The sequence below is a fragment of the Euphorbia lathyris genome, chromosome 7 (genome assembly GCF_963576675.1).
Source record: "Euphorbia lathyris chromosome 7, ddEupLath1.1, whole genome shotgun sequence".
Classification (NCBI taxonomy): domain Eukaryota; kingdom Viridiplantae; phylum Streptophyta; class Magnoliopsida; order Malpighiales; family Euphorbiaceae; genus Euphorbia; species Euphorbia lathyris.
The window spans coordinates 72759361-72903539 of NC_088916.1; the positions used below are offsets into that span (position 1 = coordinate 72759361).

The following is a 144179-nucleotide window of genomic DNA, read 5'->3' on the forward strand; positions in this document are numbered from 1 at the left end:
AAACCTCTAAGTCTGACTTTACCTTGAGAACCACATCGAGCCAAATCAGAGTCTGGAAAATTAAGGTGATCAAATTAGAGATTGTTTATAGTTGCAGCAGCTTAATTATACTCCCAAACTGGCTTGATATCTCTAAAAATTATTTGTGGGCCATTTCTTAGTTATTGATTTAAAATATATTAGCCTTTTCCATTTTCTTTGGGAGAACATATGCTTAAATGTTTTAGTTTCAAACTGGACTGCACAAACATTTTCAGATTTTTTTTTTATGATTGTGGCTATTTGAAATATGTGGCCATCTTACAGAGCTTTTAGTTTGGAAGACATGGACTACAATTTTATTCAGTAGTTGCTCCTCTTAAAATTAGAAAAAACTGATCAGTTCTCAAGTTTCAATTTAAATGTTAAATCCAAACTCAGATCAAATATCAAATTGCTCCATGAAGTGAGAGCATAGAGCCAAATTGGTCCAACAACAACAACAACAAAGCCTTATTCCCGAAATGATTCGGGGTCGGCTAACATGAACCATCATATAAGCCAAATTGGTCCATGAAGTAAAAAAAAAAAAAAGACCCATCACTCAGTCATTTATTAGCCACATGGGAAAAAAGGGTCTCACTCAAGTTTCACCGAGTTGGGCACTCTTTGTTTTTGTGGACTAAATTTGCCTGTGCTCCCACTTCATGGGGCAGTTTGCTATTTAATCCGTTAAAACTGAGTCTAAATTGTAATTTCTTTTGCAGGCAGCTGTTCTTAAGGAAGAATTTAACATTGATTTGCGTGTCATGGGAATTACTGGCTCGAAGAGAATGCTTTTGAGTGAAGTGTAAGTTTTGAACTTCTTGCTTCCATAAAGTTCCTGCATGTATATTTCCGTGTACGAGATTATCACGACAATGACTGCCTTGCTTCCTGTTGAGATTGAATGTACTGATAAAACTTATTCCTTAATCAGTAGATAACAAGCATCCAGGATCATAAGTTTCCTACATAACTTTTTTTTAGGCCTAATACATAATAGTAGATTGACTCCCTGAACTTGTCCATAATAGTAGATTGACTCCCTAAACTTTGCGTCTCACTAGCTCCTCAAACTTGATTATTTCATATCACCAACTCCCTGAACTTGTCCATAAAAGCAGACTAGCTCCTTGAACTTTATAAGTGTCTCACCAACTCCCTATACTTGCTTATTCTGTAACTAAATACAAAAATCTATTAAACCTAAATTCTAGAAATGCATCTTCATCTATTCGAGAGGTAATTTTTTTCTCTTCTCATACCTTTTGACCTATTATAAGAGTTAGTTTTGCAGGTTTGAGAGATTGAATGGATGAGGATAGGTAGTTAGTGTTATGGTTTTTATATTTAGTTGTTACTGAATAAGCAAGTTTAAGGAGTTGGTGAGACACCTATAAAGTTCAGGGAGCTAATCTACTTTTATGGACAAGTTCAGGGAGTTGGTGATACGGAATAATCAAGTACAAGGAGCTGGTGAGACACGTGCAAAGTTCAGGGAGTCAATCTACTATTATGAACAAGTTCAGGGAGCCGGTGATGTATTAGGCCCTTTTTTTAAATGCACAACTTTATCAAATTGTAGTTAAATTAAATTCCAAAAACCGTAAAAGGAAAATCCAAAAATACCTCGAGATATTCCGAATAGCTTGGTGCTCATAGTCCTTTGACAATTAAGGGATCTTTCTACGGTTCACTGGGAAATCAACTGCCAAGATTATCTACCCTTATAGATGGTATTTTCCTAATAGAGAGAGCTTCCCAACAGGTCATATTGATTGATAGGAATTATCCTGACGTTTTAAATAATTGACTGAACTATAGAAGTTTGATGAGTACTGCTGTTAGAACAGTATTTGATATTTCTATATCTAGAAGAATTTTGGTGTTGGAATTCCATAATTAAATTTGCTCTTACCATAGCTTAAAGCCTTGAATCTTGCAGCCATATTTAAATTGTAACGTATTTTCAATTGCTAAGATCGTCTTGATTGGGACTCTTTGTTTACGTTGCTCTTCTTTGAGCTTCTGGCAATGGGAGTTTTTATGACATTGAAAGCCATAGATAAGAAAATAGTTGTGTGGTTTAAAGATTCTTAGACTCCTTTGTTTGTGGGTGTAGTGGACTTGACTTGTCTAAATGGAGAGAAATGACAATGGAGAGTGGTAAAGCGGCTGACTTAGAGACATTCATGCACCATGTGCATGGAAATCACTTTATTCCAAATACTGTTTTGGTTGATTGCACGGCAGACTCCAATATTGCAAGCTGTTACTATGACTGGTTAAGAAAAGGAATTCATGTGATCACTCCAAACAAAAAGGCAAATTCAGGACCACTTGATCAGGTAAGTGGCTAGACGATATTGCTGTTTTGGTTTTCCTTTATCATCGTCGTCAATACTGTCTCTGCTAATGATCTTAATTTCTTGTAATCCAGTATTTAAAGTTGAGAGCTCTTCAACGTCAATCATACACACATTATTTTTATGAAGCTACTGTTGGGGCTGGTCTTCCAATCATTAGTACTTTGCGAGGTCTTCTTGAAACTGGAGATAAAATATTGCGAATTGAAGGAATTTTCAGGTAGTTTTGTTTGCTTTGTTTAATAAATATATTCACATGTTCTAAATAATATGTTCTTTTGACGCTAGCCTCCTGTCCTGTTCATGATTTCTTGTCACAGTGGGACTTTGAGTTATATTTTTAACAACTTCATAGGCGCCCGTTCATTTAGCGAGGCAGTGACTGAGGCAAAGGAAGCAGGGTATACCGAACCAGATCCAAGGGATGATCTCTCTGGAACAGATGTTGCTAGAAAGGTATCACTTAACCTGGAATCTTTTATCAAAGTATATATACCCCTTTTAAGTTTCATCTATCATTACAAGCTATGTTGCACGGGCTCGGGAAACGTTATTCTAAAATATAACCTTCATAAATTAGCCTTCAAGCAAAATCGGAAACGTAGAAACATTACTAAAGAGGAATGTCCGTGCAACATAGATTACAAGGGCACAAGGTTGTACAATACGCTAGTCGGGCGGACAGGGCCCTTGGGATTAATCAGGGATTAGTCGGATTTGTATTTTTTGTACTTTTTTATTAAATAAATTATCATATAAATACAATTAAAATATGAATTATATTATGTAAAAATAATAATATAAAATATTTAGGATAGAAGAACATATATATTTTAATAATATTTACATTAATGTTCTTAAAAAAATAAAAAATGGGTCAACAAAATAACATTAATAACAAAATGTGTCAAAAAAATAAAATTAATATTCTTAAAAATACATTTGATAGTTTAAAGTTTTTTTTTAGTTTTTTGTTATTTAATATTTTATTTAAAATTAAAAAATTGACATGAAATTTAAGGGCCAATTTTTTTGAAAGGACCGCATGGGAGCCGCCTAGACCCGCCCGGGCGGCCAAAAATCGGTCAACTGATTTCTGCCGCCCGACTTGAGGAAATCGGGACGGTGTTCTAAAACTCCCTGTCTAGGCGGCTGCCTCGGCTGATTTTATGAACACTACAAGGGCATGTCAAGCAGTCAGCAAGGCATTAACTTTGCTCTCATCACACTATTGTTTCTGCACTGTGTTAATTTTATTCTGTCATTAAGTATCATTTGCATATGCAGGTGATAATTCTTGCAAGAGAATCTGGTTTGAAGTTGGAACTTTCTGATATTCCCGTTCAAAGTCTCGTGCCAGAACCATTGAGAGTAAGATTTTGTTCTCCCATTATCTCAATCTTATGTTGGAATTCAGATACATAGTTTTGCTCAATATGATAATTTAATTATTATATTCAGGCCACTGCTTCTGCTGAAGAATTTATGAAGCAGTTACCACAATTTGACCCGGATATGGATAAGAAAAGACGAGAGGCCGAGGATGATGGAGAAGTAAGTACTTTCTTCTGCTAGACTCTTTGATTACAATAAGCAGTTGTACACAATAAGAAATTAATACGTTGATTGGAGTCCAAATTAAATCTATTTTTCCTTTTTCTGCTTTGAAGGTCTTAAGATACGTCGGAGTGGTGGATGTGGTGAAGGAAGAAGGGCGTGTTGAACTACGAAGCTACAAGAAAGATCACCCATTTGCACAGCTATCTGGTTCTGATAACATCATTGCTTTCACAACAACACGGTACAAGGAACAGCCTTTGATAGTCCGGGGGCCAGGTGCGGGAGCTCAAGTGACAGCCGGGGGAATATTCAGTGACATATTGCGATTAGCCTCATACCTTGGTGCTCCATCATAATAACCTCAGTTCTCGCAAAATGCTCATTTTGGTTAGAATAGGCCTGAGTTTGTGCTTTTTTTTTTTTTAGATCAGCGCTAGTCGTGGTGCGTGCGGTTTAGTAATGTATTCTTGTGTATGCCTTGCAAATTGTTGGGTGTTTTTTCTTTTTTTTTTTGGCTTAGGTTCAGCAGTTATCGAAATTTAGTTTTCTTTGTTTACAAGATGTCATTGCAAAGTTTAAACGTTGAGCTACCTGTGGAATGTATTCCGACTACAATTCAGTAATATGAATTAGAGTCGATCAGTTCAATATCTTTGTATGACTTGTTCCGGAAAGGTTTCTTTACCTGCGACTGTACTTGATGTGAGACTCAACTCTTCTGAGGGTAGAGTTGTAATGGAGTCGAGATGAGTTTTGGCTTGCTTATGCTCGGCTTGTCAGAAAATTAACGACCTCAGTTCGAACTCAAAATCTTGTTTGTGTTTATTTTGTTCACTAGCTTTGGTTATGAGCAGTTAATTAATTCTTTTCATGAACATTGCTAGTGAGCAGTTTGTTAATTCTGTTCATAAGATTTACTCTTGAATAACTTATTAATTATGTTCATGAGTAAACTCACATTGGACTTTACTATTGAATAACTCATTAATTATGTTCATAAGCAAACTCACTAGTAAAGCTCGTAAACAAATTGCCCGCAAATGTTTATTGCGTTCCCAAACGAATGAGCTCACCTAATAGAATAATAGAAATACTATGTAGTTTTGAAACCTACAAAACTACGTAGTTTTATATATCTTGCTTAAAGAGAAATACTTATACTATTATTAAAAAAAACCCGAATCAAACTTGCTTACAAGAACATTATAATCGAGCTTTTTCATGAACTTATAACCAAACCTGCTCGCGAACTTTCAAGCCAAGTTTTACCATGCTCATGTGCTCAACTCGTTTATAAATCGAACCGAACACAACTAAGCTTTTATCAAACCGAACGCCGATCCGCTCATGAACGGCTATTCTCATCTACAGTCCTATCCGAGGGACAAGTGCATAAGAGTTCTTTTATATCTTTCATCAAATTCAAACTACATTTCTTTGACTATGAAGTTGCTTATTTGATGAATATGCTTCACTCGTCCTTCGAATTTGATTTTAGTTGTCGTGCTGCTTGCATCAAACAGTATCCTACATCTTTGGATCGGCCTAAATTATCGATTTTCATAGTGACATGCTATTCTACACAATTATTGAAGACATGAAGAAACTTTTAGAAAAGAAGAAAAACTTCTGCCAAACCCATGAAGTTGACATACTAATTCTATACACAGCTTTTATCATTTATGCAAGACTAGGGGTGGAGCAGTCCAGGGAACAGGCTCTAATTTTTAAAAAATATAACATTTTTACAGTTTTAACACGTTAGAGGCTAAACAAATTTTACCCAACTCTAACGGACTGGATTTTGAAAATTTACCCTCAATCGCACGTTAAAATTAGCCCCCCACTGTGCAAGACAGAGTAAAATTCTAGGAAACAAATTTAACAATCCAACCAATTCATTGAGTAATTGACTATATTTTGCATTAATTGATTTTGGGACTAAGGTAAAACTTAGGATCTCGGAAAAATCTAGTAATGGTTTCTACCTTTTCAGACGAAAGATCTGTATTCTCTAAAATGTACTCTTTGGATGCTTTAGCAATTGCTTCAATCGAACCAACGGCTTGAATCAGCTGAAACAAACAAGTATTCAAGCAAATTATAATTAATTCAATCAAAGTTCTCTAAGGAGGGCTTCTGAAAACCAAAATTTCCCTAAGATGCTACATCAATATTACTTTCATACCTTAATAAGTAGTTGTAGAATTATGTCATATTAACATTCTATTCATGAACTATCATAACTTGTTAATGCACAAACAACCAGACATAAGAATGTGAAGTTCACTTATGTTTAGTTTATCTCATTTACTGTGTATCAATGCTATTAAGAGGAAAGGAAGAGTTTCTGGTTGCATTAAAATGGATTTAATTACCGAATTTGCATCATGATTATCAATGCCTGTACATCAATATTACTTTCATACCTTAATAAGTAGTTGTAGAATTATATGTCATATTAACATTCTATTCATGAACTATCATAACTTGTTAATGCACAAACAACCAGACATAAGAATGTGAAGTTCACTTATGTTTAGTTTATCTCATTTACTGTGTATCAATGCTATTAAGAGGAAAGGAAGAGTTTCTGGTTGCATTAAAATGGATTTAATTACCGAATTTGCATCATGATTATCAATGCCTGTACATCAATATTACTTTCATACCTTAATAAGTAGTTGTAGAATTATATGTCATATTAACATTCTATTCATGAACTATCATAACTTGTTAATGCACAAACAACCAGACATAAGAATGTGAAGTTCACTTATGTTTAGTTTATCTCATTTACTGTGTATCAATGCTATTAAGAGGAAAGGAAGAGTTTCTGGTTGCATTAAAATGGATTTAATTACCGAATTTGCATCATGATTATCAATGCCTGGTATAGATGTAATCACTCGAAGGAAATTTTCCATCGCCTGCACAGCCTGTTTCTTCTTCACAATAAAAGTTCATCAAGAATTGAAACAAATAATTATGGAAGATCATATCACAAACACATAATATTAAGGAGAAAAGAGAATAAAATTCTACAAACTAACCTCTGTCTTCAACTTGGTCATAACATCCTGCCGCTTGCATTCTGCAGTAAATAAATTAGTTCATTCAAAACAGCATTTGCTTTTGGACATCAGCCCCTTGCACTTGGTTAAATAATCGGATTGACCCCTAAATTTTGGCCATGTCTCATTAACTTCCTAAATTTGCTTAAAATGATTTATTGACTCTCATAACTTACTCAACGTAACTTATTGGTTTCTGGACTAATACGCACTTTATCTTATCCAAATCCCTTTTGTTGTACCGAGTAGAACTTAGAAGGTTAATTATGTCATTTAAAGCAAGTTTAAGAGCTAATGAAATATCTTCAAATTTCACAGTCAATCAGTTTATTTGACCAAGCAAGTATTAAGCCATTATTTTTGAAGGAAAGATTGAAATTCAGTCATCTTTAACTTTACCTCCGCGAGAGAGAGCTATTTTGACAATTTTTTCAAATCCCATCTCTCTGTCTTGAACTGGCACAAAGGTTGGCCTGCCAAACTCCATTCCATACCTTCAACATACGCAATAACAAGCCAAATTCTTCAGAATCAGATCCACAATTTTCTGGTAAAAAAAAAAGTGTAGCTCACTTGAAGTAAGAGCGAACAAACGAATCGTTGTGCTCCTTGGTTGGAAGGCATACAACGACATAAAGGTTAGCAAACTGTGTCTTCAGCTTCTGAACTCTATATATCAGATAATTAATGTCAATTGAACAATTATTGAGCAGAGCCAAATTAAAAATACAGGAATACCTGCTGAAGATCGGCATGGCATTTTCACAATCCCAATTGGTGAACAAGATGAACGCTACAGACAATCCCCCACAGTTAAAAATGAAATCCTGCAAGTTGAAAATGGAAGTTTCATCTGACGGAGAAGATAAAATTCATATACGATAATTAAGAGACAAAGAAAGCTAATTACTGGAGAAATCGGAACAATGTTGAGACGGAAGGAATTAGCCGCTAGGAAGGAGGAGATGAAATTGATGAACGATAAATGTTGTTCATCTTTCCATTTGTTATTCATCATACAAACTCCAACATTACCTGCAAATAAATAATCGATCAAACAACATTGCTTCAACCACGCTATTTCTAGTAAAACATTCAAATCTCATACGAAATAAGAAATTGTTTGTTCAAATATATGAAGATCAGTGTCTCAACCATGTATCCTTCACTGAATACCTCAGGATCTGATCTGAGGAAGACACAGCTCTAAAACTGGATTAAACTAATGGAATCAGGATTTTTCTTTCCTTTCTCAATTCACTCAGCTATCAGAAACAAAAAGTTCAAAATCCAAGGAGCCTTAAGTATGAAGATCATTATCTCAACCATGTATCCTTCATTGAATACCTCATGATCTGATCTGAGGAAGATACAGCTCTAAAACTCGATTAAACTAATGGAATCAGGAGTTTTCTTTCATTTCTCAATTTACTCACAATCAAATAAAAAGTTCAAGATCAAGGAGCCTTAATTCATTTCTTTCAGATGCATATAGAAGTATTTCAATTCCGTCTACTTTCCAATGATTTCTGAGGAACCAAACAGATTATAAGTGTGATAAAAGCTAAGCAAGTTGTAGAGAAGCACTCATGAGAATCAGATGATTCGAGAGAAAGAAGGAACCTGAAGATGTGTGATTTGATGGATTCTGAACCGCCGGATCTCTGTAGATTGAGTTGAAAGTCGCCATAGTTGAGCTTCCGGAAGGGGAAATTGAGGCGGGAATGGTGAGATTTTTAAACTGGCGCCGTGGTGTCCTTTTTCTGTTGATAAGAAGTACGTATTCAAGTTAGAATGAGCTGGGCTACCCAATACTTATACTCCGGCCCAGCCCATTCTCCAAAATAGCATAATGTCCATTTTGAGAAAGAAACTTTGTTTGGAAAACACTTCTAAAATTAGGGTTAAATACACTTCTAAAATAGCATACTGATCTGACCAAAACGACACGGAAAAGCCACATATCGGTTATTTTTATGAAAAAGAAAATTTAAAAATTTAAATTTTGTTTTTTTTTCATAAAATTAACCAACATGTGCTTGCCAGGTGGCACATATGTGGATTCACTCAATTTATGCTGATGTGTCATCCATGTCACCATTTTGATCTCTTTTTTTTTTGAATAAATCATTTTGATCTCTTTTAATCACTAAAAACAATGAAGTGATATATTGAGATAAAATTCAAGTTCAATGATTTTATTAAGATAAATTAAAGTTGAGTGACCATTTTGAGACAACCATATAAATTAAGTGACTAATGGTGCATTTAATCCCTAAAATTACCATATTAAGTTTTTTACATTATTATTGATGAAAATACTCAATTTCATGGAGCTCAGATTAGTGATATATATTATTTTTATTCATTTAATATATATCTAAGTTTCTATTCACTGGTAGAATTCAAGCGGCCTGAAAAGAACCACCATTGCTCCTCTCTTTTCGAGAATCCAACCTATACATTCCTTACCAATGTAAGGGATAACTATCTCTCAAGCACGAGTTTAGATCCACTTCAATAAGAAAATAAAACAGAGCACCTAACTGATAGAGGACGGTTTAGTCATTGCAGTTATTAGGATATTTGTTAAATATTTAAGTAGATAATATTTGTTAAACTAATCTGTATTTGAATAGGTTAATATTCTCTGCATCTTTTAGTTGTAACCTTTCTCTCTTGTACTTTCCATATAAACCATGATGATATCACATAATACTCAGTGAGGTTTTAGTCTATTCATGGTATTAGAGCCAAAAGTGGTTTCATAAGCTTGAATCATCCTGTCTTTTTCTCAATTCCATTTTTTTCCTTCATTCACCATGTCAAACAACGACACAAATTCATCTTCCTCTAACACGAAATCACCAATCATAACACCCACCACAACCCCACTGCCGTTTTTAACCTAACCAGTTTCTTGACACAGATTTCTCACAAACTAACCTCCACAAACTACTTATTATGGAAAACGCAGCCTATGCCGCTGCTGAAGGGCCAATGGTTGGCACATCATATTGATGCAACCGAAACTCCACCGACAAAGGAGTTGCCTACTAGAGATGTTAATTCGGTGTTCAAGACTTGGGAGCAATTGGATCAACAAGTTCTCAGTCTCTTAATTTTGTCTCTGTCAGTGAGCGTTTTGCCTCAAATAGTTGGAGTCGAAATGACCCTAGTTGCGTGGAATGAACTGGTAAAAGCATATCCCACAGGATATCGATCTCAAATCAAGGACTTAAAGCATTGATTGCACAATCTCCGTCGTGTGAATGATACAATTTTGAATCACTTTTAGACTGCCAAGCACATTAGCGATCAATTGACTGCACTTCAGAGCCCTATTTCTGAAGATGATTTGGTTGAAGCTACCTTAAACGGACTCGAACCTCCTTATCGCCCGTTTGTTCGTGCATTATAGGCTTGCCTTGAGCCTATTTCATTTGATAATCTCACCGGATTACTATACAATGAAGCATGCCAATTGGCTAGAGAGGCTCCTGAACCAATTTTCACCCCTTCGACTCACTATGTTGGTCACGTCAATGGGAGGGGAAGAGGTCGATCTCATGGTAATTACTCTAGCACCTACTCCAGCCACCCATTTAACACTGCCTCTACTCATTTGGATGTTAGTTTGATGACTTGTCATAACTGTAAATGAATTAGGCACATATCCAGACAATGCCCATCACCAAAGCAAAATCGAAATACCAGACATAATTTTAGGCCACAATCTAATCTCGCAACTGTTGGTCCCGTGTGATTAGTTCCAAGGAGGGGGGGGGGGGGGTTAGGAACTAATGTAACTTTTTCGATTTAATTAATGCTGACTTAATTAATTCTTTGAATTGTTTAAGTTACTCAAGGTCAGCACGGCCGTGAATTGTAAGACAGCTTTAGTCAGATGCTGACTAGAACTGTTTTACTTGTGAGTTTGGAGTTAAGACTTAAGCTCAGCCTCCAACTCAGCACCAAGATTATTCAGTGTCAGCTTTTGTAATTTATATCCTGAGCAATTTAATCATACAACACATATATAGATATATTGAGGGAGAGTTAGAAATTACTCAGTACGACTTATCCTGGTTCGGCCTCTCCGCCTACGTCCAGTCCCCAGAATCCCTCCGGGCTTTTTAAATCCAATACTGAGCTCTTTAAAGGTAGAGCACAAACCGTTTATAAGGCAGTTGAATATGCAAGAGTACTGTCCTCTATTCGTCTACTCAACTCCTACTAAGTGCTATAACCAAACACCTAGATTTCTCTACCACTAAGCACTCAACACCGAGTACTCAGTACAACACTCTCAATATACAATTGATACAGACTTGTTCTTTTTCCGACAAAGAACACTTTAGATGATTACAAAAATCACTCTAGCTTTTACACAAGAATAGAAAGTTGGTGTAAGATTTCTTTTTGTTTTGATGTGCTTTGAACTTGTATTTTTCTCTCTTGTATTTTTCTTGTTCGATCGACAATGATTCAAGAGGTATGCTTGTCCTTTTATAGTTGTAATATGAGGATCAAATCATTTGAATTTGATTTATCCGTTGAGTCCAAAACGGCTCTTTTGGGGGACAAGATTCTGGTCAGCTTCAGGTGTGCAGGCCAATCCTGACGTCTGAATTCTACATTCGCAGGTTTGTCTTCTTCTTAGCAGGTTTCGTCATTTTGTGCCAGTTTGTCTTTTAGCAACAGAACAGTTGGCCCATTTATCTCGAAATTGGCTTTTGCGTAATTCTAATGTTTCTATTATTGGTGCAGACAGTTGTCGGACTTGTCTTTTAGCAAACGGATTTTTCATGCTGTCCTGAAGACTACTCAGCTTGACTTTGCTATTCGTTGTCTTTAATTGTTGTCAATTCATAAGCTGAGTTCTCAGCTTCTATGGTCAGCTCTGTTCTGTAAGACGATTCTTAAGAAGACTTTTGATACTGAGTTTTGTTCCACTCTGTTTTGTTGATTGACTTGAACTGTAGGCTTCTGTTCTGAAGATAGCTTTTCTTCTTTCATGCTGAGTTCCACTCTACTCAGCTTTTGCTGTAATCTTATGCTGACTTCGTCCTGTCTTACTTTTTATTTTTATTTGTATTTATATTTATACTCAACATTGAACAAACACATTAGTACAATTAAATCAAAGCACTTAAATTTAATTGTCTCTTAATCATGGATTATTTTGTCAAATCAAAATCTCGTTGGAAAGGTGTTTCAACAGCAACCACATCCACCTCAACTTCGACTGGTTGGCTTGTTCATTCGGAATATGACCGACCCGAAGCTGTTATAATATGTGATGGTAATACTCTTCCTATAACTCATATTGGACATTCTAAAATTCCACTTTCTAATTCCTCCGTTCAATTTCGTGATATACCGCATGTTCCAAAAATAGTTAATAATTTATGATTTGTTTCTTCTCTAACCAAAGCTAATCCTATCTCGGTTGAATTCTTTGCAACCATTTTATTTTGAAGGATTTGGAGTCACAGAGGGAGATTTATCGAGGAAAGAATAAAGATGGTATCTATACCATGTCCATTCCGCCATCACTACCCATCATATTCAAGCACATCATGTTTCTCTTCCGTTATAGCATGCTAGATTAGGCCATGCAAATTTCCCATTGTTAAGAAAGCCCTTTGTTTGAATAATATTCTGTTTGATGATAATAAACATCGTGGTTTATGTGATTCGTGCTGTGATAGTAAATCTCATCGTCTTCCTTTTCCTAAATCTGATTATGTCGCAAAAGGTCCTCTAGATTTGATATGTTCTGATGTCTGAGGTCCCACACCTATAACTTCTCATGATCAATATCGTTTTTATGTGTTATTTTTTTTATCACTTCAGCAAATACACATAGATATTTTTGTTGCGTTTAAATCAAAAGTTATAAGTGTGTTCATCAAATTTTGCACCCTTGTTGAGAAACATTTTCAAAGGCCTATTAAAACCTTTCAATCTAACTGGGGTGGGAAATTTCAAGCCCTTACTCAATATTTATCATCAAATGGCATTAATCATCGGGTTTCATGTCCTTATACACCAGAATAAAATGGGTGTGCTGAAAGAAAACATAGACATGTGGTTGAAACTGGCATTTCCTTATTAAATCATGCCAAAATTCCAAATTTATTCTCGACTTACGCGTTTGATTGTGTTGTTCATATCATTAATCATTTGCCTGCTTCGTCTCTTGATTATTGTTCTCCTTATCAAAAGTTGTTTGATACTGCTCATGACTATCATATGTTTCGTCCTTTTGGATGTTTATGTTATCCATGGCTTAGACCATACAATTCTAACAAACTAGTTGTTCGTTCCCGAAAATGCGTTTTTCTTGGTTATAGCAAAATTCATAAAGGATATAAGTGTTATGATTTGCTCACTGATAAAATCTTTGTCTCACATGTTGTGTTTAATGAACAAGAGTTTCCTTATTCAGAGTTATATCGTGACCATGTGTCACAAGCTAATTAGTCTACCCAACCCGTTACAGTCAAATTTCCTTCTCTCAAGGAACCTTTTACAACTATTCCTCCTAGCAATATCACTATGCCAGTTTTACAACATATTCAATCAGCAGCTCTATATGCGCTCAACCTCCAACAGTGCCACTGTCTTCTAGTCCGGTCAATCATCATCAAATAATTCCATATGCACCGCATGCTTCAAATTTGAGTGAAATTCAACATCAAATTGCGACCCTTACACCTGTTGTTCCACTCACCATCGAAATCAATAAATTTACAACAGCTTAAACACATCCCTCGCCTACTGCTATTCCAACTTCTTCACATACACCAACCTCCCCCCCCCACAATCTATAATTACACAACAGCCCTCCCTACCCACTGCCAACATAGAAACAACCACATATAACCCTACTACATCTACCAAAATTCACAAAATGGTGACACGCATACAGACCGGAAAATTAAAACCAAAGGCACATCAAACTACTATTGAGTCTAAAACCCAACCTGTTATATGCAGGCCTTATGCAAAATCTGAATGGCGCACTACTATGAGCTCTAAGTATAATGCTCTAATTGATAATGGTACTTGTGAATTGGTACCATGTTCCGAGGCTACGAATATCATTGGGTGTATTTGGGTGTTTCGAATTCAACTCAACCCTGAAAAAGACACTTGGAGAATAAGAGTCGGGCTAATTAGGTTATGAGATGCACTTAACACAAAAGATAATAATTCCATAATGAGTTTGGATATGATATTACTAGATCAAGAGGTATTTATTTCACATTTTTATATATTCATTAAAACTGTAAATATATTGATATAATTTTTAGAAAGAAGACAAATCGTATGTTCATTAGGAATAGGCATGTAGCTTTGTAAAGTTGGCATAATTTTGAAGTTCTTAATAACATGAATTTTCCCTTCATGTAATTTGCTTCAAAATTTATCAATTTGGCTTTACGGATGCTACATGAATGGTGCTACCATAATCAAAATTAAAAAAAATTATTTCAATAAATAAAATAATAGAAATAATAACAAAATAGAAAAACGTGATAATGTGTATTAATGATCCTTATATGGGTATTAATTAACATTATATTATCATTATATGAAAGGGGTGTTAATTAATTTATAAAACGTGATAGTTATAGTGTGGTATATATGAAATGAAATAGTTAAAATGAGTATTAATTAACATTATAAAACATGATAGTTATAATGTGCTATTAATTAACATTATAAAACGTGATAGTTATAGTGTAATATTATAAAACGTGCTATTAACAAAATCCAACATAACCGTACCTCAAGTTTTGAGTTTGTGAGGATGTAAATTTGTGAAGAAAACAAATCACACACTCCTTACATTATATAATACAATAAATTGTACCTGATGTTGTAAATAATACTAATACCTATTAAATATAAATTATTAATGTGTTATTAAAAATTATAATGTTAATTAATACCAAATTAATACTACACTATAACTACCACATTTTATAATGTTAATTAATACCGTACTATAACTATCACGTTTTATAATGTTAATTAATACCTCACTATAACTATCACATTTTATAATGTTAATTAATACTCATTTTAACTATTTCATTTCATATATACCTCACTATAACTATCATATGTTAATTAATATCCACATAATGATAGTTAATACACACTATCACATTTTTCTATTTTGTTATTCATTCTATTATTATTTTTGAATAAATTCATTCTATTATTTTATTTATTTAAATAATATTTTTCATTTTGATTAGGGTAGCATCATTCATGGAAACATCCGTAAAGTCAAAATTGATAAATTTCAAAGCAAATTACATGAAGGAAAAATTCATGTTATTGAGAACTTCAAAATTATGTCAGTTTTACAAAGCTAAAGGCTTATTCCTAATGAACATAAGATTGTATTCCTTCTAAAAGTTATATCAATATATTTATAATTTTAATGAATATATAAAAATGTGAAATAAATACCTTTTCATCTATCAATATCATATCCAGACTCATTATGGAATTATTATCTTTTATGTTAAATGCTTCACATAACCTAATTAGCCGGACTCTTATTCTCCGGGTGTCTTTTTCGGCAAAGAGGTGATTAATTTGGTTGAATCGAGGTTTCAATTGCAACATTGTCATACTGCATGAAAACAAATTCATTAAAAAAAAATACAACAAAATACAACAAATAAAGTTAATTTATACATTATTTAAGAGTTCAGTTTTGTAACAAATGTATAACAACTTAATCATAACTTAAACCAATAAACAATTTTTTTTTTTCAAATAACAATGCACAACATAAAACAATTAAAAAAAGAATCATATAACTCTAACAAAATCCAACATAGCCGTACCTCAAGTTTTGAGTTTGTGAGGATGTAAATTTATGAAGAAAAAAAGAATAGACTCCTTACATTATATAATACAATAAATTGTAACCGATGTTGTAAATAATAATATCTATTAAATATAAATTATTAATGTGTTATTAAAAATTATAATGTTAATTAATACCAAATTAATACTACACTATAACTATCACGTTTTATAATGTTAATTAAAAACATACTATAACTATCTCGTTTTATAATGTTAATTAATACTCATTTTAACTATTTCATTTCATATATACCTCACTATAACTATCATGTTTTATAATGTTAATTAATACCACACTATAACTATCACGTTTTATAATGTTAAAGAATGCCCCAGATTGCCCGTACTAGCTCCATTTTTTGTATAATAAATGCACATTTTTCTGTATACTCTAGACCTGTCCATGGACCGGGCCTGGCGGGCTGTTATGTAAAAATGCTCGTCCCAAGCCCAGTCCAGCCCAGCCCAGTATTAATTTAGACGGGCTCAGGTCGGATTGGACTCGGGCTTAAAAATCAAATCCAAAGCTCAATCCATATAAGCCCACCTAAAAAAATGTACATAATTTTTAATTATAAAAAATCAAATTTATACTTAAAATAAATATTTAATTATAAATATATAAATTTTCTAATTAATACTAATAAGGCGGGCCGGCCAGTGATATTTTCATATGTCCCAAGCCCGCCCAAAAAATAGGCGGGCTTTAACGGGCCTGGACCGGGATGGACCTAAGAGTAAATTTCACTGTCCAGCCCGGCCCAAGGAACACGGGCCTGGACGGGCCGGACGGGTACCCGAGCTCATGGACATGTCTACTCTAGGGATGTAAATAGGGCGGGACGGGGCAGGAAATGTATTTCCCATCCCCGTTCCTCGACTAGTCGGAGATTTCCCGTCCCCGTGAGTTAGACGGAGATCCTCATTCTCCGTTTATAGATGTTTCAAAATTTTTATCTCCACCATTTGTGTTTAAAACAAAAAAAACTAGTAAAGCCTAAAATTTTTAAGAAACAGTAGCTAATAATATCAAACATCAACAATTATTATCAAATTATCCACACCATAAAAAAATTAAAATTGAAAACTACAAATCACCTTATTAAAATGTACTTAAATCATAAAAAAAATCATTTATCATGGGAAATGATTGGGGACCCCATCAGGGATTAACGAGGCGAGGACGGGGATACCTTTCCCCATCATTGCCACAGGAAACAAAAGTATCTTCATCCCTGTCTAATGGAGATTCTTACAAGTGATTCTCCGTTCCCGTCGAAGCGGATTACCGATGGGAATGGGGAATCCCCGCCGCATTTACATCCTAGTATGCTACAGTTTTTCCTCTTAACTATTCAGGTAAACTACAACGATGCTCACCCTTATTAATATTATAATCAACAAAATTTTAGAATTGACATAAAAACCATTCAATTTTAATATTTTTAACATAAAAATAACTCAACCTTGGCTAATCTAATAACAATTAACTCTTCATTATCTAATAACAGTTAACTCTTCATTGTAGAACCGATGAAAATAACCTTCTAAGCAACTTTTTTTTTAAAGCCATTTAGATATAGTTTAATTATATGAAATAAATTGACTCTTTGAAGAGAAAAAACTCCAAAAGCAGTAATTAAAAAATTAAAACATATAGCTCAATGATAAATGTGGTTTTTTCGAAAACTTTAATTTTAAAAATTTTCTATTTTGAATTTGTGAATGCTTATTTGTCTACTTTTACAAGAGATCGTAATATTAGTAAAACATAAATTTAAGTATAGGGATAAGGTACTAAAATAGGTCTAAGGTTTTTGGGGAAGTACCAATTTAGGCTCAACGTTCAAAATACAATATAGGCTTAACGTTTACAACATAATATCAATTTAGGCTTAACGTTTACAATATAGCCTCAATTTAGGCCTCACGTACAAAATAGCACCAATATAGGCTTAACGTTTACAAAATAATACGAATTTAGGCTTAACGTTTTACAAAATATATCCAATTTAAGCTAAATGTCACAATTAAATTAACCATATTACAGTAAAACCTCTATATAGGAATACTTTATATAGGAATAATCTCTATTTTGTTATAAAAAAAACTCGGTCCCAACTTGGGCCAGTTATAAATAGGAATAACCTCCCAAACGTTAATTGTTATACACTAGTCCCACCTTTAGAAACTATGCCTCTATATAGTAATAATTATATATATATATATATATATATATATATATATATATATATTAAGAATTCAAACTAAATTATAAAATATTAAAAAAAACTATTGAAATGATCTATGAGGTGGAAACACAAACTACAACTTGAAATTATAAATATTTAGTATTCTCATTGATATTTACATTTTTCCCATAAAACTCTTCCAATTATCTATATATTGAAAACCTAAACTCTAAATTAAAATTCTAAATATTTAATTTGTTCCATTGATTCCAATTGTTATACATTATATATAAATCATGCATTCCTATGATAAAAATTTAAAATTTAATGTGTTGAGAAATTTTATTATACCAAACTCTATTTAGTAATAACCTCCCAATTGTTATACAAATAGCCCGGTCCCAAGTGTATTCCTATATAAAGGTTTTACTATATATTCTTTTCCTATTAACTTTATATGTTATCTTTTTATTTAGTTCTCTTTTCTTATTTATTATAATACAGTTAATTAGTTTTCTTGCCCATTAAAACCTTATATTTTTTTTTTCATCAACCATTCCATGACTCTTAAATTTCATGGCTCACGTAATATATGCAAACTAAAAGTAATTGAATATCCACAATATTTTGAACACTAGTTAAAATAATATTGATACATGTCAGTGTTCAAAATATTGTGGATATTCAATTACTTTTAGTAGTCATGGAATCATTTATGAAAAACAAATATAAGATTTTAATGGGCAAGAATACTAATTAATTGTATTATAATAAATAAGAATATAGAACTAAATAAAAAGATAACATATAAAATTAATAGGGAAATAATATAATATGATTAATTTAATTATGACGTTTAGCTTAAATTGTATATATTTTGTAAAACGTTAAGATTAAATTCGTATTATTTTGTAAACGTTAAGCCTATATTGATGTTATTTTGTACGTGAGGCTTAAATTGATGCTATCTTGTAAACGTTAAGCCTAAATTGATATTATGTTGTAAACGTTAAGCGTATATTAGTGCTATTTTGAACGTTGAGCCTAAATTGGTACTTCCCCAAAAACCTTAGACCTATTTTGGTACCTATATCCTATTTTACAGTTGAATTGCTATAATATTAATAAAACCAAAGTTTAATGACCACAGTTGTAATTTACCCTAACAAGTTATCATCCTCTTTGGTTCTTCTCCTCCCTCTAGCTCCAGGAAGTGAAGCACATAGTTCAATTCTGGGCTGCAAATAATCTGCAAGTGGATATGGATACCACAAACTCCAGAGTCTCCATTCCCACCTCCTCTAACCGACCTTCCACTCGCCTCTTGTTTGATCGCCGTTACGGTTGGGTGTAAATCTCTATTTCTCTCTGCTTCTGTATTTACTTCTCGATGTTTAGGGTAATTTTCAGTTAACATATTTTCTGTATTTTAGGTTTGATGAATGGAAAGACCCCTCAGAGGAAGCTCTAGCTGGTGGCCGTGGAATGTAAGATTTTTTCCTTCAGTTTCTTGGAAACAATCAGAGCCCCAAATATCATCAATTTTGTCAATTCATACTTATTTAACTCTTTCGGAGTTATTTGTGAAGGTTCTGCATATTGCCTCTAGCAAAAAGTTTCCTGAACACCGCCTCGCAGTCGGTATGTTTGGCTACCAAATTTACTGTGATAATTGGGTGATTTGAATTTGAATTCGTATTATCTTTGTGCAAATTCAATTATGAAATAAAATACAGAGATCTTGTTCTCAATTGGTATGAATTTAATTGATGTATCGCTTAATTAAGCTTATGAATACACACTCTCTTCCGTAGTTGCAGTAGAATTGTTATGAACTAATAGTATTTAAGTCCTTAGTAAGTACTTGTGGGAATTTAGGACTATACATTGAGTACTGCTTTTTATGAAGGTTTTAATGATTCTACCATAGTCAATGTAGTTATTTTTTGGGGGCTTGGCTTTACAGCTACATATGCATTGATTTCTTGTTTAGAGAAATGCTTTAGCTTGATGTTTGGCTTTTGTTTCTTAATTTTATTGTGGTTTGGCTCCGGTTTGTTAAGTCTTTGGTGTTTGAGTAATTTTATTTAGATTGTTTTTTGGTTGGCCTTTCTGTAGTCTCTTTTTCAACTAGTTTGCATGTTGGATCTGCAATTAGAAGCTATAGCACTTTTTCCCCTGATTTTTAGATGACTATAATCGAGCAAAGTATTCCTGCAATCAGGGTAAACTCAACTCTCATGCTTGCTTCTATCAATCTACTTTCACTTGAAGTGTTAACATTGTCGTCCGTCCATCCCTAATTAGTTATTCTATTCCAGAGTGGCTTCTGCTTTAGCCAAGTTTTCGTTGAATATAGTCATTTACCATCTTTAACGGTACTGCGAATGCTTACAACATTCTGTTTTTCTTTCTCCATTTTCTTTTTATGCTGTGTGCAGAGTAAAAAACATCTGACAGCATTGTGTTTTGATACATTTCCAGTTTTTTGTTGTCTGTTATAGCTTATTCTCCATGAAGGTTTCGCTTAGAGAACAACCTTAATTGACCTTCATTTGTGTCACACGATTTTACTGACCGATAGAAGTGAAGCTGATGTCGTAAAGTGATTGCTGATTTTTACTATTTACAATTTTTTTTCATTATATAGTGTTGCAATTAGACCACCATCATTATATGGTACGGAGTGTTGGGCAGTGAAACACTGTCACATTCATAGGATGTCGGTGGCGGAGATGCGTTTGTTGAGATGGATGTGTGGTCATACGAGAAAGGATCGGGTGAGTAATGAAATAATTAGGACAAAAATAGGGGTTACATCTATTGAGAATAAAATGAGGGAAAACCGATTAAGGTGGTTTGGCCATGTAAGGCGAAGAACGCTTGATGCGCCGGTTAGGAGGACTGAAGAGTTGCAAAGGGATGTAATGGTGAGAGGTAGGGGAAGACCTAAGCAAACTTGGAAAAGGGTGATCGAGACTGATACGAGTCTATTGGGGATTGAGGAAAATATGGTAGTGGATAGGAGGGAGTGGAGGGAGAGAATTTATGTCGCTGGCGCGACTTGATTTCACGGTTTTATATGATGGTTCATGTTAGCCGATCCCGAATCATTTCGGGACTAGGGCGTTGTTGTTGTTGTTGTATATAGTGTTGCAATTATTTAGATAATTATCAACTTTCTCAACTAGTCCATCACAAAAACCTTGACTTTTTAATAGAAGATATCTGAAAGAGAAAAACACTTAAGATACGAGCGGGGAAATTGTTTGTTTTTCTCTTATAGAATCCATGTCATGAAGCTGCATACTAATTAATATGGTAATGAATTTAACTCACCGGATTCAAAAGCAAAGTAAAATATTTCTACATATTTTCTAGTTTTTCTAAACATTACATTATAAGTAGTTAACATTCTGTTATTTACTTAAGTGCGACCGCCGATGGTTTTATTAAAATATTGCCCATATCACATAAGTTTCTGATAGCATTTGAAAGACCTCCATTTTTTCCATGAGATGACTGATTGAAAGCTTGAGAATAAAACGAGGGAAAACCGACTAAGGTGGTTTGGCCATGTAAGACGAAGAGCGCTTGATGCGCCGGTTAGGAGGACTGAAGAGTGGCAAAGGAATGTAGTGGTGAGGGGTAGGGGAAGACCTAAGCAAACTTGGAGGAGGGTGATCGAGAGTGATATGAGTTTATTGGGGATTGAGGTAAATATGGTAGTGGATAGGACAGAGTGGAGGGAGAGAATTTGTGTCGCTGATACGACTTGATTTCATGGTTTTATATGATGGTTCATGTTAGCCGACCCAGAATCATTTCGGGACTAAGGCTTTGTTGTTGTTGTTGATGACTGATTGAAAGCTTGAGCTTCTACTTGATCCACATCAGTTTCATAAACAATTGCTTTCCTTGTAAGTGCTCAATTTTCTTATGTTCGAGCTGTTCTGTTACATTTCTTGGTTAGGAATACTCAGAAAATACTCGGTTCCTGCTAGAGAGAGAAGAAAAATACCATTTCCCTTTTCGTTAACACCCATTTTCTTAATTTTCTCACAGGTTAACCTTGCTGCAAATTTTGCTGTCAAAGTTTACGAGAGCCCAGATCTTTTCTCGCCTCGGGCACTGCAGGAAAATCTTCATAACCAGCTTCAAAAATTCAATTCCTCTCTGAAGAAACCAGAAATCAGCAGCTGTTTGACTCTCAAAGATAATTTTCCATTACAAACTTCTACTTCAGACCTACAAATAAAAACTGGGAAGTCATAGATGGTTTGAAGTATGCAACGATTAGCGATCTGCTTTTGCATTTATCCATCTGCATTATTTACAGGTAAATGATAGATTCATACAATCATAAGGTAAATTACATTGGTGACGTACAACCTCTGTCCTATTTCACATTTTGGTGTACAACTTGTACAACCTTTTTTGTGACCTCCCACTAAAGTGTACAGTCGGTAATTGTGACCGGTCAACGTGCCATATCAACAATTTGACCTCCATAAAAGTCAAAAGTTGACCGGTCAATGCGTCACATCAGCAATTTTGATTTTTATGACATGACACGTTGACCGGTCACAATTACTGGATGTACACTTTAGTGTGCAAAATTGAAGGTTGTACACCAAAGTGTGAAATAAGACCAAAGTTGTACATCAGATATGTAATTCACCCTACAATCATATGGACTCTCATGTCATGTCTACAGCTAAACATTTTTGGCTGGATAGCCATATGTTTGGCTCGTGAACTTGTTCGTGAATATGCTGTTTATGATTTGCAGTATTCAGAGTCCAGAAAGCGTTGTATGGCTTGTCTACATTGAGAATTGAGGATAATAATCCCAAAAAAGCCTGAGCATTTTGTTAGATATATTCTTTAAGTTTTATAATAAAGATAAATTCTTTAAGTTTTATAAATTCTATTTTTGCTGTAGTCATACTTGATGGCAGTAGTTATATCTAGAGTAAGAATTATGCCCAGAAACAGATATATTTATACTGAGTTTGGATTCAATTTATGAATAAGCTGATATAGACGAGCAAGTAGTAGACTTAGAATTTTTCTTCTTGAGTTTACTCATTTCAATTGTGTTGAGCACTTGATTTTTTATTTAGACGCGGTAAGCTTTGATCTTTTATTTTATACTATATCTTTTAGACACGTTAAGCTTTGATCTTTTCTGTTTTAGTGTATTTTTTTAGACACGTTAAGCTTTGATCTTTTATTTTTTTGGTGTATTTTTTAGACACGTTAAGATTTTTATTTTTTTGGTGTTGATACAGATTTATGACGATAGAGTTGATTTTGATCTAAAATCAACAAAGGGGTTCGTTATTATAGCTTGAACTAGGAGTAAATCCCAATAAAAAGGTATAAAACCTTGTTTTTTAAGAGAAGTTTTGTATTTTGATTGAAAAAGATATCATTCTTACAAATGTTGGGGTTTAAATATCTCCTCTAGTTTAAATACAAAACACTATAAAGCTCTTTCTAGGATTACATCTCTTAACTAAAGGAACAAGGGGTAAGGTAGGGTGGAAAGGAAGTGTTAGAATAGTAAATAAGCATTAGTGGCAAAACGGTAATAACAGAGTGATAAAACAATAATAAGGCTGAAAAGAAAAATCTAGCTGTGTCAAAACTTAACGCATCGTACTAAAATATAATATTTTATTAATTTAATCATCCAAATTACTCTCGATAACTTTTGTTAAAAAATGATCCAATAGTAAACAACTTTAAAAGTTGCCACAACGATCCCATAAATCATTACTTTATATATAATTTATTTTAGGGTAAATAATTATAAGGTTCTTGTGTTTTTACATAATACACTAGTTAGTCTATGTGTTTTTAGAAATAATCTTATAGTCCACCAGTTTTTATTTTTATCAACTCTTTAGTCATTATAAACTTGACAATGCCCTCAATTGTAAGAAAACAATATATTCTATTAGTTCACTTGTGCGAATTAACCTAATAGAGTATTCAAGATTACTGATCTACTTACATTTGACAGGTTGAGGACACAGGCAAGTTAAACTGTGATACAATAAAATACTAATCTAAATATACATAGTATGTTATTATCATGGAAACGATAGTAAACTAAAGACTAGTATGTGTTTTGAATGTTGATGGTGTTTCACCGGTCGTGGATATTACATGTCAGTCAAAGGCATACCGATCACCTTCAACTACGCAGAGGTTAATTGGGAGAGGAAACAATTAATCCACAAATTAAGTGTGATATAATAGTGAAACACAAAGAGAGAAAGGGCGACACAGGTGAGAGAGATGGTGAGAGAGAGTTTTTCACCGTCCTCAGATTATTTCTATGTATCAGGTTAGACAATTAACAGTCTATTTTATAGGGAAATGCTAACATCCTTTTCTCTCTATTGGATTAGGCCGTTCCATCTACGGACGATCCTTTTATTTTGTATAAATCCTAATAAGTCTTATCATATATTAAATACAAATTTAAAACTTTAAAAACTAACTATAAATATTTATCACTTTCCTATTATACCCTTGTTGATTGTGGTTTAAAATTATTAAGTTTAAAATAAATTTAATACCATATTAATAAAAAAATATTTTATTAATTGAGGATATATTAGAAAAATATTATTAATATTTAAGGATTTTCTTATCATTAAGTGTGAAATCAAATTTATATTTATACCTACATTTTGGGATGAAAATATTGGTCAAAATCAAACATTGGAGACAATTTAATTATGTGCACTTTTCAATATGAATGGTAGAGAAAATTTGAAATGAGATCTCAATTCAATTCAATGTTTGCAACTCTGAAACTTTCTAAAAGTCAACTAAACTAATAAGTGCTGTTAAATAACTATAGGAAAAATTAATTAAGGTTAAATATACTAAAAGTTGCCTCAAAATGAAGCAAATTTCTTGTATAAAAACTAAATTTCAAAATCTGGGTAAGTCCTTACATGAGGGGAAAAGTAAAAGTAAAGAAAAAAAAAAAAACAATTTGTGGTTTTTGGTACATTTACAAATAAGAAATGTATGATATTTTTTTCATCAAAGAAATCACGTGTTTTATCCATTTGGAAAATAAAAAATTTGATTTATGATGTGGCATGTTTGATTTATGACGTGACATGTTTGACTTCGATGATATTTTACACAAATTCGGTGACTTTACTAATTGGTTAAATGCACGATTCGTCACTAACATGTATATCTCAAAATGATCACTCAACTTGTGTCTCAATAAAATCATTCAATTTTGAGTTTTGTCTCAATTAAGTCACTATGTGTAACCCTGTTCCAATACCATGTAGGCCCAAATCCAACACCTTGGACCGCACGGTTTTAAAACGCGTCTGCACGTATTGAATTCACATCTCACTAATAAGTCTCAATCACTCCCTCTCCATTTCTGATGTGGTATTCAATTCATTCCCGCCCCATTACCATCCCTTAGGACCGCTCCTTGCTTAGGCCTTCTTACCCCGGTGCCACCTACTCCAGATCGTTACAGGCCCACCAGCTTCCATTTGGTTCGTCCTCGAACCACATATCGTACGTGGAGAGTCGGGTCTGATACCAATTGTAACATCCCGGCCCAATACCATCTAGATATTGTCCGCTCTGGTCCAAATCCAACACTTTAGGCCTCACAGCTTTAAAACGCGTCTGCATGTAACGACCCGGTCCGGAGTGGGTGGCGCCAGGGTAGAAGGCCTGAGCAAGGAGCGGTGCTAAGGGATGGCGATGAGGGCAGGAATGAACTGAATCCCACATCGAAAATGGAGAGGGAGTGATTGAGACTTATTAGTAAGATGATAATCCAATACATGCAGACGCATTTTAAAGCCGTGAGGCTCAATATGTTGGATTTGGACCAAAGCAGATAATATCTACATGGTATTGGAACAAGGTGTTACAATTGGTATCAGAGCTGACTCTCCATGTACGATGTGTGGTTCGGGGATGGACCAAGAGAAAGCTGGTGGCCTGTAATGATCCGGTCCGGAGTGGGTGGCGCCGGGGTAGAAGGCCTGAGCAAGGAGCGGCCCTAAGGGATGTCGATGGGGGCAGGAATGAACTGAATCCCATATCGGAAATGGAGAGGGAGTGATTGAGACTTATTAGTAAGATGATAATCCAATACATGCAGACGCGTTTTAAATCCGTGAGGCCCAATATGTTGGATTTGGGCCAAAACGGATAATATCTATATGGTATTGGAACATGGTGTTACACTATGACAATTTCAGCAATTAAAAAACATCGGAATGATGACATAAATGATACGTCAATATGAGACAACTCATATTTCGGGTAAATTACATACGTGGTGTACAACCTTTACTTGTTATCACACTTTGGTGTACAACATTTAATTTTGCACACTAAAGTGTACAAACTTTAAGTGACCTCCCATTAAAGTGTATAGCCGGTTTTTGTGACCGGTCAACACAGGTCAACGCTGCCACATCAGCAATTTGACTATTCTAAAAGTCAAAAATTGACACCCTATTATAAAATTACTAAAATAGCCTTGTCACCCTCCTTTGCAACTCCTCTCTCACTTTTTTTTTCTCTCTCCTTAACTCATCTCTCTCATATTTATCTATCTAACAACTCTCTCTCTAAGTTTCTCTCTCTTAAATCCTTGCTAACATTGGTTGCTTCCCCAAATACGGAACCCGATTTGGCGTGATTTTCTTCTCAAAGTAAAAGTAAATCCTTCATCTCTGCGTATCTTTTTGAGGTTTTTACAACAGAAAGTTCAGCCATGGCAGGTGGAGGTTTTGCAGACGAGGGAGCATTGAAGAGAGCCCATCTTGAGGAATATAAAATTACTGGTTATTTTGCATTTGCTTGTATAGTTGCATTGGTGTTCTTAGTGGATACTTTTTTGGTTAAAAGGTTATGAATCTTATGATCTTGGTCTCCCTAAAATCCTTCTTCTTCTTTCCACTAAAATCCATTAACAATTATCTCCCTAATTAAACTCTTCCCCATCTAATCAAAGATACCCCATTAATCTCTCTGCAATTTCCCCAAAACACCACTCTGTAATTTCCCCCAACCATGGAATTAGAATTCCGATCACCATCTTCTCCATCACCATCTTCTCCATCAGAATGGGTAATAACCTCCACAATAACTCTCCTCTTCCTAATTCTCCTCTGGAAAATATTCACAGTAGAAGAAGAATTACCAGGAAAAGTTTGTAACTTTGCACAGAAAAATCCATATAAAGGTCACCAATATTACGTAGTCCCGAAGCAGTTGATTCCGTCACACCGATCCGGATCGCAAATACCAGATCAGTGAGGAAATGGGTTTTCACATTATTTAGAAGTTGATGTCAGTGAACTCCATTAATGGTTCTTCACTATAAATTGAATGAAGAGATGAAACTAGCATAATCTCTTGCTTTTCTGAAAAATTGCCATGAAATTGCAAAGTCCAAACCTCCCACCAGGTCCAAAAAAACTCCCATTAATCGGCAACATCCATCAACTAATCGGCAACATCCCTCACCAAAAAATGTGAGACTTATCCCAAATCCACGGCCCAGTCATGCACCTCAGACTCGGCGAGCTCGAGAACGTCATAATCTCATCAAAACAAGCTGCAGAAAAAATCCTAAAAACAAACGACGTCCTCTTTGCCCAACGACCTTAATGGATATAGAGAGAAACCCGTTAAAATTTGAATTAGAGAGAGGGAGTTAGAGAGGGAAAGAATTAAATATGAACCTTTAAAGAGAGTGAAAGCTTTAGAGAGAGAAAGGGTAAAGAGAGTGGAAGTTTTAGAGAGGGAAATGGCAAAAATAATGGAGGAAGAAGATAAGGTTTTTTAGTAATTATATAAAGGATAAAAGGTACAAAAATAATTTCATATTAGGTGGGTCAATTTTTGACTTTTAGAGAAGTCAAAATGGTGATGTGGCATGTTGACTTAGGGTTGACCGGTCATAATTACCGGCTGTACACTTTAGTGGGAGCTCATCAAAAGGTTATACACTTTTATGTGCAAAATTGAAGGTTGTACACCAAAGTGTGAAATAAGGCAAAGGTTATACACCACATATGTAATTTATCCCTCATATTTCTAACCGAAATGACACATGACATCCACATATATGCCACCTGGCTATCACATGTCGATTATTTTTATGAAAAAACTAAAATTTAGTTTTTTCATAAAAATACCCGACATGTGGTTGTCACATTTCATTTTGGTCAGAGATTTATGTTAACTCATGTTGACGTGTCACTCATGTCATTATTTCGATGTGTTTTAACCACTAAAATTGATAGAGTGATCTAATTGAGACAAACTCAAAATTTAGTGATTTTATTGAGACAAATTGGGGTTGAATGAGCATTTTAAGATAACTATGTAAGTCAGTGGCCAATAAATAATGCATCTAACCCCTTTACTGATATAATAAAATGAATCATGATATATACATTTAATGATTTGAAAACCACACCAAGTAATGGTACTTTGTAAAAAACAAAGTAACCATAGCGGGCACCATTTTAACATTATAACCATTAAACTTTAATTCTTAACGTTATAGCTACTAAACTTTAGACTTTTTAATACCGGTGGTTAGTATGACTATTGACCAACAATTTTTACACTTGACTCATCTTCTATATCCATTCTCTCTCTCTTTATCCACCATCTAAAACATAAAATACTCATTTTTATCCCATTATTTATACTTTGTGTTTGTTTCTCTTTAAATCTTCATTTTTCTCTCTAAAACAAGTGTCAGTCTCTCTAACTCTCATTCTTTCTGGAAACTGATGCGGACATCCTAACTGGGATCACTGATCACGCGCGCTTGGCGGATCCTCAAACATCAGACCCACGGAGGTTGTACTTAAGAGGGCGGATCCCCAGGACATACAAGCGGGTCGGATCTAGGAGTACGCCAGGAGGCGTATCAACATCTACCCTGGGCGGATCTCTAGGTTTACTTCCTCCCGAAGTAATTCACCAACAACCCTGACAATCCGTACTTGTACCATTGTACTGATTGTCGGGGCGTATCACCCATTTTACCCTTTTATGGATAGCCTTATCGGAACCCTAGTAGGGGTAGTCCTTGTCTTTTATTCTTATTAGTAAGAGGTATTTAAACCCTCATTTTGTAAGGATGTAACAACTTTTTATCAATCAAACATCATTTCTCTTTGAGAACTTAAGGTTTATACCTTGTTATTGGGATTCACTCTTTCTAGTTTAGCTAGAGAAGAACTTCTTTGTTAGTTTACGATTAAAACCTTCATTTATCGCTTTCAATCTGTATCAGTTGGTATCAGAGCCGATCGTTTCCTGACTCGAAACTTCTTTTGGCAATGGTTCAACCCCGACAACCGCAAGATTCCATGGAAACCAGTGACCGGAGATATGAGAACTGAAGGAGCACCTCGCGGAGCAGATCCAAGCCAGCCATGAGCGACAGAGGCAAACCGACCAACGGTTCCTGGAGCTAGCCACCTCCCTAGAAAACTTCAAACTAGAGGTTATGGCTATCATCCGACCAACCGTGGGGGGATCAACCCAGAGAAAGGAAGGAGTCCCTGAACCGCAGCTTCCACAAATGGGTCCTAGGGATCCTGAGGTAAGAAGACCCAACTATGTCTTTGTGCATAATGCGGATAGTGATAGTGATGACTTTGAGGGTATTGGGGATGATAATACCATTAAAACTATGAGGGATGTTGGGCCTGTTGATAACAAACGTGTGGATGTTGCTAGAGTATACCCAGGTCTAGGAAACTTTGATAGAGATGATGCCTTTAAGCTAAAAATAGACTTGCCGTCTTTTGGAGGCGAACTGGATATAGAAGGATTCTTAGACTGGTTATCGGAAGTGGAACGTTTCTTTGAATATGCTAGGATTCCTGATGAGAGGAAAGTGAGGCTGGTGGCGTATCACCTGAAGGGTGGCGCATCAGTTTGGTGGGATCAGATGAGGGAAGAAAGAAGAAGAGGGGGCAGAGATCCGATTAGATCTTGGCTACGGATGAAGGCGATGTTGAGGGACCGGTTCCTACCGTCGGATTATGAGCAGTATATTTACAGCTCCTACAGGGGATGCTCTCAAGGGACCCGAAGTGTTCATGAGTATACCTCCGAGTTCTTGAGGCTTTCGGCGAGGGCCAACTTGTCAGAAACTGAAAGCCAAAAGACCTCTAGGTATCTAGAAGGGTTGAGATACAACATCCAGGATCGTATTGGCACACAGATGGTGGTTCGGGTACAAGATGCCAGGAATTTAGCCCTCAAGGCTGAGTCTCAACTAACCGGGAGATCCAGGAGATCCGCCACTACTGAGTATACGCCTGGAGGAAGAGATATCGTGAAGTCTTATGACAAAGGCAAGCAGGTGGCGAGTGCCAGTGCGGCCAAGATCAACAATGTGGGAAGGGGATCTGTCGGAGATACTAGGCCATATAAGGAAGCACCTATACCACCTAAGAGCAACAATCCGTATGCGAGGCCAGCGCCTTTTAAATGTTTTCGGTGCAATGAGCCATGCCATAGATCCAACGAATGTCCTAGGAGGAGAAGCGCCAACATGGTGGAGAGGTATGAAGATGACTATGACGAAGGGGATGAAGTATTTTGTGAACCCTTGGGAGAGGATGATGATGAGGCGGATGAAAAGAGATACGCCATTCATGTGGTATGGCGTTTGTTAGTCTCCAGCCGGGTAGAGGGAGATCAGAGGCACCGCCTATTCAGGACCCGCTGTCTTGTGAAAGGTGGGCGATGCAATGTGATAATAGATAGTGGGAGCCAAGAGAACATTGTGAGCAGCAGCGCCGTTCAGAAATTCGGGTTGTTGGCGGAGGCGCATCCCGACCCCTATAGGGTGGGATGGATAAAAAACGTGGGTGAACTTAAGGTGACCCAGAGATGCAGGGTACCTATTGCGATTGGTGATTACAGTGATGAAGTCTGTTGTGATGTGGTCGATATGGATGCCTGCCACCTATTGTTGGGCCGACCCTGGCAGTTTGATAACGATGCCACCCACGCAGGAAGAGAGAACACTTACAGATTTGTGAAGAATGGGGTAAAGTTCGTACTTACGCCAATGATGAGAGAGCCAAAGGCCGACGAGAAGTCTACCTTGGTAGTCTGTCCTACACACAAATCGTTTGTCAGCGAATGTGAAGAGAGTCAGATGGTATATGTGGTAATGGTTAAGGCGAATCACGAATCCACCCGAACGGGCGAAAGGGAGATGCCGAATGAAGTGACCCGCCTACTTGGCGAATATCAAGATCTGTTCCCTGACGAACTGCCGAGTGGGTTACCACCTTTGAGGGACATCCCGCATCATATTGATCTTGTGCCCGGGGCTAGTTTGCCAAGCCTTCCCCATTATCGAATGAGTCCAAAGGAAAATGAAATCATGAGGCAGAAAGTGGAAGAGCTCATTGAAATGGGATACGTTAGAGAAAGTATGAGTCCATGCGCCGTTCCAGCCCTACTTACGCCCAAGAAGGATGGATCTTGGCGGATGTGTGTGGACAGCAGGGCTATCAACAAGATCACTATCAAGTATAAGTTCCCTATTCCAAGGCTGGATGATATGCTAGACCAGCTTGGCGGATCCCGAGTTTTCTCCAAGATTGATCTCAGGAGTGGCTATCATCAGATACGAATTCGATCTGGGGATGAGTGGAAGACGGCTTTCAAGACCAAAGATGGATTGTATGAGTGGTTAGTAATGCCATTCGGGATGACTAATGCCCCCAGTACATTTATGAGGCTGATGAATCAAGTGCTTCGCCCGATAATTGGAAAATTTGTAGTTGTGTATTTCGATGACATCCTGATTCATAGCGAGACCTTGGTGGAGCATGTGGAGCATTTACAGATAGTGTTTGACCTGTTAAGGAAACACCAGTTATACGCCAACACTAAGAAGTGTGACTTCGTCATGGAGAGCCTGGTTTTCCTTGGGTTCGTGATTAGTGGTGATGGGGTCCAAGTTGATGGGGAGAAGGTAAGAGCCATCCGAGAATGGCCCACTCCGAGGAATGTGGGGGATATCAGAAGTTTTCATGGGCTAGCAACATTTTATCGCCGATTCGTCAAGAACTTCAGTGCCATAGTGGCCCCGTTGACAGAATGTTTGAAGAAGGGAAGGGGGTTCGAGTGGGCGGATGCCCAAGAGAAGAGCTTCGCCCTGATCAAGGAAAAGCTGAGTACAGCACCCGTGCTGGCGTATCCCAATTTTGATAAACTGTTCGAAGTTGAGTGTGATGCTAGTGGAGTTGGGATGGGTGGAGTCTTGATGCAAGAAAAGAGGCCCATTGCATATTTCAGTGAGAAGCTCTGTGAGGCACGACAAAAGTGGGCCACGTATGATCAAGAGTTTTATGCTGTAGTAAGGGCGTTGAAAGTGTGGGAACATTACTTGGTGGGGAAAGAATTCATCCTCTACACTGACCACCAAGCTCTCAAGTACCTGGGAAGTCAGAAGCAACTTCGAAGCTCCATGCATGCCCGGTGGTCCGCCTTCATAGATAAGTTCCCTTATAAGCTTATCCATAAGGCTGGAAAACAGAACAAGGTGGCGGACGCCTTGAGTCGAAGGGTGTCACTAATCAAAACAGTCAGCCTGGAGACCGATTGTTTTGAACACATCAGAGGAGAATACTTGGCGGATCCTGACTTTGGTAGTATCTGGGAGAAGTGTCAACACCAGCATGGGGATGGGGCGTATCACCTGATGGATGAGTATCTCATGAGGGGCAACCAACTTTGCTTACCCTGCACTTCCATCCGCGAGAAGGTTATTCGTGATCTACATGGCGGATCCCTTGGGGGACATTTTGGGCGAGACAAGACATATGAAGCAGTGAGTTCCCGTTATTTCTGGCCTAAGATGAGGAGAGATGTTGCCTACTTAGTAGAACGATGCTATATTTGCCAGACCGCCAATGGACGCACTACAAATGCTGGATTGCAGTTGCCTTTGCCTGTGCCAGAGACCATATGGGAGGATCTGTCCATGGACTTCGTCCTAGGGTTACCCAGAACTCAGAGGGGCATGGATTCCATCTTTGTCGTGGTTGATCGGTTTTCAAAGATGGCTCACTTCATACCTTGTCGTAAAACTAATGATGCCTCAGCGACTGCTAAGCTATTCTTCAAAGAGATTGTCAGGTTACATGGCGTACCTAAAAGCATTGTTTCGGATCGTGATACGAAGTTCCTCAGTCACTTCTGGCAAACGCTGTGGGCTCTGTTTGATACGTCTCTGAAGTTTAGTACCACCGCCCATCCTCAAACAGACGGACAGACCGAGGTGGTTAATAGAACTTTGGGAAACCTACTGCGCAGCAAATGTAAGGATAAACCCAGGATGTGGGATGTGGTTTTAGCCCAAGCTGAGTTCGCCTACAACGGCTCTGTACATTCGGGGACCGGGAGATCCCCATTTAAGGTGGTATACACAAAGACCCCGAATCACGTCCTTGATATAGCCCATCTTCCTAAAGGAAACGTGACTGCCAACCAGCTGGCCAAGGATTACGTACAGATGCACCAAGAAGTAAGAGAGACTCTTGAGGAGAGAAACCAGAAATTAAAAGCTAAGGCGGATGAGCACCGCAGGGACCTACAGTTTGAAGTAGGGGATGAGGTTATGGTATATTTGGGCAAAGAGAGACTCGCCAACGCCCAAGTAGCAAGCTTCGGCCTAGGAAATACGGGCCATATAAGATCACTAAGAAGGTCAATGCCAATGCCTATCATATAACACTGCCGAATTGGCTTGGTAAAATCTCACCAGCATTCAACATCCGTGACCTTAGCCCATGGAAGCCGGATGGTACTTTGGAGTCCAACCAGGGCGGATCAGTGCCGAGGTCTTTTAAAGAAGGAGAGAATGATGCGGACATCCTAACTGGGATCACTGATCACGCGCGCTTTGGCGGATCCTCAAACATCAGACCCACGGAGGTTGTACCTAAGAGGGCGGATCCCTAGGACATACAAGCGGGGCGGATCTAGGAGTACGCCAGGAGGCGTATCAACATCTACCCTGGGCGGATCTCTAGGTTTACTTCCTCCCGAAGTAATTCACCAACAACCCTGACAATCCGTACCTGTACCATTGTACTGATTGTCGGGGCGTATCACCCATTTTACCCTTTTATGGATAGCCTTATCGGAACCCTAGTAGGGGTAGTCCTTGTCTTTTATTCTTATTAGTAAGAGGTATTTAAACCCTCATTTTGTAAGGATGTAACAACTTTTTATCAATCAAACATCATTTCTCTTTGAGAACTTAAGGTTTATACGTTGTTATTGGGATTCACTCCTTCTAGTTTAGCTAGAGAAGAACCTATTTGTTGGTTTACGATTAAAACCTTCATTTATCGCTTTCAATCTGTATCAGAAACTAGTTTTAACCTTAAATTTTTTCTAATTAGATCTATGTCAAGATTTCTCTAAATCAGAATTACAAAGAAAGATTGGGTAAATTTCACCAATGGTATACAACCTTTGTCCTATTTCACACTTTGGTGTACAACCTTTAATTTGTCTCACTAATATGTACGACCTTATAGGTGACCTCCCACTATGGTGTATAGCCGGTTAAAATGACCGGTCAACGCCTGGTCAACGCGCCACATCATCATTTTTTTATCCTACTTATTTAAAAAGTGGGACCCACTCTTTCTACAATTACAAAAATATCCTTATTCCTAATAAAATTACTACAATACCCTTATACAACTCCTCTCTCCCTTTTTTCCCCCTCCCTCTCAATATACGAGATCTGGAGACATTTCTCCATAGAATTCATGTCCATTTTTGGTTACATACAGATTTTAGGCATTTTTTTTCTATTCATCTCTTAAGTTTTTATTTTTGTTTTTACATAAAACAAATAAAAAAACAATTTTTTTTATTTCTGTTAATTCCTGAATCGACATCGGCATCCCAAAACCGTATGATTCCGATGAATGTGGTTCGTTACTTTGAGTGAAATCGTCAGCTTGGGAAGCAACATTGGAGGAAGGATCAACGACAAAATCATCAGACATCGGTGGTGGAGTATTGCCGGAGAAAACGTCATTCTGGGTGGTTGGGGGAGGGAATGATGGTCATAACCGGTGAAACTTTAGTAGTCGAAAGGGCCGGAATTAGGGGCATTTTGGTCGTTATTCACGGAATCTTCTCCACCGGGGATGAAGGAGTCGAAGGCGGAATCCATTGTTGATGGTAATTGAAGCTTTTGCTATGAATTGAGAAGATAGTGGTGAGTTTTCTGTGGGTGACAATGGCGGGTGTTTGTTGAGGTGATTTACTATTTCCTGTTGAATATCGTTTTGTTAGGATCCTAAGTTGCTTTCTTTGAAAATTGAAATGAAAGAGCAGATGATGAAATTGGGTTGGATAGTTGTGGAATTTGATCACTAAATCCAGGGCAATACAAATCTGGGTTTCAATATGATCTGGGTTTGCATATGGAATATACTGTAGAGAGAGGAGAGAGAGTGGAAGAGTGAGAAGGTGTGGGATGGAAGAAAGATGGGTTTCAATTAGGGAAAAAAATAAAAGGGTGTAAAAGTAATTTTAAATGGTGGTCCTACAATTTAATTTTTTGGGAGTTAAAAATGATGATGTGGCGCGTTGACCAGGTGTTGACCGGTCATTTTAACCGGTTGTATACCATAGTGGGAGGTCACCTATAAGGTCGTATATATTAGTGAGACAAATTGAAGGTTGTACACCAAAGTGTGAAATAGGACAAAGGTTGTACACCATTGGTGAAATTTACCCAGAAAGATTGGGACAATAATTTATATCTAAACAAAAGTAAAGGCCAACGTCTTCTAAAAAAATCCACGAATTCTTAATGCAATTGTTTGTAAATCATGTAATTACATACTTGATATCCATTTTAACATTATAACCACTAAACTTTAGACTTTTTAACACCGTTTGACCAATTGTTCGGTCAAATGTAGGGATAGCAACGGGTAGTGTACCTGTGGGTACCCGACACTATTCGACTCTAATGGGACTACCCGTACCCTGTATAAAAGGGTATGAGATCAAAATAATTACCCGTTAGGGTAATGAGACGGGTATGGGAATACCCCCAGGGTACCCGGTACTCGTTACCCGTCATAACTCATTTATATATTAAAAAAAGTTATTGTTTTTTAGATGTAATATTTGAGATTTTAAACCCCAACCTTTTGTTTTTCAACCATTGAGTGATATCACTAAGTTACTTATTCTTATTGATTAAGGTTCAATTTGTTCAATTTTTAGATAAATAATTTATTAAATTTATACTTTGTTAAATTTGTAATATTTTTTATTTTATTTATTGATTCTTAACGGGTAAGGGTACCTGTGGGTACCCGCGAATTAAATGGAAAGTGTATGGGATGTAAAAATATACCCGTTAAGGTAATGAGACGGGTACGGATAATTAAAAAATAAACGGATAAGGGTTTGGGATTAATACTACCCGCGGGTACCCTACCCATTACCATCCTAGTCAAATGATATTAAGCATTGACCATAATTTGATTGGTCAATGCTTCTAGGCCAATGACTATAATCTTATCGTGCTCCTCCACTTCCAAGTTCCATCTATAAAAATGCAAACCCAATGCACATTCAATAATATTAAAAATGGCGATGTTATCCCTGCAACACCCGTTAACACTAATCTTATTCAGTTTATTGATATCCTTATCCCATTCAAGAGTAGATCCCAGATTTAAAATTAAAGCAGTTAATCTTGGAGGTTGGCTCGTAACAGAAGGATGGATTAAACCTTCCCTTTTCGATTCCATCCCCAACAAAGATTTCTTGGTAATTTATTTAATTCTTCATTATTGTATTCTTAGTTTGGATTAGTTTGTGATTCTAATCGAATGTTGATAACTTATTCAAGGATGGAACTGGACTCCAGTTGAAATCGGTGACAGCAGGGAAGTATCTTTGTGCTGAATTAGGCGGCGGAAGCATAATCGTTGCTAACCGGACTGCTGCATCTGGCTGGGAAACTTTCAAAGTAATTCATTTTTTTATTTAGTTGTTCTTGTTTTAATTTGGTTAAATTATTGTTGTTTGATGTTAGTTAGACCGAATAAACCGAATCACTTAAGAGCGTCTCGGTGTTCGGCTCGATAAAAGTTGGCTTATATTCGCTCAGTTTATAAACAACTTGAGTTTGAGCACGGCCAACTCAGAAACTCGTAAGCAGACTCGGTTATAAGTTCATGAATAAGTTCATAAACAAGTTCGATGATAACGTTTATAATTACGTTCGTGTGCAAGCTTGGTTTTCAATTAATTTTTTAATAATAGTATTCTTACGAAAGGCCACGGGTTCGAGTCTTAGGAGCGGCCTGTTGCCAAATAAATTGGCAGGGAAAGGCTTGCCCCCAGTACACCCTTGTGGTGGGTCCCCGGACCTTCGCTCAGCGGGGACGCGTAGTGCACTGGGCAGCCCTTTTAGTATTCTTACGAAAGGGAAATCTAAAACACCGTAATTTTGTGTAAACTTTAGTTTTATAGGTTTTATGACTATGTAGTTTTGTAGGTTTTATGAGTATAAGCAAACCAAAGCTCGACTCAGCTCGATTACAGTTCTAGATCTATTCATAGACCCAGATATCCACCCATCCATCTAGGTTTATTTTCACTTAGTCAAACTTAGACAAAGAAAATTGACATAGATCCAATTGGCCTAAACTCGCCTACTTCTAGAATGGACTTAGGATTAATAAAAATAGAATAGATTAGTTCAGTTCGATCTATTCATATTAATTATTTATTTATTTTTAAATATAGATTTTTATTTTTATTATTAAAAATGTTACATAATTTGTTAGTTATTTTCTTTTTATCTAACATATTGTTTAATCTCTCTATTTTAAAAAACATGTTAGAATTTTAATCGTTATATTCGGTATAAATAGACAGACAGAAAGTAACAGATTTTATATTACAGTGTAACTATTCTGATTCTGAAAGCTAGAATTAATATTGTTTTACAATTTCAGTTGTGGAGGATAAACGAGACGAGTTTTAACTTGAGGGTGTTCAACAAACAATTTGTGGGATTTGATCCTACTTCCAAAGTAGTAGCTATCTCCAACATAACAGGAACAGCAGAAACCTTTGAGATTGTACGAGGATCCGATGATCCTACACGTGTCAGAATCAGAGCATCCAATGGAATGTTCGTACAGGTGAAAACAGAGGAAGTGGTAACAGCAGATTATGCAGGAGGAGAGGGTAAATGGGGAAATGACGATCCTTCAGTATTTGAGATGACTATTTCAGGAAGGATGCAAGGTGAATTTCAACTCACTAATGGTTATGGTCCCAAATTAGCCACACAAGTTATGAAGGTAACCAAATTAGAACTTTATAATGTTGACTTTTTCTTAGATTGGTTGGTAATACGTGTCAATAATTAGGGATGACAAACGGATAGGATATTCACGGTTAGTGTCAATTTCAAATTTTTACCCGTTTATTTTTTTAATTACATATACTCATCCCATTAGCCTAACGTGTATATTTTTTGGGGTTAAGGTGCAAAAATACCCCTAACGTTTTGGACCAGGAGCAATTTTACCCTTAACGTCTAAAATAGTGCAATTTTACCCCTAACGTCGGAAGCTAAGAGCAATTTTACCACTAACGTTGATAAATTGGGTCAATTTCAGACACTATTATAAACACAGATATTTTTGTTCATTATTCTGCACCAATTGCATAATAATTCGTTCTAAAAAAAGAATTTCATGTTTTTTATAATTTAATAATAGAATTTGAAATTAATATTTATAAATTTGGTAGATTTTTTGCATTTTTTTTTGTCTAATCCGTACAAAAAGACAGTATATTTTTTATTTTTTTTTTCACATCCCAACGAATGTTTGTGATTTGTTACTGATAAAATGACAACGTATGAAATGTAGATAATAAGATTCATGACCAAGAAGACAGTTTGATGAATTATTTCTCAAATTGACCCAATTTATTAACGTTAGGGGTAAAATTGCTCTTGGCTTCCAACGTTAGGGGTAAAATTGCACCATTTTAGACGTTAGGGGTAAAATTGCTCCTGGCCCAAAACGTTAGGGGTATTTTTACACCTTAACCCTATTTTTTACATCTCATACCCGTCTCATTTAATTCACGAGTACCGATGGGTGTCCTTACCCGTTAAAAATCAATACATAAAACAAAATATATTATAAATTTAACTAAGTATAAGTTTAATAAATCATTCATCTAAAAATTGAACAAATTGAACCTTAATAAAAAAAAAATAAAGTAGTTTAATAGTATCATTTAATGGTTGAAGAACAAAATGTTGAGGTTTGAATCTCATATCTAAAAAACGATAATATTCTTTAATATACAAAATATTTATAACGGGTGAGGGTTTTTCCATACCCGTCACGGGTAATAGTTTTAATCTCATACTCATCTCATATCTTTTTATAGAGAGTACGGATAGTCCCATTTGGATCGAATAGTGTCAGATACGTGTTGTCATTCTTAGTCATAAATTGTTATAAAAATTATAGGCTTAATGTGATATGTATTAGGTCAAAATTATATGTTTTGCATGATTATATACGATAGGATAAGAGCATCTCCAATAGAGGGTGCCCAAAAGAGTGCCGATTAATGTGGCATCAGGTTTGGCAATTTTTAAAGGGTGCCCACTATTGGAGTGATTGTGGGTGCCAAGAAAAGTTGTCAATTTTTGGCAACCTCTTGGCAACATTGTTTAATTATTTTTTAATATAAAAGTGGTCCCTCTCCTAGAAATAATAAAATCCTCTATTGAAGCATTTTTTAAGTAAAAGTTGCCAAAAATGATGTGGATGAAAGAGACAATAAAATACTATATTTTAGTAAGTTTTAACACTCTTTTAGACACCTCTATTGGAGATGCTCTAAGGTCCAAATTCATCCCTAATCCCTAATGTTCTTAGAAAAGTGCAATATTATCTGGAAAGCATTGACACGAGTACAACAAAAAAACATGCCAAATATACATAAATTATATTCATTAGTCATTGCAAATCATAAATAAGATTCATAATAAGTCATTATTTATAAAAAAAAATAAACATTTAATACTTCAAATTAAAAATTCTTTTTTGTTCTACTTAATTAACTTAAGTGCTCTATTAAAAAAGAAAAGGAAAAGAGGGAACACTTATTTTAGAGTGTTGGATGTATGTCCCCGAATGTCCTTAAAGTGTCGGAGTGTCCAACACTCGTACTTTAACCTCCTAAAAGTTTCGGTACTTCTTAGAATATTACTTTAGTATACAAAATGGTAAAATTTTACCATTAACGTTTCTAACTTGAAGCAATTTTAGGTTTGTGCAATAGTACATGGAACAATATTTTTGGACTCAAATAATGAAGCCTATAAAACGACTCTTATTTGGATTCAGGGTCGAGGAATGGGGGCATGAGGGTGCAAGTGCACCTCGACCACACCCTTTATAGGGTGGTTAAACCTTTGTGCATCTGCATCTTCATCTGTAGAGTGTTGATTGCATCCTAGCAAATGAAAGACTTGTTTTTTTTTTTTTGGTCAAAGCCAAAGTGATATCGTTTTGGCCGGATTTTTCTTTCACTTCAAGCAGCCAAAGGCTAACTCTGCCACTATCTAGACCCAAAATTGCTTTACGTTAAAAACGTTGAGGATAAAATTTTAGTATAAGGTACCAAAATAATCTCAAAGTTTTTGAAAAATATCAATTCAGCCCCAACGTACAAAATAACATCATTTTAACTTCAACATTTGTGAAATGGTACCAATTTAGCATCATGTAACGTAACTTAAGGTTAAATTGGTACCATTTCATAAACATTGAGGTGTGAAGTTCCATTATTGACGGTTAAATTGGTACCATTTCACAAACTTTTAAGATTAAAGGATATTACTATTTTGTATGTTGACATTAAATTGGTACTTTTCCAAATAAATTGAGGTCATTTTGGTACCTTATCCCTAAAATTTTACTATTTCTTACCTTAGTGGTATATTTATACGTTTTCCAAATGTTAACGCCAAATTTAGAGTTTATCCCTATACGGTATATAGATGTAACAAAAATGAGCATCGTGGCAAACGAGTCGTGACAAATGAATTATCTCTATAAATCATATTATCGTTTCAGAAATTGACAGTCCTATTATATTTCAGGAACATTGGAGCACATTCATAGTGGAAAATGACTTCAAATTCATATCAGAAAATGGAATAAATGCAGTAAGAATTCCAGTTGGATGGTGGATAGCAAGTGATCCCACACCTCCCAATCCTTATGTAGGAGGTTCCCTCCAAGCTTTAGACAATGCCTTCTCATGGGCAGAGTATGTTTAACCTCTAACTCATCACCAATTCCTCGAAAATAACACGTGTCAATACATGATTCGTGTTATTACGAGACCCCAAAACATTTTTGTACTACTTGATAAAAAAAAAAGTAATAACAATTTGATTGGACTTGGCAGGAAATATAAGCTGAAGGTTGTGATTGACTTGCATGCAGCGCCCGGGTCTCAAAACGGTTTTGAACACAGCTCTTCTAGAGACGGGTCTCAAGAATGGGGCTTAATGGATGAAAATATCTTAAAAACTGTTCATGTTATTGACTTTTTAACTGCCAGGTTTGTGTGTACGAAATTGGTATTTAAAACACTGGTTTCAAATGTAAAAAATCTGATAATTCAATTACCGCATTCAGGTACGCCAAAAGCTCGAGCCTTTATGCAGTAGAGCTGATAAACGAGCCATTATCGCCAGGGGCAAGTCTAGAGAGCGTGATGAAGTATTACAAGGCGGGTTACGATGCAGTAAGGAAGCATACTACAATGGCTTATGTAGTAATGTCAAATCGGTTAGGACCATCCGAACCAAGAGAGCTCTTCCCTCTTGCAAATGGGTTAGCCAAAACAGTGATTGATGTTCATTATTACAATCTCTTCTCTGATGTGTTCGACACCATGACTGTCCAGCAAAACATTGACTTCGTCCACACTAACCGATCGGCTCAATTGAACTATGTCACGACTTCAAATGGTCCTCTCACTTTTGTCGGTAGGTGCTTTACTTTCGTAAAAAATTGGGATAAAGTATAAAAATACCATCAATATTTAGCAGTAAAGAATAATTTTTTATGCCTAACGTCGTAAATGTTATAATTATATACCTTGTGTTTACAATTTGATCCAATGTTTGACCTATAACATTTGAAAATTTGATCAATTTTCAAACATTATTAATAGAGTAATCTACACAGCCATGAATCTCATTATCTCTGCTTTATTAGTGCGTCCTATTATCTCTTATCAGCAACAGATCCAAAACACGTGTACACACATGAAAAAAGTTGAAAAGAAAATTATCTCGTGTTTTACACCTTTGATCTGTTACTGATGAGTAATAACAAGACGGACATGTGGAGTCGAGATAACAAAATTTATGACTGCGTAGAGTATAATTGTAGTTAGGGGTAAAATTGGTCAAACTTGTAAACATTAAAGTTATTGTACCATTACTATTATTTATGATATTAGAGGTAAAATTGCTCTTATCTACCAATACTAGAAGTATTTTTACACCGTATCCCTAAAGAATTTAATTTTCACGGTCATGTTTTCTAGTAATCTGACATTGTTCTTTCTAAGATGATTGTTACTAATTTATATAAAAGTTGCTCAACTTTGTCTTTTATTACCATAGAAATTCATTAACTTTTGATCCTAATAGATTCCTCTGTTACAGAACCAATGACAATAGTAAAATTGAGTGATCGTTTTGAAATTAATTGAATATCAAATTAGTAGAAACAAAATTGAGTAACTATTGGTGTAATTTACCTACCTGTATTTATTTATGTAGTACCGTGGAAATCTTATCTTATCCCAATTTTTATCACGATGAGCACGAATTTTTAGCACGTTTAAATCTTCAATTGTACCATGCAGGAGAATGGGTAGCAGAGTGGCAAGTTTCGGGAGCAACAAAAGAAGATTTTCGGAGATTCGGAGAGGCCCAATTAGAAGTGTACGGGCGTGCAAGTTTTGGGTGGGCTTATTGGACTCTTAAGAATGTAAATAACCATTGGAGTTTGGAGTGGATGATTAACAATGGTTACATCAACCTTTAGATTTTTCTATAATTACTTCAATTTGTTTTTTTAGGCCATCAAACCCCTATAATTGTCTTTAAAAATCTATTCCACATAAAATCGTTGATCTGTCATCTTTGACAGATGAGACGGCATACAGAACGAACTCATACGCTTTTTCAATAGCACATATATACCACCTATATCAATATTGATTAAAATTTAATCAATATTTATAGCATATTTCCGTATTCTTATTTAATTGTTTATATCTAATGTTTACTATAAATATTAGGTGTTTTTTTAAGGAAAAGGGAAACTTTATTAATGATCTTTAAGTAAAACGTTATAAAGAAAAAATGGGAACATGATCCCACACTCCATAACCAAATTCAGAATCGGCAATTCTCCTTAAAATATGTGCTACACAATTCGCTGATCGACTAACAAAACTTATATGAATTAATGGTAACCGCACAAAGTGATTTACAATTAGAGATAATAAAACCAAATACAAAATATATACTATGAAAAGCATTAACAAATGTTTGAGAATTAGATTCCAAGATAATATCTTTGTAATTGTGCTCTTTCAACCAACTCAATGCTTCCCGCACACTAAGAGACTCGATAATAAGGGGGTGTAAGGAACAGGATAAAAAGTTAGCTAACGCAACAACTAGATTACTGGAATTTTCTCTGATAAAGAAACCAAAACTAGCAGTGCATTAAGTAGGAAAAATCGCAGCATAGATATTACACTTCCACATACTATGCGAAGACGGACACCACTTAGCAGCTGGACGGGCAGTCGGAGAAGACGGACTAGCAGGCATCGAACATAACTGAGCTTCGAAACGCGAATCAGGATAATACCTTGCTTTATATACCTGAGCCACTAGGGAAGTAGGATGATTTAAAAGCCTTCATCCTTGTTTCACAAGCAGAGCAAAATTAAAATCCTTCATTTTCCTGAAACTCACTCTACTAACAAATTTTGAAAGGCATAATTTCTCCTAGGAAGTCCATCAGATACATTTTCCATCTCCACCGTTCGAGCCTCACCAAAATGAGTTTATAAGACGCTCAAGCTCCGCACAAAGTAACTCCAAAAATTAAAAACAAGCCCATAGCATAAGAGGGAACCACTTATTTAATCAACACTTCCTTACCATCAAATTTATTGGGTTTTTTTTTATAATTTCCTTAACATTTTATTACCCAAGTGCAATTTGAGGGCCTCTATTAAACAATAACTGGAACTGGGTCAATACGGGTAATGGCTCTGCAAATATTTGGATGGGCTTATTGGACTCCAAGGAATTAGGGAAAATTACAAAGAAATTCATCTTTTAAAATCTATTTACAACTATATCACATCATAATTTTGGATTATGTCAAACTAGTAAAATCAGTACTTTTAATATATTTTAAGAATTGAAATTTATAAATTAGAAGTCTATAATATATTTTCTAGATTTTATGATTTATAAATTGGAGTCTAGAATTTTTAAATTATAGTATAAAATCATAATATATAAAGAATAATGATATACTAAGAATTAAGTTTAGTGATATGATTTAATTGTAATTTTGTACTTAATTATGATATTCGTGTATTTGACCCGAATTATTATTATTAGGATTACACTTTAAATTTTCAGTCCAATTACATTTTTTTATATAAATTTCCCGATTACTCGGTTCGAGGCTCGTCAGACATCCTTTAGATGGAACCTCTTTCAATTAAAGTTTTTTAGATACACTAGAACTCGAATCCATGATCACTAGCTTAAGCGACTTAAGACTCTTACCCACTCAAACCAACCTTAATTAGTAGTCCGATTACATTTCTTATAACCCTTCTAAATGCTTGTATCTTCACTCTATTTTCGTGTCATGTTGTCACTCACCATTAATAATAATAAAAAAGGTAATAAGACTCTTGGTCTTTTATTTGGACGTATTAAGCTCATGATCAGTTATTTTCTATCTTATTAAGCCATAACTTGTCAAATTAGTTAGTTGTGAATATCTAATTCAGTTAAAAATGCATTATTTATTTAATCTGTGTTTCAAATTATATTTTTTACAGTATGAATTAAGGTTTTTACAGTTTTACTATAATCACATTACACATCTCAAAAAATGTTTTCAAACTGTGAAAAATATAAATTTCGAACGCAAGTGAAATAAATAAAACTCTGTAAACTGAGTTTTATATTTAGAGTTGATTTTTTTGGTCACAGTGCGATTAAAAAAAATATCAAGAGCTTAATGTTGTTAAATAAAAAATCAGAGACTTAATGAACAAAAAAATGAAAAATCAGGGATCTAATGATGCTTTTTTTTGCCTAAAAAGTATAGGGATAAGGTGCAAAAATACCCCTCACATTTACAATCAGGAGCAATTTTACCCTTAATGTAAAATGATGCAATTTTACCCTTAACTTTGACAACCAAAAGCAATTTTATCCCTATCGTTGGCAAATTGGGTCAATTTCAGACATGATTGTAGAGCACATATATTTTGTTCTTTTTTCTACACTAATTGCATATCAGTTGGTTTTAAAAAAAAATTATATTTTCTCTAATTTAATAATAGAGTTATAGATTAACATTTATAAATTTGATAAAATATTTGAATTTTTTTATCAACTCGTATAAAAGTTAGTATATTTTTTAAGCTTTTCAAAAAAATTCATCTTTTCAAAAAAAAAAAATCACGTCTACTATAATAATATTGATATGTTACTATATAATAATTTTGATATTTATATTCATGGGTATCCCAAATGTTAATAGGTTGGGGATCCATGGAATAATAGTTATTAGGTCAAATACATGAATATCATAATTAAGTATAAAATTACAACTAAGTCATATCTCCAAACTTAATTCTTAATATATCATTATTTTCTATATATTATGATTTTACACCATAATTTTAAAATTCTAAACTCCAATTCATAAATCATAAATCCTAAAAAATATATTCTAGCCTTTTAATTTATAAATTCTAATCCTTGACATAATCCAAAATTTTGACTTGATAGAGTTGTAAATAATTTTTAAAAGATGAATTTCTATGTAAATTTCTCTAGTTATTACCGTCTTTCTCTTGAAATGGAGATAATTTTTTTTATCCCCAACCATATAAAAATAGGTATTGGGGATCTCCGATCCTAATTAGGGGTGCACATGGTCGGTTAACCAGTCCATTAAGGTTAATTCGGTCGGTTAACCATTTAATCGGTTTTTTTAAAAACACTAACTGTACACTAGTCCATTAAATTTGGTTAACCACTAATCGGTTAACCAATTATTTCGGTCGGTTAACCTTTTATTTCGGTTTCTAACCATTAGTAAATAAAAAGAATAAAAGAACTCTAATTTTTATTGTGAGAGAGACGGCGGGTCAATGGCGAGTTGAAGATATTAACTGCGGAGATGGAGATGTACGTGCATTATGATCCATCAGTTTTGATTCCGTTAAATTGTTTAGTCCATATATCAAATCTCCGTCTAAAAATGTGTTAAACAACAATTAAACGGATAGAAAAAGGCAAAATGGCCCTAATAAAACTTATGGCTATAAAGTTTTGGAAAACAAGTAATAAAATTTTATCTTTGTTTCTATATTCAAAAACATAAAAGAAAAAAAGTCGCATAAACTGAAATTAGAGAGATAGTAACAAATTAACTGAGAGTTATTTACATATTTTCATCTCATTTGATGTTAATATTTGATAGGACTAAACCATTAAAAGTGAAAAAATTTAGAGACCTTATAATTAAATAGTGGATTGATTAATGAGTTATGAAAAACTATAGGGACTAAATAATTGTTTACCCATATAAATAAATTTATTTTTATATTTTTTTAATATTTAATTGAGATTCGGTCGTTTTGGTTAACCGCGGTTTTTGGAATGAAGAAACCGTAACCGTAACCATAACCATTAACCATTAATTTTAAAATTAAAAACCGTACACTAGTCCATCGGTTTTGGTTAACCTTATTTTCGGTTTGGTTTCGGTTTGGTTTTTCAGTTTTTCGGTTTTCTGGATTTTTGTGTGCACCCCTAATCCTAATGAGATGGAATTAGGGATGGTAACATGTAAGATACCCGCATGTAATGACATTTTCATACCCTTATCTATTTATTTTTTCAATACTCGTCCTACCCAAATTTTCAAACGCGTATACTTTTTAAATTACATACCTGTCTAATTTAATTTGTGTGGGCACCCTTACTCATTAAGAACGTAGATAATTAAATAATTAAATTATAAATTTAATAAATTATAATTTTAATAAATCATCCACAAATAAAACAAACATTCTAAATTATTCAAATTATCAAGAAATTAAAACACACGATAAATAGTTTATTGTTATACAATCATAATCTTCATTTTGATATATAACGAGTAACATGTAGCGGGTGCCTGGATGGATAATTCCATATATGTTCTGTAACTGTCATGGTAATTTTTTGGATTTCATATCCATTTCAGTATTTAGATAATTTTAGGATATTGCTATTTATCGCGCCCAAATTATTAGTTACTGCCTCCTATTGGACAACTTTTTTCTTTTCATAATTTTTTTTAAAACTGAAATTATATATTTTTTGAGAGAATTTTTTGATTTTACTCAGGCGGGTAAAATTTCCGCCTGGCCGCCTGGCCATTGACCAGGTGGAAAAGCGGAAAATTTGCCCGCCTAGCGTAAAAAAAAAAAATTTGGCCCCAAAATGCAAAATCGGTCAATTTTTTGTAATGAAAAATGCAAAATCATCCAATTTTTTTGTGATGAAAAATGCAAAATCGTCTTTTTTTTTCTTGCAACTCATCAATTATTTTCAGAACTTCAAATTTTTATCGGAATAGAGATATCATTCAATAACGTATATTTTCACGAAAAATGTATCTCATCTAATTTTTTCGACTCGTAATCATCTATTTCCGGGGTTCTCGGATTGTCACACATCAATTATTTTCATTATTGCAGTTTTGATCAGTCTATTGTCATGCATTTTTTCATAATTTCTTTGATAAAAACCGTAAATCTTAATGTTTCCGACTCGTAATCATTCATATTTGGGGTTCTTGAATTGTTATGCATGAATTATTTTTGTAATTTCAGTTTTGATTGGAAGAGAGAACCAATTAACAGTTTTTGAAATAAAAATATAAAAAAAGTAAAAATATCAATATAGTAACAGTGATAAATAATTTAAGATCGGTAAATAGCAATTCACGAATAAGATTAGGGTGAGGTACTACCGGATTTGACTGTCAACTTTATAAGAGCGAAAAATGAGAAGAGGTAATTAATAAAGTGGAGTCCACCAAGGAAGGAAGTGACAAGTAGAACAGAAGCACTTTGATGGCATTTAGTTTGTCCATATATAGATACCCATGTTATGTTAGTTAGTGCCCACCAAAATATTAATCATTGCATTTTCAACCCCACTTCTGTTTTTCTTTGTTTTTCTACCACTTTACTCTTTTTCTTTTTTTCAGAAAACTTCAATATTTTCATTATTGTCAAGAAAAAGGAAAACCATAATTGTCTTTTTCTTTACGTAATAAATATTTTATATAATTTTTTATGATTAATTTATATATAATTATTTTTTATACTATAGAAAAAAAAAATATAATCATTTGCATGATTGATATTTAGAAAGTCTGATATAACAATTACAAACGAATTTGAGTAAAATAAATTAGTGTGTTCAAATTTTCTATTCAAAAGATGTAAAATTGATCATACTAATTGGAAAAGTTAAGGGCAAATTTTTTACCATTTTACATATTAGAGGTGAATAAAATGATTGAGGCGAATTTGAACTTTATCCCTAATTTTTTGTAATCCTTAGTTGAGGGTCCTTGGGGGTCACTCCGGGCCGACCCAACGAACGATTGTAGAAAATATTAAGCATCGAACATAAGTTATAATGGAGTGTGGACAATGCAGACTAGAGGACGGTCCTATAAATTTCAGGTGAAGTGATGCTAATCTAATGTTTTTTAATATTATTTTTTCTTTTACCACGATAAAATTATATGGAATTTTTTTAGGTATGATAAATAAAATAACAGGGCAATCCATATGAATTGGACTGCATCTCTGTGAAAGCAACTAAGTATGGAGGTGCAATTGTAACACTCTTAACCTCATCTTTTCAGACAGATCCGTCTAGAACCACCACTCCTAGGATATATTTTAAGGAGATGTTTGGTTTCTGCTTTTCGACCTCATATTTGCCTTTTCACTTTGAAAATAAGAATTTTAGGTATTTGGTTAGATACTTCTTATTTGTCTTTTGTAGCTGAAAAGTAGCTTTTATAAAAGCTAGGAATCTCTGCTTTTTGGAAAAGCAGCATTTTCAAACAGCAAACAACAAACCGTAACGGGAAACAGCAAACAATAGACAAAACAAACGGGTTCTAAATCTTGACGATGGAAGGTGCAATGAGGGCCTCGTATACTCACTTCGCTATGCCTCCTTTGATATATATATACAGATATAGAAACTTATAAAAAAAAATATTCTAAAAGGTTTTTCTCTAGTTTGGATTCATATATATTTACAAACAATTCTTGCTTTAGTAGATATAAAAATAGAATACTTTCATGTAGTAGTTTTTAAGAACATATCTCTAACAATAATTGAGTAAAGCAAAAAATAATAATTAAATTTACTACTTAAATTAAATTAGGAAAAAATAAATCCAATAAAAAACTCTAATCATATCTCAACAATATATGTGTGGGTGTCATCCTCTTATTAGTCATTGTTTTTGGAACCAACCCAACAAACATCTATGTAATAGTGAGCTGCTAAATACCGCACTCAAATTACTATCACCGCCTCCATTTGGACTTTTTTGCCCTTCTCATAATTTTGATCAAAAATTAAAAATTCTCTCTCCAAAATCATAAACCCAAAAAACAATAATTGAAGTTATGAAAATAATTGATGTGTAACAACCTGAACCACGAAAATGGACGATTACGAGTCGGAAACATTAAAATTTACGTTTTTTTTATCAAAGAACTCATGAAAATAATACATATTTTTCATGACGATTTTGTATTTTTTGTCACAAAAAATTAGGGAATTTTGCATTTTTCGTCATAAAAAATTGAACGATTTAGTATTTTTCGTCACTAAAAATTTTACGATTTTGCACATTCAAAATTTGGCCTAAACGGATGCGGCATCCGTTCGGCCCATGGTGGGGGCGGACGTGGCACTCCGCCCACCAATGGTGAGAACGGATGCCGCATCCGCCCGGCCCATGGTGGGGGCGGATGCGCCATCCGTTCTCGCCATGGGTCGGTCGGAGTGCCGCGTCCGCCCCCACCATGGGCCGAACGGATGCCGCATCCGTTTAGGCCAAATTTTAAAATTTTCTCTCAAAAAATTTTTCTCAAATTTTGAAACAAAAATTATGTAAAGGGCAAAATTGTCAAAAGGAGGCGGTAGTAAGGAATTCCGGGGCGATAAATAGCAATACCCATTAAATAGGACCACTTGAGGAAATACTTAGTTCCTAAGAAATTTACTTTGATCTTAAACTAATTTTTGACAATTTATTAAATAAATTAGGGTAAATTATAAAATTGGATAAAATGAGAGGCCCATTTACATATTTAACCCATTTACTCAACCTATTACATATCTAGACTTTATTTTTGTGACTTTCCCAAAATACCCTAATCTTTCATCTTCCCCTTGTCTTCTGAAATCACTTACGATCGAGAAAGCATTGAATCATGGCTTCAAGACGGGAATTTCACTTCTCCTGTAACTAATCAGATCCTCACAAGTTTCGATCAAATCCCTAACCATTCTCTCCGAAAATTGATTCAAGATTGGTGCGTCGAGAATCAGAACTCCGGCGTCAAACATATTCCTACTCCGAGACTTCCGATCTTGTCGGTTGAAATCACTAATCTCCTTCAAAAGCTTGATTCCTCGGTGAAGGTTTTGGATAAATCTAAATGCCTTTCTCTGCTGCAAAGGATTAAGAAATGGAGTGACGAAAGTGAACGTAACCGCCGCTCCATTATCGCTCACCGATCCAGCATAGTTCTAGCTTCAGCCTTTTGTGAGTTTTCAGCTGATTCAGTCGATAGAAAGCTGAGTTTTTGGAAAATCATAAAAATAAAGTCTAGATATGTAATAGGTTGAGTAAATGTGTTAAATATGTAAATGGGCCTCCCATTTTACCCAATTTTATAATTTACCCAATAAATTACCCAATTCCCAATTGAATTTAGCGAAAAAGCCTAATGCACCCCTAAACTTCCAAAGTGTCCTAATAGTCTCATCAACTTGCATAAAATATTCAGTTAGTTTTCTGAACTTGCGTAAAATATAATCAGTTAATAACTCGGTTGTAAAAAAGTAAGTTGCATACGGAAAATATATTTCATCAAGCACAATAAAGAATGTATATTTCTTTTAAACACAGAGTTGCATCGGATTTTAATAAGAAATCAGTTTGTTGAACAGAAACTCTTTTTCAGTAGCGCTTTATAAGCAGAAATAGCCTCTCCAGACAGCCCGCTGTAAAATATAATCAGTTAATAACTCGGTTGTAAAAAAGTAAGTTGCATACGGAAAATATATTTCATCAAGCACAATAAGCCTCTCCAGACAGCCCGCCAGCCCACTAGAATTTGAAATTCCAAACCCGCTGGAAATTGACCTAATTTTGGTGAGAGAGCATTAATTAATTTTAGGGCTTTTTACATAAATATCATAATTGACTACAAAATTATAACTAAATCATATCATCAAACTTAATTCTCAATACGTCATTTTCTTCTATATATACCAAATAAAATATGCTTTTACATCTAATTTAAAAAGTTTAAACCCCAATTCATAAATCCCAAACTCTTAACAATATATTCTAAATCCCTAATTCGAAAACTTTAATCTTTAAAAGTAATGATTTTATTAGTTTGACATAATTCAAAATTATAATTTGATATAGTTGTAAATAGTTTTTCAAAAGTGAATTTCTATGTAAATTTCCCTTAATTTTATGTCAAGTCATGGGACCTATTTTGGTGGCATTCGCGTCGCCCAAGTGCGGGTGCGCCCCTAATCCGATGGTTAATCAATTGCACCCCCTGCGCGTGAGAGAGCATTTTCCCTAGTAATTCGTTAAAGGCTTGTAAAACCCATTTACTTATAAACTAGTTAAGTTTCTCCTTTCTTTCCTACGTGAGATGTAAATGTTTAATTTCATTTTATCTTCTTCCAAACCATTTCAAATGGTTCACTTTGAGCATCAATTTCTCATTCATCATTTGTCCTTTTGAGTTTATAATATATTTTTAAAAAGATCTTATGGCATAGAATACGTTGATATATTTTAATTTATTCTGATTTTAATTTATTCGTTATATATTTAAGACTCAAATTAACAAAAAAATAACAAACCAAAAGTTGTTTATAATTTATTTTGGATATATATATATAATGTATAAAAATAATTTTAAATTAATTATATATATTTAATGTATATAAATATTATTTATTTATTTATTACGTCATCCGGTTCGACCAATCCGAGTCATCTGGTCCGGCCAAGTGACCCGTGACCCAGTCATCAATCTGGTTTGATGTCTGGTCCGGTTCTGATAACATTGGTTTTTTGAACAGATCTATTTGAAGCCCATTTATTCATAATATACATGTGAATAGGGAAAAATCAATTCATTTGTCTTCTAACCTTCTTTTTCTTTGTTCCTATGCTGCATTTTGAGGCGAAATGTGAACCTACGTATTCATAAGGGCTCTCTAAAATCACCCGCCACCAGAAAAGGCGAAAACCCAGAGCCCATATCAACCCAGGCACAGCCAGGATCCTTCCTCGCACCTAAATCCCTCATATAAGTCCTAACCATTGCTAGCTTGCTCCAACAACCAGCAGCAGCATACATGTTAGCAATTAAATTAACACATAATAACTTGGCCTTTCAGGCCTTAATATCTGACACACCCCTACATGTGAATGCCTACTGGGCTTGAAGCATGCACAACACAGGCCTAAATTACCATGTCATGCAAATAACTCAACAAATGGGGCTGTCAAGAATCGAATCCTGGACCAATTGATTACACTGGCTCTAATACCATATCATGGAACCAACTGAACTAAAAGCTCGAGCTGATAGTTAAAGGTCCACTCCATATTAATATCGGACAGAATCCAACACCTTCAACCCGCATTTTTTCAAACAAATCAAATGCTTCCTTCCGCATTACGTTGGAGGCATAGCAGGTGATCATAGCATTCCAAGAGACAGCATCTCTTTCTAGCATGTTGTCAAACAAGCAACGAGCAGTATCTAATTCACCAGTTTTTGCATACATGGAAACCAAGGAATTATGCACAAACAAGCTCCATAGTTGACTGCTAGCAATAATACACGTGTGAACCTCTCTTCCAAAGGCTAGATCCATTGTTTCGCTACAGATGGATAAGTGAAATTATTAGGTCTAATACCTTTACTTTTCATCTGTTTATAAGCAGAAATAGCCTCTCCAGACAGTCCATTTCTAACATAGGATGAGATGAGAATATTCCAAGGAAGAGGATCTAAGATGTCTGAATTCTCGGTTACATTATGAGCATCAACTAGCTATGTTGCACAGAAACTCTTCTTCATTAGCGTTTCCCCCTTTTATGTCCGTTCCTGTTTCTTTTCCGTTTTCATTACGGTTTCCTAACTAATTTTTCTTAAAAATAACGCTTCCCGGCATTCGTTTCTGTTTCGTTTCCCATTTCCGTAACATAGCATCCTAGGGAAAAACTAGTAAGCTTCTAGACATCTTAAATCAGACTTTGTTGATGTTGGCAAATGTCTCTTAAGATACAACTTCCACGTTGGAAGAACTCTACTGATGACATCTCTAGTGTTGGCAACTGATTTACTATTTTTTTTTAATTGCAAATCAGTCCACTTTATAGTATGTTTTATTAAAAACAGAAAGAAAGAAAAAACATCAAGGCATAATAACGACAACAACGTTTACCGTTGTGCCAAGGCTCGCCCTCTTAGCATAATAACGTATTAACAGAAAGAAAAGAAAAACATCTAGGCATAATAACATATTAACTAATTCTTTACTAAATCTGTTAGAAGATAAACAATTGGTAACCTAAGTGAATCCAACAACCAAACAAACAATGAATACATCCCTTGTCTCCAAAAGGAGGGGAAATCAGTGTCACTTCCAACACAAAAGCAACTAACACTTCAAAGGATGATCTAAATTCTCAGCTGTGTACATCCCAGAATCGTACCACGGCATCGAGTCATCGGAGATGCCTGTCGCCAAGTTGGTCTTTCACCTGCAACTGTTAAGATATCAACATCAGACATTGGCTTGATCTCCCAATTCCATCTGTCAGGGCCAATAACCCCTCCAATCACATACATTTCATCTCCGAGCCCGGCCATTGCAAATCCAATCCTTCTGCGGAATTCAGATACTGAAACTACTATCTTCCTCATCTTTCCCTCCAGCTTAAAGATCATTCCATGGCTCATCACATACAGAACTCCATGTACAACTGCCATTGGACCTTGGAGCCAACCATAATCCTCCACTGACCATCCAGAAACCGCCTTTTCCAGTACTTGCACTGTTGATAACCCCTTGTGCAAGACATGCAACTTTCCCCCAATAACTACTCCAGAGCATGCTGAATTATGAGACCGCGGGAGATCAAGTATAGGAATCCAGACATCTTTCTCTGGATCGTACATTTCTGCTTGAGATATTGATTTTCGGCAGCTGGTGAAACCACCTGCAACAACTATCTTTCCTTTCATAACACCGCAAGCAAACATGGCACGGGGTACAAGCATGGGCGCACATGGGGACCACTGTCGTATTACAGGGTCATATGACCAGACTTCATTGGTTGCAAAGCTTCCGTCCTGGTCACCAGTCTGTGGGTCTACAGCATCACTACCACCACCAAGCACAAAGAGTTTTCCAGCAGCGGACACAGTACCAAAGTGGGCAAGGTGCCTGATTTTAGACGGAAGAACAGGAAGAGTAATCCAAAGGTCTCGGCGAGGGTCATATAGCTGCCAAAAATTCTCAGGATCAAATGCACACACGCATAGTAGATCTTCTGTTGCATCAACTTCCTGTCGGGCTTTAAACAGCTCAGAACTACGTATGGCAGCCTGCCATGAATGAGAAACAAGCTCTAACTTGGGGTGAAGGTAGAAGGGAACACGTGCCATGCACCTGATAGCAATGGCGTCAGGAAGACCTTCAATCAGTTCAGACATACTAATTACTGTGTCACCTTGTGTCCAACAAATCTCCACGGATGAATTTATTGTTATACTGGAATCTGCAAGACCTTCAATCGGTTCATCTGTGATCAGCCTTTAAATTTATACAAAAATTCTAGATAAAATTCAATTAAATAATACTTTAGCAACAAAAAGTTACAATGGTAACACTTTAGAATCATTTCATTTGGTAATACTCAAGCTGCCAAAAATAGCAACAATACAATATGTTACATCCTCGCAATTTACAAGTAAGCACAGGAGACACTAAAGCTTCTGTTGAATTTATCAAAGTCTTGCCTCAATTTGGCAAATATTTTTCACGAAGGCAACCCACAATTACTGTTTTCTTTCACAGCATTGATAATACTACAAATTAGGCCTAATGCTCCCCCACCCCCTTAACTTGTCCAAATTGGTCATTTTAGCCCTCCAACTCATCGAATGTCCTATTTACCCCCTTAACTCCATAAAAGTGGTATTTCTCACCCCCTCAACTTGTCCATTTTACACCCCAACTCATAGAATGTCCTATTTACCCCCTTAACTCCTCAAAAGTGGTATTTCTCACCCCTTGCAATCCGTTATCGAGACCTAAATTGATACCCTTTTTTAAATGTTAAACCTATATTGGTGCTATTTTATACGTGGAACCTAAATTGATACTTTCCCAAAAACCATAGGCCTATTTTGGTGCCTTATCCTTACATATAATGTCTTTAACTTGTTTATATTAATGTTCTTGTTATTTGTATCTTTTATTGATTCTTACTTCTCTTTTCAATTTTTTGGCTAGTTAAATTTTGATCATCTAATTATTGTAATACAAAATTATTATAATAAACACATGAAGGATCAATATAATTATCAAATTAAAACAAAATAAAAAAGTTGATATTAAAAAAATATATTTTCAAACTCATTTGAATAAGTCCTATTAATTTTGCACTATGAAGGGGTAAGAAATACTGCTTTTATGGAGTTAAGGAGGTAAATAGGATCATAAGAGGTGAGAAATACCACTTTTATGGAGTTAAGGGGGTAAATAGGACATTCGATGAGTTGGGGAGGGGTAAAATGACCAATTTGGACAAGTTAAGGGGGTGAGAAATACCATTTTTATGGAGTTAAAGGGGTAAATAGGATATTCGATTAGTTGGAGGGGCAAAATGACCAATTTGGACAAGTTAAGGGGGCTAGAGGAGCATTAGGCCTACAAATTATAATCCTTATCTATCTTGAGATTACTCCTTTTCATTGTGACTTCCAGCTTCACCAATTTTCCAGTGATATGAAAATCAATAGATGGAACACACACATGTATCACAATGCAAATGGAATTAATAAAGTCTCGAGCATATGAAAATAACCTATTTCACAGTTGTTTGTTGTATACACATAATAAACTACATTGTTAATACAAAACATATTAACTCATCAATTAACAAATATTAATAACAATATCAGAGTCTGTAAAAGCCATGGACAACTGACCCCTAATGACCATTCATTCTAACAAGAAAAAAAATCATTTTATCATTTTGAAGTTAAGACTATGTTTCACTTATTTTGGGAGTCAATTTATTTGTTAGATAATACACAGGATCTTTGTTGATGTTAAATAGACACTGAAACTGTTAGTTAGCAATAAGCATGGTTTTAAAAACCGGATCGGACATCAAACCGGTCTAAGAAAGGGTCCAGGGGTCAATGGGTTCAACCGGTTGATTCAGATTGGTTGAACCGGATACGTCATAAATAATATATGTACATATATATACAACAACAACAAAACCTTAGTCCCGAAATGATTCGGGATCGGCTAACATGAACCATCATATAAAACCGTGAAATCAAGTCGTGTCAGCGACACAAATTCTCTCCCTCCACTCTGTCCTATCCACTACCATATTTTGCTCAATCCCCAATAAACTCATATCACTCTCAATCACCCTCTTCCAAGTTTGCTTAGGTCTTCCCCCACCACTCACCACTACATCCCTTTGCCACTCTTCAATCCTCCTAACCGGCGCATCAAGCGCTCTTCGTCTTATATGGCCAAACCACCTTAGTCGGTTTTCCCTCATTTTATTCTTAATAATGAACTCGCAGCTTCGCCAGAAGCGACGAAGGGGGGGCTGGGGAAGGCCGACGGTGCTGCGATTGATGACTTTACTGCATGTGTGCCCTCCCTTTCACTTCTACAGGAAGAAAGATCAGCCGGGATTCAATAGAGAGTTCATGCCAAAGGGTCAAATGACGACAAGAGGTTCAAAGGTGCAGTTGCATGGCAAAGGCCCTTTCTATGTCTCATTCCCTCGAAAACCGGCAAAACAAAGAAAAGGCCAGCTAGCTCATATCATTCTTACCGAGACGAGTTCCGATAGACAGACCAGCAAACCCTAGAACCAAGGGCGAAAGACCAGACCCTACCCTACCTGGGGGAAGTGCACAGAAAACCCTACTTTTGTCCTAATTATTTCATTACTCACCCGATCCTTTCTCGTATAACCACACATCCATCTCAACATATGCATCTCCACCACCGACATCTTATGAATGTGACAGTGTTTCACTGCCCAACACTCCGTACCATATAACAATGCTGGTCTAATTGCTGTGCGGTAGAATTTTCCCTTCAATCTATTAGGCATGCCGGAGTCACAAAGGAAACTCGTAGCACTCTTCCACTTCGACCAACGAGATTTAATCCTATAAGCAACATCTCCATCTACTTCTCTATCCGTTTGGATAATAGACCCTAAATACCGGAAGCAACCTGAGGCCTGGACAACTCTCCCATCTAGGGTGATTGTCCCTGCCTCCCTACTCCTATCGCTGCTAAACTTACACATATTGAAACCTACATATAAGGTCAATCTCCCGAACTGTTATGATCTCAGTTAATCTTTCCCTACATCAACTGCTGAAACTAATGTAGATGGTTTTATATTTACCTTGAAGGTAGAATTCAGAAATAAATCTGAATCAATAATATGGATATACTTTTGTGACATTTATTTCAGTATTTACTAGGTACTGGGGATATCTTTTATTCTAGCAAGATCTCTGTATGGAGGGCTCTGATGTTAAATATATTCTTCTAAATTTGACTTATGTCTACACTGCTAATTCCTAATCAAGTTTCAGTTTGGCAAATGTACAGGTACAGCAAATAAAATCCAAACAATAACAATAACTTAGATAAAACATGGCTTAGAAAAAATTGAAACCTTGGATACAAAAAACAGCAATTAAAATCGAAAGAACCCCAAAGAAATTTGAATATAAACAACAAATAAAATCAAAGAAATTTCAGAAGCAAACAACGGAGGATTAAACAGGGGATATCAAGTACCTGGAAGAGCCGACGCCGCTGGTGGATGGAGGAGACACCGCTGGTGGATGGAGGAGACGCCGCTGGTGTAGGAGATTTTCTAGGGTTTTTTTTTTCAATTAGTATCGCAGGCAGGGATGAAAAGAAAACGAAAGATTATAAATTTGGGGTTTTTTCTTTTACTGATCTAAACTTAATTTGGGGATGTTTACGAAATTTTTATTTTCTAAAATCAAAATTCCGTATATTCTTTCAGCTAGAGGCTTGAAAGAATATTCTTTACAAAAAAGAAAACTAGAGGTTTGAAAGATTAGTTATTAAGATATGTGATATTGTTGGGGTAAATTACAATGAAGGTCTTTAAGCTTTCTAGTTAATTTGTTAAAATTTAAATTGTATTATAAAAAAATTCAAGTTTTGATTTAAATTTCAAATGATAACATTTTTAATATGTTTCTAGCCACGATCTCACTAAAAAATGTCAGGTATGTTTTCAATTTGATACCACTCCGATATCATGTAAAATGATATCACGTGGATGACATCATTCACACCCTCCTTTGAGATAAAAGTCCACATGTGGAAATGGGCCGCCTAAGACCAAAACGATAATAGCCCAGGTTCAACAACGCGTAGCCTAGTAACGTTTAAAAGCTCAAGATCAGTACACATGGCTTTATCCCCAAACACATGAAAAGCTTCCGGAATCCTACGAGATAAAGGATTCCTCCCGAGATTCAGACTCCTTGAGGGAATAGGAATCGTAAACTCATAAGGATTTCTAAAAAAGGTAATAACCTTAACCTAATCAAACACTATAAATAGACAGGTATGAGCACAAGGTTCGGTACGTTAACTACTATCTTAAAACAAGTTCTTACCCTTCAATCTGATCCAATCATAAACTGACTTAGCATCGGAATGAGTTTTCCCTATGTTACATGGACTCGACAAAAATGCCAAAGTACCGGTGTCGACACGACATGTCACGAATCCGGGTACGAAATCCGTGTCGGATTCATGAGTAAACACTCGGATACGGCAAGCTCTGAACAGCGCTCCATCTCCGGCGAAAGCTAAGGAAGAAGGTCTGCCGCCCCGCCACCGTCAACTGTATCTTCTTCTTTGTTGAGATTGTTTCAACGAAGAAGGTGTGCACCATTTAAAAAAAAATTGGGCCCAGACTCGTTTAATCTAGCCCAGTTTTTTTAATTAGTTCAGTCTGTTACCTTTAATTAAGAAAATTAATATGTTGGTTGTTTTTTACTATTTACTTCAGATTGCAAGGAATTAAATTTTTTTTTTATCTGTTTGTTTTAGGCTTGCTTTGCACTTGTGTATCTTATGCTTTTGTTGATTGTTGATTGAACTTTTAATTTTTAATTAATACAATTAATGTATATTTTAAATTTTGGATTTTTTTGGAATTTATATATATATATATATATATATTCCTGTATCCCCGTACCCGTGTCCAAATTTTTTTAACTTGTTGTACCGGATACTCGGATCCGCATCCGTGTCTGACACTCGTATTCGAGTCCATGTAACATAGGGTTTGCCGGACTCCGGCCCTCTCTGACTTTCATTATGTTTTACAGATTCATTACGACGTCGGATTGATCCAGCGATTATGACACGTTATCAAATTCAGGTAACAAATTATCACACTCAAATGTTATGGGTTATAATAGAGCCTTCCGGCTTCCAAGTTGCCGGGTTTTCATTAACATAGTCATTGTGCTTGTCATGAAACCAATTGAACAAAAAGCTCGAATGCCCACTGGGCGTGAAGCGTGCACAACACAAACCTAAATTACCATGTCATGCAAATAACTCAATAAATGGGGCTGCCAAGAATCGAACCCTAGACCACTTGATCACACTGACTCTGATACCATGTCATGAAACCAATTGAACTAAAAGTTCGAGCTGATAGTTAAAGGTCCACTCCATATTAATATCTGACAGTGCTGATGTGGTTGCACACTTTTAGGAGGACGAAGTGAAAACCATATCCAGGACCCAAAAGAGGTGATTGTTTACTATAAATAAGACTTTTATCCTTTAAGATTTGCATACCTACTTTTAACATGCGTTGTTGTGGTAGTATGCTTTTAGGAGAACGAAGTGGGACCCTATCCGGGGCCCAAAAGAGGCAACTATTTACTATAAAGAGAGATTTTAGCCCGTGAGATTTTCATACTTACTTTTGACCTTTTTACTATTTTATTCTTCTTTCTCTCTATTCATTTCTTTGTAAATTCTGGTGATTCTAGTCATAAAAAACTCATTCAAGTGGACGAAACTTTCATACAAAACATCATTGGCGCGGTGAGTATGGACGTGAGATTGTGACATAAGCATATACTAGTCTATGAATAATGCCAAAAAAATATGAATCACGATACAAGCAATCAGGGAAACAATGACGGTACTAGAAATAAAAGCGTTAACAATGATCCAAGAAACGATGGGGTCGGTTTCAGTACCAATAATAAAGGTGCTAACCATAATGTAAGCAATGATGGTATTAAAAGTGCTACAAGAAATGATAACGCATACCAAGATGCAAGAAATAATGTGACCCCTCAAATGAACAAGGATATCGATCAACTATTTGATTTTGAATCAATAGGAACATGTGAATCTTGCTTAAAAGGAAAAATGACAAAAACAAACTTTAGCAATAAAGACGAAAGAGTTTCAAAAATCTTAAGATTAATACATAGTTATGTATGTGGTCCCATGTCTACACAAGCTAGGAGTGAGTTTAGTTACTTCATTAGCTTGATAGATGATTACTCCAGGTTTGGTTACATTTATATGATTAAACATTAGTCTGAAGCATTTGAACGGTTCAAACAATTCAAGAATAAAGTAGAAAAGCAAATTGACAAGAATAACAAAGTACTACGATCAGATCGTGGTGGTGAATATCTTTCTAGTGACTTTTTAGATTATTTAAAAGAGAAAGCGATTCTCTCATACTAGAGTCCTTCTTATACATCACAATAGGACAGTGTATCATATTGGAGGAACTGCCTTTATTGGATATGGTGCATTCCATGATAGGTTCAATAACTCTCCTAGAGTCGTTCTAGGGTCATGCCTTAGAAACTACCTTATTCACCCTTAATAGAGTTCCAAATAAATCTGCCTCCACAATTCCTTTTGAATTGTTTAGAATGAAGAAGCCTAATTTTTTATACATGAGAATATGGGGATGTTCAGCGTACGTTAAGCATGTTGTATCAGATTGTTGGGGTTTAGTGTCCTATAGACAATTGTTATAGGATACAAACTTAATGTAAATGAATTGTTCTTTATATCATTTGTTTAATGAGATATATGTTTTATAACTATATAAAGGAAATCCCTTTTAAGCACTAAATAAAGTCTAATAAAAGGAAATCCGTAAGTTTATTTAAAGTGATTATAAAGTGTTCATACAAGCATGAAGTGAGACAAAACTTTATAGTAAACTGATAAACTTAAAACCACCCCAAGTCAAGTGATATGTTTGGGATTGACATATCACTGTTGAGACTTGTATGTAACAATGTCTTCTGTCCGACAGAAAGCTGATCTCACAAGCTTCATATATACAGATATCTGGACAGTTACATAGATCCGATGAAACGTTGTTCATTAGGATTGGGGATCCGATTTGAGATAACAGGATGGGTAGATTCATCCTTGTCACCTGTTCATCTCATTGGTATTAATAGGTATAACTAATCCTCAGACTCAAAGGAATATTAATTGGTATTCTGGATTACGGAATGTGATGCTTTGACTCTGGTGTAACACGATCCTTAACAGAGATGACTCTGGGGTGTGAACAGTAGACGTTGGGTATCACAGGAAGTAATTGCGGAGTCGTTATATATTGGATTGAGCATTTATCACTCCCGATAAATGGGAGATACATCCATGGATCGCTTGTGGAAGACTCGACTCTAAATCCTTGCAAGGTGATAGCTTAAGAGTAAGAAATACAGATGTAGACACCGAGTCGGAGGACCTGTGACGAAAACCCGTAACAAGATGGTTGGAGTGGTTGATTCCGGGAGTCTTAAAGCAAAAATATATAATAATAAAAAGACGTGAGGTCAGTAGGAGTTTCGGTCGTCGAATGGACGGCTCGCGAGTGCTCAGCGACGTGGTGCGAGCGCCTAGCGATAATCGGCGCGCGCCCGACAGCGCGGGGCACACGCCCGACGTCCGCTGGGCGCACGCGCCCGACGGCCGTTGGGCGAACGCCCAACCTGCGTTGGGCGAACGCCCAACGCCTGTTGGGTGCGCGCCCAACCAAGTTGGGCGTTCGCCCAACTAATGTTGGGTGTTCGCCCAACACAAGTTGGGCGTTCGCCCAACCTACTTTGGGCGACGCCCAATTTTAATCGGGCGTCGCCCAAAGTTTCCGGGGATCCATGCCTATATAAGGCACGAATCCCCATGCATTTAAAGGAGGAAAAAAACTTTTGGAGCTTTCTTACTCTAAACATTTTTAGAGAGAGAAAGTCAATTTTTTGGAGAAAAATATTTTTTTTTCCAAAAAAATCCAAATTTTCTAAAGTTGAATATTTTATCGAAAACACAAAAAACACCGGAAAATCACGATTCGCGGAATCCACCGACTTCGACTGTCAGATACCGACCTTGTGGTATTATCCGAGGACTAGACTCGTTTTATTTTATTTAATTTATTTCCTTTATTTATTTATCTTTATGTTATAATTTTATTTATTTAGTTATTTATTTATTTATCACGCTTATTTAATTTTTCGTATTTATTTAATTTTCGCCTCGTATTAAATAAACGTTTGGTTTTGTTTTGAAATAAAAACCTCGTTTTAATATCCCAATACGAACCGTGATCCGATTCAAAGGTAGTTCGGGATTAAAAAACGTTGTAATTATAAGTTTTCAAAAATTTTCTAAATAACGTTTTAAATAAAAAAACATCGTTTAGGGATCTCCGTTATAGACTATGATCCAATTTTGGTAGTTCGGGGACCCTAAACGATAGAATAGATCTAATTTAAGGTGTTTGAATAAATCTAGAAAGTTTTGGACTGCTGCTGTAATTCTACCTTTTCTGTCACTAATAGCAGATTGGCGACGGATTTTCCATCGGTAATCTGCTGGAAATCGAAAATCACCTCTTAAATCCATTTTTTTCATTTTTTTTATATATTTAATCTCTTATATACATGCATATAATTAGGTAATATATTGGTTAAAATTATTTTTGAGTTACATAACTACTAATTATATATTATGTAGCTACTTACTTCATTTTGAGATTTAATTTGTTTTGGTCTAGTTTTATAAAGTAGTATATAGGTATATATATATAGTTTTGGCTCATTTGAACTATATTAGCTATTATTTAGAATGAAAGTTATTTTTTTTACATATTTATTCTATAAAACTATTTTGAGATAAATATTATTTTCCATTTATGGATTTGGCCCATTATTTTCATATATTTTTTTTGTAGGATAAAAATGTATTATACTTAGTATTTTGTGTTATCATTATTATACTTATATCTAGTATCTTTACTTATCTTTTAAATTATATCCTTATTTTTAGATAAAATGTATATATGTATATATGTATATTCGCCTTATTTTTTAGATAAAATGTACATATTTCAAGTTTGTTTTATTTAGTAAATCTTGGGGATTCAAATGGTTCATTCTTGTACATACATTCAAGTAGGGTTCAATTGAGTGAAAAAAGAAAAATAAACCACAAAAAGAGAGTTTAATTTGCTTATTTAAACTTAAGTTTTCTAGAAGTTCCTAAATTAAATAAAAGGTTTTCGTATCACTTTAAATCGTTTCCTAAAACATCACATGTTAAAACCTTAATTCGTTCCAACGACGGATTTAAGTGAACCTTGTAATTAAAATCGTTTTCATTATAAATAATAGAGTTTTGAATCGTTTTCTTAACTAAATGTTTTTTGTACAAAATAAATTGATTTGTATGCCTAATCACGCTTTTAGATTAAAATGTTTGCTCAAATGTTTTCAAAACGCTCGAGTCGTTCCAACGGCGATTCGAGTGAACGTCATTAATAGGGTTTTTGAAACGTACCTAAATCGTTCCAACGGCGATTAAGGTACGGACCATGTAAATAAACTTGTTTTGGGGAATGAGATTAGCTTAGAGTTAGTGTATAAAGCATAAATCACCTTGTGAATAAATCAATTCTTCCTTCTCCCCCTCTCTCTCTCCTATGTATTTTTAATTCATGTAAATGGGTGATTCTTTACTAAAGTGGCTTTTAATGACATGCTCAAAACGGTTTTCAAAGCGAGAAAGAAAAGGTTTCAAATGAATTTTAAACTTAAAGAAATATGCGATTAGTCCGTTATCGCCTAACACGCTGAGTAGGAGGCCGGTGGTTCATAACCGGGCGATGTCGGGGTGCCTAGTAGCCTTTCTCTGGAAAGGAGCTAGCCTTCTCGGCTCGTACCTAAGTTTCCCGAACTCTCACCGGTCTCCCGTAAGGGATCGGTGTTCATTTTCCCATTCGTGGGTGGCGACTCTTCCATACTCCGAGCTCCGGTCCTGCCGAGCAGCTTGATTCCACGATTGGTTGCTTTCGGCGCCAATCACCGCTTACGTCGCCATGAGGTGTCCACCCCCCGGTCCGCCCGGGCGAGGCCATTCGGCACCTTGTCTAACAAGTGACGACTCCGCTGGGGAAGCGAGAAATTTGATTCCGGAAGGCGTGTATTAAGCCCTTAACGGGGACGGATCATATTATTTCTTTTCGTATGCATTCATAAGCATTATTGCAAACCTTTTAGGTAATTTCCGCGAAACCTCTAGTGAGAGTCCATTCGTCGCTCGAAAGAGGCTAGTGTAAGTTCCCCCTTGCAGTAAGGCGCCAAAGGGTCCCCATCCATTCGTTAGAGGCGAATTTGTGCAGTCCTGTGAGGTCCCGCGATCAGCCGTGTCAGCATATAGTAGCCTTAGAAGTTGCCATAGGATTACCCGTTACCATTTTTGATGTGATGAATGAATCAGTTCGTGTTTTCAAATTGCCATGATACGTGTCTAATCCTAAAATATGTAAAGAAAATGAAACGATACGTTAATATATACTCTTAAACCGATATACAAACTACCCCGAAACATCGAAACAATTCGAACTAAAGACGACTTAGTCATCTCGTATGAATGAACTTGTGCGACCCGCCTGGTCCCTTTCCGTGTCCCGAAGAAGGCACATGTTCAGGAAATGCGTTATAACGTAAGCACGTATTAGTATGAATCGGTTTGATATTGAGGATAGTTATATCTCGATTCAAAAGACTATATTAACGATAGCTGACATTCACATTCTTTAAATACGTTGGGATAAAGCGAAATCATGACGAAACGAAAACGAAGAACATTTCTATTTTGAACGACCCCGTTGTAACGTAAAGAGTTTCACAAACACGGCCCGTCCCTTCCGAATAAAAGACGAGCTCTTATGTTATGCCTTGTGTTGTTATTGAGAGAAATGGACGTGTCCGCGAAAGTGACTAAGAAAATAAAAATAAAAATGAAACGACCAAAATCATTCTGTATCTACGATGTATACCCATCCCGAGGGTAGTTAAAGAAAATGAACCAATGCCGTTAAATACGTGCCTCGAACTGGTATATACGCCGTTTAAAATCGCGAAGCCGAATTGAGCTAAACCGCATGATTGCACCATATGGACGAGACTGTGGGTTTGACTAATGGCTCGATCATTTCGGCCGTTACCAAAACTACAAGAAATATGGCCCGATCTGCGTGTTTGCTTAACTCGCGCCTAAATGAAAAAGAACGGTAATATCCCTGCTTCGAATAAGCATGCGATTAAACGAAACGTTGATTTTCTATAACCACGCTAGGATGGTATATCCCGTAAATTGGAAGAAATAAAAATTTGTTGCTAGCCAAAAGATTATCGTGCGCTCAAATAAGACTCGTCGTCTTTTCACGTAGCTAAAACGAGCAAGCAGATTCTTGACGCTAAAAACAAACACGTTACGCGATGAGTCCGTTCCCTAAAATAAAATCCAAAAAGTGATTTCATCACTAAACAAACACGTGGTCGCATCTCTCGATAGATCCAAAAGATCCCGTCGTAATCCAAAAATCGAGACACGAACCCACGCGAATAAAAGGGAATGAGTCATTGTCAATAACGAATGATTGAACCAGAAGAATAACTTGTACCACGTCTAAAAATCCGAGATGCGCTCAAAGGGAGTCAAAACCCAAACTAATGCGTCTCGCAAAATGACAAAAGACGAGTTATTCCGAAAGGACAATCCAACTTGGTCGATATCTTAGTCACTAAACGTTGATATGTCAAAACAAACTGTATTGTCTGATGAATGATTTACTTTTCCACAATAATCGACGGTATCATGCGTCCCCTGGATCGCAATGTGGGCCCCGAACCAAAATCCTAGGAAAGAGACTTGGACCATCGAGTGTGTGGAGGAATAAGGGTGGAAGAGAGATGTTGTGATACGTGTAATTAGACTAACGTTTGTTCTTCTTATCTTATATATCCGTAAATGAATAAACGCACACACCACGAATCATGCATATAAAATCATGAGAGATATGAGATGTACATCCCGTGGACTGGGTCGTTGGAAGATTTAGAAAGGATCAAACAATTTCCCGAGGAAGCATTCGTGGATTATGCTAGGAGATCGAGGTTCAAGTATGCCTCATGTCGGGTCACCTTGAGCGATCAGGAGCAACTCATGTGTATTCGAAGGGGTGCTATTCCACTCGTCGCTAGAAGAAGGAATGGAGTGTTCCTCAGGGACTATGAAGAACTGATAGGCTGGGCTCGGTATGGATCATCGGACCCTTCCTACGTAAATCCGAACGTCCCTCACGTAATGGATCTGATGGTCGTGGATATTTGGGGAAGTTCCTCCGACAAAGAGGGTATCAATCTGAGAGTTCCGATCAACATCTGGGATGAGTCTGATGATGAGCTGGAAATGGATGCTAGCACCGAAGGAAAGATTCTGCCAGGTTTTGAGATCTTCAATGATGTTACCGACTGGGGCAAAGGAGAAGCAAGCTGTCTCATCGAGGAGATCATGATGTTAGATCTGAATGCTGAGGAGCAGGTCATCACTATTGAAGCAACTGTGGGAGCGGTGGACGAGCCCAGTACCTCCAAGGCTTATGAGAAACCCGAGAACCCCGATGATGAAAATTGTATTACTGCTTTATTTGAATCCGATGATGTACTCACCAACACTATCAATGAAATAAATTCTGATTTTGCTTACTTGCTTAATGTTGATTCTGATCATTCCATGCATTCTCATTCATATAACATGCCTGCATTTGAAATCAATACAATAGAAATGTCAACTTTCAATCTTGGCACGGATGAAAATCCTAAACTTATACAAATTGCTCAAGAATTAACTACTGAAGAGAGGAAAGAATTTGAGAGAATAATTAAAAAATACGAAATAGTGTTTGCTTGGACATACGAAGACATGCCAGGAATCGATCAATCAATCGTAACTCACCGTATTCCGACATACCCCGATGCTAAGCCCGTGAAACAGAAACTCCGATGCATGAGGCTAGAATGGGCGGATAAAATTATAGAAGAAGTGAAGAAGCAGTTAGAAGCAGGGTTCATCGAAGTAATCGACTATCCCTCTTGGGTCGCAAATGTAGTGCCCATCGCGAAGAAGGACGGCAAAGTGAGAATGTGCATCGATTATAGAGATCTTAACAAGGCGTGCCCCAAAGATGAATTCGCATTGCCTCACATCGACGTATTAATCGATAGTGCAGCATCGAGCGTCTTGCACACAAATGTGGATGGCTTCATGGGCTACATGCAAGTTCAAATGGCAGAAAAGCACAAGGCAAAGACCTCGTTCACAACTGAGTGGGGAACGTACTGCTATAGGGTAATGCCGTTTGGTTTGAAAAATGCTGGGGCAACTTATCAACGAATGGCTACGGCACTGTTCCATGATATGATACACAAAGAGGTAGAAGTTTATGTGGACGATATGATGGTCAAGTCGGAGACAATAGAGGGGCATTTCACGGCACTTGAAAAGTTTTTGGCCCGAATTGCAGAGTTCAAGCTAAGGTTGAACCTGAAGAAGTGCTTCTTTGGCGTTTCATCGGGGAAGATTTTAGGCTATATGATCAGTAACAAGGGGATTGAGGTGGATCCCGATAAGGTAAAGGCCATACAGGAAATGCCAGCACCCAAGAATGAGAAAGAAGTGAGAGGATTTCTGGGGCAGGTTCAGTATATCAGTCGGTTCATAGCACGACTCACTGCGATCTGCGAGCCGATCTTTAAGCTGCTACGGAAAGATCAACCCACGGTTTGGAATGATAAGTGCCAGCAAGCATTAGAGAGTATCCGGAACTATTTGTCTAATCCACCGGTTCTGAGACCGCCTAAACTTGGAAAGCCGCTTCTCCTCTATATAGCAATCGAGGAGCGATCTATTAGGGCAATGCTGGCCCAAGAAGGGGACACCGGCGTGGAGCACGCGGTGTATTATCTGAGTAAGAAGTTCCTGGAATACGAGCTTAAGTATAACATGATCGAAAAGACGTGCGTGGCAGTAGTATGGCTAACAAAGAAACTGCGGCACTATTTTCAATCTTACAAAGTGATCATTATTTCCCGGATGGATCCCGTGAAGTATCTGTACCGAACCCCGTCTCTAACAGGGAAGCTAGCCCGATGGTTGTTGCTCTTGTCCGAATTTGACATCGAATATGTAACGAAAAAGGTTATTAAGGGGAGAGCCGTAGCAGAATTTCTGGCCAATCAGCCTCTGAATGCAGAAGAGGAGGAGATAAATTATGATTTCCCCGATGAGCACTTGAACGCAATAGAAGTTATACCGTGGAAAATGTTCTTCGATGGAGTGGTTAACTCAAATGGAGCCGGAGTAGGAGTGCTACTTATCTCACCAGAAGGAGAAAGGATCCCAATGGCAAAGAAGCTATCCTTCCTTCTCACCAATAATATGGCCGAATATGAAGCGTGCATCTATGGGTTGGAGTCATTAGCAGCGCTGGGAGCATCATGTGTTGAAATTTGGGGCGACTCAAAACTGATTATCGAACAAGCGCAGGGAAACTGGGAAGTAAGGGAAGAAAGGTTGCGTCCATACCTAGACCAGTTGGAGGGATTAGCGCAGAAGTTCAACGAATGTCGTTTTTATCACATTCCTCGAGCACAGAACTAGGCAGCGGATGCTTTGGCCACTCTGGTGTCAGTATGGGATAACCCTCGGAACCTCGCCTCAAAGTCGTTGGTGTTGAGGAGGTCTCACAAACCGTGCTATGAAGATGTGATGCTATTGGGAGTAGATGAAAAGCCTTGGTATTTCGATATCGTAAACTTCATGAAGAGTGGGGCATACCCGGCAGAATCAGAACTTAGGGATCAGACTGTGATTAAAAGGTTAACTCATCAGTTCGTCATCCACAACGACTTGCTTTACAAAAGGAACACCGATGGTTTACAACTAAGGTGCTTGGATGCGGGAGAAGCCCGTGAGGCAATGGAGTCAGTACACTCAGGAATTTGTGGGGCCCATATGGGAGGAGCGGTATTGGCAAAGAAAATCATAAGGCAAGGCTTCTATTGGCTCACCATGGAAAGAGATTGTAACGAATATGCGAAGAAATGCCATGATTGTCAAATCCACGGAGATTACAATCATTTACCAGCTATGGAACTGCACGTGTTAGCACCCATTTGGCCGTTTGCCGCTTGGGGCATTGATATCATCGGTGAGGTGAGGCCTAATGCATCAAATGGGCACAAATTCATTGCGGTTGCCATTGATTACTTCACCAAGTGGGTAGAGGCAGAATCGTTTAGCAAGTTGGGATCTAAGCAGATGAGGAAGTTCATTGAAAAGCACCTAATCACCAGGTTCGGAGTGCCTCATCACGTGATCACGGGTAAGGGGGTCCAGTTTCAGGGGGAAATGAGAAGTCTCCTCCAGGAATACGGTATCAAGCATCATAGGCCTTCTCCATACCGCCAGCAAGCTAATGGGGCAGTAGAAGCCGCAAATAAGAACCTTAAGAGGATTCTCGTAAAGACAGTGGAGTCGCATCGGAATTAGAACGAGCAACTTCCGCTCGCTTTATAGGCTTATCGCACGACGGTTAGAGCGTCAACTGGGGCAATGCCGTTCTCCTTAGTATATGGGGCAGAAGCGGTTCTACCTATTGAGGTTGAGAAGCGATCGCTGAGAATCGCGGTAGAAGTAGAGATTCCTAAAGCGGAATGGGTGAAGAAGCATTATGAACAGCTGGCATTGGTAGACGAGAAGAGGATGGAGGCCCTTTACCATATACAGCTATATCAAAGGAGGATGGCTCGGGCTTTCAACGAAAGGGTTAAGGTCAGTCCTATCAAAGAAGGAGGCATGGTGCTGAAACATATCCGAATGACGCGCACCGACCCTAGGGGCAAGTTTAGGCCAAACTGGGAAGGACCGTTTCTCATGAAGAAGATCCTAAGCAAAGGGTCGGTGAAACTAACCACGATGGATGGCATTGAGTTCTCCAAACCTACCAATCCGGATAGGCTTAAGAAATACTTTTTGTAAAAAAAAAAGAGAAAGAAATAAAAATTCCCGATAGGTCGAAAACCCGCAAAGGGCGACCTATGCAACAATAAGGGACATCCCAATGGGTGAAAACCCGAAAGGGCGCTCATTTGAAAATTTCGAGATAATAAAAGGAGAGTTGAAAAATCGCTGGGATCTGAAAACCGAAAAAAGGCGGGTCCTGGTAACAGTAGTTGTATCTTGAGCAATTATAAAAATAATGTATAAGCGGTAAGTATTTCTGTTGTTTGTAAATAAATAAAGGCATGAATATATTTGAAGAGAATGATTGGAATTATTATGATCGACTGAATGCATGGTATTGTAAGTCATGAGTTATACATTTCTTTTCCCCACCACCAAATAAAAAGCCTACCCAAATATCTTTTTCACATATACCCGCCATACATCACGGTAGTACTAATAAAGTTGTAAACCGAAATAATGACGGGACTATCAATGAGAAGGAATCCCAAATTCCCAAAAGCCCTCAAACGAATCAAAGCCTCCGAAGTAAGGTTCCCGCTCCTCGGCAACTCGGTGGCTCTCCACCGCAATCCGCAAACTCCCTTCAGCAGCTCGCTGGGCTTCTATATCCACACGGCTCCTCTCCTCGGCTGCTCGGCCTCGCTCCTCCTAGTTGGAGCGCTCATCCTCCCTATCCTGACAACGACGTCCGATCTGAGCGTCAGCATCCAGTAGCCACTCCCCTTGCCCAACCGCCACGTTCTCCTGTAATCTTCGGTCAATAGAATGGAGGTCTCCCTGTAAAGAAAATAAGAGGGAAGCAATGTATAAAAAAAAGAAGAGAAAAAGAGAGAAAAATATTCATTCATAATCATGTGCATACATATCACTACACTAGGTCATACCATAAAAATATTCACCAGGTGATGGGCGTGACTCAAGTCAAGCCGCATGCAGAAATACTCGGATAGCTCCAAGAAATTCGTGCGAGTTTAGGCAGGCTCCGATAGGTAAATTAAAATTCGATCAATGGGCACATGCCCCGCTATGGACTGTGGTCTACGGCATTATCAATGGGCATAGGCCCCGCTATGGACTGCGGTCTACGGCATCATCAATGGGCACAGGCCCCACTACGAACTACGGTCTACGGCATCATCAATGGGCACAGGCCCCGCTACGGACTGCGGTCTACGGCATCATCAATGGGCACAGGCCCCACTACGGACTGCGGTCTACGGCATCATCAATGGGCACAGGCCCCGCTATGGACTGCGGTCTATGGCATCATCAATGGGCACAAGCCCCGCTACGGACTGCGGTCTATGGCATTATCAACGGGCACAAGCCCCGCTACGGACTGCGGTCTATGGCATCACCAACGGGCACAGGCCCCGCTACGGACTGCGGTCTATGGCATCATCAATAGGCACAGGCCCTGCTACGGACTTCGGTCTACGGCATCATCGACTCCGGTCAAACGCAGACGATCCTGGTAAAAAGAAGCGATTGCGGTCACAAACTCTCGGACGAGTGATAAAGCCCAAATATCAAAGCGACTACGGTCACAAACTCTCGGACGAGTGATAAAGCCCAAATATCAAAGCGACTGCGGTCACAAACTCTTGGACGAGTGATAAAGCCCAAATATAAAAGCGATTGCGGTCACAAACTCTCGGACGAGTGATAAAGCCCAAATATCAAAGCGACTGCGGTCAAAAAAACTCTCAGACGAGAGATAAAGCCCAAATATCAAAGCAACTACGGTCAAAAACTCTCGGACGAGTGATAAAGCCCAGCTATCATCAACAAAGGACGCCTACAATCGATGTAGAGATTAGGGTCGAACGGTTGATTTGGAGATGCGCAAACGAAAGGACGCCTGCGATCGATGTATAGATTAGGGTCGAATGTTCGATTTGGAGATCTACAATACAAGAAAACGCCTGCGACCGATGTAGAGATTAGGGTAGAACGATGGATTTTAAGATATGCAAAACGAGAGGACGCCCACGATCGATGTATAGATTAGGGTCGAACAGTTAATTTGGAGATATACAAACGAAAGGACGCCTGCGATCGATGTATAGATTAGGGTCGAATGTTCGATTTGGAGATCTACAATACAAGAAAACGCCTGCGATCGATGTAGATATTAGGGTAGAACGATGGATTTTGAGATATGCAAAACGAAAGAGTACCTGCGGTCGAGATAAAGACTAGGGTCGCTAGAAAAAGCAACTTTACCTGCGGTCCAGATAAAGACTAGGGTCGCTAGAAAAAGCAACTTTACATGTGGTCGAGATAAAGACTAGGGTCGCTAGAAAAAGCAACTTTACCTGCGGTCGAGATAAAGACTAGGGTAGCTGGAAAGAGCAATTTTACCTGCGGTTGATTTAGAGACTAGGGTAGCTAGAAAGAGCAATTTTACCTACGGTTGATTTAGAAACTAGGGTAGCTGGAAAGAGCAATTTTACCTGCGGTTGATTTAGAGACTAGGGTAGCTGGAAAGAGCAATTTTACCTGCGGTTGATTTAGAAACTAGGGTAGCTGGAAAGAGCAATTTTACCTGCGGTTGATTTGGAGACTAGGGTAGCTAGAAAGAGCAACTTTACCTGCGGTCGATTTAGGCTAGGGTCGCTAGATAGAGCTATATACATGCGGTCGATTTAGATACTAGGGTCGCCGGAAGGAGCGTTCGTCTGCAGTCGATTCAGAGGCAAGGGCGGGACAACCGAGGCGAAGATCGAAGACGAAGCCGGAGCATGCGGCGTGGAGATCAGGTATTCTTCCTCCTACTTTATATGTGTCTTTTACTTTAATATATTTCCATTGCATGTGCCGTGTTAGCAAAAAACGTTTTCAAAACACACACACCACTGTCAAAATAGAAAAGTAGGGGCAACTGTAGACACCGAGTCAGAGGACCTGTGACGAAAACCCGTAACAAGATGGTTGGAGTGGTTGATTCCAGGAGTCTTAAAGCAAAAATATATAATAATAAAAAGACGTGAGGTCAGTAGGAGTTGCGGTCGTCGAATGGACGGCTCGCGAGTGCTCAGCGACGTGGTGCGAGCGCCTAGCGATAATCGGCGCGCGCCCGACGACAGTTGGACGCGCGCCCGACAGCGCGGGGCGCGCGCCCGACAGCGCGGGGCACACGCCCGACGTCCGCTGGACGCGCGCCTGACGGCCGTTGGGCGAACGCCCAACGCCTGTTGGGCGTGCGCCCAACCAAGTTGGGCGTTCGCCCAACTAATGTTGGGCGTCCGCCCAACATATGTTGGGCGTCTGCCCAACCTACTTTGGGCGACGCCCAATTTTAATCGGGCGTCGCCCAAAGTTTCCGGGGATCCATGCCTATATAAGGCACGGATCCCCATGCATTTAAAGGAGGGAAAAAAACTTTTGGAGCTTTCTTACTCTAAACATTTTTAGAGAGAGAAAGTCAATTTTTTGGAGAAAAATATTTTTTTTTTCCAAAAAAATCCAAATTTTCTAAAGTTGAATATTTTATCGAAAACACAAAAAACACCGGAAAATCACGATTCGCGGAATCCACCGACTTCGACTGTCAGATACCGACCTTGAGGTATTATCCGAGGACTAGACTCGTTTTATTTTATTTATTTTATTTCCTTTATTTATTTATTTTTATGTTATAATTTTATTTATTTATTTATTTATTTATCACGCTTATTTAATTTTTCGTATTTATTTAATTTTCGCCTCGTATTAAATAAACGTTTGGTTTTGTTTTGAAATAAAAACCTCGTTTTAATATCCCAATACGAACCGTGATCCGATTCAAAGGTAGTTCGGGATTAAAAAACGTTGTAATTATAAGTTTTCAAATTTTTTCTAAATAACGTTTTAAATAAAAAACATCGTTTAGGGATCTCCGTTATAGACTATGATCCAATTTTGGTAGTTCGGGGACCCTAAACGATAGAATAGATCTAATTTAAGGTGTTTGAATAAATCTGGAAAGTTTTGGACTGCTGCTGTAATTCTACCTTTTCTGTCACTAATAGCAGATTGGCGACGGATTTTCCGTCGGTAATCTGCTGGAAATCGAAAATCACCTCTTAAATCCATTTTTTTCATTTTTTTTATATATTTAATCTCTTATATACATGCATATAATTAGGTAATATATTGGTTAAAATTATTTTTGAGTTACATAACTACTAATTATATATTATGTAGCTACTTACTTCATTTTGAGATTTAATTTGTTTTGGTCTAATTTTATAAAGTAGTATATAGGTATATATATATAGTTTTGGCTCATTTGAACTATATTAGCTATTATTTAGAATGAAAGTTATTTTTTTACATATTTATTCTATAAAACTATTTTGAGATAAATATTATTTTCCATTTATGGATTTGGCCCATTATTTTCATATATTTTTTTTGTAGGATAAAAATGTATTATACTTAGTATTTTGTGTTATCATTATTATATTTATATCTAGTATCTTTACTTATCTTTTAAATTATATCCTTATTTTTAGATAAAATGTATATATGTATATTCGCCTCATTTTTTAGATAAAATGTACATATTTCAAGTTTGTTTTATTTGGTAAATCTTGGGGATTCAAATGGTTCATTCTTGTACATACATTCAAGTAGGGTTCAATTGAGTGAAAAAAGGAAAATAAACCACAAAAAGAGAGTTTAATTTGCTTATTTAAACTTAAGTTTTCTAGAAGTTCCTAAATTAAATAAAAGGTTTTCGTATCACTTTAAATCGTTTCCTAAAACATCACGTGTTAAAACCTTAATTCGTTCCAACGACGGAATAAGCGAACCTTGTAATTAAAATCGTTTTCATTATAAATAATAGAGTTTTGAATCGTTTTCTTAACTAAATGTTTTTTGTACAAAATAAATTGACTTGTATGCCTAATCACGCTTTTAGATTAAAATGTTTGCTCAAATGTTTTCAAAACGCTCGAGTCGTTCCAACGGCGATTCGAGTGAACGTCATTAATAGGGTTTTTGAAACGTACCTAAATCGTTCCAACGGCGATTAAGGTACGGACCATGTAAATAAACTTGTTTTGGGGAATGAGATTAGCTTAGAGTTAGTGTATAAAGCATAAATCACCTTGTGAATAAATCAATTCTTCCTTCTCCCCCTCTCTCTCTCTCCTATGTATTTTTAATTCATGTAAATGGGTGATTCTTTACTAAAGTGGCTTTTAATGACATGCTCAAAACGGTTTTCAAAGCGAGAAAGAAAAAGGTTTCAAATGAATTTTAAACTTAAAGAAATATGCGATTAGTCCGTTATCGCCTAACACGCTGAGTAGGAGGCCGGTGGTTCATAACCGGGCGATGTCGGGGTGCCTAGTAGCCTTTCTCCGGAAAGGAGCTAGCCTTCTCAGCTCGTACCTAAGTTTTCCGAACCCTCACCGGTCTCCCGCAAGGGATCGGTGTTCATTTTCCCATTCGTGGGTGGCGACTCTTCCATACTCCGAGCTCCGGTCCTGCCGAGCAGCTTGATTCCACGATTGGTTGCTTTCGGTGCCAATCACCGCTTACATCGCCATGAGGTGTCCACCCCCCGGTCCGCCCGAGCGAGGCCGTTCGGCACCTTGTCTAACAACAGATTTCACTTAACCTATCTTTTTGCATTGACTCGGCCTGTACAAGTAAAACGAACGTCTCGCTATATGTGACTTGACATCACCCATAGTCATAAGATTCAGTTGAAGGATGTAGTTGATAAATGATCGAATTATACTGTAACTAATACGGAAAGGTTAACGACAGAATCAACCTGTCTTCTTATAGCTCTAGGGGAATGATTACGGACTTGCTAATCACATACTCTGTACATCATTCCGTTATGCAAAGATTAAATATAATTCTTTGAAAATTAATTAATAACGTTGCATACGGCTAGAAGCAATAAGAACCTAATGGATCACACATAAGACTTGGAACCTAAAAAAGAGATAGATGTTAATTAATTGATAGAAGCCCAATTGAGCCCAATAAAGCCCATGGACATAAGGGGGTCGAAATTCATGTAGTGATATACATTAATAATTAATTTGATTTTGTTAATCCTAATTAGATTAGGAATATGAATTAAATTAATTAAGAGATAATTAAGTTAGGAGTTTTAATTAGATTAATATACTCCTATTATTATCCAATAAGGTTATTATTATTATCCTTAATATATTAGATATATAGTGAGATAATAATTAGGAATTCTATTCCGAATGGAATTCCTATTCAGTAACCTAATTCTATCTAACTAGGGATTAGATACAAGAGATTATAAATACCCCTTCCATTGAGATTTTTGAAATCCAAGCAAGCCATACCCTACTTGTGATTTTCGAAATTCACCTAGTCCAAGAGAGAGAAAATTCGACACCCCTAGTTCGAGGACGAGATTTCTCTACGGCTTCGTTTGATCAATTAATTTTCATCTATTTCTTTTATCCTTGATCTTGTGTTGATTAGTTAGAGACAATCTACTTTGGTTGCTATTTAACGGTTGATTCCAAATTAATCCTCCCATGTTTTATTTCGTGTTGGGGAACTCGGAGAAGAGTTGATCCAAATTAATCCTCCCATGTTTTATTTCGTGTTGGGGAACTCGGAGAAGAGTTGTGGGCACTTCATTAACAACGGTAGATTGATCATCAAGAGGTAATTCTTCTTATCCCTCTTTATATGAAATAACGGTTAACGGATCTTGTGGTTTATGGAAATAGGTTAAAATTTTTATATTTCCACTGCTATACCTTAGCCTAATTTCCAACAATAAGTTAGAGCCTAAATCTGATAAGCGTGTCTTCATTGGACACCTAAGGAACCCGTGGTAATCGTATACAATCATGTTATCTGGCTGGAGAAGAATCTCACAACCAATCAGCTAGCTGAAATTCGAAGAATTTCGGTTATTTGGAAGGGTTGGGTTTAAAGATCATGTTCTAGACTCTAGGAGTCATTTTTTGGGTTTCTGGGATGGTCATGTCCCGATATTAAAGTCATCATCAACGGAAGGGTTGTCTACCAAGTCTACTAATTCTGGAGAGAGTTCTCTAATATTTTGGAGTTTTTTTCCTTATTTTTGTGGTCAAACAATATACTTATCCTTAGAGAAGTGTGTTTATGTTAAATGGGCAATCCCTTGTGAATTTTTTAAAAGGGGAGAAGGGGGATTTTCAACAAAGTGTTTAATATTAAAGCGAATGCATAAAAAATAATAGAAGATGGAGACTTATGAAAGAAAATAACTCACATGAATAAGGTGAGACTGGAACAGTGAGGTTGATAAAGATCTATAGAGCTTGGGAGCTTTTTCTTCCAAAGAGAAATGGAGTGCTATGGCAGAAAAAATGAATGATAGAAAGCGGTTTTCGAGGGCTTTTAAAAGGGTTTTTGGAAAGAGATAAATAATCGAACTTCACACTCGTTTTCTATCGTACATATGTTATATATCTAAAGTAATTAGAGGTATATATTTTGATACATCATGCAATCAGGCTTGATGCATATGAGAGTTTGTCAAACCTAAAGGACTTTTCGGAATTTGGGAGGAGGGCTTCTGATAACGCCCGAATGTTATCTTTTTTAACGATGAGATCATTGATTATTATTAGAATCATCCAGTTTCTTCCAAGATTTTTCAAAATATGTCTAAATTATATATTTCATCCATTTATACAAACATGTTCAACTGAACTCCTTACTAAAGAATTATCTTTTGAAGAAACAATTAATTTAGCACAACTGAAACCAGATTCATCTGTTCTGCTACTCATGCCCACTCCAAGAGTTAACAAATTTTCTAATTTCTTCTTCCCATATTATCTTCAAAATATCCTTGACAATCTCTTCAATAGTTGCAGAATCAGAGCTGATAGATACAATAAAAATAAAATTGCATAGCAAGAGCAATATGATTATTTCATCAATTCAATCAAAACTCTTAAATCAAACCCTCAAATTTAAACCCCTAATCCAATCCTGAAATGTAAACCCCTAAGGTGCCGTTTGGTAAGATGTAATGACCTTCGTAATGGAATGACCATTACATTGAAGGCTCATTACCATGTTTGGTTGCATGTTACAATTTCATTGTAATGGAATGAGAAAACCTTGAGTTAAATTTTGTTAAAGAAATCTTGTAATCCCCGTTACATAGAAAAATGACTTGAATTCTCATTACATTGTCATCTAACCTCTCATTTCTCAAATCTCACCTCTCAATTTTACCTCTCATTCTTGTCAAAAACGCAAAAAGTAGAAAAACATGAAAATTGAAAACGAGAAAAATGAAAAACCGGAAAAATGAGAAAATAGAAAAACGGTTAAAAATGTTGAAAATGGAAATTAAAAGAAACGAGAAAAATGTAAAAAAATATGAAAAAAACGAAAAACTATATACTAATTTATTGATTCCAGTTAATCTAATTTTTTATTTGATTACGATTCGATTTTTCACATTTTTCATGTTTTTCGTTGATTTTAATTACGTAAATAAATTTTATGATTGCATTTAATTATGAAAATATAAGTATTGTAATGGTTATTACATTACATCATAATTGTCAACCAAACATGGTAATAGAATCACTATTCCATTCAATTACATTACAACTTTGATTACATTACGATTTTGATTACATTACATTGCATTACGGCATACCAAACGGACCCTAAGGGTATGTTTGGTAAGACGTAATGGACTTCGTAATGGAATGTCCATTACATCAAAAGCCTATTACTATGTTTGAATGTGATTTTTAATTTTATTGGAATGTAATGAGAAAACTATAGGTTACATTTTGTTCAATAAAGCTTGTAATCCCCATTACATAGAAAAATGAGTTGAATTCCCATTACATCAAAAGCATGTAATCCTAATTGTTACTCTCAAAGCTTCTCTAACCTCTCATTTATCAAATCTCACACCTCAATTTAACCTCTTATCAGTCTGAAAAATGCAAAAAGTAGAAAAACATGAAAATTTAAAAACGAGAAAAAAATAATTTTTTTTATATATATGCACTAATTAAATTGATTTCAGCTAATCTAATTTTATATTTGATTTTGATTCTTTTTTTTTTTTTGCATTTTTCGTATTTTTCGTTTTTCGCTTCATCTCATTTTTCACGTTATAATGTTTTTCGTTAATTTTAATTGTGCAAATAAAATTTTATGATTATATTTATTTAGGCAAACATAAATATTATAATGGTAATTACATTTCTTCATTTTCTTTTTATTTAACAATCAAACGTAGTAATGGAATCACCATTCCATTCCATTACATTACAAGTTTGATTACATTACATTGCATTACGGCATACCAAACGGACCCTAAATCAAACTCTAAATATCATCAATTCAATTAAAACCCCCTAAATTTCATCAATTCAATTTAAACCCCTAAAATATCACATTATCATCAATATCATCCATTTAATTAAAATATCAATTAAATTAAATAAAAACACCTGAATAATTCAAAATCCCTAAGGTCCCGTTTGGTACGCTGTAATGGATCTTGTAATGGAATGCCCATCACGATGAACACTCATTACCATGTTTAAATTAGTCATATTATTTTTGTTGTAATGGAATCATAAATACATTATTCAATTTTTCTTTACAAATTGATGTAATGACCATTACATAAAAAAAATATGCATGAATCCCCATTGCGACTAACTCTTGTAGTTTTATTTTTAATACTTATCATGCACAATTCTTATTAAATGATAAAACAAAAAACTAGAAAAACATAAAAAGTAAAAAAATAAAAAACATGATAATTAAAAAACACGAAAAAAATGAAAAACGCAAAAAACGCAAAAACACACAAAAAAACAGAGCTTGCAATTTTCATGTTTTTTCCATTTTTCACATTTTCATGTTTTTTTTATTTTAATTGTGTAAATAAAATTTTATGATTATATTTAACTAAACAAATATAAATATTGTAATGGTAATTATATTTCATCAATTTTTTTTTTAATTTATCAACCAAACATGGTAATGGAATCGTTATTCCATTCCATTATATTACAAGTTTGATTACATTACATTGCATTAAGTCATACCAAACAGACCCCAAATAAATAAAAATCCATTTATGGCATATGCTAATTCAAAGACAAAAAAAAACAACCGCAAAATTTCCTCTAATTAGTGTTATATGCAAAACCCCTAAATAATTCAAAATCTCTAAAGAATTACCTCTGTTTCAATCCTCCTCTCTGTAGTGGCTGCTCCTCCTCCTCTCCTCCGCGTCTCTTCCTTCTCTCCCCTCGTCGTCACTCGATTTTGGCCGGCCGAAGTCCTGTCTCTTTTCTTGGCAAATTGATAGAAAGAGTATTTTATTCCTTAATTTTTTTAAGTGGACCACGTCCAAAACGACGTCGTTTTGAGCGTGGCCCACTTAAAACAAATAAAGACAGTAAGAGGGCATGCGGCTTTTGAAATATCACATTCCCTGCTTAATGCTTGATGAGTTAGATAATACTACTGTGTAGACATATTCATGAGCCGGACTAGATTGGGCTGGACCGGGCTTGGGCCAGCGGACTTTTGACTAAAAATGCTTAGTCTAAGTTCAGTCTATTCCGCTGTTAATTTACACAGGTTGGGGCCGGACTAGGCTCACCCTCAAAAATCAAATCTCAAGCCCAGTCCATATAAGTCCATCTTTTATATATATATAATTTTTAATAATAAAAAGTTAAATTTATATTTGAAAATAAATATTAATATATAAATATATAAATTTATTAATGGGAAAATTACAGAAATTCATCTTTTAAAAATTATTTACAAGTATGTCAAGTTATAATTTTGGATTATATCAAATTAGTAAAATCAATACTTTTAATATATTTTAAGGATTGTAATTTATAAATTAGAAGTCTACAATATATTTTCTAGGGTTTATGATTTATGAATTGGAGTCTAGATTTTTTAAATTATGGTGTAAAATCATAATATATAGAGGATAATGACATATTAAGAATTAAGTTTGATGATATGATTTAGTTATAATTTTGTACTTAATTATGATATTCATGTATTTGATCCATTATTAATTAATATTAATAGATGGGCCGGGCTGGACCGGCCCATGCTATTTTTATATATTTCCATAATCCTAAGATGACGCAGCCAAAATTTGGATCCAATTAATACACTTGGTTCTAATATATTATTATATCCCAGATTAGTTATATGGGCTTTTTTTTCTCCATTTTTTTTTTTTTTTTTGGTGAAAAACGTTATATAGGTTTTAGGGAAAATTACATAGAAATTCATATTCTAAAAACTATTTACAACTATATAATGTCATAATTTTGGATTATGTTAAACTAGTACAATCGGTATTTTTAATATATTTTAAGGATTAGAATTTATAAATTAGAAGTCTAGAATATATTTTCGAGAGTTTATGATTTATGAATTGGAGTCTAGATTTTTTAAATTATGGTGTAAAATCATAATATATAGAAAATAATGACATATTAAGAATTAAGTTTGGTGACATGACTTAGTTGTAATTTTATACTTAATTATGATATTCCATATATTTGACCCGTGGTTTTATTTGTTTTATTATATCCCATATTAGTATAGTATGTATATACATAAATGGCCACGTGTTATAAAATGTTTACTGTATTGGATTATAAATTATTTATATAATAACTAGTATTTGGTCCGTTCGATGCACGGATTCATCTTAATATATAAATATTAATAAAAATACAATCTAATAATTACAATTAATGACATAAAGGTGCTATATAAATTAAATATTATTATTTAATTTTCACATTTACTTTAAATAATCTTTTTATAGATAAATTTAATAATAGAATTAAAACTAATATATTATATTTTTTATTAGTAAAAAAGGAGGAAGTGACACCTCAGTTCCATCGTTACTGTTTTATATTATATATAGATAGATATGTAGAGAATTAGAGAGATTTTATGGATTAATTTAAATTCTGTAGAACTCTTAAATATAGTACGGATAAAACAATCTTTTTATAGATAAATATATATAATAAAATTAAAATTAATATATTAAATTTTTTATCACTAAAAAAGGAGGAAGTGACACATCAGTTCCATCGTTACTGTTTTATATTATATATAGATGTGTAGAGAATTAGAGAGATTTTAGGGATTAATTTAAATTCTGTAGAACTCTTAGATATAGTACGGATAAAATAATCTTTTTTATAGATAAATATAATAATAGAATTAAAATTAATATATTATATATTATATTATATTTTTTATCAGTAAAAAAGGAGGAAGTGACACCTCAGTTCCAATTATAGATAAATTTAATAATAGAATTAAAACTAATATATTATATTTTTTATAAGTAAAAAAGGAGGAAGTGACACCTCAGTTCCATCGTTACTGTTTTATATTATATATAGATAGATATGTAGAGAATTAGCGAGATTTTATGGATTAATTTAAATTCTGTAGAACTCTTAGATATAGTACGGATAAAACAATCTTTTTATAGATAAATATATATAATAAAATTAAAATTAATATATTAAATTTTTTATCACTAAAAAATGAGGAAGTGACACCTCAGTCAGTTCCATCGTTACTGTTTTATATTATATATAGATGTGTAGAGAATTAGAGAGATTTTAGGGATTAATTTAAATTCTGTAGAACTCTTAGATATAGTACGGATAAAATAATCTTTTTTATAGATAAATATAATAATAGAATTAAAATTAATATATTATATATTATATTATATGTTTTATCAGTAAAAAAGGAGGAAGTGACACCTCGGTTCCATCGTTACTGTTTTATATTATATATAGATTTAATAATAGAATTAAAACTAATATATTATATTTTTTATCAGTAAAAAAGGAGGAAGTGACACCTCAGTTCCATCGTTACTGTTTTATATTATATATAGATAGATATGTAGAGAATTAGCGAGATTTTATGGATTAATTTAAATTCTGTAGAACTCTTAAATATAGTACGGATAAAACAATCTTTTTATAGATAAATATATATAATAAAATTAAAATTAATATATTAAATTTTTTATCACTAAAAAAGGAGGAAGTGACACCTCAGTTACATCGTTACTGTTTTATATTATATATAGATGTGTAGAGAATTAGAGAGATTTTAGGGATTAATTTAAATTCTGTAGAACTCTTAGATATAGTACGGATAAAATAATCTTTTTTATAGATAAATATAATAATAGAATTAAAATTAATATATTATATATTATATTATATGTTTTATCAGTAAAAAAGGAGGAAGTGACACCTCGGTTCCATCGTTACTGTTTTATATTATATATAAATGTGTAGAGAATTAGAGAAATTTTAGGGATTAATTTAAATTCTGTAGAACTCTTAGATATAGTACGGATAAAATAATCTTTCTTATAGATAAATATAATAATAGAATTAAAATTAATATATTATATATTATATTATATTTTTTTATCGATAAAAAAGGAGGAAGTGACACCTCAGTTCCATCGTTACTGTTTTATATTATATATAGATATGTAGAGAATTAGCGAGATTTTATGGATTAATTTAAATTCTGTAGAACTCTTAGATATAGTACGGATAAAACAATCTTTTTATAGATAAATATATATAATAAAATTAAAATTAATATATTAAATTTTTTATCACTAAAAAAGGAGGAAGTGACACCTCAGTGCCATTGTTACTGTTTTATATTATATATATAGATGTGTAGAGAATTAGAGAGATTTTAGGGATTAATTTAAATTCTGTAGAACTCTTAGATATAGTACGGATAAAATAATCTTTTTTATAGATAAATATAATAATAGAATTAAAATTAATATATTATATATTATATTATATGTTTTATCAGTAAAAAAGGAGGAAGTGACACCTCAGTTCCATCGTTACTGTTTTATATTATATATTATATGTAGAGAATTAGCGAGATTTTATGGATTAATTTAAATTCTGTAGAACTCTTAGATATAGTACGGATAAAACAATCTTTTTATAGATAAATATATATAATAAAATTAAAATTAATATATTAAATTTTTTATCACTAAAAAAGGAGGAAGTGACACCTCAGTTCCATCGTTACTGTTTTATATTATATATAGATTTCAAATTAATTATATATACTCTTTTGAGAAGAATGATATATATTTAATATATAAATATTATTTATTTATTAATTACGTCATTTAATTTGAAACCATCCGATTTGATCAAACCACGTTTGATCTAATAAATCAAATTTTGATATCCAGTATAGTTCTGATAACATTGACAGGAAGCACTTTGATGACATTCATATATTGGTTCGTCCATATATATACATGCCCATGTTATGATAGTTAGTGCCCACCAAAACCAAAATATTAATCATTACAATTTCAATTTCAACATCCATCCCCACCTCTGTTTTTCTTTGTTTTTCTACCACTTTATTCTTTTTCTTATTTTCAGAAACTACAATATTTTCATAATTGTTAAGAAAAAGGAAAACCATAATTGTCTTTTTCTCTACATCATGTTTCAATATATAATTTTAGTTGTTCCATTATATATATATATATATATATGAATCATCTAGTATCATTTATTTCCGTTTGATTTCCGTTGTCGTTATTGAAATTATATAAGGCGACTATCAAGCGGATATGAAAAATGGTAAGCGTGAAATGGAAGTTGCAGTGGAATGTGGACAATGGTGATCGGAGAGCGGTTTGCAAATTGCAGGTGAGCTGACGCCAATTTATTATTTTTATCAAAAAAAAATTTGTCAGGACGAGGTAAAAATTACATGATTTTATTCCAAGTAGGACAAAGAAAATAATAAGCCGACTCGTATGAGTTGTATTGTATTGTATCTCTAGCAAAATAACTAAATAGATGGAGGTGCAACTACATCACCCCTAACCTCTCTTTTTCAGACAGAAAACCGTTTGGGACCACCACTCCCAGGATGGATTCGAAGTCTCTGACTATCGAAGGTCTAACAAGGGCCTTATGAACTTGACTTCGCTACATTTTCGTTGATATATAACGGTATAAAGAAACTGTAAAAATGTTTTTTAAAATGTATTTTTTCTAGTTTGAATTCATATATATTTATAAACAATAATTGAGTAAAGCAAAAAATAATAATTATGTTTACTACTTAAATTAAATTAAATTAAATTAGGAATAATAAATCCAACAAAAATTGTAATCATATCTCAACAATATATGGGTGGGTGTCATCCTCTTATTAGTCATTGTTTTTAGGTAAATTACATCCATGGACACTGAACTTTATCAATTTTAACATTGTGATCACTAAACTTCAATTCTTAACTTTATGACCACTGAACTTTACATTTTTTAACACCGGTGGCCACTCAACTTTAACTAACTCCTCAAAATGATCATTAACGACCTCAAAATAAAAATATTCAAGAATTAAAGTTGTTCAGAATTACATTTATCATGAAACCATGTTTTTTATTTTCCAAAAGCATATTTCTTGGAACTTTCTCTGCTAACCAAAGAACCTCTAGATGACCTCAAAACGAATTTATTTTAAGAATTAAAGTTCCATAGAATATCATTAACTCTTTGAATTTTTTATTTTGAGGCGTTGAGTGGCCACCGATATTAAAAGGTATAAAGTTCAGTGGCCATACTGTTAAGAATGGAAATTCAGTGGCCATGAGTGTAATTTATCCCATTGTTTTTGGAAGCAACCCAACAAACATCTATATCACCACTTGAGGAAATACTTAGTTATTATGAAATTTACTTTGATCTTAAACTAGTTTTTTACAATTTACTAAATAAATTACCCATTTAAAATATCTCAAAGTAAATTAATTAATTAAAAAAACAATTTTTATTATGAGGTGAAAGGTCTCTAACCACTTAAATGGTTCTAGCTTTTTGTTTCACTTTAAACACTAATATATATATATATAAATTAGTTAGGATTAAAAAGTAGTTGCTAAACTTTCTCTCTCTTTAGATCTGATCCTCCCTCGGATGTGTGGAAGTCGATTTGGACCCTTAAAGTTCCTTTCCGTATTAGGAGTTTCCTGTGGCTGGGTGTTAAGGACAGGCTTCTTACTAATTCGGATAGGCACAGAAGGCACTTGACTGATTCTGGAGCTTGCAGTAGATGCAGAGGTCATGTTGAGACTTTGTGCCATGCTGTTAGAGATTGCTCTAATAGTAAAGAGGTTTGGAGGAAAATTCTCCCACACCATATTTTCTCTTCCTTCATGGCACATTCTGAGGTCGACTGGTTCTCTGATGGTGTTAGAGGAAAGTTGCTTCCATACATGGAACATGGTGACATTTTCTTTGCTATTATCTGTCACCAAGTTTGGAAATGGAGAAACGAGGAGATTTTTGGAGATAAAACTGTTTTTATGACAAACTTAGCTGATTTCTTCTCGAAAAAACTTTTCTCTATTATCGATAGTTTCAAAGGAGAGTCCCTTGCCAGAGCCTCTCAGTGTTGTGATGTCCATCTCGTGGAATGGAGCAGGCCAAGAGAGGGGGTTGTGAAGCTGAATACTGATGGTTCCTGCCTCAGTAACGGTAAGATTGCGGCTGGAGGTGTGCTTAGAGATGTAGGGGGCGTCTGGCTTTCTGGGTTCTCCCAGAATTTAGGGTTGGGTTCTTCCTTTTCTGCGGAGCTCTGGGCTATTCTTACTGGAATCAATCTTGCTAAAAGGCTGGGTGTTAAGAGGCTCTCTGTGGAGTCTGATAATTTGGAAGCAATCAAAATGATTTCTGAGAATCATTCTATGGGTCTTAACAGTCGCAACCTCATCAAAGCTATTATAAGGCTTTGCTCCTCCTTTGAGTTCGTAGAGTTCAGACACATTTTTAGAGAGCAGAATCGTGTTGCTGATCGCTTGGCGGCGGCGGGCCATGAAGGGACGTTAGGCGTTACTATCCTTCCTGTTTCCCCTAGTTTCATCTCTCATCTTCTCTTAGAAGATAGGATTGGGGTTAGCTTCCCTAGGCTAATTCCTGGGTAGTTTGTTGTTATTCGTTTTTCTTTTCCTTTTCTACCAAAAAAAAAAAAAAGTAGTTGCTAAAAGTATTTTAAAATAAAAATTAGTATCTCAATCATAGCAAATAACAAATAAAAAAATAACAAATTATAGATATTAACAAGGGTAATTATTTTATTAGTCCCTATATTTTGACAAAATACACTGTTTAGTCCCTATATTTTTAAAAACACATGGTAAGGTCCCTAACTTTTTTCTCAGTGAACTGTTTAGTCCTTCCGTCTGTTTGTTAGATTTTTTACCGTTTATGATTTCAGAAATGACTAAATTATCCTTTACTATTTACCTTCAAACTTCAGAAAAGAAAATCCAATTTAGAAGAAGAAGCTATTTGTATGGAGAACAAGAAAAAGAACAGACCCAATGCTTACGAATTTGAACGATTAAGAAAAAAATCAAGAAGAAGAACACTCAAAGTTTATTTCAGATCCATTAGAGTTTAAAGGAAAGGAAAATAAAGAAAAAGAAGAACGCAAATCCAAATTGACTAACAGAATCTTCATGAGAGTCTAACGGCAGTGACTAAACAGTTCACCGAGAAAAACGTTAGGGACTAAACAGTTCATCGAGAAAAAGGTTAGGGACTTTACCATATGTTTTTAAAAATACAGAGACTTAACAGTGTGTTTTGTCAAAATATAGAGACTAATAAATTAATTACCCTATTAACAATGGAATCAAACATGTCTAATAATATTAATAAAAAATTTTTTATTGTAATACTAATTTTAACCGTGTTAGAGTATTATCTTAAATTATCGGTGGAATTTATATGATATGATGAACTTGTGTCGTATAAATTTCAAGTTCAAGGTAGATTCGCATGTGGAATGTATCGAAATAAAAACTATTATTTGGATTTAATTTAAATTATTGGTCAATAGTTATTTAATTAAGCATATAATATCTGAAAATAAATAAAGAAATGAATTAAAGGAGTAGTGGGTTAAATTCCAAAAGTTTGGAATGGGTCGTTGATTAAAGAAATGGTCCCATATTTTATTAATAGTCCTAATTAAATCAATCATTATCATTTTTATGTCTCAACTCAACATCAACAAAACTACTATACCAGAAAAAGAAAAAAAAAATGGAATAATTTTAAAAAGCAGACAATTATATAAGAAAGTGAATTCTCAACTGTTTCCGAGTAGGCGTGTTCACGAGTCCGGATACCCGTCCAGGTTCGTATCAAAGAGATTGGGTTTGGACAAGCAGCCCAGACTACCCATGGAAACTGCCTATTTCATAGATGGGCCTGGAATTTATAATAGTAAGATGGTCAGGCCCAACCAACCTATTAATATTAATTATTGAAATTATATATTTATTTTTAAGTATTACTTTTTATTATTAAAAATATATATTTTTAATTAGATTTGTTTATCTGAAATAGGTTTGAAATTGGATTTTTAATTCTAAGCCAGGTCAACCCGAACCCGTTTGTGTGGGCTTGGGCTGAGCAGAGAGCCACAAAAGGTTTACTGACAGACAGAAATTGTCCGTCGCTAATTTTAGTCTAGTCGCTAATTTTAGTCTATTGGCAACGGATTTGAAATAAATAATGAAATTTACAATAAAATAAATTGGTCGTCATTAATAGTTTATCTAAAGAAAAATCTGTAATATTTAACATAATTTCATCCATTGATTCTTCATAAATTAATACTCGATAAATTAAGGGTGTTGTTATACTTAGCCACAAATTTCCACCCCTAGCCCCGTGAAAAGACGAAAATGCCCTTTCATTGGTTTTGGATGGAAAAAGCCTCTTTTTTTTGCCTTCCCGATACACGGGCGTGTGGCTATCACGCCTCACCGTGTGGTCGGACGTGATAGCCACACGCCTCACCTTGTGGTCGGGCGTGTAGCTATCACGCCCGACCACACTGTGTGGCGTGTGGCCATCACGTCCGACCACACGGTGAGGCGTGATAGCCACACGCCCGACCTCACGGTGGGACGTAATAGGCACACGCGTGTCGGGAGGGCAAAAAAAATTAGTCCGCTATTCAATTAAACCCGTAAATACCTGTTACGTGTTCAAACTACACAATTTTAATTAAAACATATAAATAACATACAATTTTAATTAAAACTCGTAACAATAATATAAGTTAATGAATAAATATTAACTAAAATTAAAAAAAAATTAATTAGCAAAATTAAAATTTAGTTAAACAAAATAAAATTTACAACAACTAAACTTAAACAAATTAAATTTACAATATAAAAATTTAGTTAAACTAAATTAAACAAATTAAAAATAACAAAAATTTAATTAAATTCAACTAAATTAAAAAAAATTGCCCATACACCACACGGGCGTATGGGCATCACGCCGTCACCTTTGGTGCGGCGCATGAACATCACGCCGCACCACAGGTGACGGCGTATGAATATCACGCCGTCACCTGTGGTGAGGCGTGAGGCTATCACGCCTTCACCTGTGGTGCGGCGTGATATTCATACGCCGCACCAGAGGTGACGACGTGATCTCCACACGTCCCATGTCCCAATTCCAATTTTGAATAACAGCAAAATCCGATTCAAAAAAACGTCCAAAAAACATCAAAATCAAACGGAAATATGTATCACAGGTCCCTTTCCTTTACCGATCCATGTTTTTATTGATAAATTAGTCCGGATTAGATTAAATAGGATTTTGGACTCGAAACAAGCTCGAAGCTCGGCTCAAGCTCGTTGAGCAAGCCAAAGCTCGGCTCGGGCTCGGCTCGTTAATTTTATAGCCAGCTCGGCTCGGGCTCGAACTCATTAATTTTATAGCGAGCCGAGCTTGAACAGGCCAAAGCTCGGCTCGGCTCGATTATAGCCTTAGATGTTTGGTTAGTTATCTCATATTTGCATTTTTCATCCGAAAAGTGGTATTTTACAAAAGCAATGAATCCTACTTTTGGAAAAACAGTTTTTCTAACATGAAATAACAAACCATAACAGCAAACAATAGGTAAAACAAACGGACCTTAAAATTTTCTCTTGTTTTGCCACATGGATTTTAGGGAAGTAAATAAGACGTTCTTAAGTATAGGGGTATAGTTGACTTTTTTGAAAAAAAAATGAGTATGATTTAGTAAATGGTTAATACAATCATTTGTCTCCTGAACTTGTTTAAAAAGTTTAATTAACCCTGAACTTTTAAAGTGTCAAAATAGCTCCTCAACTTGTACAAAATATCCAGTTAACCCCTGAACTTGCGTAAAATGTAATCAATTAATCAATCGGTTGCAAGAAAAAAGTAAGTTAAATGCATAAGATGTATTGAATGCGTTTTAAAAAAAATTAAAACGACCAAGGTTGGGGTATTGCGGTTCTAATATTAAAGAAGATAAGTTTTACAGTTGAGCAAGTAATAATTTCTTTTTTAATCTATTATGTGAATCATGTAATAGCATGTGCAACGCATATTCCGCACGCAGCGCATTTTTTTACAACCGAATGATTAATGGTTATATTTTACGCAAATTTAGAAGCTAATTGAATATTTTATGCAAATTGAGAGGTTATCGAGACATTTTAAAAGTTCAAAAAGGCAATCAAACTTTTTGAGAAGTTGAAGGGGCAAATGATATATTAAGCCTTCAGTAAATATGGAAAATTTTCGTTGTCACTAAACGAATGGACAGAAAACTTTTAAGTTTTATCATGGAGCAATGAAGTCAACAAGTTCAAGTGGAACGTTACGTTTGACACATTTTGATGTCATTTCCCATTTTCATCACCTTTCCAAAAGATCTTCACAATTTAACCCTTTTTCTTATTATAATTTATTTTTCCAAAACTTAATTTAAAAATAATTACAACTAATTAATTATAAATTACGTGATTTTCAAAATCCTTAGTGCTGAGCTGCCCAATTAAATTCCATAAATGACTTAACTCTTCTTGGTTTGGCCCAAATTGGGCATAAAAATAAGGTCTCTCACATGCTCCACAGCTAATTTAATTTAATTATTTATTTATTTATTGCAACTACAATTAATTAATATATTAGTAATGTTTTTTTAATTAATTTATAGTTTTTACGTCATCTTCCATTTTATGTTGCTCTCTTTCTTAAGTCATCGATTAGAGGAAAGTGGGATGAAAGTGTTAAAACTATGTCTTGATGCACCAATTGCAAAATTAATTTTAATTATAATAAAATTGGAATTAAAGGTTAAAAAAGATTAGGTTAAATTTCACTTAATTAAACCTTCGCAGCAAAAAGACTCACTCAGGTATCCCGGGTGATCGAATTGCTTCGATCCATAGAAATTTGGATAGTGTTACTGCGACTTGGGAGGTCTGACCGAAGTTGAATGTAGGGGGAGACAGTGGGAAATTGCTTCAGTGGTAAAAACCGGATAGGGGCTGCTTTAAACTCAATGTGGACGGCTCCTCTAATTTTTCGACGGGTCATATTGCTTCAGGTGGCGTGATTAGGGATAGTTCGGGGAACTGGTGTAGGGGGTTTACTCAAAATGTTGGTCAGAGTGATATTTTAACTGCTGAACTGTGGGATACATGTTGGTCTTAAGTTAGCATTGGATTCTAATTGTCGGAGGTTGATTGCGGAGTCTGACTGTCTTCAGGCGGTTAGTTTGGTTAATTCAGATACGCCTCTTCTTCACCCGGCTCGTGCTTTAGTTTGGGGTATTAAATCCCTTATGTCTCGGTTTGAGAGTATTGCGGTGTGCCACATCTACAGAGAGTGTAATAAGTGTCTGGATTTCCTTGCCCGTTCTGCTATCAGTCTGGCGCCAGGTATTACGGTGTTACAGACAGCTCCTACCTTGTTATCTCCTCTTCTTTATGAAGATCGTGCAGGCATGCCCTGTTTGAGACTTCAGGCTTCTTAATTTTTTTTCTCGGTTCTGTTGCTGTTTGTTCTTGTTTTGTCTGTTATCTACCAAAGAAATTCACTTAATTAAACTTTTTATTAATCATTTCATTTTTTCTATATTTTATTATGTTATTATTGAATTTCCTGATTATTTGTCAACTATAGTTTGTTATTTATAATTAAATAGAATAAAAAAAATGTATGTCAAAATCAGTCAAAATCAAATGTGAAATCTCAGTAATATATTCAGAAATGCTGTAGAATGATTTTATTCTTGAATAAATAAATAAAATATATTCTCCATTTAAAAAAGAAGCAGACAATTTAAAAATGTAAGTTGATATATTTTACTTATAATGGGGGGATAGAGCATCCCTCCTCACTTTTCCACTTCACTACCCATATATTCTTCTGTTTACTGTCTAAGAATATTGGAATTTTTTTTTTTTTGTAAATTTAATTCAAATATTTATTGAGTCTACGTTTGGTTCCATATTTTTCAGTTTCGTGCATTTTGACAGTTTGTTTGCCCTCGCATTTTATAGACCCTAAGTAAACAAGAGATAAGAGCCTCTTAAAAAAGATTTACGTGAAATGCGATGTTAGGTGGTTATATTATAGTGTATAACTATCCCATTTTCCGCACATGACTTGTTTTTAAAATTTTATTTCAAAAATACCGTTTTTTTGTTTTTCCATTTTTAAGCGATTTGCTCGTTGAATTTCAGTTACCAGTTTCACTACTCATTTCATTTCAATGTTCTGTGATAATCAAGCAACTATATGAACAACAACCAACTCTATTTTTCACGAGAATATAAAATATATAGATATAGATTGTCATGTGGTAAGGGAACAAGTGACACTTTATTTTATTTCAACTCTTTACATTTCTACTTAACATCGATGGAAAATTTTACTTACCAAGTTGGGAATGAATGATATCACCAACTCGTCCAACTTGAGGGGAGACTATTTGGAGCTATTGTACCTGTGGTTGTATCACGTACAAGTCATGTGACCAATGTTAAGTTCCTTTTAGTTTCCTTTTACTGTTATTCTATAAAAAAGCAGATGATGTAACGAATAAATAAACATTTGTGATTCCTATCCAACTAATAGTAACACAACAAATATTTTAAACATAATTAATGTTTAGAAGTTCTGATTTGACAGTTAAATAACGGATATTAGAAAAGTAGAGGATAACAACAAGATGTTATTAATGAAAATTCACTGGCAAATTTGGCAATGTCTGGATGCTTTGTGGATTCGTTTTATCCACGAAAAGTATAAAGAATATTCAATCTTCGAGGGTGATTGCAGCAGGGAAAAATTGCACGTTCTTTGGAAGACCATTAGCTCGGTTTTAAAGAAATCTAATCTATTATGGTATTACTTGGAAGGTTGGAAATGGGTGTAGGATTCTTTTTTGGAATGAGAACTAGTTGTTTGGTGTTAGACCTATTGATGTTTATAAGTCGCAACCTTCTAATTATGCTCTTTCTTAGCACATTGTTGATGTGATTGATGTCGATGGTAACTAGGTTTGGTTTGCCTTCGAACAATTTTTTGATATTGAGTAACTAAGAATGTGAAATGTTAAGATTAGTGATTGTGGGGAGGATGAAGATATTAGATGTTGGACTTTATCGTCTAACATGACTTACTCTTGTAAATTGACGTATCTATTCCTTTTTGGTATGTCTAATACTTCCACGAATCTTAAGTAGAAGAGAATTTGATCTTTGAAAGTGCATCATCGAGTTAGAAGCATTTCTTATGTTGGAGCTCATAATTGTCTTCTTACGAACGAAGAGAGACACCGCCGCCATTTGGTGACCTCCAACATTTGTACAAGGTGTCCTGGGGAGGCTAAATTATTGTCCCACGACTTGCGAGATTGTGTGCTCAGTGCTTGGAATTGACGTCTGTTACTTCCGTAGCAGATTCAATAACGTTTCTTTGTTGTTACTTAGCTTTTAATTTGGGTGTTTCTAAGTTCCTTATTGAGTCGGATAATCAGAAGGTCTTAACTGCTTTATAGATTTGAGTGATCCCAATCCTCTTTGTTCCAACTTGGTTTTGGGTATTTGGCTGATGACCTCCTTGTTCTTTCAAATGCAGTTCAATCACATTTTCTGTGAGCAAAACAGAGTTGGTGATCGATTAGCTAGGGAGGCACATAAGGCCCTTCTTGGTATTTCACATATCTTCCTGATCCTCCAAGGTCGATTTCTCTGTTTGTTGAATGAAGATAACATCGAGGTTATTTTCCCTATAATGGTTCTAGACTGAGCCTTTTATCTGTGCGTTTGTTTTCCTTCCTTTTGATACAAAAAGAGAATAAAATAATGGTAATTGAGTTTGTTGAAATTTTATGTTAAGCATGAGTTAAATTGATCTTACTTGAAAATGTAAGGAGTAAAATTTTATCATTTCGTAAGTTATAAGTTATTGAAAAATTTATACTAAGAGCAAATTTTGACATTAAAATTATTTAACATGTATCAAATACACCTAAAAAGTAAATTTTATTGATTAACGATAACTATGGATGACTTAATTATAACTATGGATGACTTAATTATTTCTTTATGGTTTATCCAATTACTCGATTCGTCAAACATCATCTTCCAATCAAAGTTTTTTTTTGTGTACGTTAGAACTCGAATTAAGATTTAGTTTAAGTGAATTAAGACTTTTAATCACTCAAACCAGCCTTAATTGATTATGACTTAATTATTGGCATCGGTATTATAAACAAGATTAATAAAAAATAATGAAATGGAGTATTTTAAGACCTGAAAAAGGGTATATTTTGGGTTTCACTTTCTGATGTTTATCATTCTCTAATCACAATCCAATAATAGTAATTAATTAGTAATAATTTAAATTAAAACACATGGAGATTAGTGTATTTTCATCCTAAGAGACTGTTTATGTCATAAAATACTTGGGTTGGGTTTAAGCAGGCAAAGCCATGTGCATCAGAATCAATTTTATAACCACTTGTTTTTTTTTTCTTATTTAGGTAATTAATTAGTGGGAAACCCACGATTTCACCAAACATTGTTGTATAAAATTTTAATTTATTTCTTAAAAACATCTAAACTTTAATTTAATTAATTAAGTTAAAATTCTTTTTAATTGGATATAGATTGGAGTACTAATGTATTATTTGACTGACAGTGAACTATGATACATGGGCAAAAGCTATATTTTAATTACATCATTTCAATCTTAATTAGTTTTTAGATTTTGTAAATTTTAGATAATTCAATCCGTGGTTAACGAGATTGTTGAGCGTGTTTTAGGATATTTACAAGGATTTCGAGCTATTCTAAGGTTTTAGAAAAGCTTTATGGGTTTTCGACTTTTACGATGGCTCTGTTAGAGAGATCATCTCTCTCTGTACTTATTTGTGTTGTGTATGGAAAGACTTAGTTACCTTATCATGAATTCTATTATGCAGAACTGTTGGCAGCCTATCCAACTATCTAAGAATGGTCTGTTGCTTTATGATATTTTGTTTGTAGATCATACTGTTTCATGGCTAAGCGAGCGATGGTCAAGCTAGAATTGTTTCATGGCTAAAGCGAGTGTCGATCAACCTAGAATTGTTAATGACATTTTGAAAGCTTTTTGGCAATTGTTCGAGTCAGATGGTTAATCTTGCTAAATCCCATGTTTATTTATCTAATAATGTGGTTGCTCCGGTCTGAAATGATATGTGCTCCACTTTGGGTTTTATGGAGACTTAAGACCTTAGTAAGTACTTGGGTCATGAGCGTATTACCAAGGATACTTACAAATATGTTGTTGATAAGGTTAATGCTAGATTGGTGGCACATCTTACTCTTGTCAAATATGCGACGTCAGCAATCTCATCGTATGCTATGCAAACTACTTCGCTTCCTTTGAGTATTTGTCGTTGTGTAGATGCTTATAACAAAAGGTTCTTGTGGGGGTGGAGGGGCACTGGAAACATATAGGATATGCATCTTGTTGATTAGGGTATTGTGTGTATTGGAGTGCATGGCAATGGAGATTATAATTTAGCTAAACTAAGTTGGAGAATGCTAGTGGAAAATGACAAGCTTTGGGTTATGGTTTTATGTGCTAAATACTACCATGAGATCTTGGGTTTAAACCAGTTTCAGAGTGAACCATCTAATTTTTACCATCTAAACCAGGTTCATTGTTGTGAGAAAGGTAACCATAAGAGGGTGCGATGCAGACGCACTTGCTGACAGGCAAAGCAACTCACATTGTAACTCTGAATAGGGAAACACCTGTTCATCAAAATTGACATGGCGTGAGATAATTTTTTTTATTGTGAATCACATCAAGACAACCATATCCCTTATGGATTTTACTAAAACCCAAGAAAACACATTTACATGAATAAGGATGTAATTTAGATGGACTATATAGACGAAGCCATGGATAAAACAAACAACCAAAGGTGCGAAACATGTGATAATCAGGCGTGACACTAAACAATTTTTCAAACTGGGAACAATAATTTAATATTGGAGCAGGCAATCGATTTATGATATAAATAGCACATTCAAAGGCATAACTCTAATATTTTTGTGGTAATTTGGAATGGTGAAGTAAAGAAACATGTTGCTTTATGTTGTTTTCACTTAAGTATGAGGTCACGACTTGCAATTCACCACCCCAATCAGCTTGGAAGGACTTAATTAAACAATTAAAAATTTCTCAACTAAGGTGCGAACTTAATAAACACACTAAGAACTTCATATTTATATCGAACATAGTATAGCCAAGAATACTTGTTGTAGTGATCATAAAAAATGACATAGAATCGACAATTATCAATTGAATTAACAATTACAAGACCCCAAACATCATAACATATTAATTCAAGCAGACTTTTAGCAACAAAATCAGATTTGGTGAATGGTAAACAATAAGACTTGCTCACACAACAGGAATCCCATAAAGATAAAGAAGACACATCTTTATAAAATTGAATTTTATTCGTTGAAAGAGTGCATTTAACAATTGGAAGATGAGCATGTCCTAATCTAGCATGCCATAGAGGCATGAAAATCTTGAGCACTTAGTGCAGGATTCAATGGTAGTGACATGGTATATAGGCCATTACGCTTGTTTCCCCGAAGAATCTCCTATTTCATCTCTAAATCCTTCAAAATAAAATAATTAGCGAAGAATTCAACAGAGATTGGGTTAGAATTAGTAAGTGAGGAAAGAGACAATAAATTGTTAATTGTTTGAGGGACACGAAGAATGTTATCAAGGTGCAGAGATGCATCAGAAATATTAACTTTAGATGAACCGGTATGAAAGATTTGAATTGAATTACCATTGCCAACAACAACTTCCTCAGGACCATCATATTCAGAGTGAACATGGAGATTTCCCAAATCAGCAGTCAAATGATGTGTTGCTCCTAAGTCAACAAGACAATCACGTGTCGATGGTTGAGATGAGATAGAAAAATTGGAGGAGGGGTGGATGGTGTTGCGAGCATTTTTATTAAATCGAGGGGAAGGACACTGTCAGGAAATGTGACTCATACCACGACAATTATGACATGTGAGGGTGCTTGAGTCGATCGAAGACGATTGAGTCATGTGAGGGCAATTTGATTGCTGCCTAAAGTTAGAGTAACGACTGTACCCCCTTCCTCTAATAGAAGCACGACCACTGTAATTGACTGATGGGGGAATGGAGGAAATTGAGATTTCCCGATTCAATTGACATTCTTCACTGAGCAGAAGACCAATGAGATTATCATAAGGGATAAACTCTAACCAAGCCTCAAAAGCATGAACAAAGGGATGGTATGTCAAACCGAGCCCATCGAGGACAACTTCTACTAAATCATCATCCGAAACAGGATGTTGTAGTGCAACAAGTTAATCACTGATCACTTTTGCAGATTGAAGATACACAGAGATATTATCATTCTCTCTTTTAAGATTATGTAATTGAAAATTAAAATCCCGTATTTGAGACCGGGTGCTAGCAGAATATGTCTTTGTTAATTTTTCGCATGCCTAGGAAGCAGTAGTCGCACCGACTACCTGAGATAATACACCAACAAATAGTGAGGAGATAATAGTGCTAAGAACATATTGATCGTGTTGTTCCCAGTGTTTCAAGGCTATATTCACGATACCCACAACTATGGTTTTGGGAGGCACATCAGCGTGAGAATTAATGTGATTAGCAAGGCCATGACCTTTCATAACTGGTAAAATCTGTGTTTTCTAGAGAATATAATTGGTGCAGTCAAGTTTGATGGGGATTGTGTGGTTGATGGAGGTGTTGGAAAAGGCGGGAGTGATATTTTCGGTGTTGGCCATGGTGAGGGTGGATTGGATGATCGGAGAAGATGGAGGTTGGCGGCAGAAGGAGTGGCCAAGAAAAAAAAAGAACAGATTTTTAAAATCACAAAAGCTCTGATACCATAAAGGTTTGTAATTCTTCTTAACTGTATTGAATAGAACGAGCTATTAAATAAATGTACATGATAGAGTTGTTACAATTCAAATTAGAAAATAAACTGAATATCTCCTAATATCTATATTATCTCCTAATAGGGCTGAAATATACGTATATTCATATGCATTTTCACGATCATATTCATGCATTTAGCTTACCTTTATAAATGTTTTTGAAAGATATCACTTGTTTGTTTATGATTTGAACAGAGACAGATTAAACACGGATGAAAACTCAATATGAAGAAATATCAATAAGAAACGAGCAAAAGACAGGCAAATAAGGAGCAAAAGAAAAGGAAATCACCTGTCACGTTCATGACAGTGAGTTTTCCCCCTCCTGAAGAACATAAAGTCCATGTCACGTTCGTGACAGACACTTTTGCTAGACACAGTTGCTTTCCTCATGTCACGAACGTGACACTGCCGTCTCATTCGTGATAGCAATTTCTTCAACAGAAAGACATGATTCTTCATCTGGGAAGCACATCCTTTCGCCTGAATCAACATTTCTCTTCACCATTAACCACATCCATTCATCATATCTCTATGGAGGGCTGCCTTCCAAGGGACACGACTTTTCTATATCTATATAAAGAGAGTTCTACATCAATCACAAGATATGTAATATGTACAGACATGTAGAGATATATGGAAATACATAGAGATGTATAGATATATGGAAATACATAGAGATGCAGATATATCTCAGAACCAGAGATGACAACTCTGAGTTTAAGATATTAAAGTATCTTATTTAGAGATTCCATCCATGCACCGAAAGAAGTGAGGTCGAGAGATAAGCTTTATCGAGATGCAAGAAGAAGATACAAAAGAGAAGACGATCCCGAGGCTTGACAAACCTTACAAGGATAAGTAGAAAGATTGACAACCTATATACTGTTCTTTGTTATAGTCTTTTTCCTGTATTCTTTATCTTCAACTCATGTTCAACATTGTTAATACATTTTCACCAGACATCAATCAATCAAATGCAAATTATTCTATGTTCATTATAATCTTCTTATTGCTTTATGTCTATTCTAAGGAAATTCATAAAAGCAAAACTTAGGAATAGTTATCAGTTCATAAATCTAGAATAGGTTCAGTTTATGAAAAGATAATCATACTGTAAAACTAAACTTGTTTATTTAGTTTATAAATCCTAATTCACTACGATAGGTCGAGGAGTTAGTATTATTAATCTAATTAAACTTAAGTTTCTTAATCCTAGATTGAGAGCAGGAGAGTAGCAGAAGGGTGTATAAGAAGCTTTCCCGCACAGGGCCCCAAATTTTAGAGGGCCTAATTTTTCTAATTTTACAAATCTAAATAAATTATTATTATTAATTATTATGTAAAAAATTAAGTGAATGTTAATTTATCCAGAAAATTAACGCTCTAAGAGTCTTAAGGGGCCCTATTTTTTTTATTATTATTATACAATATATAATTTAATTATTTTAATTATATTTATTATGTTAAAAATCAAATTAAAAGTATTTTGGTGTTTCATTTTGTAGAAACATTACATGAAAGTATTAATTTTTTTAAATGAATACGGCCCAATTTTCATTTAGCACATGACCTCAAAAATGTTTAAGACGGTCCTGATCGAGAGATTCGATTAAGAGTAATTCTCCAGTATGACTGCAGAAGATTGACAGTGTTAATAATTGTTCATTCTGTTTAATTATTATCAACTTGTATCGGAGCTATGCATGAAACGAATCATAGGATTAATTTAGATTAGATAATTTAGATTAAATCAATCACTCAATTAATGATTTTCTATAAACCTCGAGAAAACGAATAAAGAAATAATATACATTAAGTATCAATTGCGTTCTCTGTGGGATCGATGTCTTTTATTACTACAAGCGAAACTGTGCACTTGCGGAATTCGCCTAACATCTCCTAATATGTTATATTAATATTAGTAATATTTACATAAATATAAAACAATGGCCCTGTTTGGGAATTAGCTGTTAGCTGATTACATTAGCTGTTAGCTGTTAGCTGATTTGACTAGTTGTTTGTGTAGACCTGTTTGGTAAAAATTAGCTGATTGATAATAGCGGTTTGTGCAAAAAGACGAATAAGGACATTAATTTTGGCGCAGAAGAAGAGGGAGTCTATCTATTAGGGTTAAAGAAGTCCATTAATTTTAATATTCCAAAACGCTAATTGAAAAAGCTCATTTTAAGAGCTTTTTCTAAATTAGCGTTTTCATCCCAAAACTCTCTCCCAAACCTCTCTCCACCAAACACTTCAATCAGCGGTTTCAGTGGTCAAACCTCTAAAATTGGTCAAAACCTCTCTTTTTATCCCAAAACGCTTTTTACCAAACATGGCCAATATCTCTATTAGTTTAGCCTTGTTCTAGATTCTTTTACTTATTCTTTTAGCGAGGGCATCTCTTTCAAAAGCCAAGCCAAACATGAAACAAAACTCACACGATATATTTTAGAATGAAGTATCAGTTTGATTCAATTACTAACCGAATCAAAATATACTTAATTAGATGAACTGTATAAAATACATAAACCAAACTCCGCTCTGACATTTCATAAAATTAACAGAAATTTATCAATTAAAATTATTAAAAAAATTGTAGACCTCCTGATGAACATTTTTAAGGAAAAAAATTTACAAAAATAATAGCCTAATTTTTTTCATGGACAAAATCAAAAGCTGATTAGTGTATTTGTCCATTGTAATTTGTACTATATTTTAAAAATTAATTTAAATATACAATCCAGCTAATATTCAAAATAAAAATTGTTTTATTCTACTAGAAATTAATTGCTGTAACGGAAATTAAGTTGGCTAATTAGGAGTATTAATCATAATTACTCGCAGCAGGTGACAAAAAAGAGATAAAATAAAAAAAAGAGTACATATGATAATACAGCTTTTATACAGCTTAGATAAGTGTAGTTATGGCAGTCTCTGCTATTTTCCTTAATATCTAAATGGATTTTTCTGCCAATTCCGTTACACTACTTAATTTCTAATTCTAGAATAAATATTTATCAATGTTTTCTTTTTTTAAATAAATAAATATTTGAATATATAAAGGGTGCATCCCGATGGCCGACGAGATAATTAAGACGATTCTCCGTTTAGAAAAGTGCGATAAGAGATGTTACGATTCTTTGTTTTACACTTAATAGGACCAGAATAGAATAAGAAAATCTCGGATTGGAGTTAAATTTTTATTAGCTCTTTAAGATCGATGAGATTCTGTTACTCGTCGTTCATCTTCTTTGACATTGTCTTGTCATCGGCTATTATTGATTGTCGCGTCTCTATTAAAAAAATTACACGCAGAGAGAAAATTTGTTAGTTCTGCTATGGGATGTACATATATTTAATGATTACCACAAAAGACATGTTTATTTACAAATGTTAGATTTCATTAAATAATACATGTGATTATAGTTTCTAACATAAAAAAATAAATTTTAATTATATGTATATGTCAAATTTTAGTAAGAAAATACGTAAAATTATAGCGTATAACATAATAAGAACCTTAGATTGAGGTTAAACTTTTATTAACTCTTACAGATCGATGAGGGTTTACTACTCACCATCCATCTTTATCATTATCTTGTCGTCTACTATCGCGGACTACTCACCCACTCTATTAATTTTATTTGCACTCACAAAAAGAATTTATTACCTTTTCCACTACATGTACAATATATATATTATATAGCGATTTACCGTCTTAGGCATTTACAAATGTCGGATTTTTCATTAAATAACATGTTAGATTTAGTATCTAACTAAATAATAGATTTTAATTATTTGTACCTGTCAAATTCTAGTAATAAAACACATGAAATTATAGTATATAAGGTAATAAAAATCTCGGATTGAGATTAAATTTTTATAAGTTAAGACCGACGAGACTCTTCTATTCACTATCTATCTTTTCTACCATTATCTTGACGTCGACCATCACCAATCACACTTCGTCTTATAAACAAATACTTTTGCATCCACAAAGAGAATTTATTAGCTGCGCCTCTATATGTATATTGATTATCACAGTCGATATGTCTCAGTTATTTACGAATATAAGTTTCCATTCATGTAAGATTAACATAAAGGATTGAATCAATTATTTGTACATACCAAATTCCGGTAAAAAAAATACGTGAAATTGTAGTATATAATCTCCACTTAAGTAAAGTCGAACGCCAATTATATATATTATAAATAAAATTACTATATTTACATATATTAAATTTTTGTAGCAAAACACGTGAGATTATACTATATAACATAATAAAAACCTCATATTAGGGTTAAATTTTTATTAGGTCTTTAAGATCGACGAGACTCTTTCTATTCACCAACCATCTTATCTACCTACCATTGCTTGTCGTCGACCATCACGGTCCTCCATCCCTATTAAAAAAAAGTTTTGCATCTACAAAGAGATTTATTAAATCTCCCAATAAATAAATATATATATATACTTACTCTAATCATTTATGATGATCTCTCTAAATAAGCACATGCTTATCGTTAAATGGCTTTTCTATTCCGAAAACCACTGAGTCGTAAAGTTTATTCAAGAGATGTTTTTTATTTGCATTCGCGCCTTTTGAAAATAACTACTAAAACAAGTTCTATATATATATATATATATATACCGTAATCAATATGTCAATTATTTATAAATATCAGGTTTTATTAATGTTAGATTTTAGTATTTAACGTAAATGATAGATTTTAATTATTTGTACATGTCAACTTCCGCTGAAAAAACAAGTAAATAATCACCACTTTAGTAAACTTAAACGTCATAGTCGAATTACTTATGTTACAATAAAGATTAATATATTTGCACATGTCAAATTTTGGTAGAAAAATATGTGAAATTATAATATATAACGTAATAAAAACCATAGATTGTAGTTAAATTGTTATTAGCTCTTTAAGATCATTGAGACTCTTCTTTTCACCATCTATCTTCTCTGTCATTATCTGGTTATCGACTATCACCAACCGCCCTCCGTTTCTATCAAAAAGCTTTTGTATCCACATGGAGAATTTATTAACTTTGACACACACACACACACATATATATATATATATATATATATATATATATATATATATTATCGATTACCATAATCAATATGTCTCAATTTTGTTACAAATATCACGTTTCATCCATGTGAGATTATATATATCTATACATGATAGATTTTAATTATATGTATATCAGGTGACAAATTAAGAGATTACAAACGGATCTAAAATTGACTGATATGGATATATAAGGCAACTCAATCGATATTTTTATAGAATAAATTAAAGTACCGTACATAATTTTTAGAAGGTTTTTAACGTTTTCTAACTAACGTGATTTTTAACGTTTTCTAACTACCGGTAAATTTTGGAATCTCCTCTTGCCCCTTTTGTACACGTCTTTCATTTTTTAACGCCGAAAAACTTTATATAAAGCTTTATTTGATCTTAAACTAATAAAGAAATATAATCTTCTCTAGCTAAACTAGAAGGGATTAATCCCAAAGGTTTTGAAACCTAGCCTTTGGATTTATGTTTTATAGAAAATAAAAATAAAGCTTTATATAAACTTTTTCGGCGTTAAAAAACGAAAGACGGGTACAAAAGGGGCAAGAGGAGATTCCAAAATTTACCGGTGGTTAGAAAACGTTAAAAATCACGTTAGTTAGAAAACGTCAAAAACCTTCTAAAAATTATGCACGGTACTTTAATTTATTCTATACAAATATCAATTGAGTTGCCTTATATATCCATATCAATCAATTCTAGATCCGTTTGTAATCTCTTAATCTGTCACCGGATATACATATAATTAAAATCTATCATGTATAGATATTATAATCCCACATGGATGAAACGTGATATTTGTAACAAAATTGAGACATATTATATATATATATATATAGAGAGAGAGAGAGAGAGAGAGAGAGAACTACAGTCAATATATCTCAATTATTTACAAATGTCAGACGTAAAAATTATCAGGTTAAGTATTGAACGTAAATGATACATTTTAATTATTTGTATATGTCAAATTCCGTTAAATAAAAAGACGAAATTATAGTATATAATCGCCACTTTAGTAAAGTCAAAAACTACGGGGTTGTGGTAGAGTGGTAAAGGCTCCTCCTCCCTTAACCAAAAGTCCAGGGTTCGATCCTCGTCTTTGGGAATGGAAAGAATTTCCATGGCCATCAGTCCCACCCATAGAGGTGCAAACCATCTGCGAAAGTGAATAGCCACTGCTGTCGGCGGTGGATACACTTACGAACCAAAAAAAAAGAGAGTAAAGTCAAACACTCATGTTTTAAAAAAAAAATTAATATATTTGCAAATGTTGAATTACAGTAAAAAAACACGTGAAATTATAATATACTATATTCGTAATGAAATCCTTGGATTGAAGTTAAACTTTTATTAGCATTGTACTTTAAGATCCATAAGACTCTTTTATTCACCGTCCATCTTCTCTACTAATGTTTTGTCATCGACTGTCACCTACTACATCTGTTTTTATTAAAAAAAAATTGCATCTGCATAGAGAATTTCCTTTTCGTAGTAGTAGTAATTAGGATAGGGTAAATCTCTTTTGACTCATGTAATTCCATTCTGATAAAGAACACTCTTTCTTTCAACGATTCTCGTGCAAGATAACTCTTTCTCTCTAAATAGCCTTTTTTTTCTCTTTATTGAGGGAGTTATGCTTTACACTTGTTCTTCGTAAGGTAGCGACAAAAGCTAGTCATGGTTTTTTCTCAGAATCGCTTGACTAATATAGCAATTTTCATAGTCAATATGTCTCAATTATTTACAAATGCTAGGTTTCATTCATGGTAGATTATAATATATTATCAAACAATATATTTCAATTATTAGTAAATATAATTTAATATATTCTACAACAAAATTAATATATTGTTTTACATTTATTTAAAATAGCTAAATACTCTCTTAAAATCTAATTTTCCTTCAAAGTTGATATAGTAATTGTTTTTAAACTAGAAAGAGAATGTTAATGGGAAATTATTGGAAGCATTTACCAAACCCACCAAAACCTAAAGTACATTTGAAATAAATAATAAAAATAAGAGATAAGGTAATAATTTCGAATTGGAATATAGATTTATCCTTAACATATAAAATGATGCAAATTTAACTAAAACATTTTTAAGTAAGATCAAATTTAGCTATTAGCTATTGAAAATCTGAAAAAACCGATTTGACTATCACATCGAACCTTCCAACCGAGTTTATCGATAAATTACAACAGTTTCTGACAATTTTTATTGGTTTTTTTGTAACAATATTAATAATACAGTAAATATTTTAGACAGTTTGATAAAAAAAAAATTGTGATTAACTTATACGTAACATATATAGCTTTTATCATTTTAGAAATAATTGATATTTTGAAGGTCTGAAATGAAAGTGAAATATCAGTCAGACTAATTTTTTCTAGTTTCAATAACGAACGGAAAAAATTGATTTTTTTTTAATTGTTAGAATTAAATTTATAAATTTTGGTATCGCAATTCTTTTAAAACGTTAAGGTTAAATTTAATTTTTATCTCTAAAAATAATAAAGCAAAGTAATATTTGATTGGCCAGTAAACCACAATAGATTTTGACTGCTGTCACTCCTCAGACACACTAAATACCAAAATCAACGAGTATCCAAAGCTACTCCTTTTTTTTTTTTTTTACCATGAAATAATTGAATAAATATAAAATTACTAACAATTATTAATTGACTTGGATGACGTGGATTTTATTAAAAAAATTATTAAATCCAACGGCTGAGATTGACTCCTCGGTTTCTGGCTCTTCTTTTATTTCCCCAATCTTCACTTCTCTCTTTCACTTCTTCTTCTTCCTCTCTCCGTCTCTCTCTCTCTAAACATTTCACTTCTCTTCTCTGCTGTTAGAGAGAGAAAGTAAGAGATGTTGCTCGGAAAGAGACCTCGTCATCCGATGAAAAGAACGACGAGCATGTCGGAGATCACTTTTGATCTAGAAACTAATTGTATCTCCGACGCCGCTTCTCCGCCGTTGTCCGATCCTCCTCCTCATTTAACTCAGAAACAGGTCGCCGGATTTCTTGGTCAATTAGATCAACGGTTCGTCGCTGCCGCCTCTTTGTCACCGAGAATTACTCATCGGAGAGCTTCTGCCGATTTCTCCGAGACTACTCACTTCTTGAGAGCTTGCTCTCTCTGTAAACGCCGCCTTGTCCCCGGCCGCGATATCTACATGTACAGGTTGGTATTTCCAAATTTAATAATTATAAAAAAACTTTAATTCTAATAGAAATATTTTTACACATAATTATTTTTGTATCTATTTTTTTGAAAAAAAAAATTGTATCTATTTATTTAATACAACTAATTTGATACAATTATTATTTTTATATTCATTCATATTCAGTGACGGATTAAGGATTAGAGACGGATCTACGATTGAGTAGGGTAATTTTCGTGATTATGAGTATTCATTTGATATTTTTAAGATGTTTTTGGAGAATAAATTAAAACACCCGAGTTTTTTTCACAACGTTTTCTAATTACTAGTGAATTTTTTACGTTTTGCGGCTATAAGTGGATTTTTTTATGTTTTCCGACTACTAGTAAAAATTTAAAACTTGTATTTGTCTTTAATGAGGGGATTTAAGCATCAACTGATCAACGTTTTATTATCTTTTTTATAAAAATATATAAAAAAACTGAAAACTCATAAATTATAAGAAAATACTCCATCCATTTCTCTCTATAGATACTGAATCTATCACAGATTATATTCTATATAATTATATAAATTATATAACGTAAAAATAAATATAGTAAAATAATTGTTTTAACATCATTAATTAATTTTTTTTATAACCAGTGATTAATTTAAATTGATATATTTATATCCCCGACAGATCAAGGGATTACGAATGGATCTAAAATTAACTGACAACGAATATATAAGGCAACATGATCCATATTTTTATAGTAACTTTGCAGAATAAATTAACACACCGTACACTATTTCTAGAAGGTTTTTTAACGTTTCTAATTACCGGTGATTTTTAATGTTTTTTAACTACCGGTGATTTTAATTTATTCGATTTGAATAAGTTAAAGTACGTATTTATACAATAGTTCGTTTTTATATCATTAATTATTATTATTTTTGTATAATTAGTGATTATTAATTTAAAATTGATAAATTTTTTTTTTTTTTGTAGAGGGGATAGTGCGTTTTGCAGTCTAGAGTGCAGACAACAGCAAATGAACAATGATGAGAAGAAAGAAAAGTGCTCATTATTAGCAACAATGAAGGAGACTGCAACCGCCGTCGTCTCCGCCGCCGAAGGGGAAACTGTGGCCGCCGTTTAGGGTCCACTGATGATCAAAAAAATTCACCTATCATCATCGGAATCAGAATCAGAACCACCTGCATGCTTAATTTATATATATATAAAAAAAAATTATGTTTAAGCTGTAGAATTATGTGCACGTGGTATGTCGATGCAGCTGTCTTTTCTGTAGAAAGGAAAAAAAAACAAGAAACAAAAATGAAAATTGGGGACAAAGTTTTGAAGCTGTTCATTATTTCATCTCGATGGATTCACATAATTAAACAATCGGGTTTTTATAAGGGTAAATTAGACTCGTGTCCTCAATTTTGACGTTACTCTCGGTACGATCTCTGAATTTTTTTAAGCCGGATATTATGACTATTGAACTTCGTATTTACTAAGATAATGATTTCTGAAATTTACATTTTAATAACATAATAACACATTTAAGGGTGTTTGGTAGCGATTTTTTAGGTTTATGTTTACATTTTCACTTTAAAAATGAGAGTTTTAGGTATTTGTATAGTTTTATTTGTCTTTTACTCCTGAAAAGTAGCATTTTATAAAAGCAGAGAATCTGTGTTTTAGAAAAATAGCTTTTTCCAACAACAAATAACAAACGGTAAAACAAACGGACTCTTAGACTACAATTCATGAACTTTTGGGTTAAATCCCAAAATTTGACCTTTTAAAGAATTATTTACAATCTAGTAATGGTTGAAAATAATTCATACATAGAATGATGTTTTTAACTTTGAATTGGACATTGAAATAGTACCATTACGGTGGTGGATTCGCCATAATGGTAGAAAGATGAAAGTAAAGTTATCTTTTATACTATTACCATGAATCCATTGATATAATTTAACTGTTTTAACCATGAAGTTAAAAACATTTCTTTCAAGAAAATTATTTTTCAATTGTTATCGGGTTAGAAATAAATTTTTTTTTTTTGAAACAGAAATAATTTTCTTAAAATATCATTTTTGGGGGTTAACTGTAGGAGATGCTATTTAGTTAGGAGATATAAAATGGTTGTTGATAGATAAAATTTTAAAAATGATGGTTTTATAGAAAATATTGTTCAAAACAATTTTTCTATGAGAATTTTTTATTTTGAGGTGGTAATCAATAATTTTGACTCGTTTAACCGTAAAAATTGTCATTATATTAATTATATTAATAAATTGTAAAGTTGTTTGAAATTTATGGATTATAATGGAAGTGTGATGAAAGTTGATGGGCCATGGATGTAATTTAGATGTTTTTATGATTGGTTATTATTGAAATTTGTTGGGGGAAGAAAAACAAATTGAAGAATGACAAGATTTGTTGTCTGAAATTATTGAAAATGGTGACTCTGGAAATTGATGGATGAAAATGGGATTGATTAACAAGATTCCCATCCTTTTCCATTATATATATATATATATATATATTTATTTATATATTGATGCTTTAACAAACAACTCTTTCAAATGAATGAATCCACTAGAATAGAATATTGGTTCAATCCATGAATTGCTATATATATTCCAAAATGTTCTGGATTGATTCTTTTTTTTAATAAAAGAAATACAAGAATATGTTCTTTTCTTTATTTAAATTTGATCCAAATTTACTATTAATGTTTGATATTTTTAAACAAGATTAATTTTATTTTTATCCGATAGAAAACTTAAACCGATTGGTTTGATTTGTGTTATAGATAGAATATCCCAAACAAATTTATCGAGAAACTAGAATACACTGACAAATTATTTGTAACTATATTAGTACATAATAAATATGTTAGACACTTTAATAGTTTTTTCTATGTGATTAACTTATATGTAACAAATTTAGTAGTTGGTATTTTTAATAAGTTATTTGTACGGTATTAATAACCACAATGAACATTTTAGATATAGTTAATGATTAGAATGTTCGATGTTAAATCAAATAACAACCAAACTAGCCAACGACGACCCCCAACAGTTTAGAGGCTCATACTCTCATATCCAATTTTACTTAACAAGATCAGATTTACCTCTACCGAGCAGAAAATTTGAAGGGATAAGTTTGACAGTTATTTGACTGCCATATCGGATTTTTCAAACATGTTTGTTGATAGTGCCAAATTTGGACCTTAACCCTTTAATTTTTTAAAAATTGTATTAAAATTAATGTGAGCTTTTTTGTTTTGAAATGTTTATCTTTAGGGGACATTTGGCTCACGCGGGAGTAATATAAATGAATCCAGAAAGGGAAACAACTAGAAATAAAAAAAATAATCCTAAATTTCCATGTCTATTTGTTTCGGTTCAAAAAAGGGAATGTGAAATCCTTGATTCTCTTTGTGGCTATTTATTTCAAATGAAAAAATCAGTTAGAGTTGTGATTTTTTTAACAATAATTTACCTACATTAACTGCATAAGTAAATTAATCACACGTAACTATAAAAATTAAAATCAAAAGACTGTAAAATAGAAATACTAAATAAAATTAATAAAAAATACATTAGAATCACATTTTAAAAGAAAATAATCATTTTAAAATAATTAAAATCAAATATAAAAACTAAAATAAAATCACAAAAATAAAAAAAATTGGTCAAAACTATTTTTGGAGGCATTAAAATAAAAATTAAAAAGTAAAATAGAAATACTGAATAAAATTAATAAAAAATGCATTAGCATCATATTTTAAAAGAAAATAATCATTTTAAAATAATTAAAATCAAATATAAAAACTAAAATAAGATCACAAAAATAAATAAAAAATTGGTCAAAACTATTTTTGGAGGCATTAAAATAAAAAGTAAAAAGTAAAATAGAAGGTAAAATAAAATTTCATGAGAATATAGATGCAAGGTAGTAAAGAAGGGGTAAGAGAATAGAAAACCGTAGAAAGCTTGAATAATGAGATTAGAAGAGTTTGAGGTTAACCCGAACTAAAACAAGGCAAAGAGAATAATTATATTAATAAAACAAATACCAATAAAAATAAATGAAATTTCATCTTTTCCTTTAAATCAAGATGATCAATAAGAAGCGACTGCAACCTCTTAACGTTTAAGGTGGAAGGATGCTCCTCAACCCGAGGATAAGTTTTCTTCCCATTGTCAACTACTTTCTTCCCATCAGTTATCGACTTCGAAAGGTTTATTAGGGTTTAGCTTCTTAGGAGCCATAACCAAAGCAGAATTGAAAAATAAGAAAGGATCAAAGATTACTTACACTTAAAAGGAAAATCTCCAAAAAGATGAAATCGCAAAGAAGCAGCAAAAGCCAGCACAAATGAATAAGGAAATAAAAGAGGCTCACCTAACACTCTTCTCCTTTTATATTGTTTGAGAAGTAAGTGAAGCCACGGGCGCCATTATTACTAAAAAGTAATGATCAATAAGCATTAACTGCTCCTGACACATCCCTTCAAAAAATAAGGAACTACTCCACATGGCAAACAGAGACAAACCACCGTCAACTCGAAAGACGCCCAAACGCATAGAAAAACGCACTTTGACATTTGCCTTTATGAGCATACGAAGCAACAGGCAAATCTATCATTAGGATCTCGTACAACCTCCTTATCAGTCCTTCATTTTTTAAAAAATCCAAAAATTATCAAAAATCAATCACCGTCCTTCAACTTATCATGAATCAACAAATACAACGCTTCTCGAAACAAATGTTTTCTCATTCTAAAGAACGATAAGTTAGACCTCGAGGGGAGAGGGACATCTGATATCAGACGAATATAGACTCGTCACGTGACATTTAAGAGACCTGAAACAATGCCCAAAATAAGGGAACACGTGGCGCCTCCATAGCAAACTGGACAATATGACTTTGTAGTAGAGACCTCGACTCGAAAAGTCTCAAAAGACCCAATCAAGAATCCATCTGTTACAACAATGATCTTGATCCTGTGAATTTCGAGCCTAGTGAGTTTGAAGAATACCAAGCCCCGATATCTGGACGCACGTTCACTTATCAACAAGTGACACGTACAACATCCCGCTCCTTAACTCATGACCGTCTTCTACAATTCAATCACAATATAAATATAGTAAACCGATCTCAATGTACATTAAATCATTCATTCATCAAACTTACATTGTAGTTTTGATTTACTGTTGTGTTTATTCTCAAATCATGTCTTATACTGACTTAGACATCAGAAGATGTTAATCCAATAGCAACCCCTCTTTGATATTATTTTTGTCCAACCACAAGTCTTTAGTTGATTTTCATAATTTAACCGCATTGATACACAATAAAAAAGAAATAAAAAAAGATAAAGGAAAATAGTATTCAATATTTTGTTCAATAAAACTCAATTTTAAAAAATAACTGAGTTTTTTATTGCATAAATATATAATATAAAAATAATTTGATTAAATAAAAGCAAATAAAAAAGAAGGGAATCTGTGGCCTAGTCAGCTTTGCATGTAGTGGGACCCATCTTCCACAATAAACAAAAAGAAATTAGAAAAAGAATGGAAAGAGATTCATATGGAGGAGAGTCATTTTACCGAGTTTGGAGGTGTTTAAAGTGGGTCCCACCCAAATGAATACAAAAGTCCCCACCCCCTTTTTGGGCCCACCTACGCATGAGTGTACATTAAATTCTTCATTTTTCTAGATTTATTAACGTAAGATTAAATGGGTTCAAAATTGGACTAATTACTAATCTACCACACATTATTTAATATGCTATTGATTAGTTGAATGTTTTTTTTTTATTGAATCCGTCATTTTCGATGTTTTCTATTTGCATATAGTTGTTGCATTTGCGACAATATTGCTCCTGTCACATGCGATAATATTTGTGACATTTTGTTGCATTTGCGATAACATTGGTTGCATTTGCGACAATATTGCTCCTGTCGCAAATGCAACAACTGTATGCAACATATCAACAAAAATGGAGGAAATCGGAAATCGGAAATGATGGGTTCAATGAGAAAGCATTCAACTAACCAACTATGTATTTGAAGATAGAAAAGAGAATGAAAGAGAGAAGATGGAATGAAGAGAGGGCGAAGAAGATGTTTGAGAGTCCGAGGAAGAAGCTTGAAGTAAATCGTATTCTTGTCCAAAGTGGATGAAAGTATCTAGATCTACAAAATGGAAGGGAAATGTATCAAATATGTTAATGAACTCTCTTAAATAAGCTATATTAGTAATTAGCCTTTCAATTTTTTTTAAACAAGAATCAGATTTAACAAATTTAAATCTAACGACCTATTTGGTTCAACTGTTAGTTAATAACTATTGTTGTTGCTGTTAGTTGTTTGCCGTTGCAGTATGCTGTTTACTGTTACTGTTAGCTGTTTGTTATTAGATGTTTAATTATTAGTATTTAGTAAAATTATGTTGAACGGTTACTGTTATTATTTAAAATATTTAATATGGACAAGTTTTAAATCAATCGACAAATAAGTTATAAAATAAAAAATTGTATTACACAATTAATAAAAATAATCTAAAAAAAAAATATTGAACACAACAAAACATTTATCTTTCGGTAATTCTATTATAAAAATAAAAATAAAATTAAAGAGAAAATATATTTTGTGAAAATAAAATGGATAATTTTGTCAATAACAAATAACTATAAACAGTTATTTTTGAAAAACTTCAAAAAAGAAGTTTTTTTTTTGTGTGGAAAGCTCCAAAACATTGCAATTTCCAGATAAAATGCTAAGGGTCTGTTTGATTCAGCTGTTAGCTAATAGCTGTTGTTATTGTTGCTGTTAGCTATTTGCTGTTGTTGTTGGCTGTTTGTTGTTAGTTGTTTAATTACTAGTGTTTGGTAAAATATATTAAATGTTGTTGTTAGCATTTAAAATTTCCAATATGGACATGTTTTAAAAATATTTTGTCAATAACAAATAACTACAAACAACTGTTCATGAAAAACTCAAAAAATGAGCTTTTCGTTAAAAGCTTCAAAAGTTGTAGTTTCCAGAGAAAATGCTAAACGTTGCAGTTATATAAACCTAACCAAACGCGTTATTTCATGTTAAACGCTCATCGAAAAGCTAAAATAAACACCCATTAAATGTTGTGGTTATATAAACTAACCATACACTATATTTCTTACCATTTGAAGTGACTCTAAACACTGATCTGAAAAGTTGAAACAAACACTGCACTTTCTAAATGTCACATACCAAATTTATTTATGGCTTAATACATCATCAACTCCCTGAACTTGTCCACAATAGTAGATTGGCTTCTTGAACTTTGCAAGTGTCTTACCAGCTCCCTAAACTTGCTTATTTAGTATCACCATGTCACACCCGACCCTAGATGACCTCAATCGGCGTCGGGCGTGAAATAAAAAGATTATAATCAATATTTAGGAGTCTCCAATTTATCCCAATATCATAATATCATATTATACTACAATTGAAATACCAAAGTTCTAACCATAATTCTCACAATAAGCAGCCAACTTCCAAACCTCGCCTAATCGGTCGGTAACCTTCTCTATATCCTGTACTTTCTCACCTAAAAACATTAAAACATTTAAAAAGATGAGATAAAAAGCTCAGTAAGAAACTATCAGCTATAAAAACCAACTTTCCTTAATATAGCTACATATATAACTCTCGATGGATATAAAATCATAAAATCATAACGTGCTCAAATTTCCTTTCACAATCAAATTCCAAACTATTTCATAACCATAAATCATTTGGCTTCAACTAGCCCTTTTGTATCATAAAAATCATATTTGGACTTCAATCCAAAATTGAAACCAAAAACATATATGTATATATGTAAATCAACCAAATCAAGCCTTAAATCAACATAATCAAGTAAAATCTGAAATTCACATAGAATCATAGTCAATAGCTTCATTAGAACCATAATTTCACAATAAAAAGCAAAATCGTGAAAAATCTAAATTTTATAAAATACCCGTATAAACCCTGAAATATCAATTTCTGAAAATGCTTTAATTATATATATATCTATATACATAAAACTCAAAATATAGTTGATAGTTACTTACCTTGGCTATTAAAGGGCGGCCCGGTCGCATTACGCGTCCCCGCTGAGCGAGGGTCCGGGGAGGGGTCCCACCACTCATTGAAGAAAATACACCCGATCGATTCTTCTCTAAGACGTTTTCTCTCCAAACACTTCCGAACTCAAAAATTCTTTGGTTAGGCCTTAGAACTATACATAAGGATGCTATGTTTTAAATTTCAAATGATTCGGATGGTCGAATCTCCGTAAATTAAAGAAACGGTGGAGAAACGGTCGAAGAACGATTTGATGACAAAGGAAAGAAACAAAGGAAAGAAACAGAAAAGAAAAGAAAAAGAAAAAGAAAACATGATTATCTCCCACCTCTCCACGTATATATATTCCAAATCTGTAAAATATCCAGTTTGGTCCTCCATCTTTATATAATCTTCTAAAAATTATCATAATTTTTAATTTACACATAAAATCATCGAATTAACTCTAAATTTTTCCTATAGCACCAAATAAAAATCGCACACCCAATAATTATACTATATACTAATATCAAGGTATAAATTCTAGAAATTTAGACACGGACGTGACACACCAGCTCCAACTTGTCCATAAAAATTGATTATCTCACTGAACTTTGCAAGTGTCTCAGCAGCTCTCTAAACTTGCTTCTTATGTAACAACTAAATAGGCTTAATGCTTCTCTAGCCCCCTTAACTTGTCTAAATTGGTCATTTTACCCCTCCAACTCATCGAATGTCCTATTTACCCCCCTTAACTCCATAAAAATGGTATTTCTCACCCCATTAACTTGTCCAAATTTATCATTTTACCTCTTCTCAACTCATCGAATATCCTATTTACCCCATTAACTCCATAAAAATAGTATTTCTCACCACTTATTATCCTATTTACCCTCTTAACTCCATAAAAATGGTATTTCTTATCCATTTATAGTAGTAAAAAAAGTTGAAAAGAGAAAGAACGAATAAAAAATACAAATAACAAGAACATTAATATAAACAAGTTAATGTACCAAAATAGGCCTATGATTTTTAGGGAAGTATCAATTTAGGTTCCACTTACAAAATAGCATAAATATAGGTTTAACGTTTAAAAAAAGTTATCAATTTAGGCTTCGATAATGAATTGTAAGGGGTGAAAAATACCACTTATATGGAGTTAAGGGGGTAAATAGAACATTCTATGAGTTGGAGGGATAAATGGACAAGTTGAGGGGGTGAGAAATACCACTTTTATGGAGTTAAAGGGGTAAATAGGATATTCGATTAGTTGAGGGGGTAAAGTGATGCGGGGCATCTTTCCCTAGGATCGAGTTCGAACGAGGGAAGTCGGAGGAAGAACCAAGCACGAGCAACAAGCGAGTATGGAGGCTCAAAACAGTGCCACACAAATCACCAGCAGCTCAGACACGCTCCGCGTGTCTAAAGGTACGCCCCGCGTGAAAGAAGGTGATCCCGGAGAAGAGTTCATCAGCCAAAGTACACCGTGCGTACTTCTGGGCACGTCCCGCGTATAAAGGATACTGATCCAGAGAAGGGCTCATCAGCCAAAGTACGTCGTGCGTACTTTCGGGCACGTCCCGCGTACTTTCACTTTTCAGGAACTTGCTCCTTACTCCAGCTCCTCCTTATTTATAATCCTGCCACTCCTTATTTACAATCCATACCACTCCCTATTTACCATCCATGCCACCCCTTTATTATTACCCCATTTTATCCCTAACCTTACTCTTTAATTAGGTATGTTAGGTTAGCCTTTTATGTAATTTACCAATTAGGTTTTAGATGATATAAATTAATCTCTTTCTCTTTGTAATAGTTAACTTTTTATCAATCAAATATTAAACCTTCTTTGTGAAGCTTGTTAAGGTTTTTACCTTCAACAATGGGGAATTCTTATTTCCTATGGATTTAGTCCATGAATTGGGATCCACTCCTTCTAGTTTAGCTAGATAAATTGTTATTCTTTGTTAGTTTACGACTAAAACTAACACGTTACGATTTCAGATAAAACCGATCTGTATCAGTTGGTATCAGAGCCGATCGTTTTCCTTGAACGGAGACTTCTTTCGACTATGGTTCAACCAAATTTATTTCCAAGCTATGAATAAACCATCAACAAGGGATTGGAAAACCTCAAAGCCAAGATGATGAGGTATCATGAGAGTTGTAAGGAGGATTTTCGAGTGATGAACGAGCTAACGAGGAAGCTTACCGAATCCGTAAAGGGTCTCAAGCAAGAATGCCGAAATCACTCCCAACCAACCATGGAGGTCCCTCCTAAAGATCCATCACCAATCTTTTCTCCTTTACACATTGAAGAGGTAAATCCTAAACTTCCAATTTCTCATATTGAAGTTATGGATAGTCCTACTGCTAGGAAGAGATTGGATGTTTGTGGTGTTGTTTGTAGTGTTGAAGTGGATTTAGATTCTCATTGTGGGTTATTTGATCATGATGTGGTGAATGAGAATGTGGATTCATGTGTGGATGAGGAGGAAGGAGTGTTTGTAGGTGAGGATGTTGGGAAAGCCCATATAGCAAGTGATGCTCCCCAAGTGTTTGATGAAATGCCTCTTAAGCATAACCTTGTTTGTAAGTTTGAGGAAATGGAAGGCATTATCCTTGAGGAAGGGGAGAATGACATTGGGCTTATTAATCTCTTTGAGAAGAATGATGAAATTTCATTATGTGTGGAGGTTGATGACTATAGAGATGGGAGAGATGTTGGTGGTTCAACCATATTGGGTGGTTGCATGTCTTATGAGTCAAGCGGCTTGGCACGTGAGTTAGTCGGCTTGAACTATAGGGAGAAGTGGGAGGAAACGAGAGGTCATGGGAAGAGACGGATCGTGGATGAAGATGGAAATGAATTTGAATACAACCATGAAGAAGAGGAGAACCAATCCGAGAACGAGCTAGAAAGAAATGTTGAACATGACTATTGTGAAGGCGAATTCGAGGATGAGGTTGAAAGGAGAGAGCACGCTTCCGTAGATGAGATATGTGAGGATGGTAAACTTTGTCATGGTGCATATGAGTTTGATTATGATGAAGAGGGTAGAGTTTACCATGGGGAGGATGAACGTCGACGCATTGAGTGGAACCAATATGGGACCGCTTATGAGGAAGACGAAGATAGGGTCTACTATGACGAGAATGGGCGTCGGTGTGTTGAGTGGGATCGACATGGGGCTCCTTATGAAGACAACGAAGGTAGATTCTATTGTGATGATGAGTTGGAGGATGTTGAACGGTCCTATAACGAAGATATTTATAAGCATGATGGAGGTAGGGTCCATTATGGCGATGAGTTGGGAAATGAAGAGTGGAGCCGAAATGAAGATGCTTATGATGATAAAGAGAATCGGTTCCAAGATGAGGATGAAGCGAGAAGTGTTGAGTATGAAGACACCTATGAAGTTGATGATGATGGCAATGAGCACAATGTGTATTTGGTGACTAGGGTGCCAATGCCTAGTGAAGATGAGTCTAGCCAACGTCATCGATTATTTAGAACTCGATGCTTAGTTCGTAGGAAGAAGTGTGAGATGGTGATTGACGGAGGAAGCCAAGTGAATATCATTAGTCGGTTCGCCATGAGCAAGTTTGGGTTGGTTCCCGAGCCACATCCTAGACCTTACCGCCTTGGTTGGGTCAACGAGGTGGAGAAGCTTCAAGTTACTCATTGGTGTAAAGTTCCTTTCACTATTAGAGCTTATGGGGATGAAGCTATGTGTGATGTTGTAGAGATGGGTGCTTGTGATGTGCTACTTGGTAGGCCATGGCAATTTGATTGTGATGCCTCATATGCGGGAAGAAGCAACACCTACACCATACACAAAGGCGGAATCCGATATGTCCTTACACCTTTGAAGAGTTCTCCTAGTAAGAAAATGGAGACCACTTTGGAAGATTGTCCAACTCGGGAGTTGAACGTGAATGGGTGCATTGGTGGAACGGTTGAGACCTTGAATCATCTTGACTTGGGTTCCATGGTTGAGCTAGCTAGCCACTCTCCTAGTGAAGTCAAATCCCAAGAGGAGAATGAGGTTGAGAAGGGGAGTAGCAAAGTTAGAAGTGAGGAAGTAGAGCCGATGTTCAAGGGTGACAAGCATGTGTCTTTCAACGAGCCACCTAAAGGGCTTCCTAAAGGACTTCCACCTTTGAGGAAGCTACCATATGACATAGCATGGGATCCGGGAGATAGTGCACCTAGCTCTACACATGGTGAGATGATCTCTAGAGAGGAGGAGGATGGTTGCTCTATGAAGCCTATTGAAAGCACCGAGATGCCTAGCACATGCCACATGCAAAAGAATCGAGTCACTCATTGGGTAAACTCTGAACTTATTCTCTTGTGCTTTGTTGAGATATTTGTGTTGGAATCTTGGATGTGTATGTTGAGGGAGGACCTTCCCGATGATGAGCTTATGGGAGATGATCTTGTTGTGGGAAGTGTGAGCTTTATATTGAGGGAGAACCTTCCCTATGATGGAACCATGAAGGGTGATTTTGTGGTGGGCTTTGGTGATTGTTCATTGAAGGGGAATGGCTTCCCGGGGAACATAGAAAGGATGGAAGGAGGTCAAGACTTGGTAAACTCGGAACTCATTATTTTGCGCTTTATTGCTATGTATGTGTGGGGGTATATGTGGTGCTCGTTGAAGAAGCATCAACCCTATGATGAGTCAATGAGAAGCGATCTTGTGATGAAGAGAGTGGGGTTTGTGAAGTCTTTGATGAATGGGGATAGCCGCCCGAGAGGTGTTGAGAAGGTGGAAGAAATTCAAGGCTTGGGAATTGAGGGCCAAGTTAGTAAGGTGGCAAGTCTTGAAGTTCCGGGATTGTTAACCCAAGGTGAGGATGGAGCTAATCTACGTGTGATTGAGTTCGCTATGAAGTGGGATGACAAGCGTCGCCGGGATATTCCGTTTGACGTGGGCCATGGGCAAGGAGAGATTGAGCATGATAGCCGAGTTGGTGGAATGAGTGATAGCAAAGTCCGGGCATATTCAATTCAAAGTCATGTTTGGGTTGTGAAGAGTACTCAAGGGATCGCTCCAATTTGGGTTGATATATGGCGCCGGGACATGTTATGTGAGGTTGGCTATGTGCGAGTGGAGGTTGAGCCTAGCATCCGGGTTGATGGCATGAGGTACGTTGAGGTCCGGGCATATTCGACTCAAGATCATGTTGGGGTTTTGAAGAATACTTGTGAGATTGATTCTAGTTGGGTTGATATGTGTCGTCGGGATATTCCATTCGAGGTAGGCCATGAGTGGAAGAAGGTTGTGTTGACTCCTCAAGTCCATGATGGGAAGATCAAGAGGGTCTATGGGTGGTCCGTGCAACCAAATGAGGGGCGTTGGAAGACCATCCAAGCATTAAATAGGAAGTGGTTTGATAAGCTTCGCCAAGACATACCATTTGATGTTGGTAGAACATCCGATATTGGTGGAGATTGGGAGATGAGCACCACGGAAGATGAAGTCCGGGGTGAAGCACTTGTTGAGGTATGGGGAAAAAGCTCGTAAGGAGAAGGTGAGTCCGGTAATATTTGGAGTGGACTCCTTGAATTCATCTCGAACAACACCTTGGTTCGATTTGAGGGCTTGGGTTCATTCACAATGAACACGTCTCACCAATATATAGCAAGCAACTTGGGGTCAAGTTCTTTTTTAAGAGAGAGTGTATGATGCGGGGCATCTTTCCCTAGGATCGAGTCCGAACGAGGGAAGTCGGAGGAAGAACCAATCACGAGCAACAAGCGAGTATGGAGGCTCAAAACAGTGCCACACAAATCACCAGCAGCTCAGACACGCTCCGCGTGTCTAAAGGTACGCCCCGCGTGAAAGAAGGTGATCCCGGAGAAGAGTTCATCAGCCAAAGTACGCCGTGCGTACTTCTGGGCACGTCCCGCGTATAAAGGATACTGATCCAGAGAAGGGCTCATTAGCCAAAGTACGCCGTGCGTACTTTCGGGCATGTCCCGCGTACTTTCACTTTTCAGGAACTTGCTCCTTACTCCAGCTCCTCCTTATTTACAATCCTGCCACTCCTTATTTACAATCCATACCACTCCTTATTTACCATCCATGCCACCCCTTTATTATTACCCAATTTTATCCCTAACCTTACTCTTTAATTAGTTATGTTAGGTTAGCCTTTTATGCAATTTACCAATTAGGTTTTAGATGATATAAATTCATCTCTTTCTCTTTGTAATAGTTAACTTTTTATCAATCAAATATTAAACCTTCTTTGTGAAGCTTGTTAAGGTTTTTACCTTCAACAATGGGGAATTCTTATTTCCTATGGATTTAGTCCATGAATTGGAATCCACTCCTTCTAGTTTAGCTAGATAAGTTGTTATTCTTTGTTAGTTTACGATTAAAACTAACACGTTACGATTTCAGATAAAACCGATCTGTATCATAAAGTGACCAATTTGGACAAGTTAAGGGGGCTAGGGAAGCATTAGGCCAACTAAATACAAAAACTATAATACTAACTCGGGTTAAGATGTAAAAATACCAATAACGTTTTGGGTCAGGAGTAATTTTACCCCTAATGCTGAAAGCCAAGAGCAATTTTACCCCTAATATTGATAAATTGGGTTAATTTGAGAAATAATTCATTAAACTGTCTTCTCGGTCATGAATCTTGTCATCTACACTTCACACGTGCGTCATTTTATCAGTAACAAATCACAAACATGTGAAAAAAAATAATAAAAATATATACTGACTTTTGTACGAATTGGACAAATTTTTTTAAAAAATTCACCATATTTATAAGTTTGCTCTTGGCTACTAATGTTAAGACGTTAGAGGTATATTTAATCTCTGACAAATTGTTACAGAATAAGCAAGTTTAGGAAACTGGTGAGACATTTGGAAAGTTCAGAGAGTTAATAATTTTTTATAGACAAGTTTAGGGAGCTGATGATACGAAATAACTAAGAGTAAACTGATGAGACACTTGCAAAAATTCAGAGAGCGGGTGATGTATTAATCATTTATTTATTCAATCAACGACTAGGTAAATAACAGTGTTCTAAAGTAATACACCCGATTGGTAGTTGATATTAATGATTTCTATAAAGTGATATACATCACTCTTTTATTGTGGAGTGTATTATGTCAAAGACTATGATAGAAATTCTCATTAACATTATGGTCCCATTTGTTTTTCATAAATATTAGATAAGAAATTTTGTTGTGTTAAAAATAAATAATTATTTTTGATGTTTGTCTACAATATGAAAAATAAATAAAAAATTAGTAGGTGATTATTATTTTTTTGTTGACTGATCTAAATTTTTGTTCTAGCAAATAGCGTTCTGAATAATAATATTTTCCGACAAATAAACAAATCCATATTTTAGTTTCATATATTAAGGATTTGTATACTTGATCTAAAAAATCAATTGAAATTTTATTTATTAACTATATGAACTACCAATTAAAGTTAGCTTGACTGGTTAAGGGTTTCAAATCGCTTAAATTAGATTTCGAATTCGAATCCGAATATACACATCAAGCTTTAATTGAGAAATAATCCACCTAAAAGGTGTTCAACGATATTCGAACAGAAAAATCAGATAAACTATAAAAAAAACCTACGACCAAATCGTCTCTTACTCCGCTACATAATACTAAAGATTTATAATTTTGTAAATTTTAAGTGGATACAAATTCTTCAAAAATTAACGGAATGCCCAACTTGGAGAATATCAACTACATTTTTGACATTTTTATGACTATAAAGTAGTGATCATAATGTATAAGAAAATAGTCAAGGAAATAATGAAAAGAAAAGGTGTAAAAAGTAAATTACTAGGCATTTAACTATAATTTATGACACTGGGAATAAAAAAAAAAAGTCTATCATATACTTAAATTTGTCAACATCATTATTTAATTAATTTTCTAGATAAACTTTATGAATTTATACTTTAATATCATAATAATTTATAATTTAAGAATTTTTATATTAAAGAATAAATTTTAGTTTCATGTTATTTTTTTATGGTAGTTCATGTTATTAATTCACTATAGTTTTATTTTTAATGGAATTCACTATAGTTTTTTGTCAAAGAACTCGTAACCAAAAATAAATAAGACTATAGGATGATAATAATATATTTTATTCTATTAAAGGTTATAATAACATAAAATTCTTTACATCTAAATTTTGACCATAAGAGATTAAAATTCACAAAAGAAAATTGTTGAACTATGCTTCGAACGATCAATCAACCACACAGATAAACAAAGTTCACAAAGATCACAGATTGGATCTTGAAACAACAATCAAAAGAATACACAGAATTTACCCTGGTTCGGCTTAACTGCCTACATCCAGCAACTTCACTAATCAATGGAGATTACAACAAGATTGAAACAGTTTCCTCTCTAGAAACTCTCGTGTTTTCCCAATCCCCAATTTCAGTATATCACAGTGTACACTAATGACTTAGTCTAAGAATAATCTCTCGTATGAAACTACTTCCCAACCCAGACCTTTTATAGCCTTTACAAGGTTGTGAAAATACCCAAAATATCCTTACTCAAAATGTACTAACTCAGCAAGACCTACTGACCAGTGGTAACACAGCAAGACCATGTTGACCTGTATTAACACCTCAGTACCATGCTGACCACAGCCATGCTGACTTGATAACTCAGCATTATACCGACTTGTTGAATTACTTCATGCTGACTTGATTACATACAATTATGCTGACTTGATAACTCAGCGCCATTCTTGATTACCCAGCATAATTCTTGTAATAGAAAACAACGACGACTTACAATGCTGACTTGTTGACTCAGCATCATCAGCAAGTGATAGAAAACAACGACTTACAATCTCCACCTTATCTTTCTAATCACTCCATCAACTAGTGAAGAAAAAATACACTCAAGGACCACTGACCATCCTAACCAGTTTCAAGCAATGTTCAAATTTACTACTTGAAACAGATTTGGTCAGCATGTCGGCTGGGTTATCCTCAGTTCCCACTTTCACCACCTGAACAGTACCAGTGCTAATCACATCCCTGACGAAATGCATTCTCACATCTATGTGTTTGGATTGCTCGTGAAATACTTGGTGTTTTGACAGATGTATAGCTCCTTGGCTATCACAGTAAATCTTCAAACCATCAATCTGTGTCACTCCAAGTTCCGTTAAGACTCCTCTCAGCCACATTGCTTCCTTTACTGCCTCTGTGACGGCAATAAACTCAGCCTCGGTTGTTGACAGAGTCACAACTGACTGTAGACTTGCCCTCCAACTTATTGCTGTTCCAAACACAGTGAATACGTACCCGGTTTGGGATTTTCTGGTGTCAATGCTACCAGCATAATCAGAATCAACAAAACCTGCTACATCATCCACTAGGGCTTCAGCTCCACCATAACTCAAACCTTTACTCAGTGAGCCTTTGACATACCTCAGCACCCACTTCACCGCTGACCAATATGCTCTTCCTGGATTTGCCATGAACCTGCTAATGAGACTCACAGCATGAGCCAAATCTGGACGTGTACAGACCATCGCGTACATTAGACAGCCTACAACACTAGAATATGGCACCCTCTCCATGTCTTCCTTTTCCTCATCAGTTTGAGGACTCTGCTTGCTGCTCAGCTTGAAGTGACTTGCAAGTGGAGTGAGAACGGCCTTTGAATTCGTCATACCAAAACGTTCTAACACCTTGCTCAGATAAGCTGACTGACTTAGGAACAGCTTCTTTCTTCCTCTGTCTCGAGAAATTTGCATTCCTAAAATTTTCCGTGCTGACCCGAGATCCTTCATCTCAAACCGTGTGTTTAGTTGTGCCTTTAACCGATTTATGGCTGCTTTGTTGTGACAAGCTATAAGCATGTCATCAACATATAACAAGAGATAAATCTTAGAGACATCACTAAGGTCTCTACTATACACACACCAGTCATAACTAGACCTATGGAAGTCCTGACTTATCATAAACTCATCGAACTTCATGTACCACTGTCTAGGGGACTGTTTCAGACCATATAGAGACTTCTTAAGCAAACATACTCGCTGGTCTTTATCTCCTATTTCAAAACCCTCTGGTTGTTGCATATATATGACCTCATCTAGGTTTCCATGAAGAAAAGCTGTTTTGACATCTAACTGTTCTAATTCTAGATCAAAACGAGCTACAAGAGAGAGAATAATCCTTATAGACCTATGTTTAACAACCGGTGAATAGATTTCATTAAAGTCTATACCTTCCTGCTGAGTAAACCCTTTGGCCACCAACCTAGCTTTAAACCTAGGTTTCTCTACACCAGGTATCCCTTCCTTTCTTTTAAACACCCACCTTGAACCGACCAACTTCTTATCATGAGGTTTATCTACCAAAATCCAAGTTTCATTTTTATCAAGGGATTTTATCTCATCCTTCATAGCGTTAAGCCACTGTTCCTTGTCAACCGAATTTACAGCTTCCCTATAGGTTACAGGTTCAGATTCTTGTACTTCCTTAGCAACACTAAATGCATAAGCTACAAGGTCCTCAAAACCATATCTAACCGGGGCCCTAGGGACTCTTCTTTCACGGTCTCTAACAAGTCTATAGCTTTGACTGGACTCAGTAGAATTACCATCACTGACTTCTTGCTCGGTTTTACGGGTGTTTTCACTATTTTCTTCAAGCTCCACCTCATTCTTAACACTCTCAAGGTTTTGAATGGACTCAGGACTACTCGGTTCTAACTGAGTTTTCTCTTGGTTTTTCTGATAAGGAAAATCCATCTCATTGAACACAACATTTCTGCTGACTATGGATTTCTTATAACCAGGTTCTAGGCACCACAACTTATAGCCCTTGACTCCTATAGGGTAGCCTATAAAAACACATCTTAGAGCCCGAGGTTCTAATTTTTCCTGTCTAACGTGTGCAAAAGCTGAACAACCAAACACTCTAAGTTTTTCATAATCCTCAGGGTGATCAGACCACATTTGCATAGGTGTTTTAAAACCTATAGCAGATGATGGGCACCTATTGATTAGGTAACACGCAGTTTGCACTGCTTCAGCCCAGAAAGACTTAGGGAGACTGGATTGGATTAACATGCACCTAACTCTCTCTAGGATAGTCCTATTATACCTCTCTGTTAGGCCATTCTGCTGTGGAGTTCCAGAAACGGTATGATGTTTGGTTATACCTGACTTCTTGCACAAAGTGATGAAATCTTTGTCAAGAAACTCCAAACCATTGTCGGTTCTCAACCTTTTGATTTTCTTTCATGTTTGGTTTTCCACTAACACTTTTCAATCCTTGAACGTTTGCAAAGCCTCATTCTTATGAGCTAGAATATAAACCCATACTCTTCTAGAGTAATCATCAATAAGGGTCATAAAATAGGTCCTCCCACCATGAGACTTAGTTCTTGTTGGCCCCCATAGGTCAGAGTGAATGTACTCAAGAATGTCCTGGGTTCTATGTATTGCTGACTTAGGAAACTTTACTTTACTTGACTTCCCTAAGACACAGTTCTCACAGAAATCTATCTTTCCTATGTGATCTTTACCAAAACAACCCTGCTTCCTAAGTTCATGTAAACCAACTTCACTCACGTGACCTAGTCTAAGGTGCCAAAGATTGGTTCTATCAGTTTTAGACTCGGTGAGATTTACTTTAGAGACTAACACAGTACTACCTAAGAGTGTGTATAGGCCATTACTCATGGTACCTTTCATAACAACTAAAGATCCTCTAGCTATTCTTATTATACCCCCTTCGGCTCTATAATTGTATCCTTGTTTATCAAGCGTACCCACAGAAATTAAATTTCTTTTCAGTTCTGGCACATACCTCACACCGGTCATAATCCTTTCTTGACCATCGAACATCTTCAGCCTAATGGAGCCTTGACCCAGTACCTTACACAACTTGTTGTTGCCTAGAAGAACCCTCCCACCTTCTTCTTGAAAGTCTTCGAACCACGTCCTGTTGGGAGTCATATGGAACGTACATCCGCTGTCCAAGATCCAGTCAGTGTTTGGATCTTTATCAGTGACAGCAAGGACCTCAGCGCTCTCATAACCTTCTTCTACCACAGCGGCTTCGCCTTGATCTTTAGGCTGACCGTGACTCTTGTTCCTCTCAGGACAATTTTTCCTGAAATGTCCTTCCTTATGGCAGTGAAAACACTTGTAGACCTTGCCTTCTTTATTGCTTGAGGATGGAGTTTTGGACTTTTTCCCGTTCTTGTTCTTTGGCTTGTGAGAGTCCTTTTTCTCAGACCTTCCACGAACAAGCAATCCTTCTGCAGCTTCAGTGTTGGTGTTGGCCTCAATCTGTTTTGACTTTAGAGCCATAAGAACTTCTTCCAGACTTAGTGTTTCTCTAGCGTACTTCATGGTTTCAACGAAATGACTGAAAGAATGGGGTAAAGAATTCAAGATCATTATGGCCTGATCTTCATCTTCAATCTTTACCTCTATGTTCTCTAGGTCAATTATGATCTTTGAGAAATCATCAAGATATTCTTCTACTGGCTTGTCCTCGTTCATCTTGAAGCCGAAAAGCTTTCCCTTAAGATAAACCCGATTGGTGAGTGTCTTCGTCATGTACAACTGTTCAAGCTTGAGCCAAACCCCACCAGCTGAGGTTTCCTTCGAGACTTCTCTCAGCACCTTATCGCCAAGATACAGGACGATCGTACTGTAAGCCAATTCAAGAAGATCTTCTTTCTCCTCCTTCGTCATTGTCGTCGGAAGTTCTTTCTCGCCCTTCAGACCCTTCGCAACCTTCATTTGAACCAAGATTGCTTTCATCCTCTGTCTCCATAGAGCAAAATCTCCCTTACCATTGAAACGCTCTATCTCGATCTTTGTAAAACCCATTGCTCTGTTCTTGATTAGCTCTGATACCAATTGTTGAACTATGCTTCGAACGATCAATCAACCACACAGATAAACAAAGTTCACAAAGATCACAGATTGGATCTTGAAACAATAATCAAAAGAATACACACAGAATTTACCCTGGTTCGGCTTAACTGCCTACATCCAGCAACTTCACTAATCAATGGAGATTACAACAAGATTGAAACAGTTTCCTCTCTAGAAACTCTCGTGTTTTCCCAATCCCCAATTTTAGTATATCACAGTGTACACTAATGACTTAGTCTAAGAATAATCTCTCGTATGAAACTACTTCCCAACCCAGACCTTTTATAGCCTTTACAAGGTTGTGAAAATACCCAAAATATCCTTACTCAAAATGTACTAACTCAGCAAGACCTACTGACCAGTGGTAACACAGCAAGACCATGTTGACCTGTATTAACACCTCAGTACCATGCTGACCACAGCCATGCTGACTTGATAACTCAGCATTATACCGACTTGTTGAATTACTTCATGCTAACTTGATTACATACAATTATGCTGACTTGATAACTCAGCACCATTCTTGATTACCCAGCATCATTCTTGTAATAGAAAACAACGACGACTTACAATGCTGACTTGTTGACTCAGCATCATCAGCAAGTGATAGAAAACAACGACTTACAAAAATAATAATAAAAACTACAAAAAAATATAAACATAAAGTAAATATAAATCATAAACTATTTGAAAACAAAGTTTACCATCATCCATAAATTCACCATTTTCAAAAAGAAAAAAAAAACTTTAAATCTTTCATTGTTAAATAGCTCTGGGAAAAAAAAATCCTTGTGAAAAGTCAATAAATCAGATGAAAAAAAATACTTCCCTAAATTATATTAAACTTATTCTGTTTAGTTCGCCTATTAGTTTTTTTTTTTTTTCCTGTTATAGTTTGCTATTGTTTTTTTACTATTTGCTATTAGTGTGTACTGTTTTTTATTAGCCGATTTAGTAAAATTATAATTAATTATCAATGTTAATATATAAAATTATTAATATCAACATAATTTAAATAAATTGAGAATTTATAACAAGTTTCTACAACAGTTAATTCCAAAAAATTATAATTAAATATTTATTAATACTAGATAAAAAAAAATATCATCAAAGTTAGCACTGCCTCCACTCATTTGTGTATTGCTAACATGTAAGAGCAGATAATCATAGGCAAACTAGATAGATTCATAAATGCTCATAATGTTTTTGGCATATCAAATGCATACCAGAGCTAGTGGGAAAAGAATATGTTATGGCAACACTAAAATAAATGACACAAAACTGCAGTTTCTATACTCTACTCTACGTGCAAAGAAGACTGAAAATTATTTCATTAAAAAACTGAAATTGAAATAAAAGGAACGGAGAAAATAACATTAAAAAACCTTTAATCGCAATTTAGTTTCCTCAGAGTAAATGAGTTTATAGCAATCTATGATAAAAAAAAAATTTTGAGAAAATAATCGAGGAAGAATAGATAGGCAAAACGAAATTAAACAACTTAATATTGAAGGCAAGACAATTACACAACTGAGTATCCACATAAATTGTAGGAAATGTGTAGGTACCGTGTTCGTTCACCACTAGTCACCGTTAAGGGTGTAGTTGCTTCCGTTGACGAGCGGTGGTGTCACGACCGTGTCCAAATTTCTAGAATTTATACCTTGATAGTAGTATATATTATAATTATTAGGTGTGTGATATTAATTTGGTGTTATAGGAAAAGTTTGGGGTTAATTTGGTGTGTGATAGTAATATATATTATAACAATTTTACAAAATTCCTGCATAACCTTAAAATATCACTGTCTGATTTTTTTTGATTACATATATATATATATATATATATACATAAAACTCAAAATATAGTTGATAGTTACTTACCTTGACTATTAATTGAGGAAAACAGATCCGTTCAATTCTGCTCTAAATTCTGTCTAAGACGCTTCTCTCCAAATACTGTCGAAACTCAAAAACTCTTCGATTAGGACTTAGATTTATGCATAAAGATGATATGGTTTCAATTTCGAGTGATTCGGACGGTCGAATCTCCATAAATCAAAGAAACGGTGGAGAAACGGTTCAGAGAAAACTGATGAATATAAAAGAATAGAAAAAGAAAATAAAAGAAAGAAGATGACGATGGTATCTTTTGGAACTTGGGAATATATATCCAAATTTAGCTAATATCAAGTTTGATCCTTCATCTTTCTATAATCTTTTAAAAATCATTCTAAACTTTTAATTTACACATAAAACCATCGAATTACCTCCAAACTTTTTCTATAACACCAAATTAATATTGGAGACTCTTAAATGTCGATTGTGATCTTTCTATTTCACGTCCGATGCCGATTGAGGTCGTCTAGGGTCGGGTGTGACAGGTGGCTTCCATTAGAGGAGTTTGATCCTCTAAGATTTTGAGTTTGAAAGAAAAGAACAAGGTGATTTCGAAAGAATGGCTGCTGAATGTGAAACCTAAAGCTCGAAGTGAGGCTTTTATATCTCCTTTTAAACCACAAACTAGGGTCGGTTTTTATTAAAAAAAACTGATGCAAATGGAAAATCATTGGGGTCGTTTTTTCAACAAAACCGATCCTAATGATCCTTATTTTTTAATTAGGGGTCATTAGAGTCGGTTTTAAAAAAACAATTGCCGATGATAAATCAATTGGGTCGGTTGTGTCACAAAACTGACCCCAATGATAAAACTAGTAGCAACAATTTTTATTAAAATCGACGCCAAAGACCTTTGGCATCTTTTTTTTTATACAAACCGTTGCCAATAAATAATTTTTTGGGTTGGTCTTTTTATACAAACTGTTGCCAATAAGGCGTCACCAAAGACCATTTTCCCACTAGTTAAAAGAGACATTTGACAATTTCCACACGGTTTGGTGGATGAAATTTCCAATCATGTTTATAAATCTCCACCTTGATTTTAAATTTCACAAAAGTTTTCCTTTTGTGCAATGTCCTTTTGAACTAGGTCATAATGTTAATGTTGATCAAGTTCAAGAAATGCTTGAACTCAGTTGGAAAGACTTCGTCATCATGTCAACTAGATTGTCTATAATACCAATTTTATTAACACTAATATTTCCTTCAGAAATAATATCATGAATGAAATGATACTTCACACTAATGTGTTTCGTTATTTCATGAAGCATATGGTCTTTCATCAAATACATAGCATTCTAGCTATCACAATGAATGCCAATATGCTGCAAATTTGAACTAAGCTTACTAACCGAATCGTGTAACCGTGACTTCGTTTATAGCTTCAACTAGATCTAATATACTCCCATTTGGCAATGGAAAATACAACCGTAAGCTATAAGTAGCTTTCTAACTGATAGCACTACTACCAAAGGTAAACACTTGACCTAAGATGGATCTTCTTTTGTCAAGATCATCTACATGTCTGAATCAACATAACCAGCCACCATGTTCTTACTCCTTCCAAATTTTAAACAAGCATTAGTAGTACCCCTTAAATATCTCAGAATCCATTTGACAACATTCAAATGATCTTTACCAGGATTGAAAATATATCTACTGACTACATCGGTTGCATGTATAATGTCAAGATGAGTACAAACCATCGCATATATGATGCTACTAAAAACACTAGAGTAAGGTACATGTGACATATATTTAATATCATTTTCATACTTTGGACACAATCAACATAAAGTTTAAAATGAGCAGCAACTACTTACAAGTTTAGCATTTTTCATGCTAAATCGCTCCAACACGTTTTTAACATAACTTCTCTAAGTTAAATAAAGTGTTCCTACTACTCTATCTCTAGGGATCTCCATAATCAGAATCTTATTAGTAGCTCCTAAATCTTTCATCTCGAATTCACTATTCAACTTTATTTTCAATCTATTGATATCAGACATATCCTTGGCAGCAATAAACATTTTATCAACATAAAGTAACAAATAAACAGAGTGAATTGTTCAATACCGCTCCCAAATTACCTCTCATCGCCCCATTTGGACTTTTTTGCCCTTCTCATAATTTTAATAAAAAACTAAAAATTCTTTCTCTAAAATCACAAAATCGAACAATAATAATTGAAATTATAAAAATAATTGATATGCGACAATCTGAATCCCGAAAATGGATAATTATGAGTCGGAAACAATAAAATTTATATTTTTTTTGTGACGATTAGCATTTTCGTCACAAAAAATTGGAGAATTTTGTATTTTCCGTCGCTAAAAAGTCTACGTTTGTGCCTAGGCCCAATTTTGGTCTAGGTGGGTGCCAGATCCGCCCAGCCAATGGGCTGGGCGGATCCAGGACCCGTCCCACCACTGGGCTGGCATATCCAGCATCCGCCCATCCAATGGCTTGGGCGGATATACCACCCGCTTAAGCCATTGGTTGGGCAGCTACTGGATCCGCCCAGCCCATTGGCTGGGCGGATCTGGCACCCACCTAGACCAAAATTGGCGTTTTTTTTCTTTCAAAAGGGCAAAATTATCCAAATGGAGGCGGTAAGAGGTAATTTGGAGGCGGTAAGTAGCAACACCCTAAACAAATGAACCATTCACAAGTTTTCTAAAATAAACATAACTATCATATTTGCATTATGCCTTTCATTTTGTTCCATAAGAGCTTCTCTGAACCCCTTCATACAAGCGTCTACGTCTTCAAACTTCTTGCCATAGGATTCCATTGCTTCATGGGGTGGATGAGGTTGAACCATTACCAAGAAGAAGTCTTTGTAAAGGAAAACAACTCGGTTTTGATACCAACTGATACAGATTATAGTCGAAGTAGAGGGTTTTAATCTTAAACCCATAAAGAGTTTCTTCTGAAGCTTAGCTTGATTAATCCTAAGGTTTCACGAACTAAATCCGTAGGAATAGTTAAATCTCCATTGTTGAAGGTGTAAAACCTTAACAAAACTTGAAAGCGAGGATTATATTTGATTTGATAAAAGTTGTCTTTCCTCTCACAACACAAGGGTTTAAATACATATAAGGAAAGTGATAAAAGACTTACAAGGCCCTACTAGGGTTTTCATTCTCAAACATCAAGCGAGGGTACTATTGAGATGAAAAGGAAAATAAGTGGTAATTTAGTAAATGCTAATGGCAAAATAGTAAATTATAGAGAGCATGCTGGTGTCAGACTTGCCCCCCTTAATAAGCAAGTAAGCTCCGCCTTCTTGGTGAGCACGTAATTCCTGTCTCCTTGGTGATCAAGTGACCAGGAGGAAGCGCTAAAACAATATAGGACCGAAGTTAAGCCAAACCGAAGCCGAATAGATACTTCCAGGAAGATTGAAGCAAAGACACTCAAGGATAGCCGAAGCTCGGTCTATTGCATTACACTTTCCTACCTGAAGCTGTTCTTGCCAAAGAGCTATCTGAAGAGATGTTCGCATCAATTTTACCGCTGATACAAACAGCAATAAACAACTGCTTTAGATTTTTAAAAACACTTCTGCCAAAAAAAAAATCCGAAACAAATACCTTTTAAAATAGTTTGAATAAATAAGAAAAACTGGGATACTTAGAGAAGAATTCTGGGAGTTAGGGTTCGGGGTCTTTTGAAGAGGGATCGTGAGACTTTTCAAATTCTAACAATTTTTCTTGTAGGACTAACAATCTAACGATTGAAAATAAATTTTAAATGAAGTTTGTTTTAATCAAATAAAGTCTCAATGCATGTTTTAGAAAATAAAAATAAATGATAAGGAATTGAGAATTTCTTTTCTAAGAAAAAGAAATATTTTTTATTGATATAATTTTAAAAAATGAAAGTTTCCTTTCTTTCCCTTTCAGTATGAAAAAAACAATAAATAAAATTTGACCTTTAATCACCTGCACTGCACTAAAGTCTATGTTATGTTGCTTCTAATCTATAGTCTTCCAAAATATTAGGATTGAAATATTTGACGACTTAATATAATTTTCATCTCTTTCAAATAATTGACTAATATTCTATTTGTTATACGTAATTACCCTAATTATATAATTGAGTCCATAAAAGAATATGACAAATAAATAATTAAATTGGGACCCTTAAGAGGTATGATGTGACAATTTAAATCAATTTTTATATCAATATTTAATAATATATAAAATTAATAAATAAGAAAAGTTGCTCATAGATGCAAGTGTACTAGTTCTCAAACATCTTATAAAAATATAGGATAAATTACATTGATGGATAATGAAATATAGGGTAAATTTACTTATAAAAGTCATTCAATTTATAATTTTTAATACTATGACCATAAATTTTTATTAACGCTTCAAAATAACTGTTGATAATGTTGAAATAGAAGATTAAAAATATTGATGATATTTTAAGCAATTTTAATAAACTTTATTTTGTGATCATTTAGATTTGTTTTGAGATAATTCTAAACAAAACTCTGGAAAAAGTTATTTTGGAAAATAAAATATATGGTTTCATAATAAATATTGTTCTAATTAAAGTTTAGTGATCATAATATGAAAAAAATATAAAGTTGAATGACTTTTATGTTATGTTTTAAAGTTTAATAATCAACCCTAAAATTATATTATGAAATGTACAAAGAGAAATGATAATTTACATTCACGATCCTTCAACTTTGATTTTATTGTTTTATAGTAATATAAAATATCAGACCTTTGCAATTTACTAATATAAAAGGCTCGTTATTATAATTGCACTATATATGACATTTTTTTAAATATAAAATACATATGATATTTCTTATACGCTTTTGTATTTATTTAATTTTTAAATAGTTATGTGATCTTTAATTCTTTACCTAGATATTTAGAGGATGTAATAACGCCCAATTGTCACCTATTAATGAAACTTTTTTTCAAAAAAAAAAAAAACAAACAAACTTATACATTATAATATTTGAATTTTTACAGATACACATATGATTATAATATCATATGTTTTTTTAACAAATATATATAATGTCATATATAAAATAGCAAAATCAAGATATGAAATTAATGGTACTCCTAACTATGAAGTTAAATGTATCTGTATAACCTTATCCATTTTTTTTATAACAATTTAATTATTTAACACGAATAATGAAAATTAAAATTTAAAACTAAAAATAATTATATATACATTCAAGTTCAACAATTTATTCTAAATCGAATAAATGAAATTTATTTATATTAAAAAGAAATTTTTCATAAAAAAAAAGAAATTTAATGAAACATGAATAGGACTGGAGAGAGATATTTAAATTAATTAATGTTACTTAAAGCAATAACAATATAGTAGTTAATAAAATAATTATGAAATCGATCTGCCGAGTATTGGGAAACCATTGGCATGTTAAATGGCCACTACCAAATAATATAAAATTAAATTATTAAGGTTTCATTTTATATAAGGTGTAGTGTAGGTTTAGTTGTCTATTATGCAAATACTTTTTACTAGTTTACTGCACTAAATAGTACATATAATACTGCATGGATTTAGTACAATATCGAAGAAGAATAGAGAAATGTCGAATAGAAAAGAAGATGAGTTAAACAATGTTGATTAAAAGGAGAATTTGGAGTTCTTTTTATCTCTGCTGCTTTTCAACGGATATGAGTTTTATCATCTGACAAGTTTGGTTTTGTCTTGTCATTTGACAAGTTTTTTCGTTTCTTGCATCAAAAGTTCTTTTTCCAACTATTGAAATTAAACAATCTACTAACCTCACTTAAGATAGTAGATTTTGGGTAAATTACACTCATGTCCACCTAGCGTTTCCTTTATTAATATTATAATTATTCCATTTCAAAACATGACATAAAAGACATTCCATCATGCAATTTACTAACATATAGGTTCTTTTTTTTTTTTTGATAGATAAGGAAGGGCTAAACACTCCGGGGAAAAACAAAGACAAAAACAAAGCAGAAAAAACCGGAGTCAATTAGACCTTGCACTTCTCAAATCAGCATGAAGAATGTCCAGAAGGCCTGCAGGCGGCCTATCACACTCGTGATGACCAAGGGAGAAATTTCCTGCGAAGTTCGCCAACCAATCCGCTGCTCGATTACCCTCTCGGTGGGTATGAACAACACGAACATTCCAATTCCGTTTTAATAAGTCCTGACAGGCCTCAATGATCCAGTAGTGTCGGTGGTTAGCCGTATTTGTGGAATTTACACATTTCACTACCGTAAGAGCATCCACTTTAAAAACCACTTTCCGAAACCCCAACTTCCACGCCAAGCTAATACCATAGAATAAGCCCCAGAATTCCGCAAGAGCTGCTGTGCTTATTCCCAGATTGTAGTGAAAGCCCCCCTGCCAAACTCCCTTCTCATCTCGAATCAGTCCGCCACACGTCGCATCTCCGGGGTTCCCTTTGCTTGCACAGTCACTGTTGACTTTAACCCAATCCTTCATCGGAATCTGCCAATGTAGAGAGTGAGTGTGGATGCCATTTCTCGACCTCTGCATACAACTCGCCATTTCACGAGCCTGTCCGTAAATAAATCCAAGTTTGATGGAGAGAGTTTTTGTGTAAAATTTGAGGTTTAGACTACTTTAGATGTTTGACTAGTCAAAACCTTTAACAATTTTGTTTGGTGAAAACCGAACCGAGGTCAAACCGCTAAATTGAAAAAGCTAGTGAAAGGAGCCTTTTCAAATGGTGGATTGAAAAATCCGTATTAAAATGCCATTTGTTACGAGTTATTAACAGTCATCTACATTTTACCAAATAGACTTAAATAAACATCTAGTCAAATTTACTAATCAAAATAATAATCATCTAAACTCTAAGCTCTATTAACCAAAAAGGCCAATAATCACTTATTAAAATAAACGACCTTAAACTAACTATTGAATACCTCGAAATGAAAGAAATCCAAAAATGGAAGGTGTTTAAAATCTACATTTATTTTGAAATTATATTTTTATTTTTCATAACCAACCAATAAATAAATAACTTCAAAAAGTAAAAAAAAAAAAAAATTAGAAATTTAAATTTACATTGCATAAATAAATTTATCTTTTTTTTTTTTATATAAAGCATAAATAAATTTATCTTTATTTATTAACCAATAAAATAAAGAAATTGTCCCACTTGGGCAAGGGGGCATGTGTCTGCATCAACCTTTCATTTTAAGTAGCATCATCAGTTGGAATTAATTATTGGGTTTCACCAAGTAGTACCTTTCAATTATAGGATAAATTACACTTGTGGTCACTTAATTTTGTAATTATTAACATTATAATCATTAAATTTTAAAATTTTAAAATTTAATATAAAAGTTATCCAATTTATATGTATTAATATAAAAATTATTCCACTTGAACATTCAAATAAAATATAACACTAGTTGATGGAGATAATATTCTAAACAACTTTGTGTGGTTTAGTTAAGTGAGAAAATGATTGTTTAGAGTGAAATAGTTACAAAAATGGTAATTTGAAAAAAAAAATATGTTTTAAGGTTTGTTTGGTTCAACTGTTAGCTAATGGTTATTGCTGTTGCTGTTAGCTGTTTGCGGTTACAGCAAACTGTTTGATGTTTGCTGTTTGTGATTAGCTGTTTAATTATTAGTGTTTTTGGTAAAATTATATTGAAGTGTTGCTGTTAGTATTTAAAATATTTAATATGAGTATTTTTAAATTAATCTACAAATAAATTATAAAATAAAAAATATATTATACAAATTAATAAAAATAATCTAAATAAATAAAAAAAATTTAAAAAAATTTATTGAATGCAATAAAACCTTGTTCTTACGTCAATGATGTTATCAAAATAGAAATAATGGTAAAGAAAAAACATAGTTTATTGAAATAAAATGGATAATTTTGTTAATAGCAAATAATTATAAACAACTGTCCATGAAAAACTTTAAAAAGTAATTTTTTTTAAAAGCTCTAAAACGTTGCAGTTCTCATAGAGAATGCTAAATATTGTTGTTATATAAACCTAACCAAACAAACGCTACATTTTCTACGATTTGGAGTGAAACCCTCATCCGAAAAGATGAAAAAACACCCCCTTAAACGACTTTAAATTATGAAAATTTTCAGTTTGAAGTTATTAACATTCATTTTGAGGTTATTCACTATTATAAGTAGTCGTAATATTTATAAATGAAAAGTTGAGTGAGTTTTATATTATATTTTGAAGTTGGGGCAGAGGCAGGAAGGGTTATGGAGGATTGATCGACCCTCTGAAAAACCCTTGTAAAGGGTTGTCCAACGAACTCCACCCTAGTAGTGGCCATGACTGGCAGCCTCCTATTATGACTAAAGAAGAAGATGGGGGCTTCTTTAAAAAATTGTTCCTAAAATCCTAATTGCAACTCTAAATCTTAAAACGAAATGAAAAGAAATTAAGGAAGAGATGAGTAACAAAGCTAATCGAGACTGAGAGAGGACCAACAGAAGATGGAAGGTTAAAGACACTGTTGAAGGAGGAAAATTATTAGACGCATTAAGTTTTCTATGTTAAATGCATGATCTTGTTGGGGTTTAGTGTCCTATAGACAATTGTTCTAGGATATAAACTTAATGTAAATGAAGTGTTCTTTATATCATTTGTTTTAAAAAGATATGGTTTCATAAACTATATAAAGGCAACCCCTTTTAAGAACTAAATAAGTCTAATAAAAGGAAATCCCTAAGTTTGTTTAAAGTGATTGTAAAGTGTTCATACAAGCATGAAGTGAGACGAAACTTTATAATAAACTAATAAACTTAAAACCACCCCAAGTCAAGTAATATGTTTAGAAATAGGATTGACATATTACTGCTGAGACTTGCATGTAATAATGTCTTCTGTCGAGACAGAGAGCTGATCTCACAAGCTTCAGATATGCAGATATCTGGACAGTTACATGGATCCAATGAAAGGGAGTTCATTAGGATTGGGGACCTGACTTGAGATAACAGGATGGGTAGATTTATCCTTGTCACCTGTTCATCTCATTGGTATTAATAGGTATAAGTAATCCTAAGACTCAAAGGAATGTTAATTAGTGATTCTGGATTATGGAATGTGAGGTTTTGATCATGTTGTAACACGATCCATAACAGAGATGACTCTGGGGTGTGAACGGCAGACATTGGGTATCACAGGAAGTAATTGCAGAATAGTTATACATTGGATTGAGCATTTGTCACTCCCGATAAATGGGAGATACGTCCAAGGATCGCTTGTGGAAGACTTGACTCTAAATCCTTGCAAAGTGATAGCTTAAGGCTTGAAATGCAGATTTCACTTAACCTATCTAATTGGAGTTAACTCGGCCTGTACAAGTAAAACGAACGTCCCGCTATATGTGACTTGACATTATCCATAGTCATAAGATTCAGTTCAAGGATGTTGTTGATGAAGGATCGAATTATACTGTAACTAATACGGAAAGGTCAACGACGGAATCAACCTGTCTTCTTATAGCTCTGGGGGAATGTTTCGGATTTGCTAATCACATTTCGCGTACTCATTCCGTTATGCAAAGATTAAATATAATTCTGTGAAAATTAATTTAATAGTTGCATACGGCTAGAAGCAATAAGAACCTAATGGGTCACACATAAGACTTGGAGCCCAAAAGAGAAACAGATGTTAATTAATTGATGGAAGCCCAACTGAGTCCACTAAGGCCCAGTATATAGGGGGCGAAATTTATGTATAAAATACATAAAGAAATTAATTTGATTTTAAGCAATCCTAATTAGATTATGATTGTAAATTAAATTAATTAAAGGATAAATAAGTTAGGAGGTTTAATGAGATTAAATTGCTCCTATTATTATCCTACCAATAAGTTATTATTATTATATTTAGATATAATTATAAATAATAACTAATAAGAATTTTATTCCGAATTAAATTCTTATTCAGTAAACCTAATTCTATCTAACTAGGGTTTAGATACAAGAGAGTATATATATACCCCTTATATGTAAATTTCGGCCAAACCCTAGTCTACCGAAGAGAGAGAATTTCGACCCCCTTGTTGAGGACGAGATCATTCACCGCTTCCTTCCGATTCGATCGATTTTCATCTCTTTCTCTTATTCCTTGATCTTGCGTTGATTAATCAGAGGCAATCTATTCTTGATTGCTTATACACGGTTGAATTCTAACTTGATTTTGATTTGTGTTTTTGCCTTGTGCTCGGGAACTCGGAGTAAGAGTTGTCGCATTTCCTTTTTCTTTTTATTCCTCGGCAGCAGGTTTTTCTTTTCTTTTTTTTTCCATGGCAGCAGGTTTTTTACTTCTCCATCTACGATTTGCAGATCGAGCGGTTTTACGATTTGCTTCTCCATCACCGTCTTCACATCATCGGAGCAGTCACAGAGAAGTACAGTGACTACGAGTGATTTGCAGATTTCTGCTCGTCTTTTTTTCTTTCCGGCATTCGGTTTAGTTCTGTGTTATAACTCGAGCTTTCAGTCGCAGATTGTGGATTATTTGATTAGGTTTGCGAAATGGTCAACTGTTTATAAATTGTTGTCAAATTCCAATTCCAATTACTTGTCTAAAAAAAGAACAAGGATGGATATTCATAACAACATGTATTGAGACAGTTAAAATTTGCCACAAAAAACCTACCTTAAAAATCCATTTAACCCAACAACAGGACACGAAAATTATACATATTTAAAAACACTTTTTGTTTCCACTCCATTACAGTCATCCACTCAAAATTGAACACATTTAACCAGTCTGATAATCCAACACACAATTTCCTTATATCAGATCAGCAACATTCATTGGCATGTCATCAATCTGTCTACTATAATACTGCTCTATATCTCTTAATATCTTTATGTCGTCACTTTTCACAAAATTTATAGCGACACCCTTACGCCCAAAATGACCTGATCGACCAATTCTATGAATGTAAAGCTCTCGATTGTTTGGCAGCCAAAATCTACAGTTGCAAACCCCGTATTAACTGGGTTATCAATTGAAAAAGGGATTTGACTAAGGTTTAATGTTTTGAATGTATTAGAATCAAAATCCCATATAAATCTTAGAATTAGAGAGAGAGAAAGGGAAAGATAGAGATTGAAAGCTTTTAGAGAGAGAAGAGTTAGAGAGAGAAATGGAATGGGTTCTATTTTTTTCAATTTAGAAGCGATTAGGGTATTTTAATAATTTCATATTAGGGATATGAAGTTTTTACTTTTAAAATGATCAAAATGCTAATGTGGCAACGTTGACCAGTCATTTTTACCGGTTTTACATTCTAGTGAGAGGTCACTAGAAGGTTGTACAGTTTAGTGTGACAAAATTTTGGTTGTACACCAAAGTGTGATTACGGGTAAAGGTTGTACACCACGAATGTAATTTACCCCAGTAATCGACATGTCCAACTAGGAAAATAACCCTCAAATTGCACAATCTGTGTCAAGCTACTGAGAAATTTTGGGTTCTTCTAGTTTGGTACTTCTTTTAAAAATTTAACTAGGTCTTCGGCTTATTTTAAAATAAATGTATAGATGATGTGCCCAAAAAAGTGGAATGTGGAAAAGGAAGTTGCAAAAAGTCGAATAGGAAAAGGAAGAGAGATGGTGAGGAGGAAGAGAGGAGAGAAATGGTGAGTTTGAATTTTTATTTTTGTTTTGGGGTTGTTTGTGATAATTAGATAATAATAAAGTTAATTTATAAAATAAATAAATATAAAGATAAAATTAACAATTTTCCCTTTGAATTTTGACTTTTTTAAATACTGTTAGTCCATTTGGACTGTGTTTGCTAACAGAATCAACCTCAAGGTATATGTTTGCCAACTTTTAAATCGCGTAGTTTATGTTTGAGAATGACCCAAATCACAAGGTTTATTTTTATACTTTTCCCTAAAAACAAACTAGAAAGCATAATTAATTTCTTAAACTAAAGAGAATAAAAGATGAATATAGAATAAACTTTGAAATAAAAACTAGAACCCGTTTACAAATGTAAAAAATTGAGCTCCAATTTGTGAAGAGAATACTAAAACTAACTTTGAACTTACAAAAGTTGAAAATAACTTGAAATTGAATTAAGAGTTTAAGAAAGAAAAAGGGAACTAAAAGAAAGCTACTAAGACTATAATTAGACACTAAGACATGCGTCTGATTATAGTCTTATGACGAGTTTTTCTCGCTTTTGACGAGTTTGTGAGAATTCTCTTGCTTTTGACGAGTTTTGTTATTTATTGTCCTGTGTTGTGATTGCCTCTCATGGATCTCGAAACACATTTTCTGAACCAAGTAACCCTGGAGGATGAGGAGACCAGCGGCTTGGTGGTGCCGGCAGAAGAGGTGGTGGTGCAACAGAAACCCCCAACGTGGAGTTTAGTTGGACGGCTGTTGACTAATCGGTCTTTTAGGGTTCCGATTATGAAGAACACCTTTGCGGATCTGTGGAGACCAGCCAAGGGAATGTGGATTGAGGAGATTAACCCTAATCTGTTCAGATTTGATTTTTATCACTCATTGGAAAGGGAGAGGGTCCTCAAAGGTGGCCCCTGGACCTTTGAACAACAATTGTTAATCATCAATCATTTGCCAGAAGGCCAGAACCCAAATGAGATGGCACTCCAACGTACTGAATTTTGGGTACAAGTGCATGACCTCCCTGTAGGTTTCATGTCTGAGAAAGTGGCGGTCAGTGTGGGTAATTTCTTGGGTTCTTTTATAGAAGCGGATGCAAACAACTTCTCTGGCATTGGGAGATCGTATATGCGCATTCGAGTGGCTATCGACGTTTCTCGACCGTTAAAACGAAGGATGAAAATC

At 34.7% G+C, this 144179-nt stretch overlaps 6 protein-coding genes across 12 annotated transcripts in view; 4 read left to right on the plus strand and 2 right to left on the minus strand.

The window, feature by feature from the left end:
• Window positions 1-4605, plus strand: part of LOC136235435 (bifunctional aspartokinase/homoserine dehydrogenase 1, chloroplastic-like) — an 11912-nt gene extending 7307 nt beyond the window's left edge. Inside the window, exons 12-18 of the mRNA XM_066025105.1 lie at window positions 747-829; window positions 2144-2369; window positions 2462-2607; window positions 2708-2843; window positions 3675-3758; window positions 3849-3941; window positions 4058-4605. Coding sequence (XP_065881177.1) covers window positions 747-829; window positions 2144-2369; window positions 2462-2607; window positions 2708-2843; window positions 3675-3758; window positions 3849-3941; window positions 4058-4303 — 1014 coding nt within the window. The 3' untranslated portion in view covers window positions 4304-4605. The remainder of the gene's footprint in view (window positions 1-746; window positions 830-2143; window positions 2370-2461; window positions 2608-2707; window positions 2844-3674; window positions 3759-3848; window positions 3942-4057) is intronic.
• A 1018-nt stretch (window positions 4606-5623) lies between these two features.
• On the minus strand, window positions 5624-8736 carry LOC136201138 (protein PARTING DANCERS homolog). 3 transcript variants are annotated; one of them, XM_065991722.1, is made up of 8 exons: window positions 8645-8736; window positions 7932-8056; window positions 7760-7848; window positions 7595-7690; window positions 7421-7515; window positions 7001-7041; window positions 6812-6892; window positions 5624-6022 (listed from the first exon to the last, which is right to left on the minus strand). In XM_065991722.1, the coding sequence occupies exons 1-8, from the start codon at window positions 8709-8711 to the stop codon at window positions 5873-5875; spliced, it is 744 nt and encodes a 247-aa protein (XP_065847794.1). In that variant the 5' UTR covers window positions 8712-8736; the 3' UTR covers window positions 5624-5872. The 3 variants fall into 3 exon arrangements, with proteins under 3 accessions (XP_065847794.1, XP_065847793.1, XP_065847796.1); XM_065991721.1 differs by having other exon boundaries at window positions 6812-6895; XM_065991724.1 differs by lacking the exon at window positions 7595-7690 and having other exon boundaries at window positions 6812-6895.
• A 10550-nt stretch (window positions 8737-19286) lies between these two features.
• Window positions 19287-23995, plus strand: LOC136201237 (uncharacterized). 3 transcript variants are annotated; one of them, XR_010673758.1, is made up of 5 exons: window positions 19287-19464; window positions 19548-19601; window positions 19704-19755; window positions 22180-22453; window positions 23409-23995. XR_010673758.1 is itself a non-coding variant. In XM_065991857.1 (4 exons), exons 1-4 carry the CDS (start codon window positions 19376-19378, stop codon window positions 22387-22389), a joined length of 405 nt encoding a protein of 134 aa, XP_065847929.1. In that variant the 5' UTR covers window positions 19287-19375; the 3' UTR covers window positions 22390-23318. The 3 variants fall into 3 exon arrangements, 1 of the variants encoding a protein (XP_065847929.1); XR_010673757.1 differs by lacking the exon at window positions 23409-23995 and adding an exon at window positions 22907-23313; XM_065991857.1 differs by lacking the exon at window positions 23409-23995 and having other exon boundaries at window positions 22180-23318.
• Window positions 23996-36797: 12802 nt separating this feature from the next.
• LOC136201362 (probable glucan 1,3-beta-glucosidase A) lies at window positions 36798-43557 on the plus strand. Its single transcript, XM_065992018.1, has 7 exons — window positions 36798-37005; window positions 37088-37207; window positions 38202-38552; window positions 41387-41556; window positions 41698-41853; window positions 41931-42283; window positions 43174-43557. The coding sequence occupies exons 1-7, from the start codon at window positions 36823-36825 to the stop codon at window positions 43353-43355; spliced, it is 1515 nt and encodes a 504-aa protein (XP_065848090.1). The 5' UTR covers window positions 36798-36822; the 3' UTR covers window positions 43356-43557.
• A 10897-nt stretch (window positions 43558-54454) lies between these two features.
• On the minus strand, window positions 54455-59301 carry LOC136201071 (F-box/kelch-repeat protein SKIP30). Of its 3 annotated transcripts, none has more exons than XM_065991634.1 (2): window positions 59030-59301; window positions 54455-55730 (listed from the first exon to the last, which is right to left on the minus strand). In XM_065991634.1, the coding sequence occupies exon 2, from the start codon at window positions 55663-55665 to the stop codon at window positions 54628-54630; it is 1038 nt and encodes a 345-aa protein (XP_065847706.1). In that variant the 5' UTR covers window positions 55666-55730; window positions 59030-59301; the 3' UTR covers window positions 54455-54627. The 3 variants fall into 3 exon arrangements, with proteins under 3 accessions (XP_065847706.1, XP_065847705.1, XP_065847704.1); XM_065991633.1 differs by having other exon boundaries at window positions 54455-55754; XM_065991632.1 differs by having other exon boundaries at window positions 54455-55739; window positions 59030-59300.
• A 48709-nt stretch (window positions 59302-108010) lies between these two features.
• On the plus strand, window positions 108011-109800 carry LOC136234686 (FCS-Like Zinc finger 5-like). Its single transcript, XM_066024160.1, has 2 exons — window positions 108011-108409; window positions 109381-109800. Exons 1-2 carry the CDS (start codon window positions 108093-108095, stop codon window positions 109529-109531), a joined length of 468 nt encoding a protein of 155 aa, XP_065880232.1. The 5' UTR covers window positions 108011-108092; the 3' UTR covers window positions 109532-109800.
• The last annotated feature ends 34379 nt before the right edge of the window (window positions 109801-144179 follow it).

Coding starts and splice junctions, on each gene's coding strand:
- LOC136234686 (XM_066024160.1), top strand. CDS start 108,093: ATGTTGCTCGGAAAGAGACCTCGTCATCCGATGAAAAGAACGACGAGC. Junction 108,410..109,380: donor CGCGATATCTACATGTACAG/GTTGGTATTTCC, acceptor TTTTTTTTGTAG/AGGGGATAGTGCGTTTTGCA.
- LOC136201362 (XM_065992018.1), top strand. CDS start 36,823: ATGGCGATGTTATCCCTGCAACACCCGTTAACACTAATCTTATTCAGT. Junction 38,553..41,386: donor TAGCCACACAAGTTATGAAG/GTAACCAAATTA, acceptor ATTATATTTCAG/GAACATTGGAGCACATTCAT. Junction 41,854..41,930: donor ATTGACTTTTTAACTGCCAG/GTTTGTGTGTAC, acceptor TACCGCATTCAG/GTACGCCAAAAGCTCGAGCC.
- LOC136201138 (XM_065991721.1), bottom strand. CDS start 8,711: ATGGCGACTTTCAACTCAATCTACAGAGATCCGGCGGTTCAGAATCCA. Junction 8,057..8,644: donor ATCAAATCACACATCTTCAG/GTTCCTTCTTTC, acceptor ATTTATTTGCAG/GTAATGTTGGAGTTTGTATG. Junction 7,849..7,931: donor ACATTGTTCCGATTTCTCCA/GTAATTAGCTTT, acceptor TTCAACTTGCAG/GATTTCATTTTTAACTGTGG.
- LOC136201071 (XM_065991634.1), bottom strand. CDS start 55,665: ATGTCTGAACTGATTGAAGGTCTTCCTGACGCCATTGCTATCAGGTGC.
- LOC136201237 (XM_065991857.1), top strand. CDS start 19,376: ATGGATACCACAAACTCCAGAGTCTCCATTCCCACCTCCTCTAACCGA. Junction 19,465..19,547: donor GATCGCCGTTACGGTTGGGT/GTAAATCTCTAT, acceptor TCTGTATTTTAG/GTTTGATGAATGGAAAGACC. Junction 19,602..19,703: donor CTAGCTGGTGGCCGTGGAAT/GTAAGATTTTTT, acceptor TTATTTGTGAAG/GTTCTGCATATTGCCTCTAG.